The sequence below is a fragment of the Channa argus genome, chromosome 4, assembly GCF_033026475.1.
Source record: "Channa argus isolate prfri chromosome 4, Channa argus male v1.0, whole genome shotgun sequence".
Lineage (NCBI taxonomy): Eukaryota > Metazoa > Chordata > Actinopteri > Anabantiformes > Channidae > Channa > Channa argus.
This window is the reverse complement of record NC_090200.1, coordinates 5,057,431-5,201,026: the sequence shown is the minus strand read 5'-3', so window position 1 is coordinate 5,201,026 and position 143,596 is coordinate 5,057,431. Positions and strand designations below refer to the sequence as shown.

At 44.1% G+C, this 143,596-nt stretch overlaps 5 protein-coding genes across 19 annotated transcripts in view; all 5 read left to right on the top strand.

Annotated features, from left to right (window-relative positions):
- Window positions 1-29,691, top strand: part of LOC137125707 (receptor tyrosine-protein kinase erbB-4-like) — a 207,808-nt gene extending 178,117 nt beyond the window's left edge. For 2 of the 4 annotated variants that reach the window (XM_067501590.1, XM_067501594.1), the window contains exons 20-27: window positions 1,717-1,902; window positions 16,121-16,282; window positions 17,611-17,686; window positions 17,886-18,032; window positions 21,390-21,487; window positions 21,632-21,802; window positions 23,629-23,914; window positions 24,928-29,691. In XM_067501590.1, the coding sequence (XP_067357691.1) occupies window positions 1,717-1,902; window positions 16,121-16,282; window positions 17,611-17,686; window positions 17,886-18,032; window positions 21,390-21,487; window positions 21,632-21,802; window positions 23,629-23,914; window positions 24,928-25,766 (1,965 nt within the window). In that variant the 3' untranslated portion in view covers window positions 25,767-29,691. The remainder of the gene's footprint in view (window positions 1-1,716; window positions 1,903-16,120; window positions 16,283-17,610; window positions 17,687-17,885; window positions 18,033-21,389; window positions 21,488-21,631; window positions 21,803-23,628; window positions 23,915-24,927) is intronic. The other 2 variants (XM_067501591.1, XM_067501592.1) reach the window with 2 other exon arrangements.
- A 39,744-nt stretch (window positions 29,692-69,435) lies between these two features.
- On the top strand, window positions 69,436-80,176 carry lancl1 (LanC antibiotic synthetase component C-like 1 (bacterial)). 2 transcript variants are annotated; one of them, XM_067502327.1, is made up of 10 exons: window positions 69,436-69,499; window positions 75,242-75,381; window positions 75,473-75,590; window positions 75,873-76,083; window positions 76,288-76,435; window positions 76,687-76,833; window positions 76,913-77,095; window positions 77,253-77,429; window positions 78,377-78,449; window positions 79,725-80,176. In XM_067502327.1, exons 1-10 carry the CDS (start codon window positions 69,451-69,453, stop codon window positions 79,799-79,801), a joined length of 1,323 nt encoding a protein of 440 aa, XP_067358428.1. In that variant the 5' UTR covers window positions 69,436-69,450; the 3' UTR covers window positions 79,802-80,176. The 2 variants fall into 2 exon arrangements, with proteins under 2 accessions (XP_067358428.1, XP_067358429.1); XM_067502328.1 differs by lacking the exon at window positions 69,436-69,499 and adding an exon at window positions 74,845-74,957.
- Window positions 80,177-83,030: 2,854 nt separating this feature from the next.
- mylz3 (myosin, light polypeptide 3, skeletal muscle) lies at window positions 83,031-86,180 on the top strand. Its single transcript, XM_067502329.1, has 6 exons — window positions 83,031-83,150; window positions 83,579-83,606; window positions 84,927-85,070; window positions 85,193-85,363; window positions 85,474-85,551; window positions 85,648-86,180. Exons 1-6 carry the CDS (start codon window positions 83,148-83,150, stop codon window positions 85,674-85,676), a joined length of 453 nt encoding a protein of 150 aa, XP_067358430.1. The 5' UTR covers window positions 83,031-83,147; the 3' UTR covers window positions 85,677-86,180.
- A 1,926-nt stretch (window positions 86,181-88,106) lies between these two features.
- Window positions 88,107-91,822, top strand: acadl (acyl-CoA dehydrogenase long chain). Its single transcript, XM_067500430.1, has 11 exons — window positions 88,107-88,268; window positions 89,483-89,662; window positions 89,757-89,894; window positions 89,987-90,151; window positions 90,233-90,299; window positions 90,381-90,545; window positions 90,634-90,735; window positions 90,832-90,945; window positions 91,038-91,165; window positions 91,250-91,336; window positions 91,425-91,822. The coding sequence occupies exons 1-11, from the start codon at window positions 88,180-88,182 to the stop codon at window positions 91,516-91,518; spliced, it is 1,329 nt and encodes a 442-aa protein (XP_067356531.1). The 5' UTR covers window positions 88,107-88,179; the 3' UTR covers window positions 91,519-91,822.
- An 894-nt stretch (window positions 91,823-92,716) lies between these two features.
- Window positions 92,717-142,715, top strand: LOC137125252 (microtubule-associated protein tau-like). Of its 11 annotated transcripts, none has more exons than XM_067500423.1 (17): window positions 92,717-92,999; window positions 109,284-109,365; window positions 118,390-118,458; window positions 126,018-126,193; window positions 126,878-126,952; window positions 127,855-128,073; window positions 129,216-131,954; window positions 132,144-132,347; window positions 132,525-132,662; window positions 133,487-133,542; window positions 134,747-134,864; window positions 135,091-135,147; window positions 136,043-136,353; window positions 139,561-139,653; window positions 140,344-140,425; window positions 140,826-140,938; window positions 141,042-142,715. In XM_067500423.1, exons 4-17 carry the CDS (start codon window positions 126,055-126,057, stop codon window positions 141,249-141,251), a joined length of 4,554 nt encoding a protein of 1,517 aa, XP_067356524.1. In that variant the 5' UTR covers window positions 92,717-92,999; window positions 109,284-109,365; window positions 118,390-118,458; window positions 126,018-126,054; the 3' UTR covers window positions 141,252-142,715. The 11 variants fall into 11 exon arrangements, with proteins under 11 accessions (XP_067356524.1, XP_067356525.1, XP_067356523.1 ...); XM_067500424.1 differs by having other exon boundaries at window positions 127,852-128,049; XM_067500422.1 differs by having other exon boundaries at window positions 127,852-128,073; window positions 132,528-132,662.
- The last annotated feature ends 881 nt before the right edge of the window (window positions 142,716-143,596 follow it).

The window sequence follows — 143,596 nt, the reverse complement described above, 5'->3', positions numbered from 1 at the left end:
CCAGGTGGTGCTGGTTGCCTCGCATGTGAGAGATGCAGGTAATTTGCTTGTGTTGGCAAATAAGTGGATTTGAGCGAGTTGATTATTTGATATGTGGAATGCAAAGGCCTGATACCAAACTAATTTAACGTGTTGTCTTATGCACGCTCGCGCACATGCGCACACACACACACATGCTGGAACATGCACCTGTTTTGCCAGTCTATCACCCTGTGTGTGTGTGTGTGTCAGAGAAAGTGAGCAAGTGAGCTAGATGGGAAAGGAGGGTCAGCCGGCAGTAATGGAGGTCAGCGCTCAGGGAGATGAGAGAGAAACCAAAACACACCCCCACATGTTTGTGCATGCACTCACAATTCCTCGTATCATTTGCCCCAAGAGCAGAAAGAAAGAGCAAGACTTTAGCCTGACATAGTTTACGACTCCAGGGTCTTCGGGGATCACAGAGGGAGAATAAAGGCACTCCCTCCTTTCTATTACACACTTAGACGTCCTCCTTCCACATTCCCCCTTTCCAGTTATCCCAAGGAGTGAGGCGCACAGCCACTGTAGAGGTGGCTGGAGTAGTGTAAAGTCGAGCGGTCGGGGGGGGAAAGCAGGTTGTTTGGTGAAGTAGAGATGTAGTGTCGCTACTTTAGGCTGGGAGGCTCCGTTTAAATCAGGGCACTGATGGTGCCAAATGCCTCTCCATGGCCTATGGCCCCCCTCCTGTTTAGAATTAATCTACTCACACCCACCACGACTCTCCCTTTAAGCTCATTCTTTAGCATCTAAATTTAAAAAGGCACCTCATCTCTCTATCAGCTGCCCTGGGGCCAAGCCTGAATATACTCCTCCACGACCATTTGCAGTGTGCGGAGACAGTGAGCTGTGTGTGTGTGTCCTTGAGTATGTGAGTGTTCCAGAGAGCTGCCAAGAGAGTGCGTGTGCATGTGAGAGCGTATGAATGAGATGGAGAGTGCAAGAGAGGCACTAGGAGATGACGAGAACGACTGAAGTGAGTGTTTTTAAGCAATGACTGAGCGCAGCTTCTGCTCCGCTGTAATGCATATACACGCCGACCGCAAGTACCAGCCGTCACCATCATAACACTTCATCACCACCACACATCCCTCTGCTCGCAGCTCCGCAATAACAATTACCCAACGTTGAGTCCCAACTGCTCAAACCTCTACGTCCATCTGCTGCACGGAGAGAGATGAGAGGGACGAGTTGGGGGGGGGTGGGGTGGGGAAACCAAAAAAAATGCGTTTTGCACGCCAAATCAAACACGAGAGAAAAAATTCTAAGATGCTCACGGAATCAGACACGCTGTGGCTTTGCATTAGAAAGCCAGGAGCTAGTAGACTTAGGAGCATTTGTATTTCATACATGCTGAAATATAGATTAAATTGTCTGCCTTTGTGCAATTTGAAAGAGAGTGTCAGTGCAGGATTTCCACTCACAATGAAAGCACCCTGTGGACAGAGGCTGTGCGTGAGGATATAGTTCCCATTCCACAAATCTTAATTTATGCATAGGACTCCACCTCTGGTGGAAAGTCTTTGGGAAACACTGCATTATTATCCATGCATAATACACGGATGGTCTGATACAGTTAAATGCACTGTGGCGAATATTATATTCGAGGAATGAAGTTGTCATTTTTAAAAATCCCAGCCATGAAATGCAACAGTCCTCTTAGTCCCTTTTTTTGTCCTTCCTCCCCTTCTCACCCAGGAGGCCCTGATCATGGCCAGCATGGAGCACCCCCACCTGGTGCGTCTGCTGGGCGTCTGCCTGAGCCCCACCATCCAGCTGGTCACTCAGCTCATGCCCCACGGCTGCCTCCTCGACTACGTGCACGAGCACAAGGACAACATCGGATCGCAGCTGCTGCTGAACTGGTGTGTCCAAATCGCCAAGGTAAGTGCGAGCGACGGGGTCAACGGCGGATGGCATCTGGTGGAGCTACAGCAGCGTTGGCGTTGACAGGTGTTTCTGTGGGTTTACGTTCAAGTCCACCTGCTGACGATGACATGTACGTCGCCAAGTCTAGTTTCAACCCAGACAAGCTCAAATGTTTTGCAAAACACATTCTGACACATTTTATTTATGTGACCTTGCAGCTTTTACTTATTCCGATTTGCATCGTTTTTCCGTCGTAGTCTAACCTCTGTGCCATTTGTTTTAGGATCCAGGCCATTCAAAGTCAGCTGCAGCTGAAAAATGTCCCTTTGAGAACAAACACAAAGATATTTTTGGTCAATCGGTGTTAAGGCTTTAGTATAAATGTCTCCCAATTTGCCCCTGTTGATCCAAATTGTTCTCGCTGCTTGACGCCCTCATCATTTCTAGAGCTCTGCACAGTGACACGATGGCCGGCCGACGTTGTTAAGCAGCAAACCGCCTAGTTCGCCTCGACTCCGTGTTAGAGGCACAGAAAGGCACATTATTCTTTCAGGAAATGAGTGACAGCACAGGAAATGATCAAATCAAAGACCCGTTCTTTGCTACGCAAACCAAATCTGCAAATCACTGAAAGAGCAGTAAAGCTTGAAATGCTGTGTGTACTTTTGCTTACCCAAAGAACATTTGTGTTTTGTTTGCAAATGAAGTCGCCCGCTCCATCGTGGTAAGACTGAACTGCTCTGAGTTATAACTCGGGGATGGCAGTAGGGTGCTAAGCTGCTATTACATGCTGTGCAGGCAGGCGTCTGCTGTGATACAGAGGCATCCCTCATCGGCTCCGGAAGCGGGCGGAAGCAACAAAATGATTCAAAGCTGGTGAAATAGCTGATTCACTGCTGGCGTTGATCAACCTGACAAAAACTGTTAACACCTTCGGAATTAATGTTGCATCTCTTCGTGTGGCTTTTCTCTTTCCAGTGCAACTCATTCGTTTTACTCACCCGTGGACGGAGAAACCAGCAAACCAGTCTTTGCCAGTGTTGCAGTGATGCAGATCGGATCGCTATGCAGTAAATGCAACCGGAGAAATGTGGCTCTGGGGATTTCAACTCATGTGGTCGTAGAGTTATGGAGTTCGCCTCACTCACTTCTTTATACTCGATTCCACTGAATAATCACTTGCGTTTGTCTTAGTTTATGGAGAGTTTTTAGGTCCTTCGCAAAACTGTACTTGTTGCAACTAATCTGCTAAAACTGTAGAAGCTGTTCCTCTTCTAACCAAACAGCTTCAAATGCAGTCCCACCATCTGGACTGTGCTTGCAAGGAAATCCACGGTGACACAGCGCCGCATTTTAATTGTTAAGAATATTTATATATTTGCTTTTTAAGGCGATGCTGTGACAATAGTGTGTTTGATTACACTCGGATAAGCAATGGGCTGTCTTTTCGAATAGAGGCCCGGTATTCAGCCGTGAGGCATCAACAGCTGTTCATAACACGTAGCATGACAACGCACTAATGTTGTCATTAGCTCCTTTACAAAATAGCATGTTACTATGAAAACAATAAACCTATAAGGGTCACGAATGGCGCACTGTGCGTGCAGACACTTGTCCTACAGCTGCAACCTTAAATACATTCTTTTAAAGAGCATGATTGCAAATGGAGCATGCTGAAATACATTCATGGGGATATGTTGATAATTAAAATAACGTGATTAAAATGTCAGGCAGTGCATCTTTTTCTGACAAAATATCCAGTCTTGTAGTTCAACATCAGGTTTTTTTTATGTTTGTGTTTAGGGAGCTTTTAATTTGATGGAGCGGAAGAGTTTTACCCCTTATTGCCCCATGATGGATGATATTTAAGAGCTTGAGGAACATGTTACTTAAACAGGTACTTTTTGCTGTAATTGGATTCGATTTCAGGGGGGGAAACTTGCTTTGCGGTCGTGAGAGCGAGAGAGACGGAGAGAGGGAAGATTGGTCGCCTCTGTCCTTGAACCACCCAGCACCGTGACGTTCAGTGTAGCGAATATATTGTGATTGATGGCAGTGATTCTTGTGACTTTTTGACGTTGAGCGTGAGTGACGCTGCTTGATTGACTGATGGGGAAATCACAGACAAATTTTGAATCTAGGCCTGAGTTCGACCTCAAATGAACCAACCCGCACAATCTCATCACAAATTTGATTAATTTAATCCTACTATAATTATAATACACATCAAAGACTATTTCAATGCCCAGAGTCATGTCCCTTGTATGATAACTTAAAGCGAGGCTAAACTTGGAACGTGATTCATTTTGTATTTGTTTATGGCCGCTCTTTACCGGTAGCAGCTGCGTGTTCCCACTTCCATTTAGCAGCATGTGTTTTTCTAGACCACACAACCGTAGCTCAAGGAGCTAAAATGCTCGGAGCATTAAAAGCGGATTCGCTGGGTCGTCTGCTGTTACGTGAGCCACCTCACAGGTCTTTCGTCACGTAGCCAGAAGGTATTTTTCCAGCATTAATGCATTTATTTGTGCATTTTCATGCGAGCACATGCCTCTGTCCATTTTTTGAGCACGTGAGGCATATAAATAAACTGTGCGCCCTCTTCTCTGAGCGATCTTTGCACTCTCAAGGTAATGACGGGGAACCTCTCCTCCAGGAGAAAGAGCCTCTTTCGGGAAAAGACACAATTTTCTGGCAACGGGTAGAATGATTTTCTCCCGGTCTGCAGTTATCTAAAGGTGTGTTGCTACTTCCCTCTCTTCTCAGGACAGAAGAGACGGAAGGAGTAAAAGAAGGTACCAAAAGATCCCAGTGTGCAGAAAAGGATCTTAGGCCATAGGAAGTGTGAGCTTCATTTAGGAGGCGTGACGTGAAAGTTATGTTCAGAAGCCACACTGGGATACTTTTTTATTACATAACTTAAAAACTGGTCTGCTGGACAAACTGAATCTCATCAAGCTCTCTTCCTTTTTTCTGTCCCCTGCATGTTAAACCGTCCGAGTCAGACTCTGATGATAGACAACCTTCTTTTAGTAACACCAGACTGTAAACACACACACTCACACACACACACCAACCCACCTTCTGCTCACCATAATCATCACAATGAGAATCAGCAGCATTGCTTTGCTGTTGATCTGTATAATAATCCCTTTACATCACAGATGATGATGAAAGACTGTAAACACAATTGAACAAATTAGAACATCGAAACTAGACAATTCGCCTGCAAAATTTCTTTTCATTATAGTTGTATAGGAACATGATTTTTAGGAGGGCAGCAGAAGTACAAAGCAGCTTCAAGTGGTACCAAAGTACCGTTACCTCACTTAGCTGCTTTCCGCAACTGATGTGTACATATTGTGTTTGGCTAGAAGGGGAAGCTAAAAATGAAGCAGGCAGAGAGAAACTCTGAGTCTGACTCTTTGTTTTCCCTTTTTTACCCTAATGTCATGGCAACTTGCCAATCCCCCCCCCCCCCCCTCCGCCGCCACCGCCGCCGCCCACAACAACAGCACAAACAGCGGCCGTATGTGGGCTCTGACCTGGGCAGGTGACCGCTGTGCTGCAAATTGATTGGCCAAGGCCTGTCGCCAGGCAGTGACTCTTCATCACTGAGTGTTTTGGGCATTGAGATAATGGCCCCCATTAATCTACAGCCACACTCAGGACTGCCACACACACACACACACACACACACATTGACTGACTCTCACACACATAACTTACACACGTAATGTAGGACGCACACCGAGGTCTCTTTAGATCTGTGTGGATGGCCTCTAATTTATCGGTCTCATTCTTTCTATTGCTTTTATGTCCCCCCTTCCTTCCTTCTCTCCTCCTCCCTCTTCTTTCCTTGTTTGCCTTCTCCACTCCTTCATTTCTGCCCTGCTGTATTGTCATGTCGTTTCCTTTTCGCTGTCCCTTCGTGCCCTTCTTGCCGTCTTTTCACATCCCTTTACGTCTTTTCCTTCGCTCCACGCACTTGCCCATAACGACATCTAATTTCTTTTTATTCAATCTGCCCATTTCCCCGGCTTGCATGGTGGCCCTGTGCTGAGGTTAACGTAGGTCAGGCTTTGCCCCCGTGTCTCCTTCTTTCCCCCGCATATCCTCAAATGACCAGCCGAGGTCATGTGCACTCAGGTGAGTGTTTGTTTTTGTGCATGTTTTTGCCGAGAACTTGAGAACGACCTCCTCCTCACCTTTGTGTCTCTTTCTGCGTCTCCCTCTTACTAACTGAATGTCTTCTCCCACCCCAATCTCTGTCTCTGTCTGTTTCTCTCGCTTTCGTTTTTTTTTTTTTTTTTTCATTAGCTTTTGGATTATTAATGGAATAATTAGGTTTGGGATGTATTTTAATGAACAAATCAATCACTGAATTAAATATGGGTTTGGAACTGAGTGTATGCAGGGCTAAGGGAGTCTTTTAATTTGGCTCTCCTCTGCTGCTCTCCCCCCTCCTTACTCCTCTACTTTCTCTTTTTCCGTCTCCCTTTCAGAGTCTCTCCTCAGGCTCAGTGTAATGAAAGTAGAATAGATTCAGCAAGTAGCTGTCCCGTCGTTGAAATGATTGGCTTTGGCACCGAAAGCCCCGGCCTGGATGGGGGGTCTTGATTGGCTTTTGGGGATAAAAGTGGGATGACTGGTGGATCGGGGGGGGGGGGGGCTTGTATCTAGGCCACATTCAGGCCTTCGGTGAAGAAGCAGAGTGATTCGTATAAACATACCCACTGGCGAACTGGTGGACTGACATTAGCACAACATGCCCTGCAGGAAAACCCTCCAGATACCGTGGAGTCGGGCTTGGCTGTCACGGCTGCTCTGGATGCTGTTTTATAGATTGACACGGCTAATGATGCGACCGAATGTTGACCTTAAATAATTTCTCCAGGCCGAACTTGACTCCCTTGCTTTGTTATTAAAGTGTGCATAAAAGCAATGTGTGCAGAAGCAGGCGCTCGCGATCATTTAAACACACGTTGCAGACTTTCAGCTGTGTGTACAGAGAAACTAGGCACATAGAGAGTTGAGAAAAACACTTTTTTTTTTTTTTTCTTTCTGGTTAAATCTGCAGACATCTCCCAGTGCTGCTTAGTCAGGGAAAGGCAAAAGCAAAATCTTTGAACTTTTAAATTTGGCTTCCGATCTTTGCTCCCATATCTGTGCATTCATGTGTGGTTATGTGTGTTAATATTCTTGTGTGGGCGCACTGTTGTATACACTTTCACACCAATGGAAGTGTGTGTATGTGTGTGTGTGTGTTTTGTATCCTGCTGTGGCTCCCCGGAGATGCCGGCCGATAGCAGGGGATCCAGTGCGGTCAAGCTTAGTGTGGAGGCCTCTGTGTTATTCGTTTCGCTGCAAACGCCGCTCTGTGCTGAGCAAACACATCTCCCCTGTACTCATTAGCCAAGTCGTAACACTTCTTCCTCCTCCTGCTCCTTCTCTCTCCCTCCCTCTGTCCTTCATCCTTCCCTCCCCACGCTGGAAGACAGATTCCCATTTTTTGCTTTGAATCAAACGCCCTTCACTCCTGTGCCCCCTGTGTCTCAATGAGAGGAAGCATTTAATTGATTCTGGCTCACAAGAGTTTCCTTCTTTTGAGAGACCTTTTTTTTTTTTTCATTAGGGAACTTATCATCCATAATTCCCCTCGGATCATTTCTGCATCATAGACATTCTTTTTGTCATCACAAATGTATTTTCTCATGGCAGCATCCCTCAGAAACTTGCGGATTAACATTAAGGAACATTAAGGCTAGAAGTAGCCACACAAACGTGAAGTCGTATATTCGTGTGAGTCTCCGTATGTGTCTATTAAAACAACATTTGAAAACGGTGACTGTAGCCTTAATGTTTCAACATACACATATGTAAAAAAAAAAGGTCAAAGAGTGAATATTACTTTGAAGCTGTAGTTCAGCGCTCATATTGGTGTTAGTTGCCATCCTGTAGCTATGAATAAATGGTGCTACAGCGAGAGCAATTAACTGCAGAGTGATGAAAACATTGTGCTCTGCACTGAAAGGCAATTAAGATTGTGAATTGAAGAGCAACATGACTCCTGACAACAGTGTCTGTTTAAATTCCTGTTAACAGCTAATGCACAAAGGTGATGTAGCCCGGAGGTGAAACGTTTCTGTGTTTTGTTTTTGGTCCTCCCCCCCCCCCCCCCCCCCCCCCCCCCCCCCCTCACTTGAGCCCATTTATCTTTGACACGTCGAAGTCTGATGTGAGCCAGAGAACATCAGAAGGATAGTTGCAGATCAAAGCGGATACGAGTGCGGCAGTGAAGCCCTCTGTAGCACTGTACGTCCAAATTTCAGCTTTATTACAGTTTTGTGGGGATGAAGTTAGAGTTTGGTTCCGTTTTGCACTAGCTTTAATTTTAGGCCGCGAAACATCCACTTACTAATATATGACATGGTTTTCATCTGCAGACTGAGTTTAAGATCCGTCTTTAAGCTACATTTTGAAGTTGGAAAAAACAGATAAGACACACAATTTTCATTCAAGAGCTTCCAGCCATCTCACGGTGGTTTAAGATTGTTTAGTTGACATGAAGCCATCTTGTCTACAGTGGGTTTACTTGGAGTTTGATCCCATCTTGGTGATTGTAGTTTGACAGGAACATCCAACTCAAGATCCACTTGCTGACTTAGTTTTTCCCGAGTTTATTTATCTTCCCCGTGTAGCTTTTTAACTGATGCTAAACATCTGAGCCAACATTTTCATGAGCACTCTACATGATTTGGGTGGAACTGTCTAGAAAAAGCTAGTAAGTGTTACGTTCAGATTGTTTTAGTGGATTCAGATATGATGAGTTGCTGTGCCGAACTCCAATTGGGAACATAAACTGGCAGAAAAACACTTTAAAATGTTAAACATCAGTTATATAATGAAAGATTGATGTGTTCACTGTCACTCTGTATATTTTATTTATTACATTACAATCTATTTACTAAAACACATTAACTACACAAGATACTAAGTTATAGTGAACTTAATACTGTCAGCAGGCTATACAGCGATTCATGTTCAGCACTTTATTTCCCCGGGGCTCTTTTAATAATGCAGTCCCAGATTTCTTTGCATCTCTTCGCAAGCTTTTCACATCATGCTATGATTACGAAACAGTGTGACCCATACTCTCCTCCATCTCCTACAAGAACAACACAACAAAAACAATTAATGTGCACCCAGAGCAGTTTTCCACTTCCTCCAAGGCAAATGCATTCTCACACACACACACACACACACACACACACAGAGAGACCAGTCCCCAGAGGGGTTCCTGCTGATGCAACAAAACGAATAAACAGGGCTCTGGCCGAGGAGGAAGGAGTGATGAGGAGACCGGGCGATGGCGGTATAAGCCCCCGGGTCTTTCTAATTATCTGTAAGGATCAGCAGTGCTCAAGGATGCGTGAGGGGGGGGATTTGACTGCCAGATCCAGCAGCTAGGAAGGCCTGATTGGATCGGTCACCTCTCCCTATGCACATCTCTTACTCATTAGACACAGGCATATGCACGCATGTGGATAAGCGGCCAAGGCGGAAATTCTGGGGATTCTCCCACATCTTCTCGCGGACCACTGTTTTTCAAGATCCTGCAAAAAAAAAAAAAAAAACACCTTTTTTTTCCTTTTATTATCAAGCACTGATAAATTTCAGCAAGGTGCTGATACAAATCAGTTTTGTGCAATCCAGTCTTCATTCATTTCATTTCACACTTATTACAAACAAACAAAAAAAAAAAAAAAAAACAGGATGCGGGAGGGGGGGGAATAATAGCATTTTGTTAGGTGGTTGTGTTCCTGTTCGTGTGCAATCACACATTCTATTACGTGCATTCACATACTTACGTTCACACGTGTACAGTGTGTGTTCGTTTCAGGAGCACAGCAGGTGTCGCCGGTGGGCAGGTCCCATCGGGACAAGTCTTGACGGCCTCTCAGCGGTGTAATTATTCACCGTGATTAAAAATTACAACTTCTCAGTGTCACAGCAAATTATAGGCATCATTGTGACGGTTGAGTGAGTGCACAACTGCAGCGTGGCGCTCAAGTCGATTCAAGATCAGATGCCCCTTACTCTTCCTCTTCCTCCCTCACCTGGTGGGCACAGAGGCTTAAGAGCCGTCCACGAAACCCGTCATTACCGTCCGCACGGCTGCCCAAAGGACGCCGTGACTGAATCCCAACTCGAGCTCTCTGTTAATTGACACACGGCGCCATCGCCGAGCGCAGACATTTAACCACGTTGGCTGCAAAATGTCATCTTTTTTGTTGCAGCTAATTATAGATTTGATAGCAAAGAGTGTTTTTTCTTTTCTTCTTGCAGCTGCATGTTAATGCTCAAATGTATCTCACTGATCTAAAAAGTTGCTGTTTCCCCCCCCTTTTTTTTCCTAATTCCTCTGCAGCAGAAAAAAAAAAAATTATTGACATTTGCTCATGTAAATTTGCCAGCAGCGGTCTTTTATTGCCTGCACCGTGACATTTTGGAGGGATCTTTCCAGCCCACAGGGGAGTCGAGATCACGGCGGCAGAGCTTAGATAATTTTACATTTGCTTCTCTCTCTGGAGATGGATATGATTAAGAATGGAAGCAGGAAGATATCAAGCACCGATAAGTTCCAACATTGTTTTTTGAAATCCACTCCCGCTGAGGGAATTTCACCCTCTCTGGCTGTGACATGCTTCGTCTCACCCCCCTTCGAATCCCTCAGTGTGTACACACACCTTGGCCTGCACTGAAAGAGGCCCACGTCCTCACACACACACACACACACACCTTGCTCAGATCAGGTTGATAGATGCACTGTGGTTCTACAATGGCTGAATGCAAAGTAAATGGGCCAGCACCGCGACCATCGTTGGGTTGCCCTTATATATGTCGCATTATGTCACATCCACCTCGATCGTTCATTAACCATACAAATCATCCGCCGACGCAGTCTGAAGCTCGGTGGCTTTTGGGGTAATAATTCAAACAGTGCACTATCTTAGCACATTATCCAAACCCCCCCCCCCCCGCATCTTTGCCATTTGCTGTGCGCTTAACCAGGTTCTGCAAAGTGCTTTAGAAATCTCTTTGGCTAACGGCGTTTCAGAGGGAAATTTGTGAATTGATGTGCTCACGTGAATGTACAAATGATTAAATGGAGGCACATGTGCACATTGACTGGCTCATTCTCGCCCCTTATTTTTTTCCCCCTCCCTTTCTCCCACACACACACACGAGTGCCAGCTCTGTGGGATCGCCGTCCATTCTATCTCCCGCACAGCACACAGCCCATGACAGACGACCACCTGCGCCACCTGAGCATACCCATTGTGCGCGCTCCTTATCGCACTGGTCCCAGTTCTCAGCGTGCGGACAGTCCCATATTGCTGACATTGTTGCTGCCTCTTCAGCCATTAGGTGGGCCAGTAGGGTCTGCGGTGGGGGTGCTGGTGGTGCACTGCACGGGGCACTCTTATCACTCCCCCTGGAAACAGGCACCTCATCCTCTAGTCCCTTTCAGAAAAAAAAAAGAAAAAAAGACTATGCTGCCTTTTTTCAAGCTTTTTTCTTGACACCAGTTCCCAACTATAGGGTAGCGTGTGGTTACTGTGCACGCATTTGTGCGCAAGGGTTGTATCATTTAAACTATTTCACCAGACATGGTTCCCACAGCTTCTTGAAAGAACATGTTGCCTGGCAACAAATATGAAAAGTCATACTGGATAAATTCTGCAAGTATTTCATGTTAGTGCACGGCTCGTGTTGGTAGTTCTTCAGACAAATATTGTACGCACTAAAGACCTGAGTTGAATTTATTACCTGCTGCAGTCCATTATGTCCATCCTCATCCTCCACTTACCTTCCAACTGCTCTCCTTTATGCCCAGCATCTTTTATTCCGCAGCATTTTTTCTCCCCCCGCTGAGGTGTACCGCTCCCTGCAGTTCCACACTACTCCACTCCCCTTCATCATGCCTGGTTTCATCCTCTTGTTTTCTCTCCATTACTGAAGACTCAGATCTTTAGTCTTTCTTTTCTTCCCGCAAGAGTGAGGGTGCAGATGGGTCGCGGACCAGCCCTGACCTCGTCTGCGGCGCGCTTTAGAAAAACTTTGTGCCTCTGTAAACAATTCAGGACTCTGCAGAGATGAAAACGGGCCTTCGGTGTTGTTAAAAAAAAAAAAAGAGAGATTTTATCTTGCCAAGGAGCCATCGTTGAGTCAGAGGAGGATAAACTATAAAGACTACTCGCAACAAACCACATCCTTGCAGAGGAAATGAACCATTCCAGGCCTTATTTCTTACATATTATTCCGCTTCAAAAGCTATGGGAACAAAGCAGGTCAGTGGTATAATATAACCACAGCATCCACGCTCTCCAAAGTGTGTTCAAATTATTATGCAGTTGATCATTTCCTGTTTGCTTTTAGGATGTGCTGGCCCTAATAGTTTAATCAACTGGAATTGCTGATGTTTTGTCTCTGTCGAACCTCTGTGGCGCATTCACGGTCTAGCACAGCGGGTGGCAGCACAGCTGCCTTGCCCTCAAGCCCATTCTGCCTGCTCCAATGGCCTTAGCTAAACAGCAATTGAAAACTTTCGTGAAGTATAATATTTCGGCCCAAAAAATGTTTTAATATTTCAAACCACTATAGAAGCACTTCATACTTTAAGGGCTTAAAGCATAACCCCAGTGTCATTTGGAATTTGCAACAGAGCTGGTGGGTCCTTAACCTTAGTGCTCCAGTGTAGCATGTGGTTTGCAAAGCTCTCTGTGTGCTGTGAGAGCTGGGAAATGCTGCTGGGGGGAAAATGCTTTGCACGACCTTTCATATAAGGGTCAAGTGCATGTTGTCTGGAAACGGAGGCCTTCCCTGAGCTGGCTGAATGTATTTAAGCTGTTGCTGTTGTTGACAGTGACCGTTTGGCTGCTTCTGACCTCGTGTCGACATAAACACTGAAATTTTGCTCCGTCACTGTGACAGAAGTTAAATATAAATAACTGAGCCTTTTTTTTTTTTAGAGCTGATGATTTCATTAGGTTCCCAACAAAATCCTGACATTTTAACTCGATTTCAAAATCATCTGGAGCTCTTTCTTTTCCCGCCGTGTACAAAAAGCAACGTTTTGCATTAATAACTCTCTGAGTGGTTGTAACTGGATGTGCCCTTGAAGTCTGTGCACGGTTACGGTCACCCTTTTTTTTTTTTTTCCTTTCCCAAGTCACTTTCTGCGAGGTTGTATGTTAGACCCTCATTGTTGAGTCTCACGGTGACACAGACACTTCTGCTAAGTCCACAAGGGCTTAGATGTGTCTCGCTGCAAATTCAGCAAGTGCTTAAAGGCTCTGATATGAGCCTTTCATGGGGATTGTTATTGTCTGCAGACCTGCAATCTCTTCAGAAAGGATTGGACACAAGTCAGCATCAGACATGTACATAAATGATATTACTCATGCATCTATTTATAATTTTCCACATGTATGTTAGTTTTTAGCGTTGGGTTATGAAAGCAGCATCGTGTACTTGGCCACTTGGAATCAAAAGAAATTCACAAATTTCAGTTTGTCTACAATCCATATAAAGATGAATAGGGAATCAGTGGCGGGGACCATCTTGACCTCTCCCACATGCCCCGAATCGGCATTTCTTTGAACCATGAAGGGCCGACGAACATCTACGGCACAGACGAGCAAGCTAATCCAGGCTGCTGGCTTACAATCAGCCATGAGAAGATTTAAGTATCTGTAGAGTTAGAAACCGACCAAATTCCTCCCTTAATTTTGTCCATTGTTGTGAAGGCTTCAGAGCAAATAACCCAGAGAACTGTGCTCTGTCAGTGTGTTCTCATAAAAATGTAACAACTTGGGTTCAACCAACAAGTTCTTTTATGATCTTATATATAATAACAAATGATCCAGTAGCACTTCAATTTTTATGGATCTCAGGACTCCGGGGATGTTACTCTTGAACAATGTTAAAGCAAAACAATCAGTGGCACCCTCTCAACCTCAAAACCCAACCTGCCCCTACATCCTCCACCGGGACGCCGATGTTTACCGGAGTGGCTGAAAATTAATTGGCTCCTTGAGCTGTTGTACATTCTCCACTGTCAGTGCAATGGCCTCCCCTCATTGCCCCGTCACTTTGAGTCGAAGTGTATTAATGGACTATGTGGGCCATTGATTCCTAATTCGTCTCGACGTCGACATTGGGGATAAATATTGCGTGGCACAGCCGTCTTCAGGCTTATTGTAATCAGCATTGTTATTGATTGCCTGCCTCGAGCCCCCAGAAGTAATCTATTTTAAATACACTTTTAGTAAAAGGGGGTGTTCTGGGCCTTGTCCCAGCACATAGTCTTCACATCAGTGAGAAAAGCATCACGGTAGAAAGTAGAAAGGACAATACAGAATAGGGAAGCAGGACGTGTCCCGAGCTGTTAGATAAAAGAGAACAAGGCTGAGAGACCAGCAAACAGACTTGACAGACAGAAATATTGCAAAAGTCACCAAGTATGCTCAGTGAAATGTGTCTTGCTACTGTGTATAGGTGGTCTCTGGGTGGTCCCCGTCTGGGGGCACGCGAGTGTGCGCGTGTGTCTATGCGTCTGTCTGCACAAGGCCAGCAGATGATGGATGAGGGCTCAGCCAGCGGCACCATCGATTTATCCTCACATTCATCTGGGACGAGGCGGCGCGAGGCGGCACGCTATGACGAGCAGTTCAACACAGCGTGCCTCGATATGATGCGCACCCCCCCCACCCCCACCCCTTACTAATACTTAAAAGTACTTCAAATGGACAATGATTATCTTGCGCTAACAGAAGCTTTGGGCCTTGGTTGAACATTTTCATTGTCTGCCGAGCACCAAGGTGTTTTTTTATTGATCCGCCTGCAAAGTGGCATCCACTTGTTTAACATCCAGTCTAATGCACTTCAAATCGGCCCAGCCTTGCCTGTCTGTCTGCTCATCCGGCTATTTCTCTAACGGCGAGCCACAGGAGACGCCGAGGAGTGGGCCAGTGTGCCGGGCCAGTGTGCCCGTGCATCTGTGAAAGAAATGGTGACGTGCGATTTGTGTGTTTGTGAGACAGTGAGTGTTTTTCTACTACTTGTAGAAGGAGGTACTAAGTCTTGTTTGTCACGCTCACGTGGTGTGAGTTTGCGAGCGTGTATGTGTGTGAGCACTCGCATGTCTGCAAATAGGTTTTTGTGAAGTCCCGTCTTGGGCTGGATGGAGACGGCTGCAAAGCAAAGTTGCCATTCACTCTGCTCAAGGCTTTGTTTTTTTGTTTTTTTGGCCCCAATCTTGCTTTGCTCATCGGGTGTTCATAATCAACGCTAACAAACCGGAAGGACAGCCATTGTTCTCCCCGTCTAGCCTCCTTGAAAATGGCCCTAATTATCAGTAACATGGAGGAGGAACGTCAGACACACGGTCTCGAACAAGATTACAGTCGAGTTGGACACTTTACGAGAGGCCGACATTGATGTTGCACACATTAAGACACAGTGCCCACAGAGCTCGTACCTGCTTTAGCTTTCTGCCGGCGGCTTGGGCCAGCTTTTCAAAAGCAGCAGAGCGACATTTCAAATACGCGTGTTAACACTTACCATGCATAAATGTGCTGAGATCAAAAGATCAAGCGTGGCAAAAATGTGAAGCTTTCCTCCATTTTGGTTAATGTTTACTGGATCCTGCGAATGCGTGTTGATGTGACGTGCGGTAACTGCATCTCAAAAGCCCTAGAAACTGAGAAATGTGGAGGTTTTGTTCTTGGAATTCTGATTCAGGAGGCTCTTCTCCTGTATGTGTCGCTCGTCAAATGTCTGAGTCTCTGACACCTCTGCAATGCTGTAAAAGTTGCAAAGTCTTTCAGAGTCACATAGAGTCCACACTATGGGTATATGGACACTTCCACATCTCCCACACTGTTCTTTCTATGTGAACCCACTCATTTTTTTTATTGTAGTATCCATTATTTTATTTCAAATGAAATGTGCTGAAGCACAGAGCCTGCAGAACTGTCCACATACTTACTGTATGTGGTTGTGTAAATGAGGTATGAAAATGATGAAAGGTTGGATCTAAATGCCTAAAGACGATGACAATTCTGACAATAATTTTATGCGAGTGCTGACATTCACCGCACAAGCGATCTCAGAGTGGTTGGATCATGAAATCTAACACGGTGATGTTTTCTTCCCCTTCTCTCAGGGGATGATGTACCTGGAAGAAAGGAGGCTCGTCCACAGGGACCTGGCCGCCCGAAACGTGCTGGTGAAGTCACCCAATCACATCAAAATAACCGACTTCGGACTGGCACGGCTGCTGGACGGCGATGAAAAAGAGTACAACGCAGATGGGGGCAAGGTTGGTGTAAGTGGAGACGTGCATGTTTCTTTAAGAAGTGCAGGTGACGACACACATCTTCGCACATGAGTGACACTTTCGAATTTAGCTTAGTGTGGACACAGACTGTCAGCCTGAATTCAACGTTGTGAATAATTTAGGGCAAACTAAAACTAAAACACTGTTTGTGATTAGAATATATGCCGTGAGAAAAACATCGAGAAATGTTTTGGCTGCGTCACCGGGAACCATTTTTCCCAGTTTCAGCCCTGCGAAACTCCTTTCTGTCAGGCAAACTCTGCTGAACTTTGTTTGAGGAAAAGACAATTTAGAACCACTTCATCCACACAAATAACAAAGCCACACTTTCCATCAGTGTGTTTTGTTTGGGGATCCAGGCTACATTAATCAGAAGCCCCTTCTCTTTCCCCCGCTTGAGACTTACTATGCAAATTGTCCTGATCAACTCCCTTTATTAAATTGGCTTGTTCACTGCCGCATCTATTCAGCTGGAGGCCTGAAGGTGGCCACTGCATCCTGAGTTGGAGTTGTTATTTTCTCAAAAGCATTTTCATAAACCGGGCGAGTTTGATGCGGCCGTCTGACTGATTGACTCCATGTTGGTATTCACCGATGCCTCGATAAATGAGAGCTGTTGTCAGCACATCTACATGTGTGCCATAAAAATAGATGCGCCACGGGAGATAAATCAACAGAGATGGAAGTGGAGGCGCTGTAACACATTTCCAACCTGAAGCATTTCATTTCCTGTCTTCCTATTCATTTCCCTGAAGAGCGTGCGCGTGTGTGTGTGTGTGTGTGTGTGTGTATCAGCACCCACACAGAGGGAAGGGGTTGTATTTTAAATGATGTGTGAACAAGGCCAGATAATTGCCTTGTTCACCGGGCTCTACAGCGAAGAATCCCCCTCTACAGTCAATATGAAATTGATATGACAGTTAGGATATGGCCACGTGTGCCGAGGCCGTTGTTAGGTAGGTCAAAGGGCTTGCTCCTACTACTATTACTGCTGTCATTACTGTAACAGCCCGCGCAAGCTCATTACGGATCTGAAAAAGCCCCTCTCTCTATTGATGATCCCTGGGTTAGACCGAAGCTAATCAATCGCACTACTTTAGTAAGATTAAGCAAAGCAAAACTACGGTTGAGGGAGCTGTCGATTTTCCAATATCTCGCAAATCCAGGGTTAAAAGAGAGCAGCTCTTAGCAAAACATCATATTGGAAAACTGTGTGCAATTTAGGTGTAATGGGTAAATATGATAACACAGAAATATGATATGAGTTGTAAGGCTAATAATGCAGATGTAATCTATCTCTCTATGTACCTCTACAGATGCCTATTAAATGGATGGCTCTAGAATGTATTCACTACAGGAAGTTCACTCATCAGAGTGACGTATGGAGTTATGGTGGGTGCTAAATGTTTTATGGCGTCACAGTTTCTCCTGCTTAAAACAAAGTTAATGGCCTGAAATCCTGTCTCCTTTATTTGCATTCACGCCCCCTTATCTGGCTGCTTGTTGTCCTCCCTGTTGAATCTTTGTCTCACCTCCTCTCTCTCTCTCATTCTCTTTTTTTTTTTTTTTTTTCCATCCAACATCCCTTCAGGAGTCACCATCTGGGAGCTGATGACATTCGGAGGCAAGCCATACGACGGCATCCCCACACGAGAAATCCCAGACATCCTGGAGAAGGGGGAACGCCTGCCACAGCCCCCCATTTGCACCATAGATGTCTACATGGTCATGGTCAAATGTGAGACATGCTCATGCTCAGGCCAAACGCCCCACATACTGTGCACACATATTTACCAGGCATGTGTATGCACCATATGGTTAAGAGCCTGGGAGCACCAGATCTGGTCTAAAAGCAGGAAAAGCAACATTATCAAAGTGCAGAAATACAAATGAAAGACATTCAAAATGTACATGAGAGGTTCAATTATCTTTCTATCTAACTTTAGCAAGAAGCTAATAAGTGTTTTCCAGGACTGATAACTTTGGGAGGCTATTTTATATTTATAGCTCAAACAAACAGATGTTAATGCTCACTTTTGGTTAATGCAGTTAAGTATTTGATGACCACGAATGATAGATGCGCCTGAAGTGCAGGTATGATTCATGCACGTATGAAGTGAGTGAAAGTCACAGAGGTTAGTTATGAAAATGCAAAATGACCACAAATACATGAAAAATTGGCACAAAAAGACAAACATCTGGAAAATGACCAAAATCCGACAATCAATAGACACAATGTGAACACGGGAGAAATTAATGACAAAATAGTCATGTGAAATGACAACAGACCCAAATTAATCCCAGAAATGATGAAAACCACAAATAGTTATTACAATGAACAAGAAACAACATTTTCTCATGATGGGCCCATATTGATGATAGAGGTGGCAACGTTGAAGATAATGTTACAGAGCGAGTTTGTACACAGTGAATGTTATTGAGCGCACAATCATATTAGTTTGCTATTAATCGTGTTTATACGCTGCTGCGGCCGTCACAGGTGACTTGTAGTTTAATAAAAGGGTTAAGATTTTTAATGTTCATCCACTGAGGTGATTTGAGCTTTTGGGCTTTTATGCTTTTATGCAAAGCTAGAAGAGAAGCTGTTAGGTAAGGACGAGAGACTAAGAACGAAAGGACAGAGAAGATGGCGTTGTCATGAAATTGTGTTGAGATGCTGGTTTATAGTCTGCAACGTGCAGACCCATCCTCACCCGGGACTTTGCCCACATCCTCGTTTGTGCCATCTTCCATCTGGACTACTAGTGCCACCCTCCAGCCTGTTCAGAATCCCGCCTTCTCTTTATCCTCCCGAAACTCTCCCGTCTTTTCCATCTCGCACTGCTTCCCTTGGCCTGACTCAGACCATAGTGCTGGTGTATATGGCTGCAGAGGGATTCACCCTCCCAGACTTCCAGGAAACGGTCCAGATGAAGATGCCAATCTATGCCCTGAGCTCTGCCAGCTAACGGCTGCTTGGCTATCCCTTTCCCCGCACCGGTCTGGTCATCGCAGTACCCTGTCTGAACTCAACTATGGTTTAGTGACTTTTCCTCCACTCCGTGTTCTCTGCTATTGGCTGAGACGCTCATAAAAATTTCATCACATCAACTTCTCCATACTGACATTTCTCCTGCAGCTGCATTTCTCCCATTTTAATTATCAAGTCTTTTTGTTGTACAAATATTTTCTCTGCTCTATGAATATACTTCTTATTACTTGCTGCTGGTGGCGATATGAATTGAAACTTCTTCTGCTTTGCATTCATTGTGATTTGCTCCAGATGAGGACAACAGCAGTGCTTGAAATGCCAAATGTGTTGAAGGAGAATGATGTGATCCTGCTCGGAGCTTGATTTCAAAACATATCCCCTTCGCACAAATGTTAATCCACTCAAAATGTCATAATATCTAATTGTTTTTTGCCAAATAAAAACATAAGGCCAATGGCTTATGATGGTAAAGAAGCAAACGTCCCCAGAGCTACTGCATCTCGCCCGCCACAGCTACGTGCAAAGACGATAACTTTATAAATAATGAGGTCAAGGGGGTTCCCTTAACAGAACAAGCAGCAGAAATGCCCGGGAGTTCCCACGCGTTGCTGATTTATACTGTATGTCATATAAAGCTGTCGATTTCATCCAGCGTTAAAGCCAAGGAGCTTATACTGCCTGCAGGCTTAAACTTTTTTTTTTAATGTTGCCCATTGTTTACTGTGGCACGATGCTAACACTCACAACACAAACACGCCCGAATCAAGCGGGGTCAGAAATAGCCGGAGCAGGTCAATCACAGAGTCAAAATAGCCATCGGGCCACGGTGCCCCATTGAAAGGCGGAGGGAAGCTCAGCAATAGGCCGCATTAATTCTAATTACACGCTGACTGAGGGCCGTTGTTTGTTATTTGGCGTGCTGTCACATAGCGTGCCCCGCCGCCTCAGCGCCACCCCAATAAAGATGAAATAGAGGTTGATTGGCGAAGTAATTGCTCCTCATTTAGGTAATGTGCCTGCGTGGGGCGCTAGATGCGGAAATGAGATCAGCTAAGCGAAGACGGAGAGGCAAAATGACGAGAGGAAAGGATGAGGGACTTGCAGAGTTTTAGATTGAAAGTGGTGCTGACAGGGGGAAAAATGGTTGGAAACACATTGGACCAGAGATTGTACTGCGGCACCAACGTGTTGCAGTTTTACAAGTTATTTTTTTTTGTCGCCGTGGTAACTTAAAATTTGAACTAAAGTGAAATTAAACAAGTGAATTTTACTGGTGATCCACTGAAGCCCCTCTAGGGCTGCTCAAGGCAACAAGGCCCTACGTTATCTATCACTCTTGTAGAATATGTAATACGGGTGCTTACTGTCTAATCATAAGCTGAGAAGCCACCTGGCATTTAGCTTTAACTTGTGGAGGGGGGGGGGGGTGTTTGCTGCAGACATGTCCTCAGGGAGAAAAATGGGGGCTTTTTCCTTAATAACTGCTTCCAAGTTGCCCTTGAGCAAGGCACTTAGCACTCAGAATGTATAGAGCTTTATAAACACAGTGCGTCATCATTTGGTGTTCTCCCGGGAAAATGAAGGCTAAAGTTTGCGAATGTTCAATTTAATGGGATTTTTTTTTTTTTTTTTTAATGGGAGTGTGTTCTTTTAGGGCATTTTTCACAAATTTTCAAACGGGAAAATATTTCAATAAACCTTCTAAAGACAAATATAATACACTTATTTAAGGAAACATTTGTCTATTAACCATCACTATTATTTACCAAATATCATAATAGTTTGCAATTTAAGCCCTAAAGTACACTGGTATTGTTACTGTGCTCCTGCATCCAGCCCAGAGACGGACAGCAATGACATGGCCAAAGCAAACTGAATGATGACATCATAAGTCTGCAACAGATTACAGTATACTAGCAAAGAAACACGCTAAAGGTTAAGACACTGCAGTGGTAAACAATTAATAGGCTGTATTTTAATTTAACGGTCTGGCTCACAAACCAATGTCCATCTAAAAAAAAATCCCTAATGTCAAATAAATGTCAACTTTTTTTCTCGTCTAAACACCTTTATATTTCTCGTTTTCCGCTTTCTCTCCACAAGGCTGGATGATTGACGCAGACAGCCGGCCAAAGTTCAAGGAGCTAGCTGCAGAGTTCTGCAGAATGGCCCGAGACCCTCAGCGATACCTAGTGATCCAGGTGTGTTTGCCTGAAGAGGCTCACCATCCGCGCACTATACAAATAAATGTATTTGTGTATTGAATAATATCTCATTCTAAACTTCTGTTAAATAGTGAAATAAAAAATCCCATTTTGATTATGTGACGTGTATAATTTGTTTAGGGAGATGATCGCATGAAGTTGCCGAGCCCCAATGACAGCAAGTTCTTCCAGAGCCTCCTGGATGAGGAGGACCTGGATGACCTGATGGATGCAGACGAGTATCTGGTGCCTCGAGGTTTCAATGTGGCAACCTCCTCATACCCAACCAGGTCTCGGGTCGACTCCAACAGAGTAAGGACACAGTATATGGGCACGTTCAAAACCCGGCACGTTATTTAAATTCTTAGTGCTGTTTAATAATTTTGTAAGGCTTAGTCTCCATGAATGTGTGAAAATGCTTTAAAAGTTTCAACGTAAACATTTAAAGGGCCGTCGTTCCCTAAGGTTCTAGTTTGCATAGTATATGTATACGAATAGTCTTCATCAAATTAAAAAAATCTCTCTGCTTCTAGCTGAAAACCTAGGCCAGATAGCTGCTCCTAATCTAGAGGTTGTAGTATTGGTCAGTATACTCCAAAAAAAATTCACATGATATTATCTAAACTAAAACACTCGATATTCTCATTTTATCTCATGTGAAAAAAAAGTTCTCCAGATGCTGTTATCTGCACTGAACTTTTCAGGTGGAATCCAAAGATATTTTACCAAAGAAAGGTTAGAGGGAAGTTTAATGCCATTAATATAAATGTCCTCCCTAAGCTAGATCCATAAGAAACAAGTTGAAATTTGGTGAATTCAGCCTTTGGGGATCGAATGACGCTAAAATTAAAACGGTTAGTATCGTAATGCGTCGCTGTCCCCTGATTTCATTTTACCTCCGAACATGTTGTGTTGTCTTGGCTCTGGTCAAAGCTGCCCAAATCACTGTCCTCTCTAAATGCTCAAGGTGCTTACGAACTGCCCAAAACACTGATGATTTGCCTCCGCTAATGTGGCTTAAACCAGGCCCCAGGTTCCATAACTCAGTGCTCCATAAGCAAATAGTCTCTTAAAATGCTACAGCTATTTACTAATAGACAATGAGTGCAGGCTCTGCTGTGTGCTCTGCATCACGCACCACGTGCAGCTGGCCCCCACAGCTCTGCGTCTTTGGCGCCTTTTTATTGACCTACGCATTTGCCAGCAGCTCTTTGTTCCCTCAAAAACATACATACATTTCTTGGAAAAAAAAAAACCCAACCTAATCCATCCCGGGTTTTGCATGCTCAAGGTCAGCAACCCTATCATGAAACTCTTTTGATTATGCAGTGAAAAGGCCCTACATGGCCAGAAAGGGGGGAAGGAATTAATTCGAATCCGTTGGCTGGCTGACTTTGCCAGGGGAAGTTAGTTATTCAGGTTGTGCTGCCGCAGACGCAGTCCAATACGGACGGTTATCTAATCTGGGCTCATACTTGAAAAGAGGAGCTGATAATGACCGTCTTTGAAGAAGGGATGAACAGAAAAGTTTGGGGGAGGGGGGAGATGATTGCAGTGGAGGGAAGACGGTGGGAGTAGGTGGACAGATATAACCCCAGGACGTTTCCTTTTTGTTTTTTTCCGTGTTTTGTGTCTCTGCTTCCTGTAATTGCTGCTGCATAGCGCTAGCACTTGGCAATAGTGCAGAGGAGTAGGCCTGGGTTTAATAGCCTACGGCAAGCAAACGCAGCACCACAAGAAGACCTATGCTTCACATGTCATGTTGTGTATTGTCTTGTGGGGCTTTTTTTTTTCCTCTTACGAGAATCAGGTGTTTGAATCGAAGCTCTGCCCGGCTGCCCCTCACAGTCCCTTAAGGCTGATGACTACACCGGCAGAACTTTATCAGAGAGTTTTACCTTCCACCGGCAGCTGTGCGGGTTAAAAGTCTCGCTTCTTTTGCCGCAGGTTGCATCCAACTGGCACAAACTGACTCAGGCTTTATTATTTTGTTGCAGTTCCACTGAAGTAAAGATGTGTTTAGTTTGGTTTGCTCAACAATTGTGTCTGAGCTCTTCTGTCACAAGATGGTTCAGACTTCCGAGACCCACCTACAGCACAATTTGTTTAGTAACGTCTGCTTGCTCTTTTTTTCTCAGAACCAGTTCGGCTATCGAGACGGTGTTCCAAACACTGCAGAAGGTTCAGTTGCAGGTGCCCAAGCCTGCGTGAACCAGGAAGCCGCAGGTAGCCACGGTCCAGCCCAGGAGGACCAGCGTTGTAACGGGAGCCTGCACAAAAAGAGCCCGAGCCAAAACGGCGGAGACGACAACGGGGGACAAAGGTACAGCGCTGATCCCACCATTTTCCTGGGGGAGCGGACGTCCAGAGGGGACACCGATGAGGATGGATACATGACCCCCATGAAGGACAAGAGCTCTTCAGGTACTCTAAAAGAAACAGAAAAAGTACTTAAAAATAAATGCTGTAGCCTCTGGACTGGACTGGAGAGTTGAGACAGGTTAATTGTTACAGGGCACCTGTAACAAGCAGAACTGCTTTACAGAACTTTAAATAAGCCCTGGTAGAAACTCGGCAGCGCTACAGGGCATCATACAGTTAGGATTCATAAGTGCATTTTTGGAGTTGTATTTACAACATTAAATTACGTTTCCCGTGAGTTTACAACAATTCGAGTAAAACGGCGCCATAGAAATTAAACTTGCAGGTCAACAAAGCCTCAACCATCCAGGCTGTTCTACAGAGACAGAAAGTTAAAGGATAGAAAAATTGTTCTCCACCTCTTCTCTGTCCTGTCATCGTTTTGCTCTCTCACAAAGTGAATACAAGGATAAATACATGCATTCCCTCTTTCATTTTGTGTGTTCGTACCATTTTATCCCATTGATTAAAATTCTGACCGAGTTTCCTTCGACGCCGCCGTATGTCAGCTACTACTACAGAGTCATGTTTTGCCTTTGATCATAATTCAGTCCATCAGCTCTACCCTTGCACTAGCGTCTTTGATTTTTGAGCAGCTCAAAATATAACAAAAGCCTGCAGCGAAATGCATCTGATGCAATGTCAAGGAATGGAAGAGTGGGCAAAATCAATAGGTTTCACACCCCACTATTATAGCGCTTGGAACTAGTGAAGAGGGGTCATTTGCTGGCATTTTCACCCCCAGCAGATGGAGTTTTCAGTGCCAAAAACGTGCTGGCAAGCTGCCCGTCGGGTCCTGAGTGACTGCCATTATCACCATTATCATCTGCATCTCCATCTTTTCTCCTCATTAGCGAGGGATCTTTCTCTCTTACTCCCTTCAATTTCCATTTCTTTTCTTTCTTTTCAGCGAGTTTCTGTGAATCTTTTGTTTGTCTGTACTGTGCCCTCATAAACTCGTTTTCTCTTGTTCTCCACTTCCCTACCCTCTTTCCTTTTTCTGATCGGTGCTACAGAATACCTGAATCCCATTGAGGAGAACCCATTTGTTACGCGGCGTAAGAACGGGGAGATCCACGCCTTGGACAACCCGGGGTACCACAGCACACCCAACAGCCAGCCAAAAGGGGAGGATGAGTATATCAATGAACCACTGTACCTCAACACTTTCCACAGCCCTGCTGAGCTGGGACTGGAGGCCCTGAGGAGAAATGGTCTGCCCCTCCCAACCCAGCCTTCTTCTTCCATCTCAGCGACAACTGCAGGCTCCCACCTCCCACTTACCATTCAGACCAGCCTGCCACACTACCCTCTTCCCGCAGCCCAGCCCTCTCCATCTGGCATGCCTTGCCACCACGGCCCACCAACCCACATCCTTCACACCCATCACACTGTCAAATCTGCAGGGCAACCTGGCAATCCAGGCGGAGGCCCTGCCACTCAGGGCCAAACAGGAACTGCTGCCCAAATCCAGGTGTGCCAAGCGGGTGGCCTGGCCACCTCGGCTACCATCGGGCATGGGAGCCTTCCAGCCTACCAGAGCCACGCCATCACACACCCTGCCAGCAAGTTGAAGCATGGAGGACAAACGTCAGGTAAAGCCAGTGGGAAGAAGCTGAAGGTGACCTTTGACAATCCAGAATACTGGCAGCACAGCTTGCCTCCCAAATCATCCAACCAAGCAGCCCTCGATGGCACCCAAGGTGGATCCACCAATGCCAAGCTCTTCTACAAACAGAATGGACACATACGGCCAGCAATAGCTGAAAACCCTGAATACATGTCGGAGTTTTCCCTGAAATCAGGCACCGTCTTGCCACCTCCACCCTATCGGCAGAGGAACACTGTGGTTTAGATCGTTCCACTTGACAAACTTTCCACGCTCAACTCCAGCATCCTCTCCGGTTCCACTGTCCCTCACAGAGGTGAGCAGCCACAATCAGAGCCACCCCAACTTTTTCCAAATAATGTGCCATCTGCTGTAGACTATAACGACAAGTCGGAAGGCGGTGGACTGAACCGAACAAGCAGGCCCAACAGACTGAGGCATCGTACCTTTATTCAACCCAGTCCATTACTGTTCTGTAGATAGAGACTGTGCTCCAAGTCACTGGGAATGTGAAGGTTCTGATATAATTCAGCAGACAACAGGTACACAACTGTCACATAGCAGTGGACATACTGTACTGAGAGGTAGATCACTATGGATGGCGTCAAACAAGATGGATTCAACTAGGGACCGGATATCTCACTGCCAGCCTCTGCGGTGTCAGAATCATGAGATGAACAATATGTTTTATTATATTTTGCTTTCTGGTACAAAGGTCTGAGGATTATTACTGTTCTGCTAAGCGTGTTTGAAATAGGCCAACAGATGGAGCAGATACAGCATTTTATGTGTTCAGATGTCTAGTTCCGTTAATCCATCGATCTCGCAGCGTGAGGCCAAACAGCAAAATAAGTAAAAAGACTAAAATATTTAGCCAGGGAAGCAACTTCCAGAACATAAAAAAAACTGAGCAATGAAAGCTGGTTAATCATATGAAATATTTTTGCCTATATGACTATGCTGTACATTCTTGAGTTCTCCATCATTCTCAACCTTCCCCATCAAATATGTGAAACTCATCTCATTTTTCTACTGTAACTGTGATACTGTGATGGCCAAAACCACAGTGACCCTTTCAAACACATGGACTCGCCGAAAAACACACAGGCTGTTTTTATTGTTTTTGCTTGACTGCTGTCTCACATTTCCAAGGGTATAAGGGAAAAACACACTGTAAACATTTTTATTAACACTGGTTGCAGTTCTGAAAAGATGTTGTTTTTTTTTAACAGGTCACCACATTTGCATCATTAAGCTGACTTAGATGAGTAAAGAGTGTCCAGGACACTGGGGGAAGCTGGGCTGGGGAAATTGCTGTATCTGCTGAATAACGTGATTCCGCCACAAAGCAGCTAAATTCAAAATGGTGGCCGAAAAGAACGATCGAGTGAGGGAGCGAGCAACACAGAGGGGAAAAAAACCCACAGAGACGGGGAAGTGAGGTTTATACAAGCTGCCTAACGAAGACCTCGAGGAATCAACAAGACAGCAGCAGCGGAGCACCAGTAAAAACTATTTGCGTGTGCGCTAGTGTTTATGTCGGCGTGATTAGGATGTAGTGTGTGTTCACATGTTGGCGAGCCAGTTTGGCCCCGAGGGGGAACAGAGGCCCGAGGTCGACAGCCAAAACCCTTCAGTAAGCATCAGTAGACTCAGTAGCGGTCTGACCTCAAGACTTGCGCCTTATCACTGCTGTCAATTAGAAAACACTGCATCTCAATTTCATTCAAAAGCCTCAATTGGTTAAAGTCAGCACTTCTAAATTGACACAGTTTGTCTTGGAGTTTGTTTAGGTTGTACTTAAACAAATGTTTGCAACAGATTCACTCCTTATCACAGTTGGGGGCAGGTAGTGTTATAATGAAGTTTTCCAGTAAATTTTCCTTCATCATGTACAGTGCTACATTTTTGCTGCCGCAATTGTGTTATCACAACCATTTTTTAGGTCATTTTGAGTGGATTCATCAGCGGCACCTTGTAAATCGGGGGCTTTTTAAGAGCCTCACCACTCTGTGGTAATATGATCTGAGCTTTCAATGAAAACCTTAGATGCAAAATTTGGCCAATCAGTGTTCAGCAAAGCATTCACAACAATGTACCATGGTGTCCAATCTTGCCATCCCCGGTCCGCTTGTGAAAACCACTTACGGCATTTTGAGCCATGTTTTGGTATTTACTCAGGCAAATGCAACACTTAGGGTTACAATTCGGATGTCTTTGGTTTAAAAGAAGTCCCACTGAAGCCGAGACGTAACTGGTCTCCCGTGGTTAACCGGAGTTTGCATAATCTGCAAAAGATGTGTGGCAATAACATTTTGTGCTACAGCATAACTGGAAAAAACAATACATAAAAGTAGCTCTCACTCCCAGATACTATCTTCAAGGTTGACTGTAGACTGAGTTTTCAGTGCTTTGGGAATGTGCCAGCTCATAATCTATAGGGGAAAGTCCTCTTTTTATTCAAGTGCAGCAGTAAGTTGTTATTTTGCACTTTTCCCAACACTTGATTTAATGAGCAGTAGTCCAGTCTTGCCACTCGTCCACGTATGCTTCTTATCCATCTAGACATACAGGGGCTTTTACTCTTCAGGTCACCAATCGAGCACTAATTGCCCCTTCAGTCTCGATATAGTAGTTCTCGTCCTCACTACTGATGACTCTGCAGGCAACCTGCCGGTCAGTGCTGCTAAGCGCGCTAACGTAAGCCACGCAAAACGCCTGTCATATGGACAATGCCACAGAAGCTCACCGACCTCGGTTTAGTTTGGCAACACGTCACTGGAATTACGTCCTAGCTCAGTGACGAAGATCCCGTCTGTGACACCGTAACACCGCTGTGACAAAGCGTCCCATCATTCTGCTGTGGCAAACCTCCGTCCGGGCCGTTTCCACGCGTAGGTTATTTATTTAGTGTCTTTTAGTGTGTGTGAGTGTGTGTTCGCCTATGCACGTGCAAAGCTGTACATGCTTGTCCTCCCCATAGAGCACTTTGATCAAACTTGCGGGTAGAAAGAAAGGATTTTCACCCTTCGTTGCCGAAATATTCAACATGTTAAAAGAAGGTACTGTGACCAGGGGTTCAGGGGGGAAAGCACATATTGGGTGGTATCGACCAGCTTCAAGGATGTCCTTTCCATATTTTTGTTGGCTTCAAATTATTGATGATGCTGCTTTGGTGATATCATGACTGTTTGATGAAGGAGTATTTTTGGAGCTCTAATTCAATGAAAAAGATACAACATTCAATATTAATATGAAATATTTATAGGGCGTTTGAGCTTGTTTATGCTAAGCAGTGGATGCGACCGCCAAATCTGGGTTTCGAGAAAAACAGCAAGGACAGAGGTAGTAAAATTAAAGACACTTGCTTCGGTTTCTTCTGCGGGACCCTGGCAAAGTATGTGTTTGAATCAAGAAGAGATGGAAACGCTGAGCGCTCTCGAGAGCGCTGCCGAGGGTCCGAGACACCCTCCGCTTTTGAATCCATTGAAAAGCGGAAGTTCGCAGCTAGAAAGGTGGAAAGAAACACATCTGTCTCGTTTTGCCGTCAAACAGCCTTGGGGGGGGGGGTTTAAAGTACCACAATCGTTTTCCATTGTTGAAAGCCATCATTTTTGCTGTCTTGACTAATGTCTCATTTCTTGTTTCCAACACATTTTGCCTTGATGCTGGGCTTTGTTACCTCCTGCTATTTGTCTCGGCCCTAAACACTCTCTGTAAACGGCAACTGGCGTTAAAGACTGACCCTCACTTTCTACTGTTTCCTCCAAGCCAAGGTGAAGAGGCATGTAGCCATGTTGTCCTCAAGTCAATCATTCAATATTTCATCCTCGGCTACCGCATAGGCGGCGATAGAGTATAATGTATAGTGCAATATCACTTTGCATGGTACCAAACGTGAGTGTTTTACTGCCCTCCACCTTTGTATCTCTTCATGATGACAATATTATATTTGAATTTCTGTCCGAGCAGTGGACAGCATGAGAGGAAACAGTGACATATTTTTACTGAATTCAGTAGCACAAACTGGGAATCCTTGTTTCTGAAATATGCGATTATTTGTGTACAGTACCCTATATAGTCTTTTTAATATTGAGTTTATGTATGTGTTCCATATTATCAAGAATCTTCAAGGAGAAACACTTGAATCTATATAAATGTTTTTATTCACTATTGTGTTGCTTACTGTACATTATTTGTCAATCTAGCTGCAATTTTTTTTTTTTTTTTTTTTGGTTTGTTGTTGTTCGCATCTTAATTGCACAAGTCATTGCATTTAATTGGACGTCGTTCATCTTCTGTGTTCGAGTTACCAAACCTGTACAGAATCTCTGGGGTTTCCTCCAAATTTCAACAACAAATGTGAATAGTATTTTTATAAAGCGCTGAAATGGGCGACATGGAGAATTTGTACATAAGGAGGCGATGCTTTGAATTTATATGGTCTTTTCCCCTACTGCTGTTTTCTCCTGCTTATAAAAAAAACAAAACAACAACAACAAAAAAAACGAGCCGTACATATTTGCTTTATGTCAGTGTACCTTTTGACTAATGGGACTTTGCTTGTTGACCCTTTCTCATGTGAATCTCTGTTCGGTGGCCCTTTTACCTGAGCTTTGTGGCTTGTCCTCATGTGCCGTTTCAGTTCAGGTGAACACCGGTGGGTCCGGGGGGGGGGGGGGGTAGTCTGTTGAGTTCACCTGGTGTCTCTGTTTTGCCTCCCCGTCCAAGATATAGTCAAGACATCGCACCCAGGAGCGAGCGATCGGCACCTTGTGTTCCTTTCTTTATCTCTCGCTCTTTCCAATTGTCACACAACTGAAAACCAGTGCTGCCAACTGACCGGGAGTCGGTGTTACCGTTCTCTGCTTCCTCTCTACTGGAAATATTACTGAGCCAAGTCCTTCTCCTCTTTTATGAAAGGCAGAGCACAGCAGTCACGCTATAACCTGTTTTTCACCCACAACCTTTCTGATTGCATGCTTTTTGGGGGCCTCACTGAGAGAAGGCGCCATCGGTTACTCCTCTACACGCCCCCCCCCCCCACTATCTTACTTTCTCGTTCTTTGGAAACCATACCCGAAGCTTTATATCATAGAAATGCCGTTCCTCATGTTTGTTACATGAATCTGTCAAAAGTATATTTTTAATTTAATATAAATAAAGATTGATTCAGTACATGTTGTGGTACTTTGGCTGATGATTTGCTCCATTCTGTGTCTTGCAGCTACAAAAGTTGGAGTGGGGAGACGCTGTGGATGTTCTTTTAGCGCTCTTACAAACACGGCCGCAGCGCTGGTAGAGATTCCGTTTCTTGCTCAAACACACCACAGCGGGGAGGCTCTCAACTCCCGAAACCCGCATCGCTGGTCTCTTTGCTAGACACGCCACCCTGCTGCCCCTAAGTAGAGCAGAAAATGAAAGGCCCATCCGTTTGCCCCAACGCTCGCGCTAATAGCGTTAATAATAAAATTTAACAGATGGCGCCTTTAATTAACACGGGGAAGCTCTCAAGTTTACAGCGTGCTGCTTTTGACCCGGGCTTCTTTGGATCAACGTTACAGAAGTTGCACTGGAGGCGAGAGGCGGCGCCGCACCGCGCTTTCATGCTCAAAAGGACTGGCAGATGAAGACCAGCCGCATCAAAAAAGGTCCGCAGCGTTCTCCTAGCCTCCTCCAAAAGCTCGCCTCCAATAGGGTAAATGTGTGGATACAACATTTTGCTCTCGTTTTTCTCTCCCTGGCCCCGTGCTGCACTTAATCCCCTGTTTACCCAAGTGGTGGTTATGTAAACTGGCATAGGCAACATCGTTTGCTATGCAGCGCTCCACCATGGCTGCCCCACTCCCAGGCTTTCATTTCAATCATAAATAATACAAAACTGTCCAATGGCAGAATATGAGCTTTCTGAAGTCACGGCTATTAATACTAATAAGGCGATGGGGTGCTTTAAGTAAACACTGTTTATGAACAGAAATCCCCCCCCCCCTTCCCCCCCAGTTCTCTCCTCTCTATTAGTTCCTCAGAGCACAGACTCAATTAGTAAGCACATCTAGCTCTAGCATAGTAATTTAGAGAGGAGGCCTCTGCTGCACAGTAAGAGTGTTTTAACTCTTTTGGTGTTTTCACATTGAAAAATCTATATTAGGCCTTCGCGCTTGAATCACTGTCGGGGAAAAAAAAAAAAAAATGATGCTTCCCATTTGCCGCGGTGGAGAAGATTTAATTGATACTCACTCAGTCCTAATGTTGAACTCCCATAATAGACAGATTATCTTTCGCGTTGAGCACGCTCCCCCGACAGGACTTTGCACATTATCATCCACACCAGACAGCAAAGTGAGGAGGTCACTGTTAATTTGGCCACTACTCTATAACAATTTGTCAATGTACAACAAGTCTCCTTTGTAGAGGAGCTTTCAGTGAAGCTGCTGTCACCTCCGAGAGATGGGGTTCAGCTCCATCCCGGAGGCCTGTTGCAATTATACTTACAGCTGCCCTGTACACCTGTGACACTGCTCTATGACGACAGCTCGTCAAAGACAGGCCGCCCGCTGTTTAATTGCAGGGTGTCACCTTGATGAGGGTTTTCTTTGTACACCCCCGCCCCACACAAAAGACACCAATGTGTGATACCTCCACAATCTGGATGTTTCTTTCATCCTGTGAGCGTGAGGCCTTTTTTGACTTCTCATCGAGCGGAATTATATTTACTCTCCAGAAAACCACAGGACGGATTATCACACTTTTGTTGCTATTGGAAATAATAATAATAATAATAATATACATGCACCGTTCAATAGCATCATTTGAAGCCATACTTGTTTGTCAATTCCGCCCGTTCATTAGCTTAGTCTGTTAATTTACGTTGATAACGATCGAGCCAGAAACCGGCACTTTTGGCAACTTTTGCCTGCAGATTTAATAATAGCTTAATGCTAATATTTAGACAATGTAGCATCCTCACTTCAGCATCTATAGAAACAGCAGGCAAATGTACTTATGACCAATAATTCACACTTTACCACCATCCTCAATCAATACCATTGATCCTATAAGGCTGACAACCATTCACACTCATATTCACACATTTAGAGTCGCCGGTGTGTGTGTGTGTGTGTGTGTGTGTACATAGCACGATGTAGAGGTGAGGGAAGGAAGCATGAAGCGTGCTTTCCGTTCAAAATCGGTAGGGTAGTATAGCTAAAACGAGCTCATTAGCATGATTTAGCCATGACAAGCATTTTCCAAGATTATGAAAAATCTCCCGAGGGCTGTAAATATATTGACAGCTCATGGTGGTGTTGAATTTTAATCTTTACCTCCTCCGTTTAACCCCAGACTCACATCCATTATGATTATATTGCTTAATAGACATGTATACATTTAGTGTGGCGTATCGCAGTTATTAAAGATCATAAAAGACTTTTTATGTCTTTAGATAACAAGCTTAGATAATCACAGTCATTCATCAACCCTGTAAATGCCACCCAAACACAGGAAGTGCTCATTTTCCACTGTCAGTGAGATATAAAGTAACTTATTGCACATTTTAGTCAATTGAAAAATGATCAGTTTTTCCATCAATAAAGCTAAAAATGCATATCTAATTTAAGCTTTGTGAAAGTTCTAAAAGCTTAATATCGACGGAGTTGCAACCGGAGAATGGATGATTATTTTAAACGAGGTAAAAGTAAACATAAGCTGCCTGTTTATTATAGGACGACACTTTTCTTTAACCTTTTAAGGCATTTTTTTCACAGACTAGTCAAAACTTGTGGGATATACTAGATCCATGCCTGAGGCCCATGCAAAGGTCTGGAGGAAGGACCCACTCACGTAGAGCTACATCCATAAAGACACCGGTCCAGAATTGCCTTGGAGAGGAGGAGAAAGAAGAAACCGAGGCAAGAAGGCAACTTCTCACGAGGCAACTCCTGCCCACAACAAACGTCGGGGCAGAGACGGGAGCCGACGAGACGGTAAAGTAAGAATATGAGAGAGAGAAGAGGCCGAATGAAGGGCAAAACTGGGCACAACAGCCGGAGGCGGACGGTGGAGGCCAGAGACCTGCACAAACCACCTCAGAGCACAGAAAAACAAGAGTGGATTGGAGCTGGAATTGCTATTGACTAAATAAGTCATAACAATATTGCTTGGTGCCTAACTTTAGGAAACAGTACATTTATTATCACAGGGAAAAATGTATTTTCCACTGTGAAATAAAATGTTCACTATTCAACTTGGCGGTTGGGTTTAGCAGAGCACGAAGCATGTTAGCCATGCGTTCGGTTCCCTACTGCTTTGTGGTTTACAAGTTGGGGGATGGTGGGGGTCAGAAAATAATTATTACACGTTACCTTTTATGTAAGTCGATATAAATTAAATCCATTCGACATGTAATTTGCCATCACACCAACTTTTATGCCTAATTACGGACAAATATACAATTAAAACATTAAGGGGAACATTCGAAAATGTCCTGTTATTAGCTCATTTCTAATTTAACCTCATCCTTGCATCTTACTGGATTTTTTTTCCTTCCTCACAAACCAACCGTTCAGTTTTCTAAGCTTTGCTGAGACATATTCATAAAATATCTCACATAAGTGTAGGTTGAAGTCACACGGTTTCTCTGTTTGCTCTCTCGGGTTTTCACCTTCCCACGTCTTTCACTGCGTGATGCACATCTACCACACGTTACACACCAAACGGCACAGGCACACACACGCGCACACAAACGCCGTGACACGCCGCCGTAGTTCAGACGGCTGCAACTCGACTTTTAGTGAGAGGGTTTTTGAATTCTCTCTCTCTTTATTCTTGCAGTGAGCCCCTAGCTACACACACACACACACACAAACACACACACACACACACACACACAGACTGGCCTGAGGACAGAGATTGAGAGCTCTAATTTCCACAGGGCCCACAATGTCTTTCTGTCCTCCTTAAATCCAATCTCCTCTTTTCCTCTCGCACGCAACTGCACACATTTTCAGAGTTATTAGTCACACAAACAGGTAAAGGGAGCAAACCAGAAGGCTTTTATCTCATGTCTTGTCCTTCTCACCTTCCCACTGTCCTGCCCTCAACACCTAAGTCCTTTCACCACGCACGGCACCGTTTGACACCTTTTTTCACTCGTATCGGGAATATCGGTTAACACCTGTGCCGCACCGTGCTGGCCTCTAGTGTGGCATCCTTTATAATGATATAAAGTATATAATAATAATGTTGATGAAGTATAATTCCTGGTTTTACTCTTTTTGACATTTCTAAATAAGGGCATTAAAACGTTTGGACGCAAAATTGCATGCTGCAACTAAACCCCAAACGTGTATCTGGAGCACAATGAGTTTACTACACATAAAATAGGGTTTTATTATATGTTTATCATCAAAATTGTGCATTAAATCTGTTATTATTAGTAGTAGTAAGACTACATTAAAATAATGAACACGTTTTGGAATCTTTGCCCGTCACTTACTGTGGGTGTTGCTACCTGATTATAGAACTGATGTAGTCTTTAATAATAACGTTAACAATAATAATTTGTTGTTCATGACACAACTGCCTTTGTCTTTGCACAGTTGATTATTTCCTTTGTAAACCAGTACTTTTGTATTATTTCACAGACTCTTAACGATTAGACATATACTCTTACCTACATTTTGTTTTGCTGGTAATTTTGCATTTATTCGATTTAATTACATTTTATTTATCTGTAATAGACTTATCTTTCAGTGGCATTTGGGCCAATGTCTGCATTTTGTTATATGGGCCACATTCTGATCACATGCGGTTTGGCTAAAATATTTATGGCTCACGTGTGTTTTGTTAACATCTGTCCAATTTAGCAAGCGGGCCAATTTAGGCCGCGAGTGGTCCAGCGGAGCCACATCTTTGCCAGCGGTGGCCCCCGGCTGTGACATTTATACAGGGCCTGGCCAGCAGTGTTGTGCCCATGTTTGTGTCGATCTAATCTTATCACCTACTAGTTCCTTGACACTTGGCACACAGATACTACAGCGACGGTTCAGGCTAAGCTCATTACTTGTCCAGGTCCAAGTCCGACGTGAATTTTGTCTCCATGTGTCCAACTGATACCTCTTATGGTGAAGCACTTTTAATTAGTCCGAGACAAGACTCAAATGCCCCTGACGCTGCACATAGACTCAGATGAATAGTGGGCATCTATCTGCCACCTACAGCACCTTCATCCACTTTCATCCAGGAGTGATGTTGGCCTGCGGACGGAGTTCACCAGTGCAGGAAACGGCGCTGTAAGCAGAAGGTACTTTTGCAGTGTTTTAATTAATGAAACCACCGGGGGGCTATGCAGGGGCTGCCACTATGACGAATCAAGATGAGCGCGTGTCTTTTAGACCTTTTTTCCGATGTCTGAACACACTTCTAGGGCACAAAAGTGGCCTGCTCGCTCATATTTATGTGCGTGTGCACGTTTGTGCCTTCGCAAATATGTCGGTGTGTTGGTCCTACCAGCTCCCGCAGCCACTGAGTGTCTCTAATTGAGTGTGCCGCTCACTCAGACAGGGGGTCTCAGACAGTGTTGACATTCAGGCAGTGGAAGGCCACCGTTGGGGATGACAGCTGATCATTCTTCCAGCCAGCGCCCTAATTACACGGAGAGGGAGAGAAGGGGGCTTTTTAAACAACAAACAGGTTCCGGTTGCTTCCAATCAAGCCTCCCGTCCTGCTGTTTTATCCAGTCGCAATGGGCGCCCTTCCCCCTCCCAGCACCCCCACTGCCTTCCTGCTCTCTGAGCTCCTACATCCACGCCGCACCCCCCCCCCCCCCCCCCCCCATCCCCCCAAACCTAGCATCTTCCACATCATTTTCCCAATTATACCAAAGCCACGAGCTCCAGTGTGTGTGATTTCATTGCTGCCTGAAAGGATACAGAGCCGTCAAGCTCTCCCAGCGTTCCTGTCTTTCTCTGTGGGACCCACTCATACACACACACACACACACACACACCCTTTGATGTATGGAGTCAATCAGACTTCACTGGACAGTGTTGTGATACACTCAGGATATTAGCAAGCTTGCTCTCCGCTCACCCAAATAATAAAACTTATTGTGTCCACAGGCTTCTGTGGAGCAATAACAGCATCTCTGGCCTCCTGCACCCTTCGCCATCCATTCTCTGTAGCTCCAAATTTGAGCAGGGTAGCAGCCGCTGCACAGACTGGCATCCAGAACTTCCAGGTAATGGTGATGGAGTAGACAGACTGCAAATATACAAGTTCAGGTAAGCAATAACATTTCCAACAGCTTTTTTATTTTATTTTTTATTTCCGCACCTAACTCTGCACCAAAGATGTTGTATTCTTTAGCATAGTTCTTCTACACAGTGCTCCTGTGTGCTCCTACACACAAAACAACACCTAAAATAGATGTTTCTGGCATAGGAAGCGTCACCTTTTCAATAATATATATCCAAAAACGGTAAAAATTGGAACCTCAAGTTGCAGGAGGCTCCAGGGGTCGTAGTCAAAACCCTCTTCCTCACCAGGACCAAAGACGCACACAGCAGCTTCAGTCCTCAGCCAGTGTCTGCACAGCTGTGCATTGGATAGTATTCACCACCACAGGCCTGTGGAGCTGTCATTACGAGATCTCACCCGTAGCATTTGGCGTCAGCCAGAGGTGGCACATTGCTGTTGTGCCATAAAGTTACTACACAGCAATTATTCAAGACTTAACAACTCTGCAACTACATCGCTGCATTGATACAACCCCTCTCCGTCTCAATAATTGCTTTTTTAACTGTAAAATTAGCAGAGTGCCTGGTGATGAGAATTTGCATTTATTGTATTTTCTACTGCTGTGTGTAGCCACATTGTTCTGCACTCTAGCAGAAGTTGAGCAAAGATAAACTTTTTTTTTGTTTTGTTTTGTGTTATTTTTGCCTAACAAAATTTGCTTCTTGTTTTCCAACTCTTTCGCTTTTTGTCTCTTGTCCTTCTGAACACGGGGATATGCACATTGTCACATTGCAAGCTTTTGCTCAAGGGAATACTTTTACTATTCATTGTGTTGTATGGTTAAAAAAAAAAAAAAAAAAGGGATGAAAGCTGAGGGATGTAGTCTGGAAAGTGGTCCAACACTGTTACGATTCGCTTTAAAAAAAAAAAAAAAAAAAAGACAGAAAAACAAAATCCCATTGTCTAAACTACACTTGAAAGTGAGCTGGAATTTACTTGATTTTATCGTTTTGTTTTTTTCGACGCACGCAACACGACCCACGTATTGTTGTAGATGCGATGATTCGATGAAACACACTGACACAAAAACTACGTCCTGCTTAACAGAACGTCGAACACACACACACACACCTCATGCACATCTGCAGGACTCCACTGGAGATTCATACGCTTTTAACAAGTGTCTCGTTGGGGGCTCGCACGCCTCCCTTATGGTCACACATCACACAGGACGCTGGTAACAGTAGCATGACAGAGAGGTGACAAGTGTGCGTTTGTGTGTGTGTGTGTGTGTGTGTGCCTGATCACATGTGGATTAAATCTGCACACACACACACTTTAAATATATACTCATGTTTGTGATGGTGGGTATCCAAAATGTCAGGGGACGTGCGCACGGCCTCATATGTGTGTGCACGTGCGTTTCCCCGTTCACGTGTGGGTGTTCAGCATGGTTGTCGAGTGCTTTAATGGGCCAATCTCTCATCTGCCATCCGCTCAGATGAACTGACGGGCAGCCAAACCGAAAAGACATAAAGACAGAGCGGAAGCCATCACTATGCAGCTCGGCAGTGCTGTTTGTCCTGACCCTGTCTGGGGCCCTCTCCTCTTCGCTGATTCTAATGAGCTCCCACGAGATTAGACTCGGGCGGCCGGCGTCCTAGTGAGGCGGACGTGAGGAGGAGGGGGCTACGAAGACGGGTGCGGACGACATCAATACACCCACACAAACACAAGCGCACAAACACTCACCTCCGCGAGCAGACGTAGAAAATATATTGACTACTGATACTTTTTGTAGACACACAACACAAATGCACCCACGTGGATTTGAACTTTGGCAGTTGGTAGGTTTGTTTGGAAACGTTTTCACAAAGTATTTACAGAGTTTCAACACTGTCAATTTAACCAATCAAAGAAGAGCTGTGATGATGTCATACTCTCCCATTTTCCTTGTGTCCAGTGATGAAAAGTGACCAAAATGGCGGATGTTCAGGTAATAAAACAAGATAATTTTACCTAATGTTCAGTGTGTCTAGTTGCCACTTTAACTTCTTTTCTCTGGTCCTACTTTGGGGTGCACATGCATTGAAATGGAGTCTTCCTTATATTACAGTATCAGCTAAAAATCTCCTCCAGATGACATCATCTGGATGAGTTTTCAGTTCGGGTGAGTATAGTGATGATTGGATTGCGGTAACGGCCTGTATTCAGGCTTTAAAGAAAACTTCAAAGCAATTACTTACAATTACGAGAACAAGTAGAGTAGAACACAGTGCACCATTTCTTAAAACTTTGCACTGGCTCCCAGTTAGTTTTCGAATCATTTTTAGGATTCTTTTATTCGTTAATGGCACTGGCCCTAAATACACGCATGAATTACTAATGACTGTTTTCTTTACTCTCCCATGTGTCTGTACAAAGCCCAGAGAGCAGCGTTTAGCTTTCATCACATGACTCTGTTAGCTGTAACAGGGTAAGACAGGCCCCAAGTGTGGATATATTTAATTCTAGACTTAAAACGTATCTTTTTGCCACTGTTTCACTGGCTCTATTCTTATATTAGTAAATGTATTTTATGGTCTATTTTACAGTTTTTATATTTTACGGATTTTTATTATGTATTTTTTGTAAAGCACTTTAAGTTGCCCTGTGCATGACCACAACTGGAAATATTAATTGCATTGCAGTGTCTAGCAAATGGAAATCAGGCAGTGGCTTAATTTGATCGCGTGGCCCACAACTTTTCTCTTTTGCACGTAGCCATACACAGACTAACTTCGATATTTCTTACATTAATAATCACATTGAAATGTTCTCGTATTGAAAAGCAGAGATATTCTGCGTGGGCAGATAGTTGCAAAAAGTTGCGTTGCTTTCCAGCGGATGAATGGAAGTCCAAAATCTATCGTTTACGGTCTGTGGCAGCTAAAGGCTTCACTCTGCTCATCAGATAGTCGTTAAGTGTTGGGAGTTACTGCTGGTTTTATAGTAAAAACAATTAGCTATAAGATGCTAAAGTGCCTCGAAGGGGTAATAACGCCTGCAGAGTGGAGGGCGAGTTCGTCTTGGTTTTGTCACCTTTTGGTTTGGTTTCATGGTGAACAGACAGTGTGTCAGCTGTGAACTTGGGTGGCTTTATTCTATCTTATGTAGAACCTATAGATTGAATATGTGCCAATACACACTGCAGATGTGACCTAGATAAACTAAGAGAAAAAAGATTTGTCTTTTATTTTGACAGGGTTAAGCATTTTCCAAGGCTGTACCGCTGACTTTCCTGTCTCTCTGCTACTAAATATCAGACAAAAACAGCCTTATTTTCTGGATGTTATTGTCAGGGCTGTACCCGGACTGTAATTGAAGGTTGTGTTCCTCCTGTTGAAGAATAAACTAAGTCATCTTGTGCAGTTCTGTCCTATCCTTCAGCTCGAAGTGAACTAAGGTAAAATATCTTTTTTATATTTGGCTGTAAAGAAAATAAAAGAAATGTTGCCGTCTTTAGGTTTAGAAGCAACGCTCTCTGCAGTTTAAGTGCCATCAAACTAGATCCAGCTAAGCTTCCAGCCATATCAGTTACAAACAATTACCCACCACACTCTTTTTAAAGTCATGTTGTGCCTTTGTAAGTGATGCAAAACCCTTATTTGCCTGCAATTTCCCTCATTGATATCAAAGGTTAAATGGTAAGAGGGCTGATCAGGTATTGTCTTTGCTAGACAAGCTCATTAATGTGTCACAATTCATTATCAGAGCTTTGTCCTCACCTTGTCAGGTGGCTAATGGGAATATCAATCATAGGCTTCCCCATCACGACCCTTCTCACATCTTTCCTTCGCATCTTGCCTCTGTTGACTTCTCATCCCGAAATACCACCAGGTCCAAACAGATCTGTCTGGAACAAATGTCAAACACAATTCAGCTCAGGAGTAAACACCCACAAACATGGCTGACATACAGAGTGCGATTCTTTCATTGAACATAGCCACTTGTGTCGTTTTACAGATGTTGTATTCAGATAGTGTGTGTTTGTTGTGACAAGGTGATGAGCTGATGAACTTTTCTCGGCGCCTGCGGGGAGTGCTCCAAGCAACAACTGTGCTAGGAATTCAAAAATATCCAAGTAGAGGTTAATTATATGTAGAAAAGACAAAGAAATGTGTGAAACAAATTTTTGTTGCTTTGTTGTAACAAGTCACATGATGTCAAATGTGTCAAATGTTTAGGGAGCGACCACCGTTGTGGTGCAACTGAACAACACGTTCTCGTCCCAGAGCGTCAGATTATGACGCTTCCCTTGGCGTCAAATTGCGCCACATCCTTTGTCGTACCGTTTGACGGGGGGGACGCTATCTCAACGAATCGACAAACGACCTATATGGGCGATGAGGTTGGACGACTTGTTGACAGGTAGGTAAAAAGACAATGAAATTTTAGCTAAGTGCAGCGGTTTCATTTAATAATAATAATAATAATATAATAACGACAAAAACAAATGTGCTATTTTGCTGCTTCCGTATCGTATCTTGTTTGACACTGTAGCAGCAATTAAACCGCAGGACACACTGTGAACCAAGTCATAGTTTGACTTGGTTCGCAAACCCCAAACGTGTCGAAATCATTATATAATCACTATATTGGTTTTTACAAGAGGCCATCAGTGATGATTTATGTATTTATCTTCTGATTTTTCCTATTTGAAATATAATAAGTATTTACAGTAAATGTTTCTGAGGTGACTATTTCATCTAAGCGAGTCACTGAATGAGTAAAGGTGAATAATCTTAACAGCAAATCATGCAGTGGTGGTGTATATTTATTCCTTTTTTGCATTTGAGGAGCTGGTTAAAACATGTCATTTCAACATCTTGACAGGCAGACATGTGGAGCTTTACTCAAAACAGACCTGCTGGCTTATTCTAACAAACTGAGCTTCTCTTCCATGATGTGAACACTGGCAGATTGTCTAAAATGCAGAAAACACTTAAACAAGTAGGAAAAAAAATGGAGCCGTTTCTCCGTCTTTTCTTAACAAGTTGATGTAGAGCAAAGGGTGAGAGGAGTTCATCGACTTGGACAGCTCTATAGCAGGCGTTGCCACCAAAGCTCCTGCTCTCAAATTGCCTGTAATTTCATTTTTGTGTGTAAATATGTGTTTGTTGTCAGGTGCGTGGCGGCAAGGAGAAGAAGGAAAAAAAAAAAAAGTGGCACGCAGGCAGTTCTGACAAGCAATTACACTGCAGCTTGTGTGGGAGGCAGGTCTGGACAAGCTCTGCTGGCAGGACAGAAGACTGACTACTCCAGAGATGGCTTCAAACAAAAATGACCAGAGGGACACAACTACATGCAGAATAGCTGATTTCATTTTGTTGAGCTGGCACATCTGGAGTAAAGGAACGGATGGATTTGCTACAGTTATGGCTAAAACCCCCCACAGCACCTTGTTATGAGCAAAAGGCAAAAGGCCATTAATCCAACACTGGGGAAGAGTCACTTTATTTACGATGCAAGTCCTCTTGGATTTCGAAATGTCCTGCTTAATCATGGGCAACAATTCTGTAATGAACATGGCTATGTCCTCCCAGATGTGTGTGGTGCGTGTAAGGTTTGCTAGTTCCAATTAGTGAACTCTGTGCACTTACGTAGGATTTGTCTACCTTATCTTGCCCAAAGACACTCGGACGTGTGGACCAGACCCAACCTCTCTTAGTCAGCCATTTGCATCTAGCTTCAAAGGTATATTCAAATTTTTGGTTTTGTTTTGCATCACTTATACCAATTTCACCACTGGAGCTGCTGTGCCGTCCCCCTTCAGACACCTGATGTACTGCCGTGTGATTCCGCTATCAACTTATTATTGATCCTGTTTGCGTGAGTTATTTTCATGCAGACGTTTCTCTGGCTTGAAAACACGAGCGATGCACAGATTTCTCCTATATGTACACAGTTGTGTCATTGTCTTAAAATTGTTTCTTCTCTCTTAATAGAAATACATTAATGCATTCAGGTCGGTTAAATCCTCATTGACCTAAACTACAAATGCTGCTGCTTGTGTAAAGGACATTTTCCGTACTGTATGTGCTAAAACAACAATTTTACGTGTAATGCCCTTTACCAAATGTGCATTAATACTCCAGCTGCTGCTCCATAACACGCTCACACACACACACACGCATATACAAAAAATAGGATTGGACAGGATTGTTGATTTACTACCGGAAATGATCAATCAGTGACTTTCCAATACACTGACATTTTTGGCCGCCTGTCAAACACTTCGGGCAGCAGTAAGTGCTGTACAGAGTGTAGAGTGTGCTTAATTTGAAAACCGCCGTGTTGTTCGATAGCATAAGTGAATTAAATCGTTCATACATTTGTTTTCTCCGCCAAAAATGACAAAGCTGCAGTTTGTCCTTATCCATCTGTCTAGATACACAAATATACGTGCATGTCAGTTTTGGAGGCTGAGGAAGTGGCTTTGACAGATGGGCGGGTCGGCTCTGCACTCCTGGCTTTGAACCAGGAAGTCTCGCCCTCGGGTGGGGTGGGGGGGGTCCCAGGGTTGTGCGAGATGGCTCAGTGGAAAGAGAGTACAGTTAGTCCACTCAGGGTTGTACCATTAACTTGATTAATGGCCTAATTACTGGCAGTAAACACTCCTCTGAGATAAGAAGCAGGAAGAAGGAGAAAGGTTGGGGCAGTAGAACCGAGCTGGCTCATAGTCAGTCCATTACATTTGTTCTTGTGCTCTTTAATGCCACAAATTGGCCGTTTTACTCGGAGCCAAAGTTCCCTTTTGCGGGAAGGCTGTGTTCCACTTTCTCATGGCCTCAAACACGTGAAAGTTGCTGGAAGCTGCCCACAAAAACAATCGCAGCCACACGGACAGATCCAGCAAAGAAGTGTTAAAACTTAAAACTTAAAACTATATTTCCCCATTCTTCAGGCCACACTTTCGATTTAACAACAGTCCATTAGTTCATTAAGTCAAGCAAACTGCCCTGACTCTGGCAATTCTGTCTTTAGAAAACCTCCATTACCCACAATCCAGCCCGGCTGCTGACACTTTGAAGGAGAAGGCCGAAGTCCCTGAAGTCACATCATTTTAAGCAGTTTATTAGGCTTCACACGTCTCTCTCAGCAGTTACAAAGGGCTTTATTCATTGTTTTTCATAGACTGCATGCAGTCGTTCTTCCTTTAAACCTACAGAATTGTTCACGGAGAAGATTCACAGTGATGAGACGATGCAGCCGATGTACAGTAGCATAACAACTGTTATGGCTATTGAGCTTAGAGGGTGTTTATGCTCTCTGCTGTCCCTGAACGCCCCACCAGAGCTGCTGCTGCTGCTGTTGCTGCCGCTGCTTAAGACTTTCATTGCGCAAGTATTAAATGTACTTATGACAAGAACAGGGGAAATATTCTAATGTCCAGGAGATTGTACATTGTTTGCAGGCATCAGGGAGCCACTGGTAATATGTTGGAGGTGGGATGCTTTCATGCTATAGTAGCTCCCCAGCTGCAATTGAACAAATATGTGATGAGCACAAGATGGCTGTAATTTCATAGGATTTATAATGTTTAATTGGACCTTTTATAGCAGCTCTGCAATCACGTTGACATATACTGGATTTGTGATTGATAACTTTTTGACTTAACCTCTAAAAGACAGTCCTGAGACCCACTTGTTGTCAGTCGTTGGCACGAAAAAACTTGTAACTGCTTGGTCAGATCGAATGGCTTTGATTACATTTTACACTTGGATAAAAATTCACGGTGCATCAAAAAGCATCACGCTCCATGAAAATCACAAAGCTTTTTGCTCTCTCTCAAAATAGTGTCCGATTGTGAAACAAATAGCTCTCACAAACGTTTCGGAGTAGCGTGTCTGGTGCCCCCCCCCACCCCCCCTTGCCGGCTCCCATCACCGTGTGGGCAGCTCGCTTCCTCCACCCTCGTCTCCCTCTACAGATGTGGGTTGAGAGTGTTGTGAGGCCTTTGCTCTTCACAGAGAGAGGAGCCTTCATCCTCCTACGCACCAGAGTCTGAAAGGCAGCCAAGTTCACTGGGGCTGCAGCAACAAACCCCCACCCCAGCCACCCAGCCACCCACCCCCCACCCCACGTGCTACACAGAATTAATACAACGGCCGCCTAATAAGTGGATTTATGTGGTTACTAGTTGAATACGTTTGTCAAATGTTTGGAATTTATTCTGCAACGTCTCCAAAGACAATATAATCTGTGCATGGGCAACGTAACCGAAAACTTCCTTCAAATTCTGCACGATGACATGAAGGACGATGATTAGTGCATAAATGATGCTCTGTTCTGCATAACAGAGGCACTTCTGCAAATCAAGACTTGCAGTTGCTAAAGAACTTTCCTGCTTTCCGCGGCTACTTCACTGAGTCCTCGCTTCTGTAACTCTGCGAATCTTTGAGCTGTTAGCTCAGGCTTCACTTTAAAAACCCTCTCACAGCCTCGTAGTTGACTCGCTCTGCAATTCGTGACATTTTCCCTTAAAGTAAGGTCTGTGGCCCTTTCCACGGCAACACGTGTATAAAATGGGACTCCCCTATATTGTTTTCATTGATTCTGTCACGGCATCCTTGTAACAGAGTCTTACTTCATAATGGGATTGCTACGTTCTACACAGTAAGCTTCACTCCCCCATCAAAGGCTGCAGAGAGACAGAGGAAGGTGGAAATCCCTGGCTGTTTGCGTGATGCAGAAGCTGCAAAGATGGTAACAAAGATCATAATGCACACAAAGAGCTGTGTGATAGTGGTGTTTAACATGCAGCAACAGATGAAAAGACGAGCTGATCTTGTTTGTGCCTTGCGTGCAAACATTTGTTTAAACCCAGGGAGCAGAGTTAATAATTGTGTGATTAGAGTTTAATGATGAAGGATAAGACCTGTTTTCGTGTATGTGTCCTCAGGCACAGTGTATTGAGGAATGTTAGCTGTTTGTCTCGCTTTTGGAGTTTTTGCAGTAATTGGGGAAAATTCAGAACCTGCCTGGAAAGAGTCAGTCATAACCAGAACAAGAAAATGAGGGACATAAAGCTGGATAATAACAACATCATCCTGTCAATGCCGTGCAGACAGTTTGCGTTTTGGGTTTTTAATGATAGACTCTGTCAGTAGGTTGTCACTGCTTCTCTGGATCCACATCGTTTTGTTTGGAGAATTGTCTTTGAGTCACGCGGTGCGGCGCCAGCAGACCGGTCTGATTTGGTTTAAGCTCCAGTCACTTCCTTTGAGAGAACATTCAAACCAAGTGTGACAGCGGGGAAAAGAAGTTCTCCTACTGGCTGACATTATGCTTGTTAAGAGAAAAAAAAATGGGATTTTAAAGCCGAAAACTAGCTGCTCACTTTGTGTTAGCGTCTGCAGCAGAGTCCAGTTAGCCACACCAGTCGTGTGTGGCTCTATGGATATCTTTCACTGCTGGTGTGGTCCAGACTATTGCCACATGAAAGAGATCATCATGATCAGAGGCACTGGCAAGGCAGGCAACTGCTTGGAGCCCCAGGCCAGTAGTGGGCCGCCAAGGGCTAACAAAGGTCCCAATTTCATTGATCTCACATTGTTGTATTATTATTCTTACATTCTGATTAAAGTGTGAAGTTATTCGCTTCTAAGAGTTTTTGAGGGAGGATCACCCTTCTAACCAATCAAAGAGCTGCAACAATGGAGCTCCAGCCGGAGCAGGGAGCTATAATATGTAACTAGATTGAGTCACATATTATAGCTTTAACAGGTTGCTTCCATTACTGGGAGCCGCCTCACACGGCTGCTAATTGGTGTGATTAGACCGGGCGTTTCTTCGAGTCTGATTTCACACCAAACACGGCGTGAAACTGTTCATTTCGAGCGCGCTGGCTTCCCTTTGAATGGACTTTATTGGAACTGTCAGCCAGGACAGGTGCAGCCCAACAAGCCACGACGAGCCAATTAGGGTAGTAGTGCAACACAGGTGCAGTGCCAGTTTGTGTGTTTTATGACCCTTCCGCACACAGGTAGACATTTTAGCACTGGATTATTTTTAAAAGTTGCAATCCGTACACGATTTTAGTCCTTGTTGACTGTTGATGGTTACCACGGTAACCGCCAGGGAGGTTTAATAGCCTGCAGCAGGTTTTCCGTGAGTTGCTCCACTGTCAGAAACACAAAAGAAGAGCAGCCACTAATGTACAGTGTCTGTTTACAGAAAACCAGACAGACTCGTGTTGTTTTAAGTCTCTTCTCATCAAGCCACACACACAACTGCAATTGGATCTTGTGCTCGGGCGGCTTCTTCGCAATGAAAACCTTCAGCGTGTTGCCAAGTGAACGCTTTAATGTGATTCAGCAGCAGTAGGAAATGTTTGGTTAAGGTCCTGGCTTCCAGTTGGACTCAAATTTTTTGGGCCTGCACACAGATGAGGTTTACAGCAGAGAATAATAAAGTTCTGACAGAATATAGAGAGATAACAATCGGGCTGTTATTAAATAGTAAAAGAAAGTACAGTTTATGAGCTACAGCTTATTCTAGGAACCCTACATGTTTGATGAGCCTATTTTAATCCAGTGTGGGAACTCAAAAACCAGTCACAACTAGCTGAATGATTAGAAGTTTAAATTATAATGCATCAATAGGAACTGATGCATTATTGAAATTAGCAGCACGGTTTATTTGTGCTTAGCTTCCTGGTTTAGAAGCTTTCTTCCAAGGCACATTCAGAATTGCACTTTAAATATATTTATAATATATATAGTTATAAATCATTATAGCTATATTTGTTATGACAAATGGAAGGTGCAAATTCCTTGTTTAGAAGTAAAAAAGAAAATAAAAATTACCAAAAAAAATCCCAAACAAACACAAAATACAGCTTAACTCCAGCAGGATTAAGATTTTTGGGAGACCTCTTGTTTTCACAAGAATACACAAACTAATAATTTGTGCTGGAGGCTTAACAAGCCACAGACATGACAGACTGAGTCAAAATTAAAATTGCCAGCGGTGCCTGCAATTATTACAAATCACTGGTATGTCCACAGCTCTTATTGATCCCCTCATGAAAAGAGGCGTAGTGGGAGTGACAGCTGTAATTTGTGCTAAAAGTTTTCAGATGGTTTCCCAACTCTCATGTGAAACTCCAAAAAAGCAGAGGAGGTTTTAAATACCATCTTCAGCAACTTGAGGATGTTCCACTGCGGGTCCCCCCCCTCCCATGTTGAGTTTGAGCAAAGGGAAATGGCGAGCACAGTGGCACAACAGATGGCATCTAACACCCTCTCTGTCCCCTGAGCCCACTCAGTGGCCGGTGCCATGCTGCCACCCGGGGCATAGATGCTGCTGTGAGGCAGAATTCATTAGCGGGATCAGACTGGCGACGAGGAGGCCTAAAGCACGACGAGTCACCAGTCGGACTTAAGTCCGACAGTTCCTGTGTCATTTCCTAGTTGAGGAGCTCAGTTTGTCACCTGAGTAGTTGCTGCGCCTTGCAAACCCTCCCCCATCACCACCAGTGACCGATTACCACTTAGTACTTGTGGTGAAGATCCCCCTCAAAAAACGAGCCATTGACTCGGGAAATGAAACCACCTTGAGCTATAAGCCAGCTGTGCGTAAACACTCTTTGTCAACCGCACTCCAAAACAAATCCATACAGAGGACACAGTCCCTCACGAGGGGATTTTCAAACGCCTCACTCGGTCACGGCGTCTGGACTGCGGTGGCGTTAAATGGATTGAGGCAACCAGTTCACAGTGGGATAACCTTTTCCGGCGCGCTCAAACCTGGTTGCTGGCCACATCTCTGCCTCTTATGTTTGGCCTTTTTATACAAATCACATTAAAGTCCATTGGCCTTTTTGGAGCAGGTTCCAATTCCAGACTTTGAATTAGAATGAAATAGAAACAGACATTTGTGCTAAGGTGCAGCTGCATCACCACTACTAAGGTCATTGCAGTTCTTGTGACCCCCACCCCCCACCCCCCTCTCTCGAATACCACGATTACCAGAAAAGTGCAGGTCCAGGTCAGTGAATGTTCAGTTCAGGGTGAAATTTCGAGGCAGTGTTTGAACACTGTCCAGGTTTCTGCACTTGAGTGAAATCGCATTTAAAATGAACTCGCTCTCTTTTTGCTGCTCGGATCTGTTAGTGCAGACAGAGCCAGATTATTCTACACAAACATTTATTTCATCTTCCGTTTCTTTTTTTTCCCTTTTTTTGCATAAAAGATGTGATGACTCCATTTGCAGGCTGGCAAGAATTACAAACATTTCCCTGCTCCACATCTGGTATCGTCGGCTGTTCTTATATCCATAATCTTAATTGGCACAGGATGTCCACAGTTGGTCAGTTCTATTTCCGTCCAGTCCAGTCTGCCTGTTTATCTGTGTGTCTAGAACAACTTAGTCCCCAGAAAGGAGGAGAAGCTGCAGCTATGTTCCTTATTACATATTCCTCCTGAAGAACTCCGCACTGTGTTCACTGAAAACTCTGGCTCCAGAGACAGACTGACTGACTCTCACTCTTATAAACAACATGACTCCTGGATTTCCAAACCTGAGCTGAATAGCAAGAAGGGAAGAGACACACATGATAGAATATGGTTGTATAATTGCACATTTTATCAAGCAAATGTGTCTGACTTCGTGGATGGCTTGCATTCCGGTATTTATTGTAAAACATCATTAGAGAAAGTTGAGGGAAGTGTTTAAAACGAGATCAGCGAGTGTAATGAGTAGTTACAGCCACGTCTGCATGATCCGATTGAATCTGGCAAAATTAGTCAAATACATCAGACTCTTTTCTTAAATTATATAATGTTTCAATCCCAATAAGCCTCAGAGTAAATAAGGATTTTCCCAAATGCCTCTGTTTGACTCACTTAAATCTGCCCTCTTTCTCAATGTAATGCAATATGCATTATCGAGTTATGTCGGAGGAGCAGTGGGGTCCTTTTGGAAGTTCAAGTGCAAGAGCACCACCCTCTGACCATCCAAAGGAACTGCATGGGGGTCTCCACTTTCCAGTTTCCATGCATGACTCATAATCCAAATTACGCATCCAGGATATGTGTCATCTTAGAATTGGGGGGGGGAGAGAAAGTCTCAGTAACATTAATAACACTACAATGTGTTGAGTGTGTGGAGGCTTTTGTTTGTTCGTTAACATGGTTCAAACTCAAAAACTAAAACAGGACCTGCAGAGTTATTCAAATATTTTTAGGCTTTTTGAAATGACGATGCAGCCAGTTGGAGCACATAAATATGAGGCAAATGTTTTTCCCAATTATTAAAGGACGCAGACACGCGGCACAGAGGCACTTTCACTGCTGTGTTTCCACGACTTGACACTTATCTGACTAGTCCACCCCCAGATCAGTCGGAAGCTTCAGCAAACTCCTCAAACTCGCCTCATGAGAGTGCACTGAATGCCTGGGACTGGGCCGGAAATCCCTAGAAACTCCATGTCAGAGCTCCCATACAGCCCCCCAACACACACACACACCCACACACACACTTCTTCACACTGCGGTCTGTCACTGCTCACCACGGGGGGTTGGCCACAGATATGTACTGACATCACAATTAAACGGAGGACTGCAGGTCATCCATCACACACACACACACACAGAGACAAAGCGGTGGCTCGCGTGTCTTCCTGCATGCTAAGAGGGAGGTGTGCATCACCATTTAGCAGTACTACAAAGCATCTTGATTGGGGTGTGAAAATAAGATTCCAGCCTCAGCTGGTCAACATCCTCCATTATGCTGCTCGTCTTGAGTGGATGTTTCTGAGAGAAGGCTTCCGTTTAAATAAAAGATCAAAGTAGACTTTTTGATGACACATACTGGGTAATAATATCACCTGCCTGCACTTTCCCTGCTAAAAACCCCCTTGTGAGAACTCGCTCGTGCTACAGAGGTGCGGATAATTCCCTGCGTGTCGAGGAAGATGCCCTCTTAGGGGCCCCTGGCACTCAGCAGGCGGGTGGCCCCGTGATTCTGATCTCATCAAGTGAGCATGTCCGCCTCCATTAGTCTCTGGCATTGTGCTCGAAATTGCTCTGACTTGTCGGGTGATTACCTCAAATGAACAATTAGGCGGCTGGCTGTCACAATAACGTGGTCCCCGTCTGTGAATTGGCTCGCCGCTTTTAACGGCTGCTGCTGCCATCAAGGTGGTCCGAATAAATGATCCATTCTGGAGGGGAAATGTCAGCTCATAGCCCTCATAATGAATTGGTGCACAACATCTAGTCATACACTGTAATGGGCCGATGAAGACAATGAAGAAGTTGGCAGAGGAAGTTTGTTGATTGAGCCATGAAGACGTCGATTTGCGCATTTCTTGGAGGCGTTTGTTTGATTTTGAAAAAAAAAAACAAAAATCCATATGGATGGAAATTGTGTGCTGTCACGCACAAGACACTTTAGGAGACTTTGTATGGAAGTTATTAAATTTGATTGATGCATGTGTCACACAGGCTTGTTATGGAGGGTAGTGATGGACTGAGAAAAAAATAAAATAAAAAAAAAAAAGGACAAATAACTAACTCCTTTTTGCAATTCTTCTTCTGAGTACATACAGTATACTTAGGTACATTGCTGATAACTCCTTTCATGAAGCGTCCATTTATCGCACGACGAAAAAAAGTCAAAGATTGATTGATCTAATCCTCCTCGAGTGCACTGAGGAGTCACTAGAGCTGCAGCAAAAAGTCCATTTGCAGGAAGTGAATCAACAATTCTGATGAGCAGTTAATGCATTTATGGGGTTGGCTGCACAAAGCAGGGCAGTTAAAGATGCTGCACTGGGCTGCAGGAAAATGAGATGGACATTATTCACTGTTATCTGATGTTTTATAGACCAAATTCATCCAGACAAGAATAATCTATGATAAAAACATTTTATTGTCATCAGTTCCAACAAAATACTTTAGTTGTCTCATGAACGCAATAAGCCCTTGAGGCAATTCCTTCAAGTCTGCTACATTTGGAGTCAGGGATGAACTGATTAGATGTGTCCCACAGAACGCCTGGAGTTCTGTCACCAATGTCCACGCGGACTCAGGGACAGGTAGGCAGTAATTCTAGTTGGTATAGATGTAGCTTATTGTTGCATTGCTAAAAGGGCACAAGTCCTGCACAAAGCAAAAAGTGTTTGGCGCATCATTATTTTATCAGTAACACTCACTATTAAGAGCTCGAGCTGTTTGTTTGTACTCTTCCCATCATAAGGGAGACGCATCGATTCTATATTCATCACTGTGTTGCCCTAAGCCCTGCCAATCCTCCATATCAGAACTGGGAGCAAATCTGGTCTGTCATCAGAAGCAGCAGCCATCCGTTCCGGACACGCCTCTATAAAACATAGACATCCACCAGAATGTAATCTAGGTGTGTGCGCGCGTGTGTGGTTCATGTGAGTGTGTATCTGTCTCTATCTCGACTCGTGGAGGGACCCCGCGAGGAAATCCTGCATCAGTTCCGACCAGATTACCGATCAGAGCGTGACCAATGTCAGAAAGCGCGGAGCGGAGTAATGCGGCCTAATGGCAAGACAAGCCGGGGACTCTTAAATGGTAATGAATATACAATGTGAGCCCAAGGCGGGACGAGAGAAAGGGTGGCAAAGGGCGGGAGGAGGAGTCGTGATCAGACTAGTGAGGAGGGGGAGATAACCACGGTGTGTGGGAAAAACAAAGGAAGATGCAGTGTTTACTCTGTGTGTTCAGTGGGGTTTTACAGAATAACAAACAACCTTACACAGTGAATGTTAAATTATTGAAGCCCAGACTGTTTGGATTTTACTGGCTTATCCCATCAGTCACCTACAGCGCAACATATTGTAATGCACTAGGGAGGAGACGTAAGGCAAGATCAGGAAAAACAGAGCAAAAACCTTATTGCATTAGAGGAACGGAGGTCGAGTTCAAATCAACGCTGACGGACTTTAATGTTCCTCCTACTTCTTCTCAAACACAAACCAACGAAACTTTACTTTCAATTCACGCTGGAGTTCTCTAAGCTTCTGAAGACAGCAGCGAGAACCAGAGGTACGAATATTAAACACACCCACTCTTTCAATTCACTCACTTTAAATAAAGCTAGTATTATAGTCCAAATCATATTTTAGCACTTTTACTACAAAGTCGAGAAACTTCAATGTATTTTCAACGGGAAATTTATCAGAGAATAAAAATCTGCTTATAAATTACATCGTCATTGTGTACTGAAGTTTTTGTGCGGAGTGAAGGGCAAAAAAAAAAAAAAAAATCTCCAGTCTTTACCAGTTTTACATATTCAAAGGTCTCAGCAGTCCACTGGAAAAATGTCATCAGTCGTGCAGCAGGAAAACCATTGGGCTTTGTTCATTTGCCGACAATGGCTGACCTCTGACCTCAAGCTGCTCAACTTATAGCCTGCAACAGTGGATTTCTCTAACGCCTACTACTCAACCTCATTGCCTAACCCCAACCATCTTTCTCACAAGGTCTATCGTCTACCAAAATATCGAACTTCCAACGAATATGCGCTACTTGCTGCTGAGATTGGTCGGCCGCCATCTTTGTCTGCAATCACACGCTGTTGCTGGAGTGGAGCGGTTCTTCTAAGTGGAATGCAAAGAAAACTATCCTGTGATGATGGTTGTATTTCTCTCTGCAGTTCCAGTGCATAGTCTGTCCATACGCATATTCTAATCAGTTCATCCTTGAACCCAAGTGATATTTGCGCCGGTTGTAAGGAAATTTCTTCTGGGTTCTCTTTTGGTACCGAGCCCAAAAGAGCGGCGTCGCTGTGACCTTTGACCACCGAAATCTAATCAGTTCATCTTGTGCCCGTTTCGGAGCAGTTATACAGCTGTGAGATAAATATAGGGGAGTAACGGCTGAATCATTGCCTCTTAAAGGGCAGTCATTAAAAAAATAAAGTGGAAGCACTCCAACTTGTGCGTATACTAAACAGGAGAACTGGTTGAGGTAGTGGTTGCAGCTGAGCCCGACTTGTAGTATTTCTCATTTACTCTCCCGGTCTGTTGTGTGCACAGCCTTTCTCTCCCCATGTGATGATTTTCTGCCTGTGTGTAACAAAGGCTTCCTTCAGCGGCAGGGCCAATAAAAACAGGAATTAAACATGATCAGAGCGGCTCTTCGCCTTCCTCATATCCTCCGGTGGCAGCCCACAGAGACCCGCTGCCGCTTGAGCCTCTCTCTGCAGCTGACTTTCGCTGACTTTCTCTGTCTTTATCTTGCTGGCTTTCCACTTATCTTCGGGGTTTTTTGGGAACATTTGTTGTTGGTGTTTCCATTAGGGAGCTCGATTGGCGCTATCAGAGTGAGGCTAGTGGCCGTGCAGGGAAGTCACGGTGATGGAAACTGGAAGAAAAGAGAAAAATGCATTAAAGGAACTGTTCCAAACCCATATTTTTGGTGTATCTGTGTTGAGGTAAAAGGCTGACATGGCTTGTGTTCCTCTAGTCTATAATAGCCAAAATTCACCCAAAGAAAGTCATATTTTTAAAATCTCAACCGAACCACAGGTACATCACTAACGCATCTACACATGTGACATCATGTTGCATTCACGAGCCTTTCTCAATGTGTATGCGCAGGTCATTAACACTCAGAGCCCTATGGAAAATTACCACCTCATGTTGCAGCATCAGCATCCAGACAGCACGCTCCCCCCCCCCCACCAAGCTCGGGGTTTCCTTATGATGCAGCGTACGTTAGCTTCCAGCCCGAGGCAACTTGAGATGAGCATCTGATCTAACAATTTTTATTTATTATATTTAAACTGGAGAAGCCATTTCGAAAATACTGTCCTTTAGTTGCAAATTTGATGAATAGATATGGAAACATTCAAAATTGCATTAAGCATTATCATCACGCCACTGTTTAATAGTTTCACAGAGGAATGTTTATGTAAAATCGATCACCAAAACTCGGTAATTAAAATCCGTAGTGACTCAACACGCATACTGAAAGTGAAAACATTTACACGGCCTCCTCTTGACTTTTGGCAAAACTCAGTGACGGAAACAAACAGCCGCGCAAACTGCAGATCATCATCAGCGTCTTATTAAAGCTGTTTAAGCAAAAGCAATTATTACCTTCGTTTTCTTTCATTCATAGCAGCAACGTTCGACTACTGCATTAGAAATGTCTATAAATAACATTATCCTGACATAGTGAATCCTTACAGTATTATAAACATGTTGTTTATTTGTATCATTTTACTGCTGCTGCTGTACTGATGTGATTTAAAGCAATTTTCTTTCCTCTTTTATCACATTACAGTCTCCCAATGCGACAGTCTTTGTAATCGGTGCTATGTTGTCCACACAGTCAGAAGTCTCACGGCTAAATTGACGCGTTTCAATACACATCCCATAGATTATGGTACACAATAGATTAGAAGACGGTTGGGGAAAAAGGCGTCAGCAGATATTTCCTTTTGTCAGCAGGATGGTGCGAGAGGAGCGACTGCTCAAACCGACTCTTGCTGGTAAAATCCCAGGTCAAATATTCAAGTGGTTTCCTTTAACACCAATGTTTCTGGGGGGTTAGAGTATTTAACGTAAAAAGTACAGGAAAGATGTAAATATATGAACTGAGTACACGTAACAGCAGGAAAACAGGTCTTGTAGCACGACAGGATAAATACAGTTTCTTTTTCGGTCCAACCGAAAAACGAGTTTGTCGCTTTGTCCCTTCTGTCTGCACGTATGCCCCATTAGCCAGCATCTCGCTGGCGTCATCGCCTCCATTTTAGAGCCGTGGTTTACGGCCGGCACGCTCGATCAGGCCTGTGATTCCCAGAAAGTGATGAGGCGAAGGCTTAAACCTGGCCAAAAAACTATATGGCTCTGAAAATGGATGTACTATAATAATATTCAAGTGGCTCGTAGAGGGGGGGGGGGCTTTGTCTTTGCCTGCTGGAAAGTTGGTAGCCCCCCCCCCCAACATACACACCAATTTACTGCTGTCAAATTGAATACGCTATCGACCTTCTATTGAGAAAGTCATCAACTTTTCCTGACCCTCTTCTGCATTTTTCAAAGCCATTTTCATTTGGAGTCACTACATGTCTTTTGTTCAACAGGGGAAGAGAGATAAGTTGAGAAGCATCTGAAATCAATGGAGGAGGATTAAGGAGGACCCCGGGGCTTCCACCTCCTCTGTTCAGACTCCATGCGATGAACACGCTTCTCTTTACGCCCCCTGAGAACGGGACGTACTGTAGGAAATACCCCCAGGCTACGCCTGCTTTAAGGAAACACAACAGTACAGTGATTGTGCGTGAAACAATCACGGGCCGCTGACCTCTTCACTTCCCGATGGTTGACGCGTTTGTTGTCTGCATATGATTCAATTTGAACATTATTTGGATTTAAACTGTAGCTTTTTCCAACGAGAAAAAAGGTGACACAGGTGGGACCTTTAGCGCTGACATTTCAGTTTCAATTAATAAATGCCATGTATCATCAGAGGACTTGGAAAGCGTGCCGTTTTGGAAATGGTGGGGAATTATGGAAATGCAACCTCGGCAAGGTAGGAACTGCCCTCAGCTAAGGAATTACACGCGGCGAAATAATTAAAAGCTATGTCTAATTTAAATACATGCCCCGACTCTCTGACAACCCCCTCTTCAGATGCTTGGTTGCAAGTCTGGAAAATGCCGCTTCCACGGGTTTTGAAGGGAAATCAGCCGCGGGCGCCTGCGCCTCAGCAACAATGATTGAACCTGCCTTGGAGAAGTGTAATGGAGAAGAAAATAAGACGTAACCCCTTTTGCAGCAGAATCCAAACGCTGCTCTGAGAATGTGTGTGTGTGTGAGCAATAAGGTGAGATAGAGAAGAGATGGAACAGAGGGGATGGCAGAGCAAAAATAAGCAGTGAAGATTAAATAAAAGCAGAAGGAAAAAGTGTGAGGGTCCATGTGTAAGCATGTTTTTCACTGCACTGCACAGACGCGTGCACACACATTTATACTATATGTGGCTGGTTTAGGTAACGGCCCTATTATGAAGCAGTGAAGCGGCTCAGCCGCTATCCCAGGCCGTGCTGACAAAACTCTAATGTATAGGGCCTTGTGCTCCCTGTGCTGGGATTCAATTAGGCTGCCTAACAGTGGAGCTTGCCTGGAGGGGGATGGAGGAGTTAGAGCCCTGTCATATGGGCCCAGTGGGGCGGCAAGCCTCCACTCTGTCTGTCTAATACTGGTGTCACCGCTGCAGGGAGAAGCCCACTGCCCACAGCTCACTGCATTAACTTTGTTTTTTTTTTGTTTTTCTTGTCTTTTCTCCTTATGGCTGCAGAAGACAACACGTTTTGTCAGCCATAGGTTAAGGATTTATGCTCTTTGCCTCAATGAAATGGTCTCATTTGGATATTACAGCTCACAGGAAGAGACCCTTGAGACCAAAAATAAAACACCCCCTGTACAGCGAGCACAGGGTCTAAAGGAAGCGAATTGTTAGATTTTTATTTTTTATTTTTTTTGCATTTTTAGTAGCATGGACTGTTTTAAACTGTAGCAAATGGCAAGATCGTGCAAAGTATTTTAATTTTTTTTAGGTTAAGAATGACCACTTTCGCAAGACATCTAAAAGTATTTTTAATAAACACTGTAGAGGTGATCTTACTCGAAACTGACGGGTCTGACGCTCCAGGAAATGCTTCACTCCTGAGATCGTTGTATGACGAACATTCAACGTTTATTGTACTTGGTGACCCGGTGACGGGTCAATTGTACTTACAAGCTTAAGCGCAGTAATCTCACATGGACGTTCGCAAACAGCCATAGCAAACAAGTTTCTCAAAGTATGGCTGAACTCACTGAGCCCACAGGACTCGGTTAGGAGCCGTGTGCCTCCGCAGCTACACACAGAACCTTTTCCTTGTACCTTGTTGCGTTCCACACCACCTTGCAGTCAGTTCCTCTGCTCCAGCTGCCGTGTCACGTCCTCACCCTTACGTAGCTGAGCTGAACAGCATCTCTTGTAACAAAATCATTGCTATCCTTAGTTTCCTTGACAACCGACAACAAACTCGACAACCATCAAAGGCAAACGATCAAAGTTATATGATGTCACTAATGACATCGTCAGTAAACAGAAATGTAACAAAACACACAATACAGTACAGTTCACAAAACACAATACAAGCTACATCAAAGAATCTGAAACTGAACTTAGAACTGAGGAAACCCTTGGTTGGCTCATACTAAACACAAAAATATCCCAAAAATAGGTGCTTTAAGACATGAATTCTCTTCATTTGCTTTCTTTCTTTAATTTTCTGGTTGTCTAGTGCCTCTTTGTGGTCATGTCTTTATGGAATGGTGGAACATTTTAGGCATTTGTCGTCCATTAGGCCAATTTGGTTCAACCACGGTGCTAATAAGTAATTTCAGCGTTTTGTAATTTCAAAGTTTTTAGACAACACTGGAAAGTGTCAGGCTGTGGATTCACTCTGCCTTTGTTTCTTGGTCTTTTTGCCGAGATTGAGAAAAATATTGGCTCACAAGCCTTTTTCTTTCACGGGGTTGAGGTATTTTATTTATTTATTTTTTTTACATGACGATGAATAAATGAGAAGGTTGTTGTTAGGGCTGGTTTGGAATTTGTAATAAGTATAAAGAGAAATCAGTTATGAGCAAGATAATTGTGCTACATTGCCACAGTTATCTGTGTCATTTTTTTTTATTTCATAAAATTTAAATAAATTATTGTTAATTTAATATTACCCTGTTTTGATTATGGACTTGCAATTAAATCCCCTCCCACCCTCCTTTAAAAGAAAATGTGCTCTGTATATACATTGGACTTGTGTGGAGGGATAAGGAGGGTAGAGAAACAGCATGACAGGGAATTAGAGGTGTGGTGAGACGACCTCCCTCTAAGTTCGCAGCTGTTAAAAAGGTATTGATAAGAAATAAGAGGGTATGACCCTGAGTACACTGAAGCCACTGACTCCAGACATCTTAATTTTGCACATCACGGGCACTTTGAGCATCTAACCACTCCAACACCGTATTGTTCTGGGTGATCTCATTCATACTGTAGAATACATCCTGGAAAGGAGTGGATAGGAAGCTCAAAGCAATAGCTACCACCAGCCCCTATTGAATAATTCAGCTACTTACATCAGCATCAGGCGTTTTAAGCTCTTATTAAATTTACTCATGTCTGGAATATTTGACTTCTGAACAAGCGGTTTCGCGCTGTGAACTGCTTTAAAAACAAGGACACAATTTTCCATAAACCAGTTAAGGTTTGAATGGGGATAAAGTAGCGTCTGCCACATGACGTCCTTTTTCTCCTTTGTTCGAACTTCTAACTCCACGCCAGTCTCGTTTAACGCTCCTCTGATTGGTGCAGCTACTGAACGCCGTATCTTTATTTCAGCCCCCCTCCTTGACATGTGAGGTCGTGTCTGCAAGCCCGACTAAACAACTTTCCCCACATGGAAGCCTGGTCTCCATGTAATCAGGGACAGAGCTTCAGGAGCACACCTCCACTTCCAAACACTCGATGTGAGCACAAAAAGGTAACCAGGTAGAGGTATTCCTCACCCTGTCCTCTCCGTCTGGCGCCGAGGCCACAGCCAGCGGGACGGTGGCCCCCGCCGCCCATGACTCAGCATGGAATAATCAGTGTGAAGCTGTGTCTGGGATTACGGCAGGCCAGCCAGAGCGAGGTGGCAGGCTGAGGGCGAGCAAGGTGACGAGGGCTGGGAGGACGGGGGAGGGGGGTTCTCTGCCATCAGCAGACCCAGCATGTGATGCGATAATCACCGACCCACCACGGGCCAAAAAGCCCGGCTACTAACCAGCCATTATTGAGTGCAATCACGGAGAAGAAGGCCCGTCAGAAATAAGGAAGCAAAAAGACCCAGCAGTATCTGCCTTTCTGCGTGGAGGACACACCTTCGGGGGTAGAAAAGGAAAAACCGAAATGTTTCCAACATATTGAACCACAGTGTCTAATATTAGAGAAATAAAGACATTATGAGATTATTATTTGATTACATTTAAAAACAAATCCCTGTTTTTGTTTTAAAAGGCACTTTTTAACACATTAACACAGTGAAAGTTAGTTAAGACAACTTGTTAACTCTGATCAGCCACAGCATTAACACCTGCAGGTGGTGTTTGTGTGCTGGTGGACAGTTGTCACAACATGTCCACATTCAGAATGAAGTGCAACTTCACCAATTTTCAACATGCTTTCTGTGGCTTTAGTCAAAGGTGTAACGTATATGAATGCTTTTAAAATTTCCTCTGACTTCCCTTTATTCAAGTATTTCTCTGCTTCTAATTGAAAAACTCCTCCAGATGACATCACCCAGAGAAGTTTTTTTTTAATCATTAGCAGTTCACATTATATCATGTGGGGGAGCTCTGAAAAAGCAGGTTGACTAATCCATACTGTGAGCAACGAGATGACATAATCTGAACTAAAGGTTCCTCCAAGTGATGTCATCAGGAGAACGTTATAAATTGCATTAAAACCTTTGGCCTTTATTTGGCTTCTATTGTATTTTATTCCTCTGTGTCGCTTTTCTCTGTACGTGACCTTGAGTGCTATGAAAGGCGCCTATAAATAAAATGTGTTATTAATATTATTATTATTATTATCAATGTGAAGAGTAAAACTATAAAACCAAGAATTTTTAAAGCCACAACTTAATTTATTAACAATAACTAAGTTGTTTTATGTATTTAATATTGAACACCTTGAGCCTCCATACAAAAGCTTACAAACTGACACTTTTACCACTTTGCTAAATTTGGAATTTGACCAAACGTACCGCGTGTTATTTTTCTCTTCTGGAGATATGTATTGGCATCGTTAACACAAGAGCTTTTTCTTCTTTTAATGTACCTAATTGCATTGCTCTTCACAGATGAATACACACAATGAGAGCGGTTTTGTTATTATAACTGGCAAACGTACAATTACAAGTCCCATTAACATCCTTTTGAAAAGAAGCCACATACACAAAGGAGATGAACTGGATACATGAGACAAAATTACCGCCAGTCAATACCCCTGCTCATTGATTGTCACAGAAACACAATGAAGTCTTTAGGAGTTTTATAGGCGAGACGGAGGGTTCTATCTCTGACCGGGTAGGAAGGGGTGGCCGGGTCATTTCAGATCACACTTTAATTCAAATGATGATGGCAGTCATTGTCTGCGGGCTTCGCATCAAGTTTAATCCCTGAAAGAGAAAGTAATTTAGTTTGGTTGTTTTTGTTCACGCTTTCTTAGCGGGCGGGCGGGCGGGCGGGCGGGTGGGCGGGTGGGCGGGTGGGCGCTGCTCTAAATGTGTACCTCTACTGTGTGTGTGCTACAGGTGAGCATCAGCACCTTGTTGGATTGCGTTTTGTTCTTTTCGCAGAGGTAAAAATGGGAAGAGACATTTAACGGTGGGCAAAACAACAAAAACACAATTTCATGTTTTTTATTATGCGTAAAGTATTTGAACGAATCAGTAAGTGTAAGGGAGACGGGGGGGGGGGGTGGCAGGTTTGTTGTAGTCAGGGATGTAGTTGTTTTTGTCGTCTTTCCGTGATTTGATGTTTGCTTTTTGGCCTGTTTTCAGTCATTTTGAACCTCTTTTCATAGTAGTTTGTGTCTTTTTGTGGTTGCTGTGCATCTGTTTGTGGTCATTTTTGGAGTTTTAAACATTAGCAACCCCAACAGTTCAGGCGGTGGGACCCCCTAAGGCCTGTGTCCAGTTCCGGCCTGTTCAGTAATTCCTCTACGGATGTAACGCGGTCAGTCTGACCGATCAGAAAGGAGCTGTGTTGATGCCGTCATTTTAAAATTCCCCCGTTTTCTACTCGCTCAAAGAAGCAATGGACGAGTGTGTCAGTTCTTGGCACACAATCCTGCGCCCCAGGACTTTTAACCTGTGTTCTTTATTCTTCCGTACAGTTCAGGCAGAAAATGGATGGTGTGGATCATATTTCCACGGCAGATTTCTCACATAATCCGTGATTGTGTAGCAGACGTCCAAGCGAGTTTTATTTGTGGTAGACAAAAATGGCTGCCATTAATTAAGATTGACAGATTTAGCACAAAAAGTGTTACCGTCTCCAGTCTCTCCTAATTAATTACACTTTTGCAATGACGAGCCATCCGTTTTTTTTTATCACTTTCTGCGGCCGCAGCAGTTTCTAAACAACTTAGGGGACATAACAAAACGCCTGTAGAATTGATGGTGTTGTCTGTTCGAAATACTGCAGCCTTGTGAGCTGAAATTTAATATGGAGTATCGGGTCTGTGAGCAGGTATAGAAGAGGGTGGTTTCTGTTTGTGCCGGACTTTATTGTTGAGCTGCAAAACGCCTTGGGTTCAGTCAGTGAACCATCTGTGAGCAACACATCAAAGAAGTTTGTGAAGGAAGAAATACCGTCTTTGTGAGAGCGAGGAAACAGTGTCCTGAAATGTCCTCAATTAGACAAGCAGCAACACTGATTGCGTCAGGGTCAGAGTAACCAGTCCAAAAGCAGATTAGACCTTGAGGAGGATGCTTTGTCTGTCAGTCTTAGATATTTGTTATTTTCGGCTCTTTGTGTGTGAGTGTGTGTGTCAGTGCGAGCAGCCTGAAAACACCCTCCCCATCCGCCAGAGAAATCTTTAAAAATTCCATGTTTATTCTTCTGCAACAACCTGAGGTTTAGTTTTGCCCTTCGTGGCAAATAATACAGAAATTTATTATTATCATGTCTGGCAGCATCGATATGTCTGAGCGAAAAACCATCATCAGAATTCAGTGTGTGTGTGTGTGTGTGTGTGTGTGTGTCTACAAGGACATTTCTGCTGTGCAACAGATGCTTTTACATACTTCAGGAAACAATTAAGAATTACCATCTTTAAAGTTGCCGTCAACATATCTTAGCCAAATCGAAGGTTTTGCTGTCGCTCCACTCTACTGATTTAATTTCTGAAATTCATTAGGAAGAAGACAGAAGAAGGCTAAGTGCTGACAGCGAGTCCTTGTGTGTGATCTATGAAATATGACAGTTCGGTCTTGCTCTGAATATGTGGAATTTGGTGGGAGACAACATAAATGCCACGTGATTTCAGCCAAACTAAATGATCAGTCTAATGGCCATGGCTCATCCTCAGGTGGGATCCCATTTCAAATGGATTCAAATTGCACGTGACCCACACTGCACCTGCGGAGTCCTCTCGTTCGATGACAGCAGGGATAGACTCCAGCCCACCGCGACCCATATAGAATAAGCGGATACAGATTGTGGATGGATGTAGGTAAATAATGCCCATTAAACTTCCCTCTGACTTGAAAAACTCCCCCAGATGACATCACTTGGAGGAAGCCTGAGTTCAGACGATATCATCTTGTTGCTCACACTATGTGGTTTGTAATCGTGGTCAACCTGCTCTTCCAGAGCTCCTCCAGATGACATCATCTGAACTCCTGATGACGAAAAACTCCTCCAAGTGATGCTATCATGGAGGAACTTTTTAGCTAGAAGCTGAGACATATATTAATATAGCATTTTAAAATCATTAATTTGCATTTACGCCCTAAACTGAAGTTATAGAAAGCAAGTTGAAAATTAAGGTTGCATTATTAGCATACAGGCATGAGGCCGGTATCAATCTTCTCAGTGGGAATGCAAATGCCTGTTTTCATCAGATAACTGCGATTCTGAAATGTTGTACGTTTGTCAGCCTCATCAGAAGTTCATGCTGGATGTAAAGCTCACGTTGCCCTCTTGCACCATTTGTTCCTTACTTGCTAATCCTTTTACATGCTCTTAGGAGGATGCTGGAGCTCGGCTTTGTGTTTGACTCACCAGGCATCCTCAGGCCGTATTTAAGCATTTCTAGAAACCACTTAGCGACAGGCTTACACACAAGCTACAGAACAACAGGGCCCCACCTCATCCTTGCTTATTATTAACGAAGGAGCCAGCTTGGACAGAAGATGTAGCACAAAGCGAAAAACACGATGGGGCGTGTGACCGCGTTAAAAAGGAAACGGCAGGCAATCGTGTGACACTCGGTCTAATGAGTTTCTCTGTCGCATCACTATTTTCCATGCTGTGATACGCATTTGGTCAACCTGCTTGGAAAATGCATTGTTGGGGGAGCAGAGGAAAGAAGAGCTCATACAGAGCTGGGCTACCTGATGGTATTATCCACCGTAATGTCTCCTTTTTCAGGCATTTTGGGGGATTTGACCGAAAAATCTTGAAGCATGTTGCAGTTTCACACTTGTTTTTACCTGTCACATGTTGTTCACTTTGTGCTGCCAAACCAACTTGAAAGCTTAAAGCACATATTGTGCAATATTCCCAAGTCACTGTGCATTTGTAAAGTTTCTTTATCTCCTAAATGCTTGCATAGATTTTGCAAGCTAAGCGCTCCTCATCCAAGTAGGTCCGACTTCCCTTGAAACAGAAGAAGCTACCTGGGTGAGTACTGATCGTCTCCAAGTAAAAAGAAAAAAAAAAGTCCAGGTGTCAATGTCAATTTACAGACTTTCTAAAAAACTTTCTGTGCTGGCTTTCTGAAGAATAGTTTCTTGGACTTTTAAAATTGATTTTTGTCTCAGCCCTCAAAGATCTATATTTTGCAAGGCCCATTGTAGCCTTTGTTTAGTGGACCCTTGAATAGAAATCCTCTCTTTGCACCTCCTCAGTGGCTGCGGGTCTTAAATATGCTGCGACATACTCTATTTTTCAGACAACCGTTCCAATTAACACCTCGTGGCAGCACATTGCAATAAGGGGATCGTTGCATTCTAGGTTCTGGGGCAGTTTGAAGAAGAAGAAAGTTTGCCAGCAGGGGTCCGTCTCTCTGCAGGGGACAAGTTGTGGGGAGCTAAGGCAAAGAGTAAAGTGCCAACATTATGATTCCCTCCACGTTCGTCTGATTCCCAGCCACTCGCAGATCAATAGCAGTCTTTGAGCAAAGAAGAGGCCTTATTGTGGCTGCATTCACCGGGAAAAAGCGACGGCCGCCATTGGTTCAGCTAAACCATGACGGATTCATCCAAGCCTAGTTCTCCCATTAGTCAGCCACCGCGGGTGAAAACACAGACCTAAGGTCACCTAATGGGGATTTAATGCACTTCAATGTACCTGCAGCCAACTAGAAAGCAAACGGCCACAGTTTTTCCCCCCGCAGATGATGACTCACAGTGGATATTAGATCTCCACAGTCAGCGAGGCCGACATGTATCATAAGCAGAGTCTTTGTGTGCAGAAGCAGCTCCAAATTGGAATCGGGGCATTGAGTGCACTTGTGTGCTGCTGCTGCTGCTGCTGCTGCTGCCGTCGGGTATACAGCTTACTGGATGGATCGTCTCTTTTACTGAGAAGGAAGCGTGTGCTTAATGTAGAGGGGGAGATGTGTCCGTGCGTGTTAGAGTGTGTATGTGTGTGTGTGTGTGCTTGCTCTTCTTACCTTTACGTGTCTTATGTCACTGTGGTGAGAGACGTTTTGACACATTTGTCCGATGTTTTACTCTTTCTGTAAATGTGTGTTCATTTATTTATTCTAATTCCGTTTGGCGGAGGATTTAATTGATCTAATTACTTGCTCAGTTGGACTTTCCAATCTAGACCTTGGTTCTTAGTTCTAGCAGTGCGTGAATGGCTAAATAATTCAATGGTGCCCATGTCCTGGCAAAAGTAAACACTGTTTGTAACTTTAAGTCCTTTGCTGAGCGGATCCGCTTACAGAGCGTTTTGTGCACATTTCTATGTGACGCACTAAACTCCCAGTTGTGAGGAGCAGCATTGGGGTTGCGAGTCTCAACAGGCCAACGAAATTAGCATCACACACTTCCAAGCCTTTAATTTTGCCCACTCAGTTGCACTTTAACATTGCTGTTAATTTGCTTGTGCAATGCTGCTTTCTCTGCTTTACCAGCTCTTCCTGTTTTTATCTTTTATGGCTTCTCCGACTGTGATTGTGGCTGTGCAGTCAGCTGAAACATCATCGGGAGCACAAGGGCCATGCTCTCTCTGTGAACCGTGCCGCAGCACTTTTGTGCTGTTTATACCAAGGGCCACGACACTGACCTTCCAGCTATCCGGGGAGCAAAGTGCTGGGCCCGGCTATCTGGTGGCCATAACCCCGTGAACCCTTCCGTGCACACAAACTGCGCACAAACTCTGAGTGGAGGACGAGTATAAAACATGACAGCATTGGCAGGTCCCGGGGTGGCCAGGCCTCGTCCGCTCCTCCAAGGTGTTGGGATTCATAATGACCCCGCACGCTTCTATCCGATGTGTGTTGAGCACTTGTGACACATAAAACTGTCTTGGCGTGATGAGAAATAACCACTGTCAGTCCACATCTAGGCTTCAAAAGATTTAAGCATGAACGGAGTAGAGGGGAGAAAAGAGAGAGGTCAGAGATTCAGGGAAAGATGGACCAGGGAGGCGAGGAGGCACGAAAAAGAGAGGGGGGGGGGGCACAAGGGCAGTCCACATGGCCGCACAGCATGATTCATGTGTATGCAACAGGACACAGGCTTGTTCAAAAACACACTTCTGTTGTGATGGCTTAGTCACCAGTACGATGCCAAAATACTGGATGTTCAGTTCATGAAAACATTCTTGTTCTTAACATTAGTGACTAGTGGACCTGGAAAAATATTTTGTTTTTGCAATGCTTATAAAAATCCTCCCATGTTCATCAGGAAATCCGATTGTGTCCAATGAATGGACTGATTTATCCACAGACAATGAATGAACTTTAGGCCATAAAGTAGATGGATGTTGAGATAATGGATGTATTGATGATTATATTCGTACTGTAAGTTTTGTTTGGTTCTCTAGCCTGAACCTAACCAGGCACAGGGCTCCGGAACCGGACTCAAGTCTGTATAATAGATCAAAGATGTTTGAATGTTAGATGATGGATGAACAGTAGATGTATCGATGGATAATTAAATGACCATTTCAGTGATACACACTCAGAGGGGTGTGTGTGAAAACATGTTAGGCTACAGACAAATTTACTCACACAAAAAAACAAATTAACTTTCAAACACAAAATCCTCAAATCTTCCTTCTCACTTTTACTTTTGTTGACAGCAGAATTGGCTCCATGTGCAGCCGAACAGACAAAAGAGACGGGTGACATCTGCTGAAAATGACACACAATTAGCTTCATGCGCAAGTTAAACTTGTCACTATTAGCTGTTGACAAGTGTGTGTTGACAGGTGGTCTTTTGGGAGAGTCAGTCCAACAACATCAGAGAAACTGGAGATTTCAAAAGATGAAAACGCAGGAAATTCCGCTCAGGGGGATCAAATCAAAGCCACATTATTATTGCCGCCGTGATTATTAAATATAATATTTATTATATATATTAAAAATATTATATTTGTCGTAGGTCATGCGTGTGATTTAACACCGAGTAAAACACAAGTAACAGCCTTTGATGTGTCTTCGTCCCCTCATTGCGGTGTTTTCTGCAGCGGTGGACTAATGTAATTTTGAACGATGAGACGCGCCCAGGTTGTCTTCTGACTCACAGAGGGGTTCCAGGTAGATCTACCTGTTCGCCACCGCTTAGCCTAAGTGTCTGAGCGGGCTTCCCTGCGGTGGGCCACGGACTTCAGCTTGGTAGGTGGTGGAGGGAGATGGGGGGGGGGGGGGGGGTTGAAAGCAATTACAACCGTGTGCCGCTTTTCAATCGTGTCATCAGGCTTTGGAGACGAGGGAAGTTTGTTAGTGTGGGTGCAGGACTCTGCACACATCAGACCGACTACGTCCATGTCTGCAATGTACAGTAGAGATGTGGTTTTAGCAGCAAGGCTGGTTTGGGGAACAAAAATGAACTAAAACTGGTAAAAAGAAAGTGTTTACTACTATTCCTCCAGATTGATCTGGATGAAGTGGGATTTTTATCACATCTCTGTAGCCTGTTCCTAACATCTACAACACCTGAATCCCAAACCGTCCAATAGCGTTTTGTGCAACATAGGTGCTCACAGAAAAATGCAATACCTTGATTTCAGTCTTGAAAAAAGAATCAGTGGCCATTTTGATACCTGCAAATATGTGTCTGGACTGTTTCTTTTCACTTGAATGGCTGCTCATTTGCTCATGAATATGTAATTTCAAATGGGAATACTTTGATTTGAGGCCTCCAGGTGCATGCGAGAGGCCATAATATGCATAATTCTGGGTATATGCTTCTAATCTGGGGCTAGATGTTGTTTCTTATGTCTTTCTTGTAATTGGTCTGTATGTTCTTCTTCCCCGCTGAATAACAGTTTGTCTCTTTAAGGCGACTCCATCTGTCTACTCTGTTCTGATTGGTCAGCTTGCAGAGACCTGTCCACAGCCATGGTTTTCAAGTGAGAGCAGGGGGACACGTCTGTGCACATGGATGTCCATTAATGGACATTATGTTTGACTTTGGGCGGGTTTAGAAAACGGCTCCGGGAGCTTCAGCTTGTGTTTGTGTGTCATTTCTACATTTATTAATCTCACGTTCTTTTGAAGTTTGGCATCATTTGATGTGGACAGTCGTCCTCACAACGGTAAAGTTACAACTAAAACTACAACAAATCTTACAATACCCCCTTTAAGTTAACACTTCCTGTCTCTTTCATAAGGCCTTCATGCAAGTCTGCGCACTAAAACACACTACTACTCACAGCTTTTAACATCATCCACTCTTGCTTTTGCTACCTCGGTTTGCCCTGCAAGCTCATGTGTTGTCAAACTATCTCACTGTGTATCAGCTTTTATCTTTCCAGCTCTGAACTCCAACAGGTCGCCTTCAAACCAGGACATGTGGTGCCAATTCAGTTCTCCCCCTGTTTGTTTTACTTTTGTCCCTTCACATCCTTGCTTGATTTCTTGATTTTATTCCTTTCTCTTCTCACCTCCACTTGGATAATGAACTGGCTTTTGTGTGTATGTTTGTGTGTTTGGAGGGGTGGGGGTGAGGGTTGCCGCAGTGGGAGGTCTCCAAACCTAGCAGAATCTTAATTCCAACCCCTTTCTGAGCTCTGCTGAAACCCTTTTATCCGCGATGCCGCCACGTCATCGACCTTCCCGGTCGCCGAGTGAGCGAGGAAAAAAATGGAGGACAGGTGGAGAGGTGGTGGTAGGATAGGTGTGAGTGGGGAGGGATGTGGGGGAGTGGGGGGTTCTCATGGCTCTGCACAATCATTGCGGTGCCTGATTTTAATGAGGAGCCTGTTTATTAAGTCCACTCAGGGAGACTGTGCGAGTGCTTAGCATTTGCTCTCTAATTAGGAAAGCTAAACAGTCCCTGTTGCTGAGGATCAACCATTAGGAGGAAGAGGAGGCACTGAGTGCAGCTGTGCTCGGGGTGCAGATTGCCGGGCAAATGCTGAAGGGGGGAAGGAGAACAAACAATCAAATGTACAGTTAGTTATTGTCATTGCAAACAAAAGCCTCCTTTTTTTTTTTTTTTTTTGGTGGGGAACAATTGATTTCTACAGACAGCAAAGATGAAGAAACCAATCAGAGCACCAGCAGGTACTACAGCATGTGAGCATCAAGTCATCAAGTGAGAGAAAGCCATTGCAATGAGTCCACCTGGTGGTCTTTGACAGGACTACAGCAACATGTCCCTTCATTTCCCCACTTTGTCTAAACCGCAGCCAAAATTGCAAGAACCACTTCATTATCTTCATTACATGCAATTTTCCAAACGGTGGGTTGACGACCGTCAGCATCCGTCTAGTGGTAGGTGGTCCACCTTTGCTAAGTGTGTGTAGGCGGAGATCATGTTTCCCAGGCCTCTGTGTGTGTGTGTGTGTGTGTGTGTGTGTGTGTGAGCACAGGCAGAGCCATGATGAGGGTGTTGACAGGGAAAACAACACCGTTCTGCCAAGGCTCCTTTTATCCACGCAGTAAACGTCTCCCTGATTACCCTGTTCCCCGTCTCACAGATTGCCGTTAAAGTGCACGGAGAGACGAGCGCTCTTTAGATTAAGACCCTGATCAAATTTTCATAACTCAATTTCATGGAGAGGGGGGGGGCTATGTGGGAGGACGGGCAAAAACTGGGGAGAGAGACGTGTAAAAGTGTGTGCGTGGTGACGATGTTCATCTTCTTTTGTCTGCGTCGGTTTCACGGTGAGGAACATTCACAGCTTTCAAATATGAATTTGATGGAGTCAAAGCTGATTATTGTATTTGTCTTGTCATTAAAAGTTGAAACAACCATGGCTGCTTGTGTGATCATCTTACAACTCTGTACAACTTTCCACAGAGATTTTATCAAGATTCCTTTTTCTAAGAATCGTTAGTCATAATAAAACAGAAACTCTTTGCGCGCGAGCTTTTTACAACACGTTCCTTTTTTTCCAGCCTTAGATTTGCAGCGTGTAATGGAGCGCATTGTGCTAAATACCACAATCTTGTGCTTGTGGCGTAGTCTAGCAGTGGAAATAGCACTCTGGCACTCGGGCTTTTCCAGAGCTTTCAGCCCAAATTCATGACCATTATCAGCAGTATCCCTAAGTGCGGATGATGGTCCTCATGACCAAAATATCTCAACACCATAGTCATGTGGCAACACAGTCACATGCTCCATAACACTGCTGCTGAATGCCCTGACATGAGCTTAAAGCTCAAGTGAATGTGTGTGTGTGTTGGGGGGTGTTTTCCCTAAATGTAACTTATAGTTCTGATTGCAATGATAACACAACTCGTGACTTTGTACTGGTGTATTTATGGACTGTTTTGCAAAGTCTGGACTTATGGCTTATAAAATGTCCCTCTAAATAAAGGCCCTGCTTGATTATGTAATACATAAACCTATAATCTCTTAACTATCACTTTTTGGCGTCGTGATTTTTTTTGCACTGCTGCTTTGCGTCGTTTGTTATTTTCGATGGAGCAGCTATTGAATTTCAGTGAGAACTGACAATAAAGTTTGCCATTGCATCGTATCGTATCGTATTTATCGCATCACAGCGTATGGTATTGTATTGTAAAGTCCGTGCCACAATACAGGCCGACATATGAATTTTTAACTCAAACTAACCTGCAGCTGAGTGTGACACTAATTACTTGCAGTGCTGCATTGCCATGACGACTGAATCCCTGTACCGTTACCCATTTTACAGTCAACATCTGTATTTCTTTCACCCGTGTTCTATCGTCCGTTTACGGCCAAATTCAGATAAATTCACATTTATAGCCGTATTTGTCGCGGAGCTACTCCGGCTGCTTGTCATGTACTGGATGAGTTGAGAAGGTTTAGTGCCACCGGTGTAACTAATGTACACTGCTCATGTCTCTTTCCTCTGACAGCAATATTACAGTGAGCACGGTATCACCCTCCCTCTCTGCTGTGTGCCTCCCTTATCTTCTTCTTCTTTCTCCTCGATTACTTTCACTCATCCTCTATCTTTTCGCTCCTTGTTTCAGTCGTCTCTCCTCTCTGTCTGCTCTGTATTAAATGCATCACGTTGTATCTGTCTGTGTGTCTGTCACCCCTCTCTTTTTCCTCAACCCCCCCCCACCCACCCCTTTCCTAGACAGTTGACTGGTATAGTGACACCAGACTGTGTGTATTTTTAGCGCTGCCACAGATGGGACCATGGCAGCATGTCACAGACCAGAATGTTCTTTATCTCAGTTGTCAGGCCGTTCCCTAGGACCAAAATGGATCCTGTCCACTTGGGAGGAAGGTGGGAAAAGGGGGGGGGGGGGGGGGTGCTTTGGCTCCTCCTTGAAATTGAGCCTTTAATTGTGGCTTTTGGAGCAAATTAACTTCTCCTTTATGATGGAGCAAATGGAATATATACTGCTCCAAAAGTGGCTGAAGCTTGCTGTGTCAGCTTTACCCAAACCTGTGATCAGGTGGAGCCCATATGCCTCCACAGAAAAACAGGCTCACTTAATGGACCAAGCACAGCAGATATCAGTACGTATTACCAGACAAGTCAAACAAATGTTCCCATTTTGTACCAGCCAGTGGCTCTTCAACGCAGGCCACCATTAAAACAAACCCTGGTGAGATACTGTATAGGGTTTTTATATCATTCATTTAGAAGAAGTAGAATATGCTGTGGTCTATAACTCGGACGGTCACGTTGTCAGCTTTGTGCATCACAGTGTGGAGTCTCTGAGACACTTTCTAGCAGCAGGCTGCTTGTCCACATGAATATAAAGGAGACGTGGGAGACTGGGTGCTGACAGACAGGACGGCGAGGGAGTGACAGAGGAAGGTGATGGGTGGAGATGATCCGAAGTTCAGTTTGTCAGGCTGTCAGCCTGGGTTCAGGTGACTATTCAACAGGTGTGTGTGAAGTTTTTTAAGAGCTTCTCAACATCTCCATTACCTTGACAAGTGTTAGGTTTCAGTTAAAGCTGCAAAAAGACCATAAATACATCACGCATTTTGTAGAAGGTTGTGTCCAGCAGCAGCAGGTCTGGATGTCTGACTGTCATGAATGTGGCTCATCAATTCGCTTCTAGCCAGATAAAAATATCTCAGCGACTGAAACGACCTGAAGCTTTGTAGGGATATTAGTGTTAATCAGAGGTTGTATGGTTCCAGCTTTGACCTGTGACCTCCTGACCTTTTGTACAACCCAGTTTACACCCCAGAGTAATAGGATAGAAGCATATCAAACAGAGATGAGAAATATTGGTTCATCAATTCATTTGGAGAATGAATTTTTTATAATATTTGTGAACAATGGAAAAAGAAACTATACAGAATATTGGAAGTCATATCCTTTAAAGGCCAGGCTCACAACAACTATGTAAGTTTTCTACTAAGGGAAACAAAATTGAAAACGCAAGACTGTGCAATCTGCAAACCTGGTCTCAGCTTGGTTATTGTTCTGCACTAGAAAAAACCCATGATCAATATTACCTTTAATTAATATTTTTCCCCCACGAAGCGGCTTCTCCCACAGGCACTGGGGGAACCAGACTCAGCTCAATAATGTGTCTTTCAATGAGGAGCTCTAATCAAGTCCGAAGGTCTCCTTCTGAGTCTTGTCACATTCTGAGCCTCATTTCCATTCCTCGTCCCTCAAGGCAAGGTAAAACAGTCCCGGGGTATATGAGCACACGCTCTATACTGTGCACCACATGACCAGACTTCACCTGCAGCCCAGTCAATTGATATGGAAATGATGGGCAGCCAAGTAAATGAAGGGAAAAGGAGCACACACACACACACACCCACATAGAGAAAGCAGAGAGGTAATCACAAAAACAAAAAGTGTTGACAGTGATGACTGTAGCGGATCTGGTGCTTTGGTTAATCTAATTGTCAGCTTAATTTGCAATTTTTAAAGACAAGGTTGCACAAGTCCTCACGATGGGGAAATAAACACAATCCTCACACACACACACACACACACACACACACACACACACACACACACAATGAGTGTTAAAAATAACTCCACAGCTCAAGGCTTGACCTGCTTGGACGTTATCATCAAAGCATTAGCAGTAAGCAAAGCGCTATTGTCAAGAATCGTATTGAAATGAAGCTGGTACACGACAGATGATTAATGTTGTCTCTCACATGTTCATCCCTTAATTCACAAAGAATCACAAAAAAAGGAAACACAGAAACGAGAGGATGGGATGGTGTTTGAGGCATGTTAACAGGAAGAGAACACAAATCAAAGCCTTTGACAGGCTGGGTCTCATTGCACTCTCTCTTTTTAACTGTGCAACATCTTCATGCTGCTGCAACAACAGCTGTGTGGCACGTATAGGGCAGAACATTCAAAGCGGCGGCTGCAGGCCTGGTGCAGCTTCCATCTCTGCAATAAGTGAAAATGTGGAGCAGCAGCAATGCGACTCAGCAGTGTGCCAATCAATACCAGCCTCTCTCTGTGACTACAATAATTATCATCACCATCCACAGGAATGACATGTTATTTGAGCTCCGCAGAAGGTCAAGAGCAGATTGGTGGCATATGATGTTTCCATGGAAGCAGTGTGTGTGTGTGTGTGTGTGTGGGTGTGTGTGTGTGTAAACTGTGCATCACCCTGGGATCGTGAATTATTCCTGTTTGTTTTGCAAATTATTAGCAGCGTCAGTGTGGCGTCGTCGTTGGAGAACTGTTAAAGAAGTGAGACGGAGAAAGGTGGCGGTGAAGTACATCTGTGTCTGAGATTAGATACAAAGTCATTCAGAGCTCCAACTGCTGCACTACTGTTTTTATTTTTTATTTTTCAAAAATTCGTTCTTTAACTGTGCCATCTAAATACATGACAGAATAACATGAGAGGATTATTATTATTTTTTTTAAATCTAGTGAAACATCAAAGTTCCAAAGATCCTGGAAACATGCAGACAGAGGTTTTTAACATTTGAAAGCTTAGCCTTTAAGCGTTAAGGCTCACAACAGCAACGAGATGGACTCCAGCTGCAGAAAATGTCAGAAAAGAAGCAGATTATTTACGATCCCTTTCATCCCTAAATCATTTTTGTGGTTTGAGATAGAAAACCGTTGTTTCATTGAGATTATATGAATTAATTCTTGTGCTACAGTACTTCTAAAACTTTATAGTAAAAGAGAACTTAGCTTTCCAAAATGTCAGCAAATAGGCTGTAAAGCGAGGTTCATAGCCAATCCGGCATATTTACTCTTGCTAAATGTAAACATATAGGATAGGATAGGCAGGATAGGATAGGAAACGAAGACAAGTTGAAGCCCACATTGCAGCTTTCTGTATCTATGGTAACACAACACTTCCTGTATTCACGGGGGAACACTTTTTAGCGTAATGATTTATAAAAAGATCTGGAGATCTGTAACTCGTAATTACGAGATAAGAACTTTCATTTCTTTTTTTCTTCTTATGCCTTTACATACATTTACATTTAGTCATTTAGCAGACGCTTTTATCCAAAGCGACTTACAAGGTAACCAAGAATCTAAGTCAAGGGGAAGTTGGGAACACTAGGTGTGGAAGATATTTAGCTATTTATTTATTTATGTGTTTATTTATGTATATTGATCAAACTAAATAAATTAGTATCATGATCATCATCATCATTATTATTTATTTTATGGTTTAATGGTTTACGCGTTTTCTGTTTGATGTAGTACTGTTTCCGCAGCAGGGGGCGGTAGCGCGCTAGCTGACGCTAAAATTCCGTCCAGAAAACCGGAGGCGAAGAAGAAACCACAACAACAGTGCAGGACTTGCAGAGGTGCCTCTTCATATGGATTTTCACCATTTTTGCAAACGTTTTCGACTTTGCACTTATACTGCGACGTTATAATGTGTTTATCGCACACATTCACGACATAATTCCCGACCGCTCGTCAGGCGTTAGCCGTAGCGGTGAAGCTAAGCTAGCTAGAACTGTCATTTAAGCTTTAAGTGTGTGTGTGGGTGTGTAGCCCTGCAGCACAGGCTTGCTGAGCTGCGGGGCGTTTAATTTTATTTTATATAAGATCGATACTTCATTATTTTTGCTTTATATCTTTGCAGATCGGACCCAGGTATCGAACACAAACCTGCGCAGCAGCAACACGCCTGTGAAAATGGACACGAGAGCCTTGAGGAATCCGTATCCCGACTATGATGGGAGCCCAGCGTCCACGCAGACGTTGTTTGACCCCCAAGGGAAGGTGATGCGTGGAGATTGTGCGGTGACGCTGTTGCACGTGTGTGTGTGTTTTCCATGTGACCTTCATTAGTGTGGTTTTTCTTTATCCGCAGCTCACGTCGGAGTTTACGCATCGGCTGAGCACCAAGGTCAGGGAGCTTTTAGCTGTCATGGAAAATGGGCTGAGGTCTGCTGATCCACGAGACTGCACCACCTACACTGGCTGGGCAGGTGATGACACCTTTTCACATGTGGTTATACAAGTAAGAAGTTGCATTGATGTGACTGGATGGTGACTTAATGTCAAGATGTTTTATCAATCCACTGCCCAAAAAAAACAAATAGAAAAAGAATAGATAAAAAAAAAACTGTCTGCATTTTTGGAGCTTGAACTGAATTATTTTAAAACAATTGATCGATCGAGCATTTAAGTTTAGTCGATACTTATTCTGTGTTGCAGATGTTCTGTGATTAGTTCGTTCTGAAGGTTCCCACACATATGTTTGTCCACAGGCATTGCTCTGCTATATCTTCACCTCCACGATGTGTTTAGGGACGACTCCTTCCTTCAGAAAGCACTAGAGTACGCCAGCCGCAGTCTGAAGTGTTTGACCCGACGCCACGACGTCACCTTTCTGTGTGGGGATGTGGGGCCGTTGGCCGTGGCCGCCGTGGTCTATCATCGCCTACGGAGTGGACAAGAGTCTGACGAGTGCATCAACAGGTCCGTTTGATAAGTTGTTATTATTATTAACATGTGATTTTTCCTACTTTAATCGCACTCATGACAAATGATCTCTCATTGGTCAGATTTTTTACTGTACCTCTGACAACTGTATTAGAGGAAGCAGTTAATTTAAATTTAGCGAGAAACAAGAAAAGTTTATCCGGACTCCTGAATGTTGTCTTTCCCGTGTTTCTCTTTCAGATTGCTGCAGCACCATAACACTGTGGTGAAAGGTTCAGGCGGGCTGCCAGATGAGCTGCTTTATGGGCGGACGGGCTACCTCTACTCCCTCATCTTCATCAATCAGCATTTGGGGCAAGACAGGATCCCACTGTCGTACATCCAACAGGTTAACTGGATGTGGTTTGTGTTCTCCTGAATGTTTAGCTATTACCCTCCTCCTTTGTGTTACATACACTTACAGGAAACTTTTTTTAGCATTAAAAAAAAAAAACAGAGGAAATTAAGCAGAATAAACAAAAATAATTGTGCTTATCACTTGTTATCTTGCTTCCTTAACTCATAGGTCACTTCCTTTGTGTCAATTGTACAGATTACTGTTACTGTTTGTGAGCCGGGATGTGTTGTCTCCTCCCTCAGATCAGTGAGGCTGTGCTGGCGTCAGGCGAGCACCTCAGCAGAAAATTCCGGATCCAGAACCAGAGCCCCCTAATGTACGAGTGGTACCAGGAGCAGTATGTCGGTGCTGCCCACGGCCTGGCTGGCATCTATTACTTCCTCATGCAGGTACAACTGGCCTCTGGCTATGTTTGTAATAACTGGTCTGGATGTAATACACTAGTTAATGCATTGGGAATCATCACAGCCAGGCTTCGTCTCTGTGGAGGAGCACGTACACAGGCTGGTGAAGTCCAGCGTCGACCACGTTTGCAGTCTTAAGTTCCCCTCGGGAAACTACCCACCCTGCGTAGGAGATGATCGAGACCTGCTGGTGCACTGGTGCCATGGATCTCCAGGGGTAATCTACATGCTCCTGCAGGCCCACAAGGTAAAGGAGTTGCTGTCTTACTGAGCCACAGTGCCATCTTGTGGTGACATTTAGACATTAGTCATGAATTTAGCAATTGCCAACAACAGGTAAAAAGCACATTATAAAGGAAAGAAAATTCTGGACAAACAGAAATCTTCTTCATCCTTTGCTCCAGGTCTTCCGTGCTCCTCAGTACCTGCAGGACGCCCTGCAGTGTGGAGAGGTGGTGTGGCGGTGGGGTTTGCTGAAAAAGGGCTACGGGCTGTGTCACGGCGCCGCAGGAAATGCCTACGCCTTCCTGGCCCTTTACCGACAAACCCACGACCCCAAGCACCTTTACAGAGCCTGCATGGTGAGAGCAACAAAAGAGGCTTCATATTAATTCATTATTAATATTAATAATCCGTGGCGACCATTCACACAGCAGAGTAGCCACTTGACTGATCAAACAGGTGGGAATTTGAATTGCGGCGCTTTTGCATTGCATTCATCTTAATTAGTGTCCGAATATTTGATTAACACCTCTGCAGTTTGACAGAGAGACGTTATGATCAGGAGGCAGAAGTGGAGAATTATTTATTCCCGACGTTTCATTAAGCTGGAATTATATAAAGCAGTATTCTACACTGACCTGCAAAATGTGTCAACTGGTCAAAGCATTCGACTGCTTCTTCAACCATTACACAAATCTTATGAAAGCTAATATGCTTATACTGTTTATATGTCTGTACAGTGTAACAGTGTGTAGTGCAGCCATCACTCGCACAAGAGGTCATTTTATAATACGTTCTTTGAGGCTTTGCAGTGTGTCTGTCCTTGGCTTTTCTCGAACTTCGATGTAAGATGTGAAAGTCAGAATGAATAGCACGCTTGGCCGCTCGCCAGCCTAAAAATCAAAACTTATTCCAGAAACCGGGGGGGCATGTGAGAGGCAGGGCCCGCTATGCTTATTGACAATTGGTCAGTTAGCTGTCGGTGCGTGTTGGTGTCAAATCGGCTGTTTTTGGATTTACTCCAGGTGGCACGAGTCCCACGTGTCCTTTCATTAATATGAATCTATTCATAGAGGATGGAAATAGGCTCTTCGGATGTCACATGCTCCCAGTGCAGCAGTGACACCATGGTCATAATCTGATACCTCGACAGATGCTATAATTTCACTGACTGGAGCACAATTTGTAGAACGTGTTGACATTGCTCGCTAATCTCCTGGGGCGGTTTCGGCTGCAGCGCACTGTTGTGATTGAACAGGAATGTCACCGAGAAACTGACCGTCTATCTTTCTCCTTGTCTTTCCAGTTTGCAGACTGGTGTATGAACTATGGCAAACACGGGTGCCGAACGCCAGATACTCCCTTCTCACTTTTTGAAGGTAACGTAATTTGTCCCACTCACCAGACACTTAGCTTCTTGTGTTTTCATTTCACTGTGACCATAGATGGATGCAAGGTCATCTGAAGTTACTGTTCATATGTTATATTTGAAAGACTCAAAATAACCACAATGAGATGCACAACAACTACAAAAAGATGCCTGACGACGCGCTGTACGTCATCGTGACATGTGAGACTTTCATACTTGCCGCGTTACGTCAACGTTTTCGCAAACTCTGCACCAGCAATTCATGAGGCAGCTACTGTGGATCACAAACTGGCTGCTATGGGATAAAAGGGGTCAGATGTAGGTGGGACCACACCTGTGCAGTGATGAAGCTTGGTGTCATTGTGAGTCCCATTTAGTTGGCCTGACAGTTTGGGTAAATCTGATTGGGTAGTAGCAGCCTTAACGAAAGAGAAACCAAAGAACGAGAACTACACTTTACTATAATATCATACACACGTTACATTTGTTGTTATCTGTGCAGTAAAGATGTCAAATGGCTTTAGTTTTTGACGGAATATTCTAGGGCAGCAGTCCTCAAGTAAAAATCCATGAGGTCCCGTCTTTTTGTCATCCTCCTCACTCAAGGTCCAGACCGGTATCAATCAAAACCATCAAAATCCAAATTTTTTTGAGTTGATCAACCTAATATTTACACATAAACATAAAGTATCAAATATTACAGCCTAAGCTGGACAGTGATTGACAGTGATCTCTGTTGGCTTTGCAAAAATGGGAGAACTGCTGGACTGCTCTCATGATTGATCGGATAAGAAGCAGCTAACGAGGACCCACACGTCTCTGCCAAGTTGGCTACGTCGCGCCTGTTAAAATCTCATCCAGACGTTATCATTTTATACATATGGCCTGGATAGAAGCATTGTTGCACCCGGATTGTTTAGAATTGTAAACTGAGTATATCATATTGTACATTGTACCATCTGGAATGTGCATCGCTTTAACCAAACTAGGTATCACAGAAAGTAAAGGTGGTAAAATGACTTTAGAGCCTCGAAACAAGTAGAACAATCATACGTGAAAACTAAAAATGTTTTTGTTGTGTTATGTTTCATTGTCCATTGCTTGTGGACACTAAGTTTGTATTCTGCAGTATTAGCCATCAATCTGTATGTCAGCTGTATTAGAGTATTTATGGTAATAACTTTACAGAGACATCAAGATGCAGCCTCTGTTATTGCTGCATCAGTTGCATCTATGTAATATTGTCCGCTCTGGTAGTCGTTGACGTGTCACTTCCTGTTTGCAGGCATGGCAGGTACCATCTACTTTCTGGCCGACCTCCTTCAGCCGATGAAGGCGAGGTTCCCGGCCTTCGAGGTTTAAAAGTTTCACCACGGCTGTTCGGTCCCACCCACGCTGCGAAAACCACGACAAGAAGAAGACCCATTCTTCAGCGCTCCTAATGCACAGAAACCCTGCGTTTACCTCGATGAAATAATCGTCTCCTGGGACGCGCCGTACGGAGTCTTCACGGTTGACTCCTGCTTCGCACATTGTGCCATGGCTTTTCCTGCTGTGCTCCACGGGCAACTGAACATGTTATTAACAGGATAAAACGGGAAGATGTGTAAAGGGTGAGACCTCCTCCAGCTGGTCGCTCAAGTTTTGTGTATAATCCCAAGTCCTGCTTTTGCTTGCTTTGTGATTGATGCACTTAAGGTTTCCGAAAATATAAAATGAAATTCTGGGAAAACTAAACGGTGTTCTGTTGATATTTCCATTGCTTATAGTGCATGAACGACATGCTTTGTGTAGAAACAGAGGAGCCACAAGAGGGCAACGTGGGGACACGCGTGAACCTGTCCTCGGCATGACAAATCCCACCGAATGCCATTCACCGTGACAGTTGGTTGCATTGTAAATCGCTCAAATTTTAGGATAATCAGGTCAAAGTTTTGCATATGACTTCTTCATGCAGGACGTTGTCTTGGTAAACCATGTGAAAACACAAGGGCACAGGAGACAGACACTTTTGACACGTTTCAGCGATAATACTGAAGCTGACAAATGAAGACACTGGTAAAATGTGTAAAATCCTCCGTCCCTTACTCCTTTGTCTCTTGGCTCAGCTGGTCCAGTCTCTATACCGTATAAGGCTCGTGTCAGCCCCCCTTGGAAACCGAGTGGCGACACAATGCCGTCGCTCTTTTTTTAAGCCGCCTGGCTGTGCTTCTTTATGACCTGCCTAGCTTGGGGGTTTTGGAGAGCTGAAGAGGAGGGTTGGTGGTCACTGCACCAGAAAGTTTCGAGAAGCGGTAGTGCTCGTTTTCTTCTCCTCCCCCACCCAAGCAGAGTTGGCCCACTCGGGGGCTGGGGAGGTTGGGGGGGAAACCCAACACCTCCGGCAGCAGTGGGAGTAAAAATAGTGCTCATCTGTCCATGGGTGCGGCCTCTCAGACATGTCTTTCCCTTTGGTTCGCTCGTTCCTACAAATGTCTTGCGGCTTCTTTCCTTGTGACGTTGCCGAGTGCAGCGCTCTGGATCACAAAGCCGATGACAAGTTCGACTGACTGTTCGCAGTCTGGCAACATAAACACACTAGCAATGGTGATTCATCTACTCTCATGTCTGTGCAGATGCACTTGCATTGTTCTCGGCTGCCCGTCTGTCCCTCTTGAGAAATTTGGAAGGAAAGAAATGAAGCAGAGCCAGAAAATATGTTAAAGCATTTTTGATTTATTGTCTGATGCTTTTTATTTAGCCGAAGGCTCATTAAAGACACTGGAAATCCACTTATTATTGCTCAAAATACATTCAGGGAACTTGGGAACCTGAAGGGCGACTTCGCTGATTTTAATTTTGCTTCCTATGGATGTTGCTATGGTAAGTATTCCTGATGTATCATTCCCGATGATGTCAGACCTCCTCCAGATGATGTCACTTGGAGTCATGTTTCAGCCAGAAGCAGAGAGAGTTAATAAAATGTATTAAAGGCAGATGGATTATCATCACATAGTTATAGGTTGTGATCGAAATCCCGGCTGATGGATAATAATAATAATAATAATAATAATAATTCATTTTATTTATAAAGCACACAAGACAAGGGGGCCTGGTTGCTCATGGTACAGCATTGGGTTGGGATGCAGAAGGCTGCGGGTTCAAATCCCACCCCACCAGGGGTCCCGAGCCCAGGTAGCAATGGGAGAAATGGGAACTCATGCCAAATCAACGTGCGGAACATGTTTCGCTGTGACGACAGCTACAGGGACAAGCCGAAGGCCCCTTGAGTGACCTCCATCCCAAGACCAAACTATTTTTAATCAATGGCCCTGGAGAACACAGCACCTTACTTGAGCCAAAAACATGCAGCAGCTTGCGGCAAGCAATGGGTTGTACTTTAATGTGTGCGATAGATGGTAAGGGTCCAACATAATTCACTCATTCCTAATACATTTTTGTTTAGCTTTGAATCAGCCTAGTAAATAACACGGCACTCGGAGGGTTGTGTGGGACCAGCAGTGGAAAAAAATGCAAATGCACATAAACTATAATATTTCCCTTGAGGCCCAAATGTAGGACCCACTTACCACACCAGCTTTTTCTGCCATCTCCTTGTCGCTCTGGCCTATTTCAGGATAATAAAAAAAAAACCGTCGCCGAATCCGTCCTTTTGATTACTGTAGCAAATGTTGCTTTTCTCATGTGCAGCTGCTGCGTTAACAAGCGCTCCTTGTGGCGCTACCATCAGCACCTTGGAGAGCTCTGTGGAGGTGCAAATGTTTGTGAAGCATATGAAGCAGCTTTGCTCTCAGCTCCTTTAAATCTCCATAGATGATACAGTGGAATCTTTACTTCCAGAAAACTCAGCCTATGAATCTTTTCATAACTTGTGTTGCACATTATTGTCTTTTTTATTTTTTTTTTTTGTGCACATCTAGGTCCTTGTGTTCACTTTATATCAAGTGGAAACACAACCAAGCTGTTCAATAAAGTTTTTAAAAATCATAACCTTTTTAATGTTGCAAATATTCTGCTGCATTTTGTCTGGTTTGAATGAGGGTTTTTTTAAATAATACCGTAAAACATCCAATTATTAAGTTAGGTTTGTAAAATATCCACCAGCTGATACAGAAAGTTGACTTTTCTAACACCTGCCTGAAGGTATTCAACTTTTCAACTGCTTTATTTGCCCGTGCTGTTATTTACCCATAAGAGGAGGAGCAGCCTCGCAGTTTAAAAATACCACCCTGTAAATAAGCTCTCTGGGCTCGGAGCCCCTCTACAGTGGGGCCTGAAGTCGCTGACTTCTCTGCAATTTTCAGCGACACCAGTCGTTTGGTGTCCAAACAGGACACGTTCGATGTTAAGACGATGACAGCATTTAAAAAAAAAAAAAAAAAAAAAAAAAAAAAAAGGTTTTGAAAAAGCTCACAACTCTTGAGACGCAGGGTCTCGACACAGTTCTTCTGCATCCTAAAAATAGCCCTGTCCCCTTCTAAAGGCCTACTCCCACTTCTCCGAGGGTGCACGGCTCTCCTTTCCGTTTGCCCTAAGAAAGTTAAAGATGTTCCAGTGTGTCATCTGATCCGGCCTATTAGCATACGTGACATCACATGCCCGGGATAAATAAGAGGGGGCCTTGACCATGGCTCAGGACCACTCTGTCTAGGGACTTCAGCTTCTCAGCTCCTTTTTCTTTCCGCTCGTCCAGTTCCTGGTCTCCAAAATGGTGTGTACTCTGCAGAACCCATGGAGTTACTTTTTCTTCCAAAGCAGTCGTGACTCTTGGTGGCGTGGGTTTGGATACCATCTTTGAGAAATGAGGCCCAGAGTGGGGACTTCATTGGCATCAGTCAAATTGGGCTTTTTGATACCGCTAAAGTTCACTTCTGAGAAGAAGTCAGGGTTGACAGTTGTTACTTTGTGGCCAGAATGCGGCCACAATTCTGTACTCCGTGTAAAAATGTGCCAATAATTTCACCACTCGCCACGTGCATTTAGTGCAGTTTTGGACAGTTTTGCGGGAATATATCGAGCATTGCTAGCGAATCTGGACTTTGCCTGTGCTGTTGTTACATTGAAATCATTCATTCAGTATTTGTAAATATAATTTTTTGTTTGTTTGTTTGTGCATTTGTGTGTGTTTTCATGTGACAGGCCGACTTCACAGCAGACCAGATTGAGGGTAAGTGAACAGGATTTCTAACAAGCAGGTTGAAGTGTGGTGAACGGTTGTGAGAATCCCGCTCTCTCTCGTCATCAGTCATGCAGCGTGACGTTCACATGCCACATTTGCCAAATTCGGCGCTTAAAAGGTGGACGTGAGGCTGTCCACCTGGCGGCATGCCGTTCCGCGGTCTTGTCCAGCTGTCGAGGAAGATTTGAGACATGTCTATTCTAAGCTGGCCCAGCTTTGTCTTGCATGTCAGAGTCAGAGGTGTTAATCCCCCAGGAAAAAAAAAAGCTTTAAGACGTGCGGCGTCTCCTTACTTACGAGAAATCCAAACTGTGATCATCTGGCACCTTTGCCTGACCATTTTGTTCAGTGCCGAAAGCAGGGCTCTCAGATTTTACAGGATTACTTTCTCTTCTGGTACCATGTATGTGATGTGTTTTTGAACAGATCCCAATTGTGCATCTTAGATTTGCTTAAACGTGCTTCCCGTCAAGCAACTTAGTTTAAAGTAATTTTGAGTTTTGAACTTAAAACAGAGAAGAAATGGCTGCTCTGCACATTTGGGTGCATATATAATAATAATAATAATAATAATAATAATAATAAATCAATTGAAGTACAAAGTGCTATATATATATGCCACATGTCGACATGCGTGCAAAACTAGGTGTTCATTACTCTACAGTCAGCATTCTTATGTTTAACTTGAGCTGGGCCATGCCTCTATATGGCCTGGGTGACTCTGTCAGGGTGTATCAGCTTGCTCCCAATGTCGCCCTAAATGCCTCCTAAAATGCAAGTGGAGGCAGGAATCAATGGGGGCGGGGGGGTGGGGGGGGTACAGCTGTTCTTCCTGCTGCTGCTGCCATTCGGAAACCACACTGCAGCATTAATCTGTCAAAAATGTGACTTTAATTCGATTTGCTGCTAAGATCCATACAAATAGATGACCTTTGTTTTCCAGTCGGCACCTTTGTCTCCTCTGCATAGCTGCAGCTGTCGTTCCCAATTAGCTTAGAACAAAGAGGGATGTGTGTTTGGTCTGACACCACACTGAAAGAATCCTGTTATAGAAAAGAAGACCAAGCAGGGGGGCTACATCTAATCACTTGCATTGATTTTTTTAACTTTTCATCAGCAATTTATTAATGATTCTTCCATGTGCTGTAGCTTTGATGAATTGTTTTTTTAACATTTGAGTCATTTTTCCCCCAAGAGTGAGAGTCTGACTTTGATTCAAGATCAAGTAGTATTTTATATTTTTTCCACTTTTCATCTGTACTTTGTAGCCTAAATGTCTATCTTGACTGTCTCTCCTCCCCTGGACAGATTTCAAGGAGGCGTTTGGTCTCTTTGACAGAATTGGTGACAGCCAGGTGGCCTACAACCAGGTGGCCGACATCATGCGTGCTCTGGGCCAGAATCCAACCAACAAGGACGTTCAAAAGATTCTGGGCAACCCAAGTGCCGATGGTAGGACCCCCAACCGGCATGCAAACAATAATTGGACGATCACAGGATCAAAGAGATTTGTCTTGTGTCTTTACTTGATGTGTAGCAATGGTTCCATCTGTTTGACACTTGCTAACCAACAGACTTGGCCAACAAGAGGATCAACTTCGATGCCTTCATGCCCATGCTGAAGCAGGTCCACGCCCTCCCCAAGGGTACCTACGATGACTTCGTTGAGGGTCTGCGTGTCTTCGACAAGGAGGGCAACGGCACAGTCATGGGCGCTGAGCTGCGCATCGTGCTGGCCACCCTGGGTGAGTCTCAAGTCGCCTTCTCCAAATATGGCAGCGCTCAAATATAGTTCAGTACAGTGTGTGTGAAATGGAGAGTGCCGCTTCTGACACGGATGCTTGTGCGACTGCAGGAGAGAAGATGACTGAGCAGGAGATCGATTCCCTTATGGCCGGCCAGGAGGACGAGAACGGCACTGTGCACTATGAGGGTGAGCTTTATTTCCCAGCATGCCTCCTGTTTTTGGTTTGTTTTTTTAGCCTTCCCATGCGGAAACGTTTGAACACATGGGTTCCTCTCTCCGTAGCTTTCGTCAAGCACATCATGTCTGTGTAAGAGGCCGGCAGCAGGAGTGCTGAGGAAACTGTAGCTCGCCTACAGACTGCCGACAGTGTTCCCGTCATCTACGCTGTTTTAAAGACCAACCAAGGAAAGACAAGGACTTTGTACAAGGGATGTTGAAGCAAACCCATCTTGTTGTTTATTTGTTTTCCTTTGCATTTCGTCTCAAACCCTCCTGTCTCTTTAACTCGGGACATCACCATGACCTCTCCATTGTAGACCCCCATCACTCGGCCTCTACTCCCCCACCGGGGTGCGTCTCCACTCGCCGCATGGGGTGAGGAACGGGGGAGAAGGGGTGTGACCGCTCATCAAGTGAGGGTTGATCCCTCCCTTCCCACCGCCACCTCATTCAGTCGCGCAATCACTGGCCCAGCAATGCCAAAGGTGCTGGAGAATGGTTGTGGATTGACCGCCAAAAGTCCCCCAGTCCCCTGAAAAGTTTTATTTATTTTCACTCTGTTCATTTCAGAATAAACTTTTCCAACGTACATCCCACCTGACTTGATTCTTGATCTTTCATTGACCACGCAGCAGTGCACTTCATACGTGAGTGCAGGAATATGTAACTTTTAAAAAGATGAAACATCACATTCAGTGTCTCACAAATTACGTGTAGGGAATTTAACAAACAGTATTGTTTCTTTGTAGCCCTTATCCAACTATTATTCTATGCCATAGTTCCATTTGTTTCAGAAATTTCCATTGCCACTTGTAGCCACGGTTGCTTCCCTTTAGCTAAACTCCGGGCAGAAAAGTTTGTTTTGGGGCAGATGCATAAAACTGTCGAAAAACTTCCTGAAATAATTCCATCAAAATTTACAAAAAAACAACAATCGCTAAGATTAGTACTGCAAAAACTCTGCATTAGGCTAAACAAATAGGTTCCAAGGAGACAGCCATTACTTTCATAAAAAGGGTCATTCAGAAGGAAAGATTAAGTGCTTTTTAAGAAAAAAGAAAAGAAACAAAAAATAAAAACACTTTCTACTCATTTTAATTTCAAACAAAAATAAATGACTAAAGGCCGTCAACACATGGATCAATTATTATTAGGATGGTACCTAGAGGGTCATTTTCTAATTGCCAAGTAATATTTGGACAACAAACTACACGTGACAGGTTTACACACCGCCGGTCGAGTTTGCAGCCTTGTAAAGAGAAGAGTTCAGAATGGTTTGGATTTGGGTAACTGGGATTTTTCCCCTTTCACTTTACTTTACAGTAAAAGTAAAGTAAAGTGGTCCCGAGGTGTAATACTGCCACGTGCAAGTGTTCAACAACCTGGAGCTGACAGGTTCCAAGTAGTGACCATGAAAAAGTCTGCCCCACTGTGGTGTGATGAGGACATGGGCACAGTTTTAATACACAGCCACAAAGTAATGACACTCTGTACTTTAAGCACTTAATAGCAGTAGTGGAAAGTACATGCACTTAAGTACTGTAGGCCTACTTAAATACAATTTGGAGCTATTTGTACTTTAATTGAATATTCCCATTTTCTGCTTAATAATAAATAAAATAAAGTCATAAGATTTTATTGGTCCCTACTGGGATCCCTACAAGCACAACCTCACAAACAGTATGTACATTAATTCCAAATACAATAATTTCGATCAAAACATCATAGCCAAAACGACTTATTAAATGTTAAAAGAAGTTTAATTGTTACAAGCTACAGCTACAGGTTGATGAACATACTAATGCATCAGTTATTAATATATTATTCATTTATGTAAAATACAAATACTTTTGTGCTTTTACTTAAATATGATTTTGAATGCATAACTTTTATTTGTAACATCGTGTTCGTACATTGTGTACTTTTGTTAAGCAAATGCGTTTTCTAAGTACTTTTTCCACTACTTCCTAAGAGTAAATGTTATTTTTTACTATGTTATATATATATATATATATATATATATATATATATATATATATATATATATGCATCTGCAAATCCTCTCATTAAGACTTTAAAAAGCACTACTCATTTGACCAAAGATATGATTATTCACTTACATTTACTCTCTCATTTTCCCTGTCAGTAATAATAAATTACAGTTAAATAAATACCGTTTATTTCGTCACATAGGTGCCAGAGTCGAGCAACAATCACCGGCCTGATTAAGTAGAAGAAGAAGCCAACAGAAGCCAGACGAGGAGTCACTCTGCTGTTTTGTTTGCGAGAACATAAATACGTGTAACATTTTATAAACACATTGATATAAAACGATGTTTGAAAGTTATTTCTCGCTTACGCTGCATTTTCTCTAAATTTTATTTTATTTATTTATTTTTTTTCGTTTAACGGTAATAATCATTACGTCGCGTTGAGGGTAAAAAAAAAGAAACGCACTTCCGTAGTTTTGTAGTCCGGTGAGCCAATGAGTGAGGAGAGTGACCTATTCTTACGTGTGATTGTCGCGCAGACGATCTTCGGCCGCGTTGCTTCACTGTTCTTCCCGTGTTAGTTTGTTGCTCTCTGTTTTCGATCATGTTGGCTCAGAAAACGCTCGCAACTCGTCTCTTTGGGCTGAGAAATGTCATCCTGCGAGGACAGGCGCTGTCTGCGTCTCCTGCAAGGTGAAGTAGGCACTTTGATTACCGGGTTTATTTGTAACCCGTGTCAGTAATCGCGACGATAAACAGCTGTAACGTTACATCTACGACCCCGTTTAGGTTCAATGCGTTGCATTAATGCAAAGCACTTTAAAAGTAATGTCTGTTTGTGATGTGGATCACAGCAATTCTCCACTTAAATTACACGTTATTGGCCTTTATTTTGAAAATCCAAAACAGTCTAATGAAGTCTTTAAGATTTTATAACAACAACAACAACAACAAAACTTACTCTCTTCTGGACTTCTAATCCAGCCCCCCCCCCCCCCTAAACTTCAGTTTGCAGCTGCAAATTGGGATTTGAAAAAGGTCGTTTTACAAATGACCTTAACAAACCCATATTAATATCAAATAACCTTGAGTTATAAGTATAAGTATAAAAACGAATCATAGACTAGTGTTGGCTAAAGGATGTATCCAGGAATTGCTGTCCTTTGATAGGCTCCAAGTCCAAAATCCTTTATCGATCTTGTAGTTACATTGTCTTTTAATGTAAAATGACCTTTGTACACACTTTACAAATACAAATATTGTTTTATGTTGTTTGCTTGTATTTACATACTAACGGGCTTCTGACTTCGGCCCCATACTTGTCCACCGACTATTTGCTTCAAATAGCCTACTGAAGGACTCAAAACTAAAAATGTAATTTAAAAACATTGAATTAAATTATTGCTTGACATGATATAAACTTGTAAACGGGAAGATTCTAAATAGAGAGGAGGTCTCACTGGGTTTTGAGAGCTTTTTGGACTACGGATCAGTGGTCGACAGAACAAATAAGACAAATATTAAACGAACTGAACAAGCCATGTCTTTTTTTATTTATCCCAGCGACCCCCCGGCAGTTCGTGCTTTTGTAACACACTCTTAACTGGTGCATCGCCCGTTTAACCCGTCTTCCTGCTGCAGCAATTAACAGGTTGCAGTTGAATATCCGCTCTGCTCTCAGGCTTTTAACGCCACACAAGAAGAAAGATGAAATTATACCCGTTCTGGCCTCATTACACTGGCTGCCTGCAGCTTTTAGAATTGATAATAAGGTCCTTTTATTAGTTTACAAAACTGTAAATTACTTTTAATCCAGGCAATTCAACAGGACTATTCAATCCATAAAGTCCTCTAGAAGCTCATGGGTGGCTAATATGATCGGTTGTATTTCTCCGCATTCTTGCCAGACTGCAGCACAGCCAGGTTCCACAATCCGGGCAGCCCGTCCTCCCCGCCCGTCCAGAAACCTCCAGCGCCAAGACCCTGATGGACATCGGGACCCGTCGGATCTTCAGTGAGGACCATGATCTGTTCAGACAAAATGTCAGGCGCTTCTTTCAAGAGGAAGTGGTTCCTTACCATCATGAGTAGGTGGACACATGGATGAATTAGTGAAGCGGCGAATACATGTAATGAAACCAAACTATCTCACTATTTTTTTTCTTGTTTTTTGGGTTCCAGGTGGGAGAAGGCAGGTCAGGTGAGCAGGGAGGTGTGGGAGAAGGCTGGCGAGCAAGGCCTCCTGGGAACCATGATAGCGGAGGAGCATGGTGGCATTGGGGGAGACGTGCTTTCGGCAGCTGTCGTGTGGGAGGAGCAGTGAGCTGCTTTTTAAAAATTCAATCACAATCGGTCACATCTGAGCTCAAACGTTCGCGTTTCTTAATTCACTTGTTGCTTCGATCGCCCAGAATGTACGCCAACTGCACCGGTCCAGGTTTCTCCTTGCACTCAGACATCATAATGCCTTACATCGTCAACTACGGCAGCAAGGAGCAGATTGAGCGCTTCATTCCCAAGATGGCCGCCGGTAAATGCATTTCTGCTATTGCAATGACAGAGCCAGGAGCCGGCAGGTCAGAGCTGTAGAAGAAATCAGCATGAATACTTTAGCTCTAAAGTGGTGGAGCGTTGACCTTTCCCCTCGATCTTTTCAGTGATCTGCAAGGTGTGAAGACGTACGCCAAGAGGGACGGCAGTGACTGGATCCTCAACGGCAGCAAGGTCTTGAGTCTTAAAAGCCAAAACAATGACTTTGGCGCGTCTCAGCGTTAGCTTGAGCCCTATTCTGTCCCATCTGTCCAGGTGTTCATCTCAAACGGCTGGATGGCCGACCTCGTGGTGGTAGTGGCTGTGACCAACCGCGACGCGAAATCAGCAGCACATGGAATCAGCCTGTTCCTGGTGGAGAACGGCACGAAGGGGTTTCACAAGGGTCGCAAGTTGGACAAAATTGGCCTGAAGGCCCAGGTACCTTCGCTCAAATTCTCACAAATATTGTTTCCACCAATTTTCAACCCATCTCTTTTCGAACCGTGTTTTTCTTTTACGCTCTAAGGACACGGCTGAACTGTTTTTTGAGGATGTGCGTCTCCCGGCCGATGCCCTCTTGGGGGAGCTCAACAAGGGTTTTTACTACCTGATGAACGAGCTGCCACAGGTGAGAAGAACCCAATGCTGTGTTAGTTCGCAAATTACTAGCCTGAAGTGCTACTAATTTGGTGGTGAATCATGAATCGCGTCGTTTTTGAAACAGGAGCGTCTGGCCGTTTCTGGCCTTGCCATGGCGAGCAGCGAATTCATGTTCGAGGAAACCAGGAACTATGTGTTGCAGAGGAAGGCTTTTGGCAAGACCATCGCTCACCTCCAGGTCTGTATGACAAGGATTTACATGTGCTGGCCTTCAAAACAGAATTATTCTTTAGAATATTAAATATCCTTGCATATAATTTCACCCCACAGACGGTGCAGCACAAGCTGGCAGAGCTGAAGACTGACATCTGTGTGGGCAGAGCGTTCGTTGATAACTGCATTCAGCTCCACGCTGAAAAACGCCTGGACGCCGCCACGGCCTCCATGGCCAAGTTTTGGTGAGAACGTGGCTTTTGTATTTCCGGCCAGTCGTCTCGGCCCCTGTGGCTGCCACGCGCTAACGTGCTTCATCCTTTCAACAGGGCGTCTGACCTCCAGAACAAAGTAGCCACTCAGTGCCTGCAGCTCCACGGAGGCTGGGGCTACATGTGGGAATACCCCATCGCCAAGTTAGTGTTACATAATCGGAGGAAGAGGAGGGGGCGGCGGTTTACAGGAACGCCGCATTGATTAAACTTGCCTCTCTTGTCTTTTCAGGGCGTTTGTGGATTCGCGTGTTCAGCCCATCTATGGAGGCACCAATGAGATCATGAAGGAGCTTATTGCCCGAACCATTGTTGGCCAGAAGTGAGATATTTGGAGCTGTTGATGGTGGAGGATCACTAGGGGGGAGAAGGCTGGTTGGCACGGACGTGTTTTTTATTTTTATTTTTTTTTTCGTGGTCACTTTGTCTGGATGAATGTGATGTAAAATATCGTTTAAACCTGCTTACATTTTAATAATGCTAGTTCACTTTTGCCAACTTTTAAGAGATGCTGCTGCATAATTTCCATCATTGACTGAGTTTATTCTACTTGTTCTACCTACATATAGTTGGAACCTGAAGCTCCTGAGCTGATACTTGTCATCATTAAAACAGGTTATTGCAGCAGGACTACAGGGCTGATACAGGCTATGTGTGTAAATTCACTTTATAAACTGAGATGCACTGGAAAATATTTGTGTAAATGCACTTGATGATTGCGGGTTTTCAGAATTTCTCTCACTGAGACTAATGAAATAAGCATTTTACCGCGTCATAATGTATTTGTTGCCTCTTTTCTGCTTTAGGAATTAGTTTGAGAGGGAAAATGTGAATTGGGTTGAGCCATGTGACTGAGACGATTAAAGTGGGGCTGAAATGCTTGTGAGACCTCATCCGCCCTGTGTTGTGTTGTTCCCACCCGTAGATGGCAGCAAATGTAAACACGAGCTGGTGGTGAAGCGGCCAGTGACCTGGCTTTCGGTTTGATCCCATTGCAGCACATGCAGCCGACTGTTGAATGTTAGTGGGTGATGATACAGCACAGAGCAACAATATCTTTGATGCCACACATCATTGTTGAATCCGTTGCACAGCCACTCGTTTAAAACACTTTTGTTTTTAGATGTAGCTGAACCTCTTTGTGCTCTAAATTCCTCCCTAAAAACCCACCTCACCTTCGGGGGATAGAAGTGGAGCCACTGTTCACTCAAGCATCTTCTTCCTCCCCCCCCATCTTCCTCTTTTTTTCCTTTCCCCTGCCTCCCTTTTGCTTCCCCCTCCCCTGTTGGCATCACATCCACATCCTCATCATTCCCCCCCCCCCCCCCCCCCCCCCCCCGGCCCTTCCCTCCTCTTTTCTCTCCCCTTCTCCATTTTTTACTCAGCAACAGCCACACCCCGGTGCTTCAGCTCTGCGGACACAGTGCTTCCCCTCTTGCCAAAGCAGCCAATAATGGTGCCGAGATTCAGAACCCCCCCGCCCCCCCCTTAAGAATGACTTGACATCCCACTTAGCACCTGACACCTGTTTTGTTGTTATATCCTTATTTCGGATACATCAGTCACAACCAGCGTGTTTTTGCATCTATAGGTGCATGATTTATTCCATATTTGCACTGTGAAGGTGCTGCCTATGTGTTGCGTCCACATAATCCCCGTGCGCATATGTTTCTGCATTTACGGTAGCGTAACTTGCGAGGGGCGGGATCAAGTGGCCCCCGAACAGATCTCATTGTCACTACAGCTCGCTTATCCTTCACACACACACACACGGGTATTAGTGCCGCTCAGCATCCTAAACCTGCAGGTAAGAACTCAAAGCACTTTGCCGATCATGTTCTGGGCATTTTCTTTTTTTTTTAAATGCGCTCATTTGCATAAATGTAGGACTTTGTCCATCTCGGTGTGATGCTGGCTGCTGTGAAAGTTTTCTGCTTAAAAGTCAAAGTGCATTTGAATGCTGGCATTGCTGCTCGGTGTCCACTAATCCTCAGCTGATGGGTTTGAGGCGTTACAATGTGCAGGGATGTGGTTGGTGTTGGGCATATGACGCGTGGGCTTCATGTTTTTACAATCTCGAAAGGGAGTTTTTAACTGAATGTTGCCCCTTTTTTATTCAGTGAACATATGCGATGCAAATTGGTGCTTTAATCAAACTGTGTTGTATTTGCTACGGTCGTCCTGGTGGTGCGCGCTACCCCCCCCCCCCCCCCCTTCTCTCTCTCTCTCTCTCTCTCTCTCTCTCTCCCCCCGCCGCTGCAGCCTGCGCCCTTTTGTTCTGGTCCACGCCTGCATGGTGCTGAAACCGGCGCGTCTCCCAGGCCCCTTCACTGCAGCGCGGCGGCGTCGCACACGAGCGAAAGGCTTCAGTGAATAGAACTGATGATGATGAAGATGATGGTGGTCATCTGCGGACATAGATTCGTGGCTTTATGTCTTGCTTGTGGCCATGCTGTGAGGATGGATGTGGGATGGGGGGGGGGAGCAGCCCAGCTTGTTCTCTCTGGTATCTTGCAGGCATTAGCACTTTGCATCAGCAAACCGGTTACGTAGCTTCAGGAACACATTGATTTTTAGTATCATTTCTTTTCTTTAGTACATCACATGTGAGTGCAATTCATTAAAATGCCTAAATGTGAACCTCTATGTCTTTTGCCTATAAAGAAAGTCCTTTCCCGATGGGTTGTTGTTGTTGTATTGTTTTTTTATTATATATATATTTTATATATATATATTATAGATAATGATCTGGAGATGGACAGACTTCTATTAAGCCTGGGTCTGCTCCACCTCCTCTCAGTGTCATCGCAGCTTCCACATGCTGACTAGGAACGACATCATTTCCCATTAGATCTCGATGTGAAACGCAATCAGTTCGTCCTACGTGGGCTTTAAAAAAGTAAAGAAAAATCTTCATCCGTGACCCCGGCAGCGCAGGTTCTGGTTTGCCGTAGTTAACCTGACACCCTGTAAATGTCGAGGTTCCGTGTAGGTTAAGCACAATAAATGTACAGGTGTTTGTCAAACCCTGCATACATGTAACCTTAACCAACAGCAGGGAAACAGTGCAGTAAAGAAAAGTGGAGATGTGTATCAGGTTTCAGCTAAATCTCCTCTAAGGCCATATTGGGCTGAGTCTAATCGCTGATGGAGTAATGACCTCAATCACCACACAACAGGTTGGATTTGTGTGTTTACCTGCATAAGCTATGAAAATAAGACCTATTACATCTCAAATCAATTGCTACTCTAAGCTTTCTGTCTAACAAAGTGTGTGTGTGTGTTGCCTTTCCATCTAGCAGGAAACTTTCCATCTCCGTACACCATGCAGGATTGTTAAGTGTATTTCCCAAAGGCAAATCTGGTTAGGTGCACCGTCGAAGTCCCGAAACCACCGCGCTCCACTGAAATGAAGGCACGTTGTCGTGGCTAATGGGATGGGATCACATTGGAACAGTGTGGCAGAGCCTGGATTTGTTTGTGGATTGATTTGGGGCCAATTTGACTTTGCTTGTTTTTGAGTTTAACGCCTGGCACGGTGGCTGTTAAAGGAAGCCAGTTGGTGATGTCGGGAATTCTAGCTTTGTGTCTGTGAAGTAGGAGCCTATAGTCACAGGTGTCTGAGGACTCAGGATGTGTCTTCTGCACTGCAGGTGTCTAATGGGAGCTGGCAGAACTGGGCTTTAGGACGTGATTAAGTCTTGACTGTCAGAGGGACCTAATCTTATTCACATACGTCAGAGGAAGCAAACTGCCCACTGACCCGCATATGGAGACGAAACACACACATGCACACTCACACACACACACACACACACACACACAAGCTAAACTCACACCTTTCTTCTTGATATGCGTGGCTGCTAACTAGGCACATGGGAGTTTTGCGTTGGGCACAGGGGAATAAAATGGTCAGTGGGGACAAATCCAATCAGGAGATTTAACCATTTGTGGTGTTGATCTGTGCTTCAGCGCGAGAGTGTGCTGCCTTCTCTTGCTCTTACAAAATGATGCACGTTTTGTTCCCATTTTCTGACTTCTGTGGTCCAAACATTACGAAGTGGAACACAGAGTCTAAGCATGGCTCTTTATGGACAGTGGAGCTTTCTCTGCATGTTTATTTTTATTATGTAATGCTCGTAACCGCTATGTCATCTTTGGCCTAAGTAAATATAAATGCAAATGAATGCGTTTTGCATTGGGTGGACACTTCCCAATCGAGCGGCATGTCCAACCTGCAGTCCAGCTGACGCGGCTGGTTCTCAAAGCCTGTTGTTTTCGGTGCAGGTCTTCCTTGTCAGGGACGTAGGAGGTGAGTTTATTGAGTTTAGGTGGCTTCTCCGATCCACCCCTGTGACCTCCTTGGCACCCGGCCCGCCTCTCTGACAATTCATCCACCCTGTTCGCCCTTGTACCCAATCTCAGTCTAGCAGCCCGTCTCCCAAACGAGCCCTGACAGCCAGCGTCACATTTCATTCCTCATGGATGCCCCTCGACAGAGAGGACGCTCATGCGGGGCATTCATACAGTCAGTCCCGTTCCCTCAGATATTGGCATCTATAATCGCCTCTGCTGCTTTCTCGCTTCTCGTCTTGTGTTGTAACCATGAGGTCGGCGTGATAATGACAGGTTGTACACGAGAGGCCGCACAGCCCACCCACCGGAGCTGCTCAGTGTTTACAGGTTCACTTGGCTCGAGTGCAGCAAATCCGCTCCACGTTGATCCATGTGCCTCAAACGTATTCTCCTCCTCTGGGAAACCTTCTCTGCATGGATCAGTTTGTGCAGACAAGCACCAAACTGCACATTCCAAGCAAAGAAATGTGCTGCATGTTCACACGGAGCAATTATAGGATGTTTATGACATGCAGTCCGGCTTTAAGTTGTTTCGCACCCCTAATTGGCACATGGGAATGCGGGCAACTGGGACGTTGACAGGTTCTGGATTAAATTATGCCGATGTCTGTTCCTATATGTAGCCAGCTGCTCTCCTGCATCTGTTTCAATAGTAGCAAAGCATTAAAGCGTGGCTGGATTTCACTGGCTTAGCAGTTTAGATATTTTAAATCTATGCTTCTTTTTTTTTTTTTAATGACAGACAACAAACGGTGTCATTGTACATTTCAGCCTGGTTTTGGCGACAGTATTCAGTGTTATAGAGATAGAAAAAGTAGTGGTTTCGTAACATCTTATACAATATGTTCAATTTTCCTTCCTTGAAAAAGCACAAGTGCACAAGTTGTCCATCAAAGCCCCGAACTATTTTGAGATTTAATAGCAGCCTCAGCGATGTACTACAGGCTAGGAGTATTAAATGGGAGCCTGCTGGTCAGATTTTCTTTTTCGGATGGTGACACGGGCCAACGGTTGGGGGAAACCACTAATGAGCCTTAGCTTCTTCCTGAATGGGCCGCGGACCTCCTGCTCGCTTTGCGTAGAGGCTAAGCTACATGAGGCTGAGCCTTTATGGTTTCCAGATGCTGGCGCTAAACGGCGAGATTGTTTCCTCTCCAGTCCTGTTGCAAAGTCATGGACTAATGCATTGGGTGCAGTGCGCCGGTGCAATGAATGAGTCCCGTTGTTGAGGTCCCTGCATCGTCAGTACATACAGGCAGTACTTCCTCCGCGCTTCTGTCGTTTGAATCTTATCCTGAGTCTGTTTTTCAGTTGACCCATTAGGGGGGAAACATGTTGGAATGTAATGTCATGGAAATAAGCCTCAGTGGATTCGGAGTGAATTGCTTCTCGAGGCCTGCAGCTTCCTAAACTAAACCAGAACATCTTAACTGTGTTAGCGTGTGCACGTCTGCGTGTGCACATTTGTGGAAGCTTGTTAAGTGTCCTTCTTTGTAGCCCGTGTGCATCTGCTTGTCAGTGCTGTGCTCTTTGGGTGTCTGGGAACTCCCCCCCCCCCCCCCCCCTCACCATGACTTCATAGGAACGCCACACACAGCAGCTCTGTAAAGCCAGTGTGAAACGCAGAAACAGATGGAAGGCCTGAATGCAGGGACGGTGCGTTCACGAGTCGGGTTTGACGACGACCGCAGGAACACAGCAGCTGAGTGTGTGTGTGTGTGTGTGTGTGTGTGGGTTCTGACCTGGGACCAGACAAAACATATTTAAAGAAGCCGCTCCGCAGCTCTAAGAAATTGTCACATATGTTTCGACATGTTCTATAGACCAGTAAAGTAAGCAGTGATCGGGAAAGTAAAAGCTAATTACAGGTCGTCTGTGAGCTTCCTGTTTCCCTACACTCTTGTTTGAAATACCCTCTTTCCTGCACTGTCTGTGTTGCTCGTGAGTGTTGACTGTGCCTACTGTCCCATTGGGACCATAAAGGGGCCCCCCTCACCACAGCAACCCCTGCCATGGAAACCAGCCCCTCAAAGGAATGAGCCCTTTTTGATTATCAGTGAGTGGAGCCTCTGTGTTGCTCAGCCTCACTCTCTAGTAGGAGGGTTCTCACATTTTCACTTCCCTTTCTGTGCCCTCTGTCCACAACCTGTGACCCTCACAACACATTGTTGTCCGGGTGCTCGCACTGGTGGATAAAGGTGTTAAAATGTGAAATGTGTCTGTGTTGATTTAATAGCAGAGCTGATGTACGACAGGACACGGCTTCCTGTTTCACGGGAGTGGGATGGGACACTTGGCTGCCTCGGGTCACCTCATTAAATCAATGAGCCTTTATTTTGAAATATCAACAGACGTTTGTGAACGGCCTCTTTATGATTTTTTTATTTTAATGAAACAGCTTGTGATTAAACATGCTGTGGTTTGTGTGTTAGTGTTGAAAATGCAGTAGTACAATGTAGTATTTAGAGCAGCATAAAGGTCCTTTGGAGCATTTAAGTTGCCAGATTTTATTTTTATTTTTTTTAATTGTGTGTAACTGTAGCAGGATAAAGTAGATTCACTGATGGTTTCCCTAATGTTTATTGTGCTGCGAGTGCAGATTGCAGCTAGCTGGTGGCTAAATGCGGTGCATCTGTTCCCTTTGCGTGAGATGAATGTGCTCTGTGCATTGTGTGGGATAAAAATGCAGTCGGAGAATAGATTCTTTAAAATCAGAGTCCACATCACTATAGTAGACTGTAAAGTACTCAGTTCTGATGCAAAGTAGTAAAGCTTCCTCACTTTTCCGTATAAACCTTTACGTTCTCCGAGGAACCGCAAACCTGTCCTCTGCGTTTACCTCTGCATTTAAAGTGACCGAGGTTTTTCATGCAGACGTCTGGAAGCCGGCACGTTGCAGAATCTCCCCCGACTCCTCTGCTGTTCTGGGAACATGTGCAGCTCATTGTTGATACCCGGCGTGTTTGTGTGACTCCGAGTCCAAAAGTGGCAGACGCGAACTTCAAAGCTGCGTCCGTTGCCATGCGTCCTGATGTCGTCTGTGTTGCTGTCGTGCCTGATAGTTGTTTTTTTTTTTGTTGGTTTGTTTCGCATGCCACTCCTTAACTGCACAGAAAGACACAGTATATAGTGAGTTTGTAGCTGCGTGGCTGAGCGAGAGTCTGTAATTACATGTCTCTCTGTCGCAAAATCCCTGCTGTGTAAAGCCACCAGCTTTACCCACTTCCTTTGTCTGCACGCCGTGGGTCGCCAGTCATTGATTTTGTCATTCCCCATCTTTTCTTTCCCTGGCTCACCTGTCCCCCGAATGGGGTTAATAAGAGGAGAGGGACGGACCCCCCTTGGATCTGCATGCCCACATTCAGATGCTAATCCGTCCGCCATCTGCTTTCCACCTCGGTGGGAGGCTTAATGCGATGCCTCCCCAGGCTCCTCGTGCCCTGAGGAGCTGCCAAGCTGACTGCCACCTTTACACCCTAATGTGGGCACACTGCAGCTCCGTCTCAGCCCCTTTCCATCCCTCACCCCCTGTACTTCCTTACCCAGAGAGGCGGTTCATAAAGAATCTAAAGGAGTTTGCCCTCTTTATCCAGGGGCAATGGAGCTTGCATGAAAGAGCTCTTTTTCTGCATGACCTCTCACATCGCCTGGTCAAAGAGGCTCCCAGGTGGAAGTGTTAAGCGCCCCGGGGTTAATGTCGTGGGCTTTTCAAAAGGGACGCTCCCCCAGCTGATCAAGTGAAGGAGACTTGGTTTACACGTAAAGTTGGATTCCACGGAGTTTGTTTTTGTTTTTGAGTGGCTGCACCGCAACTGGTGTGTGTGAGCTCCAATTTGACACAATGGAGTGCATCTTGGCAGTTGGAAGCTGGAAGTTCCTCTTCACGCTTGCGGGCTTTAGTGCTCCTCGTGTGGATGAGGCCAATGTGTCGCTGTACTTAGATTTGCATACATGCACTTTCCATATTTCTATGGATAAGTTTTGTCACGTGGTGATAATGTCCGGGACCCTTTCCTCTGAATTCAGACACTGGAAAAGTGTTGGGGAAGAGTGTTTTCAGATGCTGCTCGACAAGCGCTTTGTTTGAATTAATTAGATCCCTTAATGCTTTTAAGAGCCTTTAAAATGCATGTGATTGTAAACACAAATTCACTGTCACGAAGTGTTGATCAAAGCTGGAGACACTTCGTGCAAGTTATGTCTTCGTGGCACTTTTAGTTTCACATACTATCGGGGCCTTTTATGCTGCGCAATGCAGATCAGATACAAACAGGAAAGTAAACTCTGCTCCCACCGCTCTTTATCTCTCCATGGTCTCACAACTAATTCACTGCAGGTCCCTGCGCATCGAAACCAGGACACGGAGCACATTTTATCTACAGTGGCTCGTATGTTCTCAAGCCCAGTTATTTCCTGTGTTGGGCGGCGGCGGCGGCGGCATCCCGTCGACAGACACGTGAAGCCGCTGTGATCTAAAACCACAGAGGCACGGCGCTGGAGATTCAAGACGCCTTAATCTCCATCCTCATCTGAATAATGAAAGCACAGAGCTCGGTGTGGTTGAGCCCGTCCTGCATCGTTCTGTCCGCGTGCAACTGCGTCCACTGCACGTGGCTTTGTTTTGTGTGTGTACATTTCTGCGTCTGTTTGTCCTGTTGTTGCAAAGCCAAAGTGACACCCAGTCAGCCGGATCCTAGACGGTGTCGCTCTGCGGCAAAGCTGGCGACGGCGGCGGCGTGACTGCTGATGATGCACTGACACCGGTGCTGCTCCGCGTCCCTTTCTGACAGATGAACTTACTGGCGCTGGGGTTCGTTTTGTGCATGTGTCACTCTGACTGCATCATCTCTTTCACTGGGCATGAATAATAAATAACTAGATGGATACAGGAAACATCAGACTTCAGCAAGCTTTAATGATAAATGCCGAACTCCTGATTTCCTCATCCTCATTCACTTTATGAATGTTGTCTGCGCTTTTATCCATTTGTTTAAAAAAAAAAAAAAAAAAAAATCAAAACAACCATAGAAATTGTTTGTCCCCAAAGAAGCCTTTGCTGCGGCTGCTGTAACACTGTTTGGCTGTTGTGCTAAACACTCAAAGAAAGAAAAAAAAAACGTTCTTGTCATTCATTCACACCACAAGTCTGCATATGAGGCCTGGGGAATGAAACCGTTGCAGAAGCTGACTGTCCTGCTCCCCAGACTGCTCTACAAAGCAGAGAGAACAGCTCTTGATGGGGGTGGGAGCCGTCTCTGACGACGCTGAGGGCACGAGACAGGCAGCGTTTTGTGTCCCGTCTCCTGCATCGAAGGAAGAGACGTCCCATTGATCTTGTCCGCTGTCCTTACCACTCTCTGGAGACACTGTGCAGCTGCCGCACCGTGGTAGCAAAGAGCTCTCTGTGGTGCTTCTGTAACAAACATGGTTGGGTTTAGCGAAAATGTTTTGAGGTTTAAATCAGCAGCTCTCTTGATGTTAGGCAGCATACATCACATACTCAGCAGCACGTACATCAGGTCACATCATGACTATAAACTACGGACCAGTAGTGAAATACAAAATAAACAGTTGAATTATCAGATCACCAGTTCTTTCCTGATGATTTTGTCATCTGTCAAACAGTCATAGTTTGTTAGGCGCCAGATGCATAAAGGTGAGTAATATCATGTTCATGTACAAAGAGGAAACGCTACAGCTTTTACAAAGTAGCTTCACGGCGCCGTAAGCTTTTCTTTTCCCACTACATCTCCTCTCTGCCAACGGAGAGCTCCACCACCACAGTCCTCAGGTCGGCCCTTCTTCAGTTAACGCCGTTTCCCCGGTGGAGCTGCATTCAGTGACTCACCTCACTGTCATGGAAACAAAGTACTACTATCACTGCAAGCAAATAACAGCAGAACCCTCATAAAAACCTGTTGCCCACGCAGCATCCTCAGCTGTGCAGTGAATTGTTGACTCGATTAACCTCCGCAAAGTGGTTGAATTTAGTTTTGGACCCAAATCCTTTGCCTAGTGTTTGACTTCGGCTCCGATGCCGAACATTAATGAGATCCAGTTTCCCCACGACACAATGGCAAATGTGACCTGACAGACAGACGCTAAGCGTTAAGACGTGGCTGTCAAAAGTTAATGAGGAACGACCCCACCCTTCAGTCTCTGAAGTGCAGGAAGTCATTATGGCGGCACCACACTAAAGCCCATGTCAGTGTATTACACCAGTGGTGCTGTGCTTTCTTTTCTCAATGCCTCCAGCTACATCCTCCACTACATCCCTATTCCTTAATGGAAACTGCCACGAGATTCCCGGGCAACAAAGTCCTCTGCACCCAACTGTTGAGACATTAAAGCGCCGCTCATATACGACTGCCTGCATTCAAGCTCGCCCTTCTCACTCTGACCACAATATTGTTGTATCACTTACACTAATAGGGCTGCACTTAGAGCACTTCAAGGTGAAAGCACTCACGAGATGCTTCCTGCCGAGGGAGGAAATATGCTATAAGTTGTTATAAGCTGTTGGACTCGATTGACTTGCTGTGTTGTGTCCACTACGTTATCGCGTCTTTAGGAACTTACGACACCACTGGTCCAGCTGTTGCTTTTGATTCCTTGCCTGCAGCAGTGTGGTTTGCAAGTTTTGCCGCAGCCGCTAAAGTAAATGCTGTGTCTGCTTGACGCGAAAGTTTAAATGTTTAGAGGAAGAGATGCACAACCAAAGAATAACCGTCTCACAATGATCAAAAACAGACAAGACAACTAAAAACAGAGACCAACATTGTAAAAATGAATAAAAACCGACATAAAATAACCAACAATGTACACAGAATTACCAAAACAGACCCTAAACGTCCTTTTGGTGCTTGTGTACTAAATGTCTACCCCTGCAGGGAAAATACACCCACGACTAAAATTTAACCAGATGCTCTTTGGAATATAAAGTTCTTCCCTTGTGTTGTCTTTTGAACTCCCTTTTAGTAGCAAATGACGATTTGTATTCAATTAAAAAACATTGTTGCTCATCCATTATGACGGTGGTGCTTGCAGTTTTCTCCCCACTCAGCACAGCCCCTCCCCCTCCCAAAAAAAAAAAAAAATTTTAAAAATCCTTTTTTTAGCTTCCAAGGTTCTAACCATGACTCACTACTTTCTGACGGATTGGTGGTGGAGGGAAGGAGGAGGCCTTACTGACGGGCCCCGTAACACTTGACAGCTGTGGACTGCAACTCTGAGATGTGTTTGCCTGCCTTTGCTTGTCGTTTATTGGTGTTTACACTTGGCAGGACGGAGGTGGATGTGGATGCCAGGCTTGGGACTCGCCAGACCAGGATGTGGGTCTTTGCTGACGTCTTTGTATGAATGCACACTGTTTATGTCGCGGACGGGCCTCGTGCATGCGACTTGTGACATCGTCCTGTGCAGCAGCTGGCCCCCTCCGCCCTGCCCGTCTCTGATGGCTTCCAGAAACTTCCGCTGCTCACTCAGCCTCAGTGACACGTGTGTCCTCTCTCCTCCAAGCTCCAGCACCACAGCAACTTAACGGGGCTGCTTCTCATAACATCAGCCCAACATCTGGACTGAAATGTGCGTTAATGAAACGAATAGCCTCGCTAACGGTCCAGAGTCATCTGCAGGGATGTGTCCAAGGATTGTTGCGGCTACGCAGTTTGTTGACATAGACCTAAGAATATGTTGCAGGAGGTTAAGACTCATCTGCTACAATCTGCCAACTAGGTTTCAAAATATCGTGGAAAAAAAAATGCACATTCCCACAGCTCAAAAAATGTCTTCAGATGTCTTTTCTTCTTGTCCAGCCAACAGTTCAAAGCTTTGCTGTGATATATGAGGAAGAAAATGCTGAAAAAAAAAGTGGAATGAGAAAATGAAATCCCAAAAATAGTACGTTGGACATCACCTAAATATGGTTTATCATTACTATGTAACTTTATTATTTCTTTCAGTGATGACTAAAGTTAAAGCAACCTCTAACAACAAGCTCTCATTTGCACTTTCATTCGCTTGATTGTCAAAAAAAACCAAAAAAAAAAAACAAACCACAAAGTCACTTGCTTCCTCTTTCGTTGCCTGATATTCACGTCAGTCTGCTGTGGCTGTTTTTCACCTTCGCTGCTGGAGCTTCAGAGCCCTAAACCCCGGCGCTGGTGCCCAGTGCTCCCTGTGTAGGCGCTAATTTAGAACAGATGGCATGTGGACGCCAGCGCTCAGAGCTCCCATCCACAGGCCAAAAAGGCTCAAGAACAGAGCCGTCAGTGCTACCAGCATTTACCGGATATTGTTGGTAACCTGTCCTTTTAAAGATGACTTCATTAGAGAGACACTCAACCTGAATTATCGAGCACGGAAAGGTGTAAAAGCGCCTGGGTCCCATCATTTTATTCTCATTTCCACCCGGCTTGCAGGATGTGTGCACTCTGTGTAGGCGTGAGTGCTGCATCTCTGCCCTTCGGATTCCCTCTCTCATTTAACCAATTACTCGCGTTGCTCCAACGCAAGAAGCACCTGTGTTGAAAATCAGTCATAACAATAAAAAAAGTGAACACGCCGACATAACAGACGCACTGTTTGTTATATTGTTTTCTAAGGTTATCTTCAGAAGTAACTCAGTGATAGTTGTGTGCACATCGGTAGGTACATTGCAAACAGGGACTGCTAATAGCTAAACTGAGCTTAGTTTAATATCATGTAAATGTATTAAAATGTGAACAAATACAGGATAAAAATGTAAATCATAAATGGGATCTGTACAATGTGATGGTCACTAGTTATTTGTTTGCTGCAAGCCCATGTTGTTCGACTCATTGAGGCTTATTTAAAGGACACCTTCACTGATTTCACTGAGCACATGTACATTCACGCCTCTGACGTTCATATATCAACATATCTGTCTACTTCCAGCCGAAAAATGCCTCCAGATGACGGAGGACACTTCCGTTCAGATTATGCCTGATGAAAAACTCCCCCGGGTGATGTCATCTGGAGGAGGCTTTCAGCTAAAGTAAAGCCATTGGTGACGGGGCCATTTAAGCAGGATAGAGAGGCCAGTGTACTTTGTACAAAGTGTACTTTGTCTAAAAAGCGTGTTGTTGGGTTTTCGATGCAGTAATATGGGACGTTGTACAGTACCCTGTGTTTGAGTTGGGCTCAGGGTGCAGGGAGGACTTCAAAGTGCACGGCTACACCCTGTGGTTAGTGTAAATCCAGGCACATGCACGCTGGAGCACACACACACACACACACACACACAGTACATACACAAAACACCTGGCAGACAGTTACTGTAGTATGCATAGTACAAACACACACCCTCACACAGGCACACGTTTATTTGAGTCTATCGAAACAGGTGACGGAGTTTCCAATTTCACATTTAGGGAATTTCCTGTGTTCTGCTTATAGCAGGGAGGAACGACAGTCCAAAAGTAATACACACACACACACACACACACACATACACGCAGTCCATCTTAAGCCTGTCTGGGAAAGTGGGGAAGGTGTGTGTGCACGCCTCCGCAATGTATACTTGTAAGTGAGTCACAATACAAATCCCCTTGAACCCCTGAGAGGAAAAACGCCCCTCCATCTATCACTTAGTTATTTCCAGTGGTTGATCCAGCTGTTGCACAAGTAGGGCACTGGATATTCCCATGTGTGCGTGTGTGTGTGTTATCGGTTGTGTTTTCAGTTCGGCTGTGAACGGCAGGCCCCTCATTGAGATGGTGTGACGCTCGCTCTTGGCAAACGAGCAACCTGCTATTTGCTCTTGGCAGATGCAAACAAGGAAAGCTGCACTTTCACAAAAACCACTTGGGTTTTTTTTTCTGCACCCAAGTGCCTCGGTTCAGTCGCGCTCTGCACTGAATAACGACGAGCGGGGGGCCGGCTCGTCAGTGCACGCTCTCTCTTTCTCTCGTAACTGTGTCGAGTTATTTTAGCTAAAACATTTGTGGAGCTGAGTTCATCCGATGTGTCGGTCTAGTGTGACTGGAAACATTTTTATGTAGACATATGCCGCCGTCCATCATCTGCTGGTTATGCCTGCTCCCTATTCCTCAGCGCGTATCAAGTATTTTCAAGCGCGGGAAGGGATTTGTGTCACGTTTGGTGCAGAAGTGGCGTAGTTCGTTTGGAGTAAATGAAGCTGCAGTGGACACAACAGAGCGATGGCAACAAGATGGGGACAAAATTAGACCTCCTACTCTCTCCCTCCCACATGGTTTGCTTCTTTTCCGCTCCGATTCAACAGGAGCAGTAACCAACAAAGAGCTTTCAGTAGCACTTCACAGCTTGGTTTTAGAAGCAGCGTCATGCTAATCGCTCGGTGATTGACCTGATCAAAAGTCTCGTTAATGCGGTCTCACTATGACAACATGTAAAAAGCTCGTTTTCGTGCTCATTAGGCGGAAACTACCATGAGTGTTGTGTTTTAGACTTACTGGTACCTGGATACACACATAACTAATACCAAGATATGACTGGGTTCATTATTTTACTGTTCATTAAAATGTTATTTTCGAAATGACAACCCCCCGAATATTAGCCCCCAGTTACCTTGTTACTACCTAAAGAATCCTGTTGCATTTACATTTAGGATGAGAATCAGTTCTTTTAAAAACGTGAGCCCAGTTTTGTGGACCCTGATCTGAACGAAGGACAGTGCAGCTCCCAATCAATTCTGTTCACAATGTTCCCCTTTGCTCAGCTCTGCAGGAACCGCATCGATTTCTGATCATTTGTTGTGCTGCTGAAAGTGTGATCCCAGGGTTTGGGCTGTGACATGATCAGCAGCAGCTTGAGCCGGGGCCTGTGCACCGTCAGTGGCTTTGGCTTCAGTCTGAGTCATGCTGTTGTTTGTTTTTCCTGGTCGGTCCGAACAGACTCACCTTTGACCTTTTTGATCTCAATCAGCTCCCGATCAGACAAATGTGCGAGCAACTGGCCTGAAAGTTTCCGAAACATTGTAGTTCTAGTGATTGTGATGCCGGCCGTGACAGATGAGTGGCTGCTAACCTTTTGAGCCCACGGCCAGATCAGTGCGGATTTAGCTAATTCGATTTCCACGCTCTTAAATCTAATTCCCCATTTGTGCAGAGCAAACAACAAAACAAGCAGATGATTCTGTAGTTTTTACACGTCCAAGGCCAAACGGAGCAGCCGCCGTGGGGACCGGGCGTCGGCGTTTGTGATCGTGCTGATGCCAGTGGACATCCAGTCCTCAGACGTTAACGCGTGTCTGCCAGCAGGAGCTATTACTAGGTCCATGTCTGGGTGAAAGTATTACCGGGGCACTGACTGTAAGGCTTACAGTACATGCAGTAAACTGGGATGAGGAGCTTTAGTGCTAATGTTACATCTTTGTCTATATTTGATTTGTATTATCACCTAAATTATGTGTATGTGCTTCAGCAAATCATTTTCTAAATTTTGATTTTTGATAACTTAACATAACCATTTATCTCAAAGCCTGGCTGCAGACTCTTGGTCTTGTCGATAGATAAATACGTTGAATGATTAATCAATATCGTTAAGCAAAGTTGATTGTTTTATGTTTGTTAGCCAATTAGAATAGTAAAAAAAAATTAAAAAAAATTTGTAATGTTTCTAGATGAATTTATGGCTTTGGAGCATTCAAATTAACAACTAATTCTCAATTTGACAAATTTTCCCGCCCACACAACACATGTACTCTAACAGGATGACGCCAGACTCCAAATTGGCCCATCAGTTATGAAACCCGCTGTACAAATCTGGATTGTGGAGGTTCGGGCAACAATGATCTATCAAGCAAAGTCACGCAAAGCCTGATCATAGTGAGTTTACAAACAGCAGTGAGCTTGACCTACCACATGCTTTTATGAGATCAAATGGGGATAAATGTATTATTGTAGAGGAAGACAACGCTTTCTTAAATGATTAACCATCACACCACACTCCTGCACTCCGGCGTAGCCTGTTTGCACTTATTTAACAAAGGCGTGTCTGCTGCTGAACTCTCCATATGATCCAACACTGGGTAAACATAATGTGTCCGTTGAGCCTGCCGCTGTGGCAGATTGGCTTTCTGGGAGATTAGTTGTTAGCGGCCGTGCCAGCCTGGTTACGCAGCTCTGGTTTAGGCCTCAGCCTGTAATCAGTGCTGGCAAAAAGCCCCCCTTAAGCCGTCCAGCGTTGACAGGCCTGTCTGCACCCTCCGAGTCTTGTTTCCCTCCCCAAGTCTCCCTCCCTCCCTCTTCCTGCATCTCATCTCACGTCCCATCTCCTCCCCTTTAACCGACCACAGCGACGTGCCGCTTGGTTCATCGTGAGAGCACAACGCTCACAACGAAGGTGAAAATGATTCTGTTTGACGGCAGGATTATTTGTCTGCTGCCGTTTTCAGTGTCTCACTTGCCGTCTTTGAACCTCATCCAGCCTCTGCGTAAGGACACAGGACAAACTAATGATGGTGCTCAGAGAGGACGTGATGAGGGATGGAAGGTGCAGGCCTGACTTCCTATAATTTATTGAAGCGGTTTTGGGAACCGCTTGACTGTAACCCTTTATGATTCATCCTCACAGCAGCCTCAGTGGTCTCTGAGGGTTTGGAGATTATGTTAGGGAGCGTCTCACCGCATCGGCCTGGTTTGCTGTAGCGACTTAATTTATTTACTCCTAAAATGATACGTTCAAGTCTGCGTTAATAAAATACCAACATGTAAAGTTTGGTCGTGCTGGCTTTAAAGCAGTCGCTCGAGGTGATGGGATTTTGCACTTCAAACGCCACACGTTTGATTCCCCCCTACTACATGGCCAGTACAAAGGCGAGGAATGCAACCAAAACCTCTCTCGCCATATGCCGTGGAGTTGAGATCCTTTAATGCGTCTTACTTTGTGTGTTGATCTATCCAATTTCCCAGCTGATAATTTCTGAATTAATTCACAACTTTGACATCTCTAGCAGTGCTGCTGATGGAGGGCGAAGGACCGAGACCTCCTGGCTATAAATATATTTAATTTCATGTGGTTTGAGGTTGGAGTAATGAGCAGGGAAGGAAGCTTTCGGCAGTCAGCGCTAGGTGCTACCTGGCATTATGCTTCCCCTCTGCTCGTCTGGCGGCTGCAGTCCCTCTTCCCGTTCGTTTCCCCCCCACCCCCAGTTCTGTTCTGCCTTTGTTTCAGTGTTGCTGCTGCAGTTGGCCGTGCCTGCAAATGAGCACGGGGACAGAGCAATTATTCAGCTTGGGGCAAACCCAGCGCCCCTCTTTCACACGCACACTCGCGCTTGCTCTTGCTGTCATGTTTCGTGGCGAATCTCCCAGATGAGCTAAACACACGGAGAGGAACAAAAAAAATATGCTTCTGAATATTTCCCAGATCGACAGCATCTTTTATCTTGCAACTCAATCTACACGGGGGGTGGGAGGGGGCTTCATATCTATTTCAAACATGAATTAGTGTGACTGACGGACACCCACTTCTTGTACTCAGAGCCCCTCCCATCCCCCTTCATCTCTACCTCTCTTTTATGCAATGCAGACAGCGGCTTGGTTGCAGAGTGGTGAAGTGGAAGTGTGTGTGTATGTGTGTGTGTGTGTGTGTGTGTTTGAAGGAGTATGTAAGCTGCAGCAATGTGCTTGCCGGCGTAAACGCATCAACTGTGTCTGTCAGCGTGGTGGTCCTGCATCGCTCATTTTTTTTTTTTAGTCTCTCATCTGTCTTTCTCTTCGTCTCTCTGCAGAAGCCATTGCTCCCCCCCCCTCCCTAAGCTCGTGCCCTCTTTGCAGGAAAAAGGCTGGGAAATCTGCCCCACCCAAAACCAGGTAAGGCATCGTATTTTTAGCTTCAGAGATTACGCATCAGTTTTTATAGCGGAGGCAAATACTAAGAACATGTTGGAATGAAGACAGACCGGAATCTTTAAGGACAGAAATTCCGGGCCCTGGATTCTGATCATTAGGGGGATTTGCTGCTGACGTATTGAAACAACAGAGGCAAAGAGCTGACGTTGTGGTAGAGCCAGGGGCCGTTCCAGTGCGTTTTGATGACCTTTAGTCTCTGTGACGGGCCTCGTCTAGACGTCAGGCATCAGGACAGCAGCCAGAGTTCGCTGCCGCTTTGCGCGCACGTAAAAAGCAAGTGTTTACCGAGAAATGTAAAAGTGCGATCTCCATTCCTTATTTGGTTTTTCTGTGTTCATTGTGAAATGTGTGGTTAGCGACTCACAGGCAACAGATTGTTGGTGGTTTTTCCGTGGGAGTGACACCGAGGCGAGCGGAGCCGCGGGACACATCGCGAGGCCTGTCGGCGTTCGGCGGCGCTGGCTGTCACAACTTCGCTGACGGCTCGGTCGGGAGGACATTTTAGTGCCAGCAGGTTGTGATGGAGTGATGAGATGCCAGCTCTGACTCCTTGCCTTCCAACTTTTTCCGTCCTTCAATTAAGGGGGTCAAAAGGGGCTTAGTAGTACTTTTTAATGCTCCCTCATAGGTGGACAGTAAGAAGGCAGCTCTGTTGATATGAGGATTGATTTACCTCATCACACTTTTGTCTTTCGTTTGCTTAAACTGAAAAAAAAAAACTTGCCTTTTGGTGGATAACGCGTGACTGTGAGGTTGAAATGACTTACAAGTGGAGACATATTTAGTGACGATGATGATGATGACGTGCGCAGCTTTTCGTTTCTCCTGTAGCATCTGAGGCTAATATTACATTACAGCATCACTCTATTAATCATTTTCACTGTGATGATGTGCATTATTTATCCAAATGTTTGGACATAGAGCAGAACAAATGCTGATACATTTGATGTATTTAGACAGGAAATCATGTCAACGCTTCAGTTTATGTGGCACATGTGGGGACACTATGTTTTAAGGGCGACGTTATCTGACTCCCACCCTTTGATAGCACATCTTTCTTTCTCCTCTGCCTCTTGATAATTTTAGTCGGTCCACACTACAAAGGACACACTGCACACGCACGCACGCACACACGCACGCACACACACACACACACACACACACACACGCACTCCTCCTTCATTCTATCTCTGTCTCCGTCTGCCTGCACAGTTGCTGGGCAGCTCTCCGGCGAACTGTCTTTTCCTGGGAACCAACTCGGGATGACATGCCACGGCTCAGGAGGCGATGGCGACGGGGAAAACGCACTCGCTCCCCCGTCCCCCTGGTTTCCCATTTTCCTCAGTCCTGCTTCTTTCTTCTGCCGGGCTCACGCCCCCAGAGCGCGGCCGTCATTTGGCACAGAGGCGGCCGAAGTGGTCGGTTAACCAACTGTTGCCGTCCTAAAAGGGCAAGTCCAGTGGGAGAGAGGGACATTGTCTTGGAGTCGTTGTTCCCACAGCAAAGCTTTTGTAATGAAATGGAGATAATGTAGGTGTTGCAGAGATGCCAAGTTAGAAAGAAGAGCATTGTTTTGAAGACTGTCCCTCCTTTGATTCTTTAACAGGCAGAAACAAATTGGCAAATGGATTGTTTTAAATTCCCAAGTTGCTTTAAGGGAAATGTGGTAACCCAGCTTTGTGCAATTGCAAAACAGAACCACTGCTGATACAATAAGATGATTTTGTCTAACTCGTCTGGCTCTCAGAAGTGTGAAAGCTTAGAAGTGTCTTCCCACAAAAGCCACATTACATTGTTTTATTGCACTATAGTTGCACTAGTATCTAAAGATTTCAACTTCCTCTCACCCGGCAGTGTTTTGAGGCCTTCACACCCAAGCTAGACGGATGCATGTGCAGGAGCAAACTGCAAGGATAAAAAGGGGACAGAATGCCCTTAAGTGTCTGCTGACAAGTGATACTTGATGAGTAGGAAGCCGGATGTCAAAGCACCGACGCGGATTCGGGGAGCCAGAGATGGACGCCACTGGTGTTCGGGGCTGGACGGCAGCTAACTTGTTGAAGCTCTTAGACATTCGGTGCTGTTGAGGATTTGGGGATGATGCAGCTTAATAGTAAATGAGTGAACAGGGGTTTGAGTCAGTTAATGGACATAAATATATTATATTCTTGTTTTGCGGCCTTAAAGTACTGAAAGAAAAGGGGGGAGACTGAATGTGTGCGAATAGAAAAGGCAACATTATAGGAACTATGTGCTGTATGTGCATAGGCCAGTTGTGCCACCTGTCTCCACTCTTAAATGCAGCTGTCGCCTTTGCATTTTTTGTAGAGGGGAGGGGGGGGGGGGGTTCAAAGCCTCCTCCTCTGGCTGAGCTGGCTGACTTACACACGCACATGACTGGCACATAAATGATGCAATTAATATAATAATTATTGTGTCTTTTTAAGCTTTATTTGAGCTAATGTCTCAATTTGTGAGTCATTTTCACGATACATCGCTTTAAGTGTTTGGAGATAATTGTGTGATCGGAACCAGCGGTGGAAAGTAACCAAGTACTGTACTTTTCAGGTATTTCTGCTTTATTTCAGATGCAAATTTCATGCTTTTACTACAGCACATTCAGCACAACACGTGTGATAAAGTATCGAACACATCCGCTATATTTCCAATGTGAAGACCTTGAGGAGCAGAAACCCTCAGCTGCCGGCGAGAGCCAGCTGACCGCGAAGCTTCGCCGGCACGAAGGTCACCTTCACCCAGCCCACATCAGGGATCAGCACAGTCCCAGTTTCTCTCTTCTATTCTGGTAGATCGAGCCTCAGAAATGGAACTAAGGAACTTCTATCCCCCCATCTTCCTCCCTTACCTGTCAAGGTGGTGAAGTGACGTTACATGTTTTTTCTTTCTGCCACAACAGAAAGCTTTGCTCACAAAGTATCTCTGACCTTGAAGTAAACCATACTGAAAATAAGTTATTAGCCTCTTGCTGAGTCTTTGACTCATTTGAAGAACTTTTAATAAATGGAGAAAAAGTCATCAAATTTCACATATTTTTTTGTAATGTTTATTTGGAACATGAACAATAAAATGCTGCTCCTGCCTAGTGGTATTTCACTCATCAAATGTCAGTAATGTAGAAGTAAAAACCATCCGTCCTTCATCCTATTTGGGTCCATGTCAGCGCCGACTCAATGAGACATACGCAGACCAATAACTTAACGTGCGTGTCTTTGGACTGTGGGGGGAAACCGGAGTACCCGGAGGAAACCCACGCAGTGGCTCAGTGGACAGAGCAGCAGGATGGGATGCAGATTAGTTGGACTGGTTAACATGTATGTGCACTATGTACATGTGCTCAATGACAATAAAGGTTGTTGTTCAGGATACGTACCTGCAACCTTCCAACCAGGCTGCCAGGTAACCCTACAAGGCCAGAGCACCCTCCACTGGAGCCTCGATGTTTATCTGGCTCTCAGACATGGGAAATGCCTGGCCATCCAGCTTCTCCTGTTCTCCGGTTTTCTCTCCAACGTTTTAGCCACTCTTTTCTCCATGTCGTCCAACCTCAAGACCATCTCTCTCTCCTGCTCTGACCATTCGTGCTGTTTCCTGTTCAGCAGTTGATTGAGTCCTTCGACGGCTGTGACGAGGGAGGTCTTCTCCTCCTCCCACTGGGTAAAATAAACCTTCAGCTGCTCCTCTGCTTTCTTTTTGCTAGCTGTGATTCCTACATTGACTTTTTTCAGGTGTTCTACTTGGAACCTCTGTGCATTAGCCTCCTCTTTAAACGTCAGCAGTTTTTTTTGGAGCAGATTGACTTGTATCTCTGCCTGCTTCACATCGATGGTCTTTCTGAAAAGCTCAGCCTCCAGGTCCTGGATTTTTCTTTTGTTATTTGCCTCTTCAGCAGCGAGTTTGTCTTTGAGCTGCTGTATATAAGACAGCAGAGCTTCTTTTTCCTTCTGGTTTTTGCCAGCCTCCTCACAAAAGTTCTGCTGACCTCTTTCAACTCTCCTCTCTGTTGTCTTGTCCAACTGGTCCACCTGTTGTTTCTGGTCCTCGTGCGTTTTCAGGACCTGGGCCTTTGATTCAACGTTTTGCAGCTCCTGTCGAGCTTTCTCTTTCAGCTTCAGCAGAAGTTGTTCTTGCTGACCGACTTTTGACTGCGCCTCCTCCAAAACCGAGGTCTTTCTACGCAGCTCAGCCTCCAGTTCCAGGGCTGTTGTCTCCATTTTCACCCTGAGGACCACTTCAGCACTAAGTTTATCTTTGAGCTGCTGAATTTCAAACAGCAGAGCTGCTTTCTCCTTCTGATCATCGGACACCTTCTCACAGAAGTTCTCCTGACTGTTTCCAACTTGCCACTCTGCTGTCTGCTCCAACTGCTCGGTTCGTTCCTCCTGGTCTTTGTGGGCTCTGATCCAGTGGTGTTTTGATGAAGTTTTGTTCTGATAATGGCCATTTTTCACACACAGGGCTTGCTGCAGTAGCTCCAGATGGACTTTCTGGATTTGGAGGTTGACGTTCTCCAAATCCTCAGCCTGTGCAGAGCAGGTGTTACAGGGAACGAGTTTAATTGCTTTCTTTAATAAAGTAACTTGCTCCTGCTGCAGCTTCACACTGAGGTCCATGATGCCCTTCTTTAAGACCTGGACCTTCTCACTGTATTCCTGGTCACAATTTTCAGTACTGTCAGCACTGGTCAGGAGTTTGGCTGTACAGACCTCCAGGTTTCTGTGAGCTTCCTGCAGCTGCCAGACCAGTTCGGATATGTCCATTTCCTCTGCTTGAAACCCCTTTGCGGACTCGACAGTGCTCACATTGGCAGCAGTTTCGGCCATTTGCTCTGCCATGTCCGGTTTAGGGTTGAGGCTGGCGAGGTTCTCATCCGAGTCCTGATGGGCCTCTTCCAACTGGCTCGTCAGATCGCTGATGATCCCCTTTGCAGCCACTAGTTGACAATTAAACTGACGTTGCTTGCGCTGGCTTTCCTCCAACCCGTTTCTCAGACGAGCATTTGCTCTAATTAGTGTACTCAGGTAGTCCCTGTTAGAAAACATGTACTCGGTGTTGCTGGTTGAGGTCTGTGGTTCGTTCTGTGGTTAGTGTACTGTACACTGGCTTGAGCAAAATCACTCGAGTGAGGTGAAATTTCCCACTACCTCACAAACTTTGTTTTATGACATCATCATAGAATGTGATGTCACAGTCCTGTTACTATGGCTTTCATGTGGGACTCTCTAGCGCCACTGTATATAGGATCTACAATATGTCAGCATAAATGGCAAAAAGGTTGCTTTGAGCATCAGTTTGCCTCATGAATAAGTATCTGCTTATGTATTGGAGGCTTTTATATGTAGCCTACGTGTTACATGTGATCATCGCTGGATATATATACTGCCAAATAATTTTTTCAAGGGAATTTCATAAGAAATAATCAGTGAATTATTAGGAATTTACAGACCCACAGAATGAACAATGACCAATTTCTGAATGTCATCCCACAGTCCACAGCTTCGACCCTTCACTCACATTTATGTCCCACATTTAGCTCTATTCTTTAACAAAAAGCTAATTGAAAACACTTGAGCCGGTTCAGCTGCTCCCGACTGTGCAAACTGCGACAAGGGTTCCAAGTGTGTTGATGTGAAGATCCACTTCCTGCTTCAAACATGGTGCTACAATCACATATTAACGGTTTGTCAGCTCATGTATGCTCATCACTTCTCTCCTTCTCCTGTAGATTAATTAATAAGACTCTTTCCCAGCAGAGTTTGGCTCATTAGCCACACAGATCCTCTCTTTAAATACTCTTTAGACCTTTGCATTTGCACCCTGCAAAATGAAAGGAGTTTAATAATGTGATAAATAATTGTATCTCTTCAGTTTTATTTTTGAAACCCTCCTTTGTGTCTTTTGGACATGTTGTCCACCGTTGAGTCCCACTGTGTTGCCTAATGTTGCCCTATGCATGCTCAAGGCTGGATGTGGTTAAGTCTGGATTTCAGATTTGAAGAACTGTGCTCCTGCACAATGAGACGTGTTCAATCGATAAGGCAGAATTAACAGATTGCCACTAATGCAGAGAGAGCGCTGCCCAATAAAACCGAGCCAGATAATTCTGGAAATGTCTTTCCGTCCTCTCCTCCTTTATCTCTCCTGTCGGATTATTTCTGCAAAGTTCAGCAAGGTTTATCGAGCCTTTTTTGCACTGCGCTGAGATTAAGATTCATTGCCTGTTTACCTCAACTGCAAGTCAAATCTGTGGATTAGGTCGGCCCCTGACCTCCCGTTCCCGTCTTTCCCCTACCCTCGACATTTCCCTCCTCCCTCCATCATCTCTCTTCGCCTGCTGTTTGACCCACTTGGCCTCTCTCCTTCTGGGAGGTCAAGTCGAACGCTAAGCAAACAAAAACTGCGTTTCTCTTCTCTAGGAACGGAAGAGCTTGTTTGTTCAACCCTGTGGTCACATGCCAACTGTGCCTGTCCTTTAAATTACCCAACAAGATGTGCTCGGGGGTTGATACCATGTGAGGTGACTGATGTCAAACTATCTGCGTTGTATCGTGTCAAAGCTTAATGACTTTGGAGATGAGATATGATGCACTTCAGGTACTTTATGTTAGCAGATTTTTAGGAATTTGCTGATTTCAGCCCCCAGTTACATTTAACTTGCGTCCTTTTATTGACTGCCAGTGATCAGTCAGACTGAAAACATGGCTGTGCTTCGGGTAAACTAGTCATTTAGAATAACGGTGTTGCTGATGATCATGAACTAAAGTGAAATTCCCGTCATGCTGCCGATATTTCGGGACTGGGCAATGACCACGCGTCTCTCTAGCTTTCTCTTTCTCCATGGCCCCTTTTCCTTTCCTGGCTAAGCTTCCCTAACTGGAGCTTTCCCAGAAGAGAAGTAACTTCCTGTGTGACCTTAGTCTCCTTATTCTGTCTCTCTCACCCTGTCGACTTTCTCTCCTATTCTCTCCTTCCCTTAGAAAGTGATTTTCCTTGGTTTTCTTCTCTCTTTATATATGTAGATAAGATTAAACTAGATGAAATCTTTTAGCATTCGACATATATGGGATGGCATAACAAATGCACAACCTCCTTTTCCAGAGCTCCCCCAGATGACATGATCTGAAATCCTGATGATGAAACTCCAGGTGGTGTCATCTGGAGGAACTTTTTAGCTAGAAGCAGAGGAATATTTTAATATAGACAAAGAGGGAAAAAGAAAAGCAGAAAAGTATGTTTACATACTTACTAAACTAAAGACAGAGAAAGCGAGATGAGAATTGCTGACTTTGCCCTTTAACCATCGGGCATATCATTCCTTCAAATTAAAACTCCTAACCTGGCTTGGATGATGGACTCCACTGAAGACAGAGTGCACTTTTTGTAATCTGCAGCATTTTTATAAAGAACATTTTTGAAGTCAATGAAAAATGTACATTTAAATGATTTTAAAAGCTCACCAGGAACCTTTTCATATACATCCGTAGCTCTCTAATAAACATAGGAAAAGTTCCATAAATGCTATGTGACTGTAGTACATTCAGTTTTTACTACCAAAGCATTTACCTCACCAATATTTTGAATAATACTTTTCTTGTGTTTTTATTCTTTTTATTATTCTTTCCCTCCATTTAGTTTGTAATTAAAAGAAACAAAGAACAACAACAACATGTTTGTGGACAAAAAATACAAACTGTATTGCATTGTTGGATACATTTTCTGTCGGTATTCATGGGTGATTTCATACGTGTGTATCCATTGATTGATCTGTCCTATAGATTATAGATTATATAATGAAATATGGTTGTAAAACATATAATTAAATAGAGAAATAAATTGTTTTGTACCTGTTTCATAGACATTACAATTTACGAAAAAAACATGCAACAAGTCAAAAAGTGTTTGTTTGTAGCAGAAATGTATATGCTGACTGTGTAAAAATATGAGTAATCAGACCTAAATATATATTTCTATAATTTTGGAAAAAACAAATTGTGTTAGTGTGTGTTAGTTTGGAAAATGAAATAATGGCCCAAACTACAAAAATACAACCTAAATGGCAATAAAACAAAAATATTTTCTAATGGAAGGCTGCACATAATCCACTCTCTTCCTCTGTGAATTAAACTTCAAGCTCCTCTTTCTCTCTCCTCTAATAAATCAACCTCCTTCCTGTTTGGAGAATCTCTGCTCTGCTCTCCTTGTGTCCCTCTCCTTCATCTTCCATCTTTTTTTTTTTTTTCTTCTTCTCTGTCCAACTGTTTTGGCGCCAGAAGCCCCCAACGGCCCTTTCACACTGTTTTAATGTTAACAGGATGCACTGCGTCGTACCTCCTTACGGTCCCAAAGCAGACTGAACGTGCAAATCTGTCTTTCTTCACGGCTGGCTTAGGCTTTAAGTCATCCCTTGGCTCTGGCCCCGTGGACCAATCCAAGAATTTAACAAATCTTAAAACCAGCTCACCACTGGAGTCTTGTAGCACAGTCAGGACACATGCACATTTAATTGCTTGTTTATAAAACTAATAACTTTGGTAATTGGGTATTTTTATCATCCACACAGTCGCCTTGGGAACTGTCCTAGTGACCTCTGTTGTTCTTTTCTTCTCTGTCCAATCGCTTTATTAACTCTGTCCTTTTAGTTCAAACATTTCTCGGATTCCTCTTTTTGTTTAAGTTCTAGCGCAGCACTAGAGTCCAAAGGACATCTGAACATGTTTGGAAGACAAATCCTGGCATCACACGAGACTTTTAACGAGACTCTTAATGTTGCCGGCCGACTGCACTGCATTTGATTCTGGATGAGCTTGAGTCCGGATTCGGAGGGTTGAACTTAAAGCTGTTGCTAAATTAAATGGGCTTTAGCTTGTCTTCAACACACTGGCTTACAAGTTTTTTAAAGAGAAGTGTGGAATCACGGCCTGTATTTAACTGACATGCATTCTCTTGTTTCATCCATGCTTCACACAGGCCTGAGAAGAAGCTTGAGCTCAGCACTCGTCACTTTCGTCCGTCGGTGAAGACAGCTCTTCCGATCAGGTAAGCTAATGAAAGAGCACAGACGTGAGGGGTCTACGGCTACAGTACAGTGTTCGCTTCTGGCAGACTGCACACCGGCCCTCAACATGGGCATATTACACGAGTCTGCACGCGCAACAAGTGTGGTGCACGGCCACGCTCGCACTTTGCAATGCACAGCCCTAGTTTTACTTCTGCAAACTCAATTATTGACAATCACTGACAACCCTGTGAAAACTTTCATATCCTAAGAGAATTATGGAACAGTTTATATTAAAAGCAAAGCACAAAACAAGCAAACTTCATGACAAGCTGCCCAACGGTGACCAAGACATTTCACTTCAAGCGCAGCTTTTAAAGTGCAGCTAACTAAAAGCAAAAAAAAAATTCCAAGACTGGCCGGCTGCCAGATGTCATACTATGCACTTCTCTTCAAACCCCCGTCCACGACATTTCACACTGACTTTTCCCATGACTCATGGGGCCCCGGGAGTCTGATCTAAGTGGCTGCACTCAGCCAGATGATTAGCTGGGCTGTTCATGGGTATATAATACAGGGGGAATTATGCTCAGCAACACAAGGGAACAGAGACGGGGGGGGGAGATTGTTTGGGTTGATGTCATGCAAGATATTTCTGACCAGCAAAAGGTTAGGTTCCCTTCTTATGTTTGGAGCATTTTGCCGCTTAAATGCATTGAAGTTACAAGACAGGAAATGATATGAAATGTAGATAATGCTGGTAAGTGTTGATGTAGAACAGTTGGCTGTTTGTGTGCGCGTCTATATTTGGCTCACGTTAACCCTGTGCGTGCATTCATGGGGCGTTGATGGAAGGGTGCGTTCGGGTTTGTATTGGGTGTGTCAAACAGGGCGTGGGGTGTAGGTGTTTGCTAGCGTGCAGGGTGCGCACTGGGAGGCTGTAAACTGTCGTCAGCCAACGTAATTCCCTCAGCCGTGAAGGACGCGCGAAGCTGCAAGGGTAGAGCCAACGGGTTGGGATGTAGAAGGGCGCAGGATCGAATCCCACCCCACCAGGTGTGGCCCTGCCCGAGCCCGGATTAAATGGGAGGGTTGCGGCAGGAAGGGCATCCGGCGTAAAAGCTCGTGCCAAATCAACACGTGGAACACTTTCCGCTGTGTTAATCCCCTGAAGGGACAAGCCGGAAGCCATTAGTCTTTTTTTTTCTAAATTTGTCTTATACAATATTAATCAACTGTTTTTGTTTTGTGTTGGTGCCTGGACTTTAACCTAAATATGATTAAATATTAAGGAGTTGTAGTCACATGTAAATGATGATTGCTCTGATTTCCGTTTCTGTGGGGCGTCTCAAATAGTGTCGATGCCACTGTGACATCGAGTTTCACACATTCTGTGAATGCAACAGAACTTTCTGGTGTTATTTGTTGTGAGACTTAACTGTTGTGAGACCCCTGGATATCAGACCTGCTGAGTTCCTGTGGGGCTTCAACTATTTTTAAAGTATTTTCAATCAATGTGCCCATTATGTTGTTAGTGAGCCATTTATTGTATATAACGTCAGAAATAAATGTCGAGGATGAAGGTTTTTAGATGGCCAGGTTTTTTGTAATGTTTTGTAATCAAAACACTAAATTTGCAATTTAAAGTGAATAAAAAAATACAATAGAGGAAACTAATGTTTGAATTTATATTTTAAAATTACAGACATTTCTAGCTCGGTTTTGGAATAAAAATGAATCATCTGGTTAATACTTTCTTTCTGTTTCTGGTTAATGGTTGCAATTCTGTTTAGAGCTCTAAACACCATAATTTATTTCTTCCATCATCATTCATTGGGTCTGTAAAATGTAAAAAAAAAAACTCTGATATGAAAATGAAATGCTGCGGCAATATTTGCTAATTTCGCCTCTTTTCACCTCTGCATTAAGCAACTTACAGCAGCAGTTTTAGGGGAAAAGGACTCAGATTTGGAAACTGATGAATATGTTGTACAGTGGTAAAATTTGACTGACTCAACAATTTTTAGTTTCTTTTTTAATTTCTAACTATGAAATGTTTTGTTCTTCTTCTCTGTTAAACCCTGCTGCTTAGAGCTGGTTTTGGCTACAGCTTCCATAGAAACGAGGCAGTGATACATTAAGATACCACCTCCATCAGCCCCAGCAGCATAAAGGCCAACAATTACATCATCAGCCCATGCAGCAACCAGCTATCAGTGTATTGATGACTTTAAATGGCTCAGCTCCCATTTGTGTTAGTGCAGTGAGACAGTTTCCCCCAGGGGCCATTGCTGGAGGATCTGGTGCCCTATTTCTAGATCCCTAACACGGTCAAAGTACACTCTCAGCAGCCAGCATCCTCTCCTGACCACCACCAGCACCGCCACCCCCGGTTAGCCGGGTTGTTACCATGGGAACTATGACATCAGTGTGGGGCAGGGCTGATGTATGCCGGGGAGCAAGTACGCTTCAGATGACACCGGAGACAGGAAGTAAAGAGAACGAATGGATCAAACAAAACTCACAAGAATCATCCCAAATTTATTTGCAATAATTTATTGGTCAAAATATACCGATTTACAAACTTTACTCAACAAAGCCCACAGATTAATGCTGCTAATGGTGGTGACAATGAATAATTACCACTGCTGCTGTTCCCAAATTTCATATCAAAAATGAAACCAATCGCATACTCCCAAACATATTCATCTCCACTTCTATTATATGCTAAAATAAACACCAACTAATATTTAGTTGGTAGTCTGATATCTTGGTCTGCAACCAGATGCCTCTGGAGGTTTAACGGCTTCTGACTTGTTCCGTTCTCCAAGCATCTCCAAGAATGTGAAGTGCCTGAACCGACCTTATTGATAAATAATCCTTATAATTTTTGGAGTTTTTGATTTGATTCAAACAATAAAGCCCTTGCAAGCTTTACCTAATCTACACAATGTCATGCAGGAACAGTCAGATAATCTTGGTGCACTCGTACCACTTGCATTACGGTATTCAATCTCTAAGGCGTGGAACCAGCCCTTTGTTTTTTTTGTGTGTGTGTGTGTGTGTGTGTGTGTTTGCTCGTCATGCTGTTGTTCACCATATACACAGTTAATTCAGACTTCATTGGCAGCGCTCGTTATGTTTCAAGCCCCCACGCGCACATTTCTTGCTGAGTCAACAAAACGTAATCCACTCGTCTGCTGCTGTGGAGGAGGCCACAGGATTCCGGGTTGATTACAGGTCATGTCAGTCTTCAAAGTCCTACTGTCAACCTCAGGGCTTTTGTTAGTGTGACCCATCACCCACTATAACACACGGAACACAGTAACACAGTGACCATTTTAACTGGGCTGTAATATTGACCTAATGCTTATTAATGCAGTGCTATCATTTTAGAATAATCTGCAGCTGATTTACAACATTATCCATCGGATGCTTGGTCTGTATAATGATGATGATTTTTTGTTTTAATCATTATTCGATGTTCAAAACATTTAGTAATTGTTTTGTATCTCTGTGTTTACTTTCTGAAAAATCTATTTAATTGAGCAGCAAACATTGGAATAAGAGTTAATGTAACTCTGGTTATAATAAATCATGTTTACAGACCATTAATCCATGGAAACTCATTCATCAATCCTTCGCCTTGTCACTTTCTGCCTATTTTCTCAGGAATGCATCCAGAACTGGTCAGTATACAGCCCCTGAACACGTTCTTATTATATTCAACCCTCAGTGGAAATTCTTTACCTACTGTAGCACTGCTGGTCAAAAGGAGGGCAAAGGAGACAACAGCTCAGCATTTTGAATTAATGTTAGGTCAATGGAAAAGAAAGAACTTCCAAATCCTGGGTTAATGCTTTAAATAATTTAACATTTTTTAATTTTTACTTCAAATCTGATTTTAAATTACAACACACAGCGTTGCTCTGGTGTCGTTTCTATGTTCGGAGGCGTTTTCAGGAATAAATAAAAAGCATACGATAAACTGTCTACGAGACAAACACGCGTGCACACGGCCGCTCACACTGAGGATTAAGGCCAGGTTGGCCTACAGAGACTGGCTGCCAGAGATTCCATCCTCTCTCCTAAATGGATGGTGACATTCCGATGTGAGCGCCGCTCCACGGAGGCCTGCCGACTGACCCAGATTGGGGTGGGGTGGGGTTGGAGAAAATGGGAGGGAGGCAGGGTTGGTAAGGCGCAGACGGAGAGTGAAGTGAGGTCGGATTAGGCATGGGGCGGGGGGGAGACAGTGGAGACAGAGGGATGCTGGGGCTGGAAGGTAGAGCAAAGTGTGGTGGGGGGGTTGGGGGGGAGGAAAGTGTGAAACAACAGAGCCAAAAGACAGAATAAAAAGAGGGAGAGAGGCGAGACAACCCTAGTGGAAGTCAAACCAGCCTCAGGCCTGCTGCCACACCTTCTCCTCCTCCTCCTCTCTGTAAGAGATCATACTAGTCGGCTCAGTTTAAGACATCAATATCAGGACGTGATGGGATTTGACAGTCCTTTTTTTGACTCCCCTTGCTGTCGATTTAACCCTTTCAAGTTGAACACAGTGTGATGGTTGACACACTGAGCGGTTGTTGGCTGCCACCAGGGCCTCTGGACTTTTATTATTGATGGTATCCGATGCTATAGTAAGAAAAATACTATAACCTACTAGTAAAGTTCTAATAAAGTGTCCAGTTGTGGAAAGTACTTAATATAACGTAAAGTGTTTCCTTTACCTGCTAACTCATACTTCTACTCCACTGCAATGTAGTAGGACATATCACACCTTTCTAACACCTTAATGTGCAAATTATGATTTTACTTTCACACACATGCCATAAATCTGCACACAGTATTGAGTAATGTTAGTTTACAAGAGCCCTGTGCGCGGATTTTGACAACTTTTAAGCAAAAGACCTGAGTATTATTTCCACCACTGAACATTTCTTCAGTGGTTTCCTGCTCATACAAGCAATATTTTTGCTGTGCTTTGTCGAGCTATGTTGCAAATTGCAGATATTCAATTATAAATCCTCCGATAGCAGCGATATGGTGACTGCCGTCAAACCAATGGTTAAAAAAAAAAAAAAAAAAAAAGGGTAAGGTTTTCCAATAATGCAAAATATGTCTGATTAAAATCTACTGCTATTTTTGGTCATGTTGTGTCTGGGAAGATGCCCACTGTACACTTTATCCATGTTTTTCTCTAACAGAATACGACTGGTAAACAGCTAAAAGGGAGCAATGAGAGAGGGCACTGTCGGATCACATTAACTGCACAAGGGTGACGGGGTGTGCCTGGAGAGCAAGGTCTGGAGGGTGGTCAAACCCAGACATCAGGATAAAAACTCACAATTTAACATGAGTTTACTAGAAGAGTTTAAGTTTGTTAGAGAACAAAACCAATCCTAAAAAAAAACAAAAAAACATTCAAACTTCAAAGACAACAACTTGGCTACAAGTAAAAGTCAGCTTATTAATGACATGGTGACAGACATGTGCATGGTACTGACAGCATGAAATCCCAGGCTACTTACTACCAATCCAAGGTTTCTCTACGCCGCCTCGAATTAAACATATTGGTGTGCAGTGATAGTATTTTGCAGTCTGCTGGCAGTAGAGCCAGAAAAATATAAAATACATAAAAATAGCCAAGAAATAATAGAGGTGTTTGCAATTTATCTACACCCCTGGGACATAATGCACTTGAAATTTGTGAGGGAAAAGTTTTGCTCCTCTTGTGTTTTCTCGTTGCAATTAATTGCCTGTCTGTCAAATGAGAACACGGCGGGTTTACTTCAAGCTGCCAAGGTTTATGACATCCACTGTAAGGACAATGTGCGAATGCCAAATGTGGCATAATATTGCCAAAAAAAGCAGCTGAAAGCAGGTCAGTGCAATTCCGAACCGCCCTCAGCACAATCTGACTGTCAAGCGCACCAGTTTTCTTCTGTAGCAACAGCTGGGCCTAGACTCGCCTCTTGACTGAGCCCTGGGCTGAGATATTCAGACTCAGACAGTTTGGCTCAGTTTTATTAAGTGTCAGTAGGTCTCTCTCGTCCTCCTCTTCGTCCTTGTTTCTCTCTTCTCTGATCCTCACACCGCACCTCGGCGGCAGATAGTAGCCCCCATCGGTGCGAGGCTGACGTCACGCAGCGCTGCAGGAAGGAAGGAAGGAAGACTTGTACCAGATAATTGTGCATTAGAATTTATTTTGTAAATATTTTGTTTAAATCAATGGTTTTATTTGTTTTTCCATTTTCAAATAATAGGGGATGCAAACTTTTGCACCCAACCGAAGATGAGAAGATTGTTAGCCACCGTTAGCCTGGCTTAGCATAAAGACTCGAAATTAGAGACAAAACAGCTTCTGCCTCAGTCCAAAGTTTACAGAATCTACCTGCAAGTACTCATTTGTTAATTAGTGAACTTGAATGAGATGGTAAAAGCACTTCCTCAGACAGAGTACATATACTGTAGGTACATAAAAAGGTGCATATAAAAAGCAAACGACCAAATGAAAAGCAAATGGACAAAGCTCAGACTTTAAGGTATCAAGAAGGTTACAGTAGAAAAGATGAATGACTTCGTTAAAAAGCTGATAATCAGACACAGGAATTAAGAAGACTGGACCCTCAGTTCTAATTCGTTGTGATGAAATTAACTGCAGCTGCTTTGATGCTAATGATGTGATTTCGCTAGGCTGCCAGGCAAGTGAAGCCCCCCTGCTAATCTTGTTTAAAAAGCAACATTATGTGTTTCCTCTTGAGGGACAACGGCTGCTTTTATGCCTCTGTTTAGAAACATGCTTGATCGGTTAGATTAGTTAGATTTGTCGCGCATACTGATTCGGCACTAACCTTCTCTTATGGAAATAAACGGCAATGAGATTGGTGGAACCCAGTGAGGGTCCCGAGAGCCATAGGTGCCGCTGTCTGTGTGTATGCATCCAGCATTTTTTTTTTCCTTTCTGTTGCTCTGAATGGGGCAAGCCTGTCAAAGCCATGTGATGGACCCCCCCCCCAACATTAGACCTGTTCTGGTTGCCACAGTAACAGTCTCCTCATCGTTGATGAGGTCATATAACGGGTGCATTCTCACCATTTCACCAGCTGCCTGCTGCTTATCTTTACGGTATCACAAATTCAATAATCATCCTCTATATACAAGATCTGTTTTGTTCTTTGTTGAGCTTTGTTGATGCCCTGCAATTTGGTCTATATTTTAACTTCAGACTCCAGTATGTGCATGTGTGTATTTAGAATGGGTGCTTATTAACCTTAAGCCCTTGTTGTTGGTGGCTGACGCCATATGTACCATTGCTGAGACCATAAAACCGCAGGTATAGACTGAGTAGGGAATTAGAAATCGATGAAGAATAACCAATGAGATACAGATATATTTTTCCCTGCTGTCTCAGCATGTGGATCCAGAGACAAAGAGCATTTGACTGAGCTGCTAGAGGAACTGTGTGGGTTCCTTGCTCCCTCTGGTGGGTGTCTGGTGAACATCATGATGCACCTTGATTTTGACTCACTTGTCCCCCTATCCCCTGCTTTTGGATATGTCACACTCCTCGTCTTCTTTTCTTCACGTGCCCCAACAGGTGACCCGTCTCCGTCCCAGTGTCCGAGCAGGCAGGCATGGCAGACGGTCGGCAGCCAGACGAGCACTGGGCCCCCCAGGGCCAGGAGAACGGAGAGAACGGCTACTCCGCCTACAGTTCTGCCTACAGGGAGAACGGATATCACGGCGGAGCAGCTGCACATCCTGGAACGACAGGTAGGACCATGGACACGGTGTGTTTGTGCACGTGTTAGTATTCATGTGCATGCGGCACTGTCGGTGATAATGGTAGGATTTTCTTCCACACACTGCCACCTGGCTATATGCTAAATGTGACTGGTTCCACATTGCTGAGCAAGCATGACTGGTTCCCAACTAACACTTGGACAGTTTCATTTGATGAAAACTGAATATCAGCAGTCTGTACATCTAGTGGTCGGTCAAGATAATTGCATAATAAAGCATAATATAACAGGAACTGTAAATATGCGTTAATGGATGTCGCCATAAAGGGCTGGTAGAGACAGAGAGAGTAGTGGAAATGTTTACAGAAAAACAGAAATGTTTTATTGTTGCATGTAAACGTTTATCTGCTGTAATGTGAATCTGTATCAGTGCACGTGAGGTTTTTCTGACATTTTCTGCACCATCTAAGGTAAGTTTGGGCTCTGGCTGCCTGTAGCCGTCTGCACAGAAAGCAAGTGAGCCACTAATCACGTCCCAGACGAGTGAAGCATTTGTGCTCTACATCCGCAACTCATCAAACACACGCATCCAGCATTTTTTAATTCACCCACAGAGTCAAAATTCAGCAGCATTATTAGTTTTTCATTCCCCTCCTCCCATCCATGTCTTGTCTTCCCGGTGTGTCTGTCTTTTTCTCTCTTTCTCCCTTCGCAGTGGATGACTCAGCCAATTTGCCTCCTTCCCCTCCCCCCTCTCCATCAGCTGAGCAGATTGGGCCCGTGGCACCAGGTACACACACTTATAACCACTGCAGACCACATTCAGAATGAACGTGTGAGTGATGGTGAGACTGACAAAAGAAAACTCCGAAAACCAACGGTTTTGAGGATTTCAAGACGTGACCGCTTACAGCAATCACGTGATAGGACAAACTTATCTTCTTTTTTTTGTAGTCCCTTAGTGTTAAACTGTGCTTTGCATGACACTTTATCTTCATATCATAACTTTAAGGAGTCTGCAGCATGAGCCGCTCTGCCATGTCCCGTTCACACTTTGCTCCACGTTGCCAGTATTAGCTTTCTAACACGTGCCCGCATGTTCTGAGAGACGCCCCCTGGATACAAGAGCTAGACAACAATACCAACATGTTTCCTTTCTTTAGGCCGTAGCTTATCAGCTGCCACAGGAGCCCTTCGTCTCGTTAGTCTGCTTTCGCCTCTCAACCAGTCTCCTCTGTTGTTCTTTTGCTCATTTTGTGTATTGATTTTCTCCACGAGTAAATCACAGATTAACTTTCAGCTCTCATTCACCGCATTCCCTGCATTGCATGTGGCATGCAATCACTAAACTGTAAAGCATATAGAGTAGACCCACTGCATGTTTTAAGGTAATTACTATTTATACATAAGCTATAGAACAAATCCTAAGATTGTTTTCTCTCATACTTTGATAAGCTATATTTATAACATTGCAGGGTTGAAACCATTTTCTTTGCAGCAAGACGAATTCAATATATTTTAAATCAGGCTCTTATAAATAATTTGATTTGATTTAATGAAACTAGCCTAGAGGTTGTGTTGATTGCATCCCGTACATCTCCACCAGAGCTGAAAGTGTTTATGTAATCCATGTAACCCCAGTTGTGTTCCATGTGCTCCATGTGTCATGTCTACCTTGCCTGGTCGAAGAAGATAAAATAGAGGTTGTCAGTCAACAACAGGTTGAGGAGGAGGCTCCAGAGGAGCCCGGCACTTGTCGAGAGGAGGTCGCATATGAGCAGCCAGGAGACTTGCTCTTAGAGCAGACGCATTATTTAACAGAGCCCCAGGCTTTGGGCTGCCAGCAAGCCCAGACACCTGAGGTCCTCAATGGAGGAAGTCATCAAGGTGAACACAGCCCGTCACAAAAAGGTGTGTGTGGTTTTATGGGGTCATGTGCATACAGCTGTGTGAGAGTACAGGGTGAATGTGAGTCTGTGAGTCATAACTGATTGTGCATGATCCTCTTGTGTGCCCCCTGTTTATGGGCACAAAGTCGTTCTGCTCTTGATTTGAAATTGCGATGCAAACTCAGGCTTTGCTGCCAATCTTCCCGCAGCTTTCTTTCTGTTAATCGTTAAGCTTCCGCTTCAACACCTGAAGTTGCCGTGTGCTAAATGATGGGACACAGCATTTTGATTTTGTGCTTTTGTCATGCAAAACATAACCATTTACTTGCCATCGGAGCGACACAAGAACATCCATACTGCAGTTGACCATTTCTGCACTTTCATATTGCCAGCTACATTGCCAATGCAAATATCACTGTCTAAACTGTCTAACATTGTAGAGTTGAGTGTTGCTAGAACTAGTTGTTTCTATATCTTTATGCAGGTTTTGCTGGAATATTGTGTGCAAACGAGTGCTTTCTACAGTACACCCACCTGTATGGGTGCTTCATCAATCATTCCTGAATGTATTTAAAGTCTGTTGTACAGTGTATGACTTGCTTTGAGTTTCAGTGTTTTCATTTCATCCCAAGGCCAATGATAATCCTGTGTTCCTATTGTTTGCAAAAAACACACTTAGAGCATTACAGGCCACCCTCATTGGACATGATATCATCACCCTTATCTTAAGTGAATCCAGAATACATTTGTATTTACAAAAATATAAGTTTCATTCACAGCCTTCTTGTACAACTAACTGCATCAAATTAAAGTGTCTTTGTCAATGAAATCATTGGGTTGACCATTTTAGTCAACGCTCGAGTATTGCAATAGGAATTCAACATATTTTTGTACGTGTGTTTCCTCTCATCTAATGTCATGCAACTCATTCCTCCATTCCAGTTGTGCACGCTAGTTTAGGTGCTGTGACCCCCGCCTCCCCCTGTGCTGTAGTCGCCTGCCGCAAAATACACTGTGCTGTGTGTTTTGCTTGATGGAGAGCTACTGTATCTGTGTGCAGATGGTTCTCGGCTTCACTGTACGGGCTAGCTTTTGTGGATGCTGCAAGCAAAGCTTTTAGCTAATGTGGCTCAGCGCGTTTGACAGTATCCTTCAAACTCACAGCCCAGCCAGAAGAATGTATCAGTAAGGCATCATGTGAAGATGAACCTCAAGTGGCGTTGCTACATGGGGAGCAGATGGTTGTTGAAGTGGCAACACCGGAAGGACCAGCACCCGCCTCAGCTGAACCTCCCCCTCCTTCCTTAGTTGAGCAAAGTAACCGAGACAGAAGGGATATAGTAGAAGGTTCTGCTGAGTGCCAAGTGCTTGCGGGGTCCAAACCACAAGAGACAAAACAGCCTTCACCACCAGTGGAGTCTTCGAAACCTATGACTGAAGAAAGACAGGGAATTGTCTCACCAAGCAAATCAGGAGTCTCTAAGATTGAAAGCAAGGAACAACTTGGGATGATAGAAGGGATGGATATGGAGGACAGTGAAACTCGAGGCAATAAATTGTGTGAGATGCCAGAGACTGATGGTCAAAATGTTGACCAAAGACAAAAAGCATCCAAATCAAGTCCAGAATCAGCAATAGAGATGAAAGCCATATCAGATAGTTTTGTGGAACATGAGCCAGGAGCAAAAACCTACTTTGAGACATCCTCAAAAATCCATGGAGAGGAGTTACAGCAAACGGAGAGCTATTATGAACTCAGCACAACAACAGAGGCAACGTTAAGTCGGGAAACTGGGAGCATCGTGAAGAAAGTAGAGGACGAACGGGATAAGAAAGTCAGGATATCTCCTAGTAAGATGTCCTTGGATCAAAGAAGCATCTCATTGAACATTATTGTTGGGTCCTTAGAAGGACATACAGTAAAAGAAGAGAAGTTGAGGACCCTCTCAGAAAGCTTATGTGCCATCAGTGGGAGTTTTGATGAAGCTGAGGTTCACCCTTTGACACCATCAGAGGAGAGCCATAAACCCAGCTTTCCTCCAGATGCCTCTGTTAACCCAACCTCCAGTGACTCACATGAGGATATTCACACAAAAACAGAAATTTCTCAACTTTCTGACAAGCACAATTCCAGTTCTGAACTACCAAACAGCCTTTCCGACACATTGGACCTGGCTGGAGCCATGCCACTGCCGTCACAAGAGAGAAGGGAGGTTGACCACATGAGACGGAAGTCAGTACCTGTTGATGTATCAGCTCTGATGGGGAGTTCTTTGGCCAAGCTTAACTTCCTAGATCAGAAGGCAAGAGTGGGGGGTGGTGAAAGTCAGTTGGAGGAACTGGGCTATTGCATCTTCAGTGAGTACTCGGGGCCCATGCCCTCTCCCGCCGATGTACCCAGTCCTGGGGATTCTCCACACCAGCGTTTTCCATCTATGGAGAGTGAAATTGAGGAAGAGGTTGGGGCCACTGAAACTGAAGGGGTGCAAAATGGAAGCAAACAGGCAGATGTCAAAGGATGTCTACCTGAGATATCTCAAAAAACAGTAAGTGAGAAGAAGGATTCACCAGCAAAGACTTCTTTGATTCTTGAAAGAGCTGTGACAAGTGGAGTAAAACCCGATCGTCTAAGAATCCCATTGTCTTCTTCAAAAGATAAACTGACTGGGCTTCCTGGTGACATAAAAATTCAAGTCATCCCTGAGGTGGACATCGAAAAAGACCCCTCCAGAGAAGCTTCACCCATCCCACCAGATAACTCATTTACTTTCACTCCTACAGAAACTGCAAGTCAGGCTCCCCTGACTCCCACTACCCCCAAGTCCCCAGATGATACAACATCAGTAAACCAAACTGTGAAAGATGTCTTACCAGATGCCAAAGTAGAGAACACGCTGAAGTCTGAAAGTATTGATTACACACAGCCAGAGCTAGACAAAGAAATGCTGACACCTGTACAGAAGGAACCAAAAGAAGCTAGTGAAGAACGAGAAAAAGGAACAATAGAAGTACCTTCAGCATCACCTCAGTCTTCAGGCGAGAGCACAGACAAAGATGTCAATGAGATTAAAAATGGGCATGCAACACTTGCAGGATTTGAAGGCATAACAAATCAAGATAACTCAAAAGCTCTTACAGGTTTAGGCACGACAAACCCCTCAGATGAGAAAGCTGCCCAAATCCAATTACAGGAGCTGACTTTGAATAAAGGTTTAGCAAAGCCACAAATATCCTCACCAATAATTATCATACCTCAAGCACAAGCGGAAGAAGAAGCAGAAGATGAGGACGATATTGAGATTGCTGAAGAGCCTCAAGAGATCATGGAGGATGCTGAAGAGTCTGCTGTTTCCAAGACAGATCAAGGTGAAGCTGGGAAGAAACAGCCAAAGAAAGAGGAGGTGAGGCTGATGGTGGGTGATCAGATGTTTGAAGAAGATCCAAAGTCAGGAGCAGAAGAATGGAGTCACAGCGCCATAAACAGTGACGATGGGGAGCCAGCTACAGACAGTTCGCACTTGTCTCCATGCTCCGACCATGACCAACCAACAGAAGCCACAGAGGAAGGAGGTAAAGATGAGGATGAGGATAAAGTAGCAGAAGGTGTACAAGTCAATAGAGAAGATGGGACAAAAGAGGAGCTAAATAAGGAACAAATGAAAGTAGAGGACGTGGAAAAAGTTGGTTCTCGTGAGCTGTGGAAAGAAAATGAGAAACAAATTATGAAGGAACAGGGTGAAAGGGAGGGCAGGCTGGAGGAAGAAGGGGAGAAAGACACTAAGATCAGTCAGGAGGTGGAAGAAAGATCTGAAATGATCTGCCTGACCAGTGAGGCAGCAAATGAGGAAACCACCATGGATGCCTCCATCCTAGACACAGACAGTGGCTGGATGGACTCACAAGGTACCTAGCGCTTGTAAAATAAATGAACATATCTTGTAAAATAATTGTTTAAGGCATTTGATGTATATTTGAACAGGAAGCGACTAGCATCAGAAAGCCTGGTGCTAGTAAATCTGAATGTATCCTTTGTAATAATCTCCTAGCTATGGGGTGGGGAATTAGTCCTCTTTTGATCCTTCTTCACTGCAGATGATGACAAAAGTGTCATGACTGAGCATATTGAAGCCCTTCCTCAAACCCAGAGTTGTACCAGTACAGCTGTGGTGGTGGTGGTGGACAAACCCGCCAAACGGACGCCTGGCAGAGGAAGGGGTCGTCCTGGCACCACTGACTGCAAAGTGTCTCGCAAGGTGCCCAGCCACCATCCAAGAGAGGACATAAAGAAGAAAAAAGGTTTCCATTCTGTATTCATGAAGTTAGATTAAACCATCTACTTTGATACTTTTCATACAGTAGCAAATTCAATAGCACTGTCACTAACTTGATGTTGAACACAGATTTGCCTCTTATTGTTATACACTGAGTTCGAGGTTTGCATGTTGGTATAATCCTGTCTTTCCTTTTTGCTAGTAGGCATTAGGAGGGCTGACCAGAATAAGGTGTCAGCCCTCCAAAATCGTTCTCCAATTCGAAAGAGCGTAGCCAAAGCGGCGGCCAGACATCCTAGGCCCGCTGTGCTTCACGGCTCTGCTAGACGCAAGGCCACAGGTGAACACTTTTCACCAGGAGTCATTGCCATGTGTAGAGAGAGTGCAAACCGATTGCAGCATGCGCCAACGAGGCCGAATGCTTTAACCTTTTTAACCTTTCATCCCAATTTACCCATTCGAAGTTTAACTTCTAATTTCACATTGAATTATTGACCGAAACCTCAAACAATGACGGCTCTCTCTATCACTGGCTCTGAGCAGGTGCAATGTAGCTGGCAAACATCCTGTGCTGCTGAATCATTTGTAAATCGCCACTTTGCTCTGATTTTCTCCATCGCCATGTTTCGACCCTTTAGTTTGGTCTTTTCTTTTGTGGTTTGATTGAATCTCCTTGTCTCAAATGGTGCGTTTTCAGCTGCTTCATATTTCATGTCTGTTTATTTCTGCTAGCAGATGCTGTTTTTATTTTTATTTTTATTTTTTTTTTTTGTGTGAGTGGTATCTGATGGAAACGGGTGCTTTTGTCATGATGAACACAACCTTTTGGGTCCCACCTTTTTTTTTATGTTTGCTGGAAACTGCTTCAAAGTGGTTTGTCTGGTGGCTTGGTGTGGGAAAATGAGTGAAGAGGAGGCTGATGCTTCTGTGAGCTGCATAACGTGTGATTGTCTGGTCTCTTTCATCGGGATGTGTCTGATGTTAGAAGTGATTGCAGGAAACAACCTTTGCTCATTTCAGAGCATTTAGACTTCAGGGTTCACACTGCAGATGAATGAGCACGTGTGTGTTTTTTGTGTGCTGTGTGAGTGTCTGTTCACAGCTGGAAATGTGTCCCCCTGCTGGTGTACACTCATCGTAACAGCAGGCCTGCTTTCTTTGCAGGAGCTGAAAGCCATCAGCCCCTCAGTGTGGCCCACCAGTCTAGGGAGAGGGCCACTGTAAGTATTATAGTCTGTGCATAATAGCAAAATTATTATTGGAATGGATTTTTCTTTTTCGTCTTTTTTTGAAGGCATCTCATTTAGTGGTTAGTGCTTTTGTGTTTAGTTTTTTTTTTAATCTTCATTCATTCTCTTAAATTAGACACAGTGACATCTTTCAATTGCTTTGTCAAGTTCACTGGCCTGTTACTACATGACAAATTTCAACATTTTAACATTGCATGCTATCATTTGTGTCTGTTTGTTTCTATGTGTGCGTATTAATTTTGTCTTGCATGTCTACCTCCATTCCTGCCTCTACCAGCCTCGGCAGAGAAAATCTGTGAGTAAAGAAAGTAGAGTAAGGGTAATAAAAAAAAAGAAAAGAAAATCAAAATAAAAAAAAAAAACTTATTTTGTGCAGTGTAGTGTCAAAAGTAATGACACCCAACAAAACTCCTTTCCTTTTCCATAATGAAACTCTTTTTCTTACCTTTGTGGTGGATGTAGCATATTGTATCTCCTTGAAAATATGGAGCTCTCGTCTTTCAAGGTTTCAAATTGTTCAATTTAAAATCACATAATCAATTCCGTATGCTGATCTCGTGTTTTAGCATCTGTAACAGTTTACAGATCTTATTTTGGAAATTCTATATACGTTATAAAACGTAGGTATAGTGAACATATTTGCCCAAGAAAATACATATCTCTCCTTAAATCATGAAACTACATTTGATCTGCTTTCTATCCATTCTCACTTTATTTCTCCATGTGTTTGTCATCTGCACATCCTCCTCCTATCCTGCATGCCCGTCTCCCTCTTGTCATGGCTGTGATCCAGAGCCCCACAAGGGCCGTTCTGTTAAAGATGGCAGTGCAGCGCCGGGCGTCTGATCACCGGCCCCCCCGGCCCGGCTCTGCCTGTAGTCTTAAACGGAGTCCTCTGGTGGAGGCGGAGCTCAACGAGGTCCGCCCCTCCTCTGCATGCTCAAGCTCATCACCTCTGTCCAACAAAAGGGCAGAGAAGGTAAAGATAGATAGATGGATAGATGGATAGATCGATGGATAATAAGGCAGATAAGGAACAATGCATTGAGAGTGCAATGCAAACAATGCAGTTAAAGGCCCCAGGTATCGATAGGCTACTGTATCCCGTGTCCCTCTTTGCTGCATGTGATGAAGCCTGGGTATTGATCCCCCGTGGGTGTGTGTGTTAATTCAGGAGAGAGCATACCGCAGCCCTGAGAAGAGGTCGTCCCTTCCCAGGCCGGCAAAGTCTCTGACACGCCACATTCCTGCTGCTGAGCAAGACGACAACAGCACCCCCTCCAGGCCTACGTGTAAGAATTCTCAAACACACACACACACACACACACATGCATTTACAACAGAACCTTCTAGCTTGATACACAATAGATTCTCCTTTATACTGACTTAAATAGCTCCCTAAAATCATTGTGTTTCGATCGTATTGGTTTTTTTTTAAATTTGACCTCACACCACCCTCTGCACAATGCTCTACTCTTCTATCTAACCCATTTCCCAACAATTCCTTTTCCCCTAAAGCAATCCGTACCAATTCCGGAGGGGACAGCAGGTCTGGAAGAACCCCTAGTATGGCAGGTTAGACCACCCAGTAGCTCCTCTTAAACCCTCATCCTCGACATACATCTTCCCTAGATGTCAGGGCTTTTGCTCTGATTTTGTTTCTCAGTAACATAATAATGTATATTCTGTATCTGAATAAGCAGTATACATCGACAAAGCATTGAATCATCTTGGTCACACTCTATTCAAAATGTTCTCTGCAGTTATCACAAAGTGTCTCACTGCATTCTCTGTGTGTACCTAACAGGGTTCAGCAAGCGACGGCTAATTTGCAGTATTTGTCCTTTTAAAATTGTGTATCTCATGGACTACGTTTTGCTTATCTACTGCTAAATAATAACTTTTATTGTCCATTTAGAAAGAAGTGCTTTTGCAAGCTTAGTAATTTCCTTTGTGGCCAAATGTGTCCTAAATCAATACAGATTTCATTGAAATGTTTTTAAAGCATGTTAGCTTTGTTGACACCTGCAGTTCCCCTAATCAGGGGGAGCAGGTGGGATCCATAACAACAGGCTGTTGTCGACTAAAATCCGATTGGCCTCTCTAGTATCCCAGCAACAAGCCATCGGCATTAAATGAATTTCACCTTCCTGTGTTTACTTTTAACGCTCCTTGCATGTGTGTTTTGTGGAAAATGAGCAAACAGGGCAGCGTTCGCAGCTTCATGAGTGTTATGTTTCCTAATCATTATCATCAGGAACAGATGAAGCATCATCTGTTTCTCTTATATCTATGTCTGTCTCTATTCCTGTCTTCCATCTCTTTCTCTATACACGAGACGATTTTCTATAGCTTCTACTATTAGTTCTTTCTTTCTTCATTGTTTTCCTACATTACAGTTGAGGTTCCTCTCATGTTCCTCCTTCCCTCACCCTTTTTTCATCCTGTATCAACCTCTCATTTCTCCTAGGTACAGACTCGGCACGTTCCAGATCAGTCCGCAGTGGCGCCTCCACCCCCGGCTCCTCTGCCGTCACCCCCGGCACACCCCCCAGCTACTCCTGCCGCACGCCTGGATCTCGCACCCCGGGCAGCCACACACCCAAGTCCTTCAGTGTCCTCCAGGAGAAGAAGGTGGCGGTGATCCGAACCCCGCCCAAGTCCCCGTCTTCCACCCAACGGCAGCTGAAGGTTCTCAATCAGCCTCTTCCCGATCTGAAGAATGTAAAGTCCAAGATCGGCTCCACGGCCAACATTAAGCATCAGCCAAAAGGCGGACAGGTAACAGGACTGTGTGGCAACCGAATCTCAAATATGAAATCACAACTGGTGCTAAATATGGATTTAAATAAACCATTCACATTACATGTTTCAATTTCAACATTTATTAGTACTTACCTCATTCTGCCACACAGTGGCAGTAAAGGACAAAGTTAGGTCCATCTACTTTATGAAAAGTACATCGTTTTAATATCATCAAGTGCTAATCATGCCACTGTCACAGTATTTTTAAAATAACCTTTTATGTGGCATTTTTTTAGTCATACTGCTGTGTCAAAAGCACTAGAGTGTGCTCCCAAAGTTGAGAAAGGCACATAATAAGAGGGGCAGGAACATTAAAGGAATATAGGCTTACATTTTTGACTCGTACTTCAACCGTTACAGAAATTAAATCTTAGGTATGTGCAAACACGTTGCTGTGCCTGGTGGATTTGCGACTCTACTGCACATCGCTTTATCATAAACCCTATCAACTGTATCCTTTTCATTTTATTCTCTCACCATTTGCTAGTCCGCCTGATTCTCGGTTTCTCTTTAAATGTCAGAAAATTGCTCACAAATCTTTGCTCACATCTTCACTTTCACTCACAGTCTGGTCTGCCTGTAAACCGCTGCCGTGCCGTCGATGTGTGTCTGCTTCCCCTGACTGTCCTCTGCCCTCTCCTTGTCTCTTGTTATCTCCGTCAGCCTGGATACACCATCATCGGCCGCCTGCGGCCTCTTCCTCTGACTTCCCTTGTCTTCCTTTTTTTTTTTTCATTCCCCAAATTTCTTCATATTGAAGCGATATCTTTCTTTAAATAGCGACACTTCACACAGCTGTCCTCTAACAAAATTCCTCAGAATCCGTTCACCGCCTCCAAGGAGCAGTCAACCTGCAGAATCGTTGCCTAAGGGAGCTGCTTACGTAGCTACCTCGCAGGATTTTCCTTCTGGCCCGACTATTAATAATTGCAAGCGGATGCAATAACTTATTAAGAAGTTGTTTAACACCCAAAGTGAATATATACCACTTCACTTCATTTTTCAAACCAAACAGTTGCTTTTTCTTGAACCAAATAATGAGCTAGATATAGCAGCCTGCTTGTCATGAACTGAAGTGGAATGAGCAATGAAAATTCTTGCTGTTGGCTAAGCTGAAGCTATTGTTTTTTAATCCAGACAAACTGGTTAACTGAACAGTCACCTCAACCTTACATTAAAGAATTACCTAGTGCACAGCCTTAGTTTTCCTTTAATAAAATGGTCACACGTAGAAGAAGGCACGGGTAGGTTTTATTCTATGGGAAGTAATGTGCGGTCGACTAATAGATGACTTGTGAAATTTTAATCACATAACCAAGGCAACGGACAGTCTTAATGTTCCCCGACTGTTATAGAGCGCTGACTTTTCATTAACCCCTTGTGAAATATTGAGGAGGACGCAATTCATTGTCCCTCTGCCTGCTCCCCTTTTCTCTTTGGGGAGAATTGGGACATAGGGGCAGAAATTTTTAATGAAGCTGGGTGACGCACGTCTTTGAGGAGCAGCAGCAGAGCAGGTTTTGTGGAGCACAGTCTGTGGTCTACTGGAGCTGTGCATTACACTGAGCTGATATTTAAATTTAAAAAAACTTTTATTTATTTATTTTTTTTTTACAGAAAGACCGATTTAATCCTGCGCACAAGTATATGCTCATCCATTTATCAGGATGTTGGGCTGGAGCAGAAAAGTTTCAGGAAGCTTATACATTTTGTTATGCTGTTACACAATGCGTCTTACATTTTATTTGCTGTATTTGCACACAGAAATGCTGTTGGGTATAAAGGCAAAAATATTAAATTGACTGTTTCAGTTCTGGTGTAATAGCATAAAAATGTGACTATTTTGAGTTTGAGGAGATTGTTGTCGGGTTCAGTGCAGGTGCTTTGTCATTGGTTGACCTTGCAGTTCGTCGGTGCTGCAACACTGAATAAAAGGCGAGGTACCAAATAAAAGAAAAATAAAAAAGCAAATAAACCCTGGGACGGATAATAAGAACTGTGTGTGTGCGCACATGCAAGGCTGTGCAGGTCAAAAGAATCCAGGTCAGGCCAGTGTAGACTGCAGACTTGGGCTTAATGGCGAAACGCTCGTTTTGATAGACATTTGTTTTCTCCCTTTTTTTCACCGTGTTATCATTTTGCCTATCTGAACTACCCTCCTCCTCTAATCTCCACAGAGTAACAAATGACATACACTGCATTACATTTATTTTTAATTACCCAAACAGGGCAAGGTGGAAATCAAATCCCAGCCCAAATCCTTCTAGAACAGTAACATAATGGAAAGGATTGTAAATGTTAATACATGTGGAGACACACTCATCATCGTACACTTCACTCAATTAAATGAGGCACAACTAGTGTTTTCCTTTTTCTTATTTTTTTTTTTAAATTGGATTTTGCTGTAGGTTCAGCTTATACATGATAAGCTAGACATTAGTCATGTTCAGTCATGATAATCTGAAGCACACGCCCAAAGGAGGCAATGTATGTGTGAGGTTTTTCTCTCTTCATCCTCTTTCTCCTCCTCCTCCTCCTTCTTATTCTCTTTGCAGCTGGGGCTGTCGTACCCCTCTCTCATGCTACTTTTATGTGTTCATCTGTTCACCCATCTGTTTGTCTGCCAACGGCTTGTTACAGTCAAACTAAAGAGGGGTTTGTTTTTAAAGTGCACTACATTTATGGTGATACTCTATCAACCAAGCAGTAGCCTTCAGTGTTTCTCTGTTTTTAGTAGCGTAGTGTTTTTATTTTATGATTTTTTTTTGTGTGTGTGTGTGTTTAGTACTTAAAAAAAATAGCTGATTTTACTTTTTTGAATTATACTCATTAAAATGTGCTGCGTGCTGCTAAAAAAACTTCATTTAAAACAGTGACAAGTTCAAGACTGGATGGATTAAAGCAGTGTATCTTCTGCATCCTGATAAATGCATTTATCCCTGCACACTATAAGGCTTTGGCTTTTTAGATCAACCAAAATTCAAATGCCCCGGTGTTAGAGTGAGTGCTGACAGATTGATAGGTCGTGGATTTAAAATTGGGACACTTTTACAGGATTACTTTGGGTGACAGCAGGGGAGGAGATGGGCCTTTCTAAGCTCCCTCCATCCTGTTGTAGAAAACCCGCAGTTTTCTCAGTTTATATATATATTTAAAAAAAAAAAGTCAACCTGTCATCCCCAGGTCATGATTCCAAGTGTTAAACTGGACTTTAGCCACGTTCAGTCTAAATGTGGCTCCCTGGACAAACTCCAGCACACGGCAGGCGGGGGAAACGTGAGTGACTCTGCAGAAAAGCACGTACACATTCAGTCGAGTACATCTAGGCGTGTTTGTGGAGTGTTTTCATCTTTATCAACTGTGTTTTGGGCCTCAGAGTTTCATCTTCTGCGAGCGTTTTCACCACAAATATCCTTTTAATATTTGCCTGAGGCCCGACACACAGTCCCTCTGTAGCAGATAATGTCCTAACATTAACCCCCCTTTACAGCATGCAGGACTGTCACCCTTTCTTTATTTAACTGTGTTTGCCTTCCCTATAATTCATATCACCCATGGACAATAAACTTTAATTGAAGCACCTGCTCCTTGTAGAGTCACGTTGTGCTCGTGTCTGTTTGTTTGATGTCTATCCCGTCACTCCTCGCTTTCGTGTAAACCTCTCTCCAGGGAAGTGACATCAGCGTCTTTGTGTCTATTGTGTGAACAAACACGGATTGACTGAATCTGCCTCCACCCCCAGAATCATGTCGTGTCATCTCGTGGCTGATTTGTAGCTTTACCATATTGAAAGTGTTTTTTTTGTTTTTTTTTCACTAGACAGATTTCTCCTCATTGTATTTCTGTGTAGCTTCCATGTCACCAATATGTTTGTGAAGCATATTGTTTTCCACACTGTTAGTTAAACGTTAACAAAGTTGTTAAAAGTTAAAACAGTTAACATGTGCACTGTGCTGCTGTCTGCAGGTCCAAATCCAGAGCAAGAAGGTAGACATAAGCCATGTCACCGCCAAATGTGGCTCCATGTCCAACATTCACCACAAACCAGGTACTGTATATACAGAAAACGACATTCACTATACGATACAGTATCCATATAGCCCATTGTTAATGACTTATATGAATTCATATTTTATAGACTCACATTATTGGGACCATTATAATAGTCGTAGTGATAACGTAAGAAGTTATGCTCTTCAATAAAGTGTGAGGATAGTTTTGATCATATCACCCGGCCCTATAAAATGCTATATGTACAGTATGAGACAGTTGAAAGCAGACAGCTTTTTAATACAGGAGGCTGGAGCACAGTGTCCTTTCTGTGCTCTGCAGTCTGCAGACAAAGGTTCTTTGCCCTGAGCACTGCTCGGGAGAAGCACAGGCCTGCAGGTGAATGATGTCCCGTGGGTTTGATGCTTTTCTTCTCCTCCTTGCTGTCTTCTTCCCAGGGGGAGGTAGTGTGCGCATTGAGAATGTGAAGCTGGACTTCAAAGAAAAGGCCCAGCCCAAGGTCGGCTCCCTGGGTAATGTCACCCACACTCCCGGAGGGGGCAATGTTATGGTAAAAGCAGCACACAAATATCTTGTCCACACAAAGTCTCTGTTGGTTTCTGTAAATAAAAAAGAGGCGCAAACACCCCTGACCTGACCACTCCCTGTGCCAGATTGAGAGCCACAAGTTGACCTTCCGGGAAACAGCCAAAGCTCGGGTGGACCACGGCGCAGAAATCGTTGTCACTCACACTCCTGGGGTGGAGACGGGAGGCACTTCCCCTCGTCTGTCCTCTGCAGGCAGCATCAACCTCCTGGAGTCGCCCCAGCTTTCCACGCTGGCCCAGGATGTCACCGCTGCCCTGGCCAAGCAGGGCTTATGAGCTTGTTGGGACCACTTTGGATCCTCAAAAAAAAAAAAAAAAAAAATTAAAAAATTGAAACCATAACTCCTCTTCCCATCAGTCTTGTCCACTCATTAACATCCAGTCTCGTCCCAATGTCCATTACTGCAACACGACCCCCGACACATTGGACTGTCTTGTCCATCAGTGACCCTTCCAGACCTTCCAATGGGATTTTAAGTACTGAATTACAACAAATCTTCATCCACTCCCTAAAAAGAGTCGCACCTAGTTGCTCTATGTTTGTTTTTTTTTTCATTCATTCATGTTCACTCAGACATGGACTTCACTGTTTTCTGTTTAGAGTATTAAAACATTAAGCCGAATGCTTAAGTTTGAGTGGATGTTTGTCAAAGAAGGCGTCTTATGGTTGTACAGTAATTTTAATTTTAAAAGCATCACATTCCACTTGTATGGGGACAAGCTTGAAGGTGAACCCATGCACATTGTCCATTCAGAATCTCTATGGTACTGAGTGGCAGATATAGCTATTAGATCCTAGACACTAGTCTTAAAAGATGCAACTGTGTGACAGACTGAACCTACACAAACATGGTGCGTAACCGTACTTGCAGAACAAATGGCTGATGAGCACGTCCGCGAAAATGTGACATTTTGAGTCATGACATGATTTTCTTGTTTGTTGGTTGGTTTGAGTTTATTAATATGATTTCCTGATATGTGCTGATTGTTGGACAAATCGTACTCTCTTGTTACATTTTCTTTTATATATATAAATATATATATATATATATATATGTCACTGTAGTGGAAGTTGTTAAAGTTTTGTACGCTCCCTGTGGCTGCACTGCTTATTAAATGTGGATAACCACTGCAGTTATGTCGAGTCAAGTTCTAAAAGGCTAGCTTTCCAATTGATTCTTTCTTTTTCCCCCTGTAAACCAATGGGCTGCTCTTTTTTTTTTGTTTTGTTTTGTTTTGTTTTGTTTGGTTTTAAATTAGCTCTGTGCTATTATTAGGCTTAACAATGCTGTTATGCTGGCATGGCATATAAATGATAAATAAATTACATCTATTTGGAGCAATCGTCAACTTTTTAGTGTGAGTGCGAATGGCCAAGGTGCATTTAGTGTTTATGACCTCAAGGTCACATCCCAAAAAAAAAAAAAAAAAAAGTCTCCTCATGCTTCTGTGAGTTTCCTCCTTTTGCAGAGACTGGATTGTGTAATATGTCGGGGGGAGAAAAGGGCCCCGCAGTTTGGGGAACGAGCGGAAAGCGCGAAGCTTTACGTGAAAACGTTCCGTTCGGCCCTTCGGTCCGTGACTGAACCATGACTTTACAGGAAACTAAAGCAAAATAAAAAAATAAAAAAAAAAAAAAAAGAGAGAAAAAAGGCAAAGATAAAGAAAAGGAAGAACCCTCAACTTACAGCTGTTAGAAGTCTTTAAAAAAAAGAAAAAAGAAAAGGGTAATAAACAAAAACTGTTCTTGCATATTCTCTGCTTCCCATTGTGAAACTCCTCTGCCCTTTCTCTTCCTCCTCCCCTAATGTCACTTACCCCTCCGGTGTTTTTCTGTGCTTCCTATATTCTTGACCCCGACCCACCCACCCACCCCCCCCCCTTCTTGCCTGTGTAAGTGTATTTAAAAGACCATGTAGATGTGTGCACACTTTCCAGTGTTTGAGATTTACTGATGACAAACGCTCCTACAGGATGATGATGATGACGACAACAGAAATAAAGAAAATAAAAACTGGTCGACTGAAGTCTCTGGTGTATGTTTTTAGGACGTCCTAGTATTATGATGTTGTTTTAGCCAAAAAATGATAATATGATGACTTATAAATGTTTTCCCGCATTTTTTCTAAGGTAACTCGGTACAAAGCTAACGTTTGTGCCGATCAACTAGCGAACACACCAGGTACTTTACAGGTGCTGTCAGTGAAAAGAATACACAGCGTGATTATTTGTGAGCTTTAGATAAACTAATTTAGGGACTGTGTTACATTTGTCCACTTATTTTGTATCCTTTGTACCAAGTTAACCAATTTAAATGTCTTAATTTTGATGGCTAACGTTACTGGCTGCTAGCTTAATTTCTTGAGCTACATAATGCTAAGGTGAAGTAGCGTTACTTTCCATGATTAGCCCGTAAATGAAACAAAATAAATATTGTTAAAAATTTCTAACTTTTACTTTAATAGTCGTTATAAGAACTTTTAAGTGTTTCTACTGTCTAAAATGTTCCTACAGGGTGTTTGTTGTAGTGAACTTGTTAGCGCCACACTAGGCTGTGTAGCTAACGGTGCTCATTTTTCATTTTTACTTTATTGTTCGCATAAGGTTAAAAGTTTCAAAGG

What these genes read in the sequence shown, in the direction of transcription:
- lancl1 (XM_067502327.1), top strand. Translation starts at nt 69,451, where the DNA reads ATGCAATTTTCCAAACGGTGGGTTGACGACCGTCAGCATCCGTCTAGT. An exon ending in CACCTACACTGGCTGGGCAG is followed by an intron (nt 75,591 to 75,872) that starts GTGATGACACCT and finishes GTTTGTCCACAG; the next exon opens with GCATTGCTCTGCTATATCTT. An exon ending in ACCTTTACAGAGCCTGCATG is followed by an intron (nt 77,430 to 78,376) that starts GTGAGAGCAACA and finishes TTGTCTTTCCAG; the next exon opens with TTTGCAGACTGGTGTATGAA.
- mylz3 (XM_067502329.1), top strand. An exon ending in CACAGCAGACCAGATTGAGG is followed by an intron (nt 83,607 to 84,926) that starts GTAAGTGAACAG and finishes TCCCCTGGACAG; the next exon opens with ATTTCAAGGAGGCGTTTGGT. An exon ending in CATCGTGCTGGCCACCCTGG is followed by an intron (nt 85,364 to 85,473) that starts GTGAGTCTCAAG and finishes GTGCGACTGCAG; the next exon opens with GAGAGAAGATGACTGAGCAG.
- acadl (XM_067500430.1), top strand. Translation starts at nt 88,180, where the DNA reads ATGTTGGCTCAGAAAACGCTCGCAACTCGTCTCTTTGGGCTGAGAAAT. An exon ending in GTGGTTCCTTACCATCATGA is followed by an intron (nt 89,663 to 89,756) that starts GTAGGTGGACAC and finishes TTTGGGTTCCAG; the next exon opens with GTGGGAGAAGGCAGGTCAGG. An exon ending in AAATTGGCCTGAAGGCCCAG is followed by an intron (nt 90,546 to 90,633) that starts GTACCTTCGCTC and finishes TTACGCTCTAAG; the next exon opens with GACACGGCTGAACTGTTTTT.
- LOC137125252 (XM_067500421.1), top strand. Translation starts at nt 126,055, where the DNA reads ATGGCAGACGGTCGGCAGCCAGACGAGCACTGGGCCCCCCAGGGCCAG. An exon ending in GGACATAAAGAAGAAAAAAG is followed by an intron (nt 132,348 to 132,524) that starts GTTTCCATTCTG and finishes CCTTTTTGCTAG; the next exon opens with TAGGCATTAGGAGGGCTGAC. An exon ending in CAACATTCACCACAAACCAG is followed by an intron (nt 140,426 to 140,825) that starts GTACTGTATATA and finishes TCTTCTTCCCAG; the next exon opens with GGGGAGGTAGTGTGCGCATT.